Source organism: Oryx dammah, unplaced genomic scaffold (assembly GCF_014754425.2).
Source record: "Oryx dammah isolate SB20612 unplaced genomic scaffold, SCBI_Odam_1.1 HiC_scaffold_4, whole genome shotgun sequence".
Taxonomy (NCBI): Eukaryota; Metazoa; Chordata; class Mammalia; order Artiodactyla; family Bovidae; genus Oryx; species Oryx dammah.
The window spans coordinates 36,847,433-36,991,611 of NW_024070188.1; the positions used below are offsets into that span (position 1 = coordinate 36,847,433).

Here is a 144,179-nt window from a genome sequence, read left to right on the forward strand (position 1 = left end):
ATTAGAAAAGCTAGGCTTGCTGTATCAAGAGAAGTAGCTTTGGGGTTTTGATGGTTATTCTCCTCTCATGATCTCTTCTGTTGAGTCGCTCAGTCGTGCCCGACTCTTTGCCACCCCATGAATTGCAGCACGCCAGGCCTCCCTGTCCATCACCAACTCCCGGAGTTCTTATATTTGGTGATCCAGCTCCACAGTGGAAGATTTTAGGATAATACATCTGATAGCTCTCTTCAGCTCTCATTTCCTCACATACAGAGGTGAGGAACAGAGGTAATGCCTGCCCAGGCTTCCTCACAGAGTAGTTGGCTCCATTGTAAGAAAAGCAGCAATCTTAATTACAGTGCCACAGCAAGTGTTTTCTCAATTTTTTTTCTCAATTTTGATGAACTAATCATATATGTGAAAATGCTTAGAAAGTGATAAGGAACTGTGGATTCATGTCAATCTATGCCAAAACCAATACAGAATTGTAAAGTAAAAATTAAAAATAAATAAATAAATTAAAAAAAAAATAAAGAGGAAATAAGATGTAAATAAAAGTCTAAGGTGATAAATTAGAAATAAACTCCTCCTCGGGATGGATTTTATATGTCAGTAGACAATAGGCTAAGAGCCCACCTCATCATGCTGCTGCTGCTAAGTCACTTCAGTTATGTCCAACTCTGTGTGACCCCATAGACGGCAGCCCTTCAGGCTCCCCCGTCCCTGGGATTCTCCAGGCAAGAACACTGGAGTGGGTTGCCATTTCCTTCTCCAAAGCATGAAAGTGAAGTTGCTTAGTTGTATCTGACTCAGCGACCCCATGGACTGCAGCCTACCAGGCTCCTCCATCCATGGGATTTTCCAGGCAAGAGTACAGGAGTAGGGTGTCATTGCCTTCTCCGCCTCATCATGCTACTCCCACAAAAACACCAAATCTTTGTGCCCAGAGAGGGATGAGCTTGTGTTCCATCCCTTTGTGCTGCAGTATTTCCACCTCTCCAAATGCAAACGCATGCACACTTCCATTTATAGCTCAGCAGCCGTAGAAGAGGGCTTCCCTAGTACCTCAGTGGTAAATAATCCATCTGCAATGCAGACGATGTGGATTCAATTCCTGGGTCAGGAAGATCCCCCAGAGAAGGAAATGGCTCCAGTATTCTTGCCTGGGAAATGCCATGGACAGAAGACCCTGGCAGGGTCCATGGGGTTTCTGGAGTCAGACATAACTGAGCGACTAAACCACCACCGCACAGAGGGGAATGGTTATTACTTCAGTGGGACTTTTCTGAGGATGCTTCCTGGGAATGATAATGAAGGGTAAGACAGCAGAAAAGTCTGACTACCTCATTTCTACCCCTCTGGTTTCTGAGGACAAGCTTCACCACTTCACAACCCTCCCAAGGCTATTTCTAATGTTCAAATTAGCAGAAACAAGGACCATTCTGGAAGCAAAATAGCTTTTGAGAGCAAGAGCCATGGGCACCTCACACTTTCAAGTGTTTGGGTTGTGAGACATATTGCACCCAGAGTGAAATGATTGTCAAGTAAGTTCTAAAATTTCCTTTAAAACCTTTGTGTACTTCCCTTAATATTGCATGCAATACCCACTCTGTTCAATTTCCCTGGGAGTATCATTACTCCCATGCTTGTATAAGTGTGAAAAATCAATTTAAGCATATTCAGTAAAAACCTAAACCCTTTCCTCTTAAAAGCAAATATTTGATTTTTCTTTCAGAAGTAACTATTTTTACACCATTCTGTCCAACTTCTGAAACCTAAGTCTAGCCAAAGAAATAAGGAAGAGAAAAATGCCACTGGCTTCTAATAGAGTACATTAGAAGCAATGAGAATAATATAGACATCTTAGTAAAACATCAATCTTCTTTTCTGATAGTTTTGAAAATACATCTCCTCTAAAAACACATTATCCTTCAAGTGGCGTTTGGAGAAACTTAAACATTGAAGAAATCCTTGGATTGCAATAGAGAACATTCTCCATAGGCAATTCTAATCAATTGTAGAAACATAACTGTACCCAGATCATAAAATATACCACAGTGATGATCCTGGCTTCTGTCCATCCTCTAAAATGCTGCAACCCACAAACATCACATGTGCTGTTGTTTGTAGCTCTCCAACCCAGAAAGACTTACTCTCAACTGATGGTTACTTTTCATGCAGAAAATGATTATACATCTGCATCTTCTATTTCAGTTTTGTCGTTTTGTTATCTCTGCCCACTGTGTTAATTATTTCTGAATGCCTCAATCCTGTCTCCAAACAATGCATTTAAAACACTCATGAGGATGCATTGCATAAAGATTGAATGTGTTAAAGACAGAGTCTGAGGTAATTCACAATGAATTTAAGTAAATTGATTGGAATCAGCTTTTATTTAGGAAATCTTCTAGGGACAATTCTGACATATTTAAAATAACTCACTGTTCACAGAGATGCAGTCTGTATGTGCATTCTAACAAATTCATGAATAAGCAATGAGAACAGAAATACATGCCTTTGAGATGCTGAAAAACAGCTAAAAAGAGATACCAATTACAGTAATAAAATACCTGGGAATATTCTTCAGAAGAAAAATGTTTTAATAAAATCAGATAAAGATGATGTAACAATGATGAGATGTTAAAAAGAGGAATAGTAAAAGATAAAGAACCTGCCTGCCAATGCAGGAGACTGCCTGCAAAGCAGGAGAAGTGGGTTCGAATTGGGAAGACTTCCTGGAGAAGGGCATGGAAACCCATTCCAGTGTTCTTGTCTGGAGAATCCCCATGGACAGAGGAGTCCAGTGGGCTATATAGTCCTTGGGGTGACACGACTGAAGTGACATGAGCACACGTGAACGCACGGTACACCTAAGCTGTAATGACATGGGTTTTATAGATTCAGTAGATAGAAAAATGAGATCTGTTCCACCCTGGTGAACAGTGAGGGAAAGAGAAGTAGCAACTGTAATTAAAAGTCAGATGTCCTGCACTGGATTTGGCAATGATTTCTTGGATATGACACCAAGGGCACAGGCAACAAAAGAAAAAAAAAAAAAAAAAGCAAACAGCTTCATAAAAATGTTACGCATGAAAAGATACTATCTGGGACTTCCCTAGTGGTCCAGGGGCTAAGATGGCACTGCCAATGCAGGGGCTGGGGTTCAATCTCTGGCTAGGGAAAGAGAGCCCACATGCCAAAACCAAGAGTCCACACACCACAACTAAAGACCCCACTTGGCTGCAGCTAAGATGAGGTGTAGCCGAGCAAACAAAAGTCTTTTTTAAAAGGACACTATGTGTTAGCAGTTTGGGCTTCCCAGCTAGCGCAGTGGTAAAGAATCCACCTGCCAATGCAAGAGATGCAAGTTCAATCCCTGGGTCGGGAAGATCCCCGGAAGGAGGAAGTAGCGACTCACTCCAGTATTCTTGCCTGGAAAATTCCATGGGCAGGGGCACTCGATGGGCTATGGTCTCATGGGGTTGCAGAGTCTGACACAACTAAGCACACATGCATTAGCAGTAAAAAGGCAACCCGCAGAATATGAGAGAAAATATTTTCCAGTGATATATCTGATAAAGTATTAATATTCACAACATATAGAGAATTTGTAAAACTCGAAAACAAATGAAACAAACCTGATTTAAAAAAGAGTGTTGGGCTGCACCCTACAGGCCTACGAGCCCTGTACTTGCCTAACTTCAAGACCAAAGAAAGAGCCCAGAGTCAGCAACAGAGACTTCAATGGTTTAATGTACGGAAGAGCTCACAAGTCTGAAACAAGGTTCTGAACACTGGGCAGGACTTGGCAACAGTCTCTGCTCCCAGAAAAAAAAGATTACCACTTATAAGGAAACTGACGTCAGGTGGGCTCATTAGTTACCAGGGAAACTAGTAGATGGGCAATGCCCCTCACCACCCCTTAGATCAGATCAATAACCAGTTGAAGCCTGAGGCAAGGACACAGGAAAGTCAGTCAGGTGCAGAAGACACAGATGAAGCAGGCCCTGGTCGGGCAAGGGATGTACAGAGAGCAAGGGAACAGCCATATTGAGTGGCCTGACCATACAACCGAGATAGATAGATGAGCTTCAAGAAAGAAATACGTCTCAGAAAAAAAAAGATATGCAAGTAGCCAATGGTCACATGAAACAATGCTCAGCATCACTAATCACTGCTGCTGCTGCTGCTAAGTCGCTTCAGTCGTGTCCAACTCTGTGCGACCCCAGAGCCGGCAGCCCACCAGGCTCCCCCGTCCCTGGGATTCTCCAGGCAAGAACACTGTAGTGGGTTGTCATTTCCTTCTCCAATGCATGAAAGTGAAAAGTGAAAGTGAAGTCGCTCAGTCGTGTCCGACTCTTAGCGATCTCCTGGACTGCAGCCTACCAGGCTCCTCCGTCCATGGGATTTTCCAGGCAAGACTACTGCAGTGGGGTGCCATCGCCTTCTCCGCACTAACCACTAGAGAAATGCAAATCAAAACCACAATGATACCACCTCACATCAATTAGACGGAGAAAAAAATTAACCAGTGTTGATAAGGAAGTAGAGAAATTAGAACCCTTGTCCACTGTTGTTGAAAATGTAAAATGATACAACCACTGTGGAAAAATAGCAAGGCGGATCCTCAAAAACTTAAAAATTGAATTACAAAATGCTGGGCTGAGCCCCTCAGCCTTACAAGGTCTGTGTTTGCCCAACTTCAAAACCAAAGAAAGAACCCAGAATCAACAACAGAGGCATCAGTGGTTTAACAGATGGGGAGCTTACACATGTTGAAGCAAGGTCCTGGAGAGACAACCCAACTTATGCAGCGGATGGCAGGCAGGACACACTGTCAGTCTTTGCTCCTTCCTGGGGATAGGGAAGGAGCAATTACCAGTTATAAGGGAACTGACGACAGGTGGGCTCATTTGTTACCAGAGAAACCAGCAGAGGGGCATGCACCTCCCAGCTCCTTTGATAAGAATAATCACCAGCTGAGGCCTGGATGGAGGAAAGTCAGTCACGTGAGTGGGGTATAAGTGAAACAGGACCTGGCTGGGCAGGGGAATGCACAGAGAACAAGAGAACATCCATCTTGGGTGGCCTGGTCATACACTCCACCTCTAGACACCCTGCACAACCCTTACAGTCTTGGTCCTCCCTCTTCCACACGATCCCCTGGGTCAGGTATGCAGAAGGCACCGCAACCAGATACCACAAATACAATACAGAGAGGCCACCCCTGGTTTTCACAAACCCAGAGCCCCCGCCACCCTCCCATAGGAAGGAGTGGGTCTGAGTCAAAAAGAAACACTATTGTTGGGAATTCCCTGGCAGCCCAGTGATTAGGACTCTGCATTTCTACTGCAGGGGTCATAGGTTCAATACAGTCTGCCACTGCATGTTATGTTGAGTGGCATTAGGGATGGACCCATTAGGCTTTCCAAAGGAAGAAAAAAGAGCTAATCCCACTAGTTGGACTTGTGTGTCCAGAAGTCAGCCTATCCTTCTTCACAGAGTACAGTCCAGGGGGATCATGGGCAGTCAGTTGCACAGTGACATTTACTGATGGGTCCTTCTGACATGTTGGCATATGGGACCAGAAGACGATGGGTCTTTCCCCTATCGTCAGTAGTTCCCATACAGTCGCATGAGCTAGATCAGTCTTTCATTGAAGTCCAGAGGAGACGACAACAGCATCTCACTGTAAACCCAGCAATTCGACTCATTTCACAGTGAGGCCAGTGTTGCTGCTCAGTCCTCAAACAGATTTCCTCTCTCAGGCTAGGGACAAAACGTAAGCCATCTCACAGGCACAACACAGGGAAGGTCACAACAATTAAGCAAAATACAAGCAGTAATCACATTCTAAGAAAACATCACACCTGCCTGTGGGTTTTGTTCCAGTCTGCAATACAGTTGAGAAAACTCAAGTTTTCAGTAACACAAGAATGTGTCTAAAATCAACATACAATAGCCACCTAGTTTCACCTTGGATCTCTGGACCACAGTTACTTCATTTTGACTTTCAAATGCATTCCCTTCCTCAATAACCAAGGCAATGTACAATGAATATTGGAAAGGTCAGAGAATAAGCTGCTCTGGTCATTAAAATTTAAGTTAAACCATGTATAAGTCTTCTTATACCTCATACCTCAACATGGACAGATTTTTCCATCATTCCCTCTTTGATTGCAAAAGCATTGACTACAAAATATCTGTCCTTTGATGTCAGGGTGCTGGCTCCTATCCCAGGTTTAGATCATGTCCCTCAGTGCTAGGCCTCCTTTATATTCGCCTAAACATTCACAAGTGAAAACTAATCAGATATCATGTACAGGCCAAGGTTATCTTAATGTGATATGCTTTACAGGCTACACAATTTATCTCTTATACCCAATTGTCACACAGGCATTGTACATGTGCTTTTAGCAGCAGACTCTAAGCAGGGTCACACTTCATGAGTAGTTACATTCTGTGACAATTTCAAACATAATATTGTTCTCTCTAAAAAAAATTACCCTCATCTCCACCAAACACAACCAGTCAAGACTACTTTGTTCACAAAATAAGTCTGGTCAACAACGTTGTTGTTGTTTAGTCGCTAAGTCCTGTCCAACTCTTTATGATCCCATGGACTCTACCGCACCAGGCTCCTCTGTCCATGGGATTCTCCAGGCAAGAATCCTGGAGTGGGTTTACCATTTCCTTTTCCAGGGAATCTTCCTGACCCAGGGATCAAACCCATGTCTCCTGCTGGAGAGGCGGATTCTTTAGCACTGAGCCACCTGGAAAGCCCCAGTTGACCACACAGGTTCCTCCAAACTGGCTGAGGGAGACCTCCTCAGGAGTCTCAGACTGAATTCCCAAAAGGTCTCTCAAGGTCAGCTAAGCCATGTCAAAGCCCTGCCATCAGGCACTGCCGTGGTGAATTCCTCTCTCCTAGTGGTCCCCAGAATATGGAGGCCCTGCACACGCCAGGAGGCAGTCTTTCTCACTCACCTGATGAGGCTGCTCAGAACCTAGTATCTCCAATTTCTGGACGGATCAGGCAGAGAGGAAAGAGAAATGCTTCAATACTACCCACAGGTGCAGTTCACCAAACTGCCGGAAGTCATAGCTAACTTGAGGGAAGGGCTTTCCTCTAGATCTGTTCAGAAAATAACAGATCATAACCAATAATAGTCTAGACCAAACCTGTAACACCATAACCATAGCCACAGTTCACTCAGTAACCAAGCTGTTAACCTTTTATGATGCCATCAGGTCTTCCATCAGGATTAAGTTCTTAACCAGCTTGGTAGTATAATAACTCTCTATAAAAGACAAAGACAAAAAAGACATGGCTAAATATCTGATAACAATATAATCAATAAAGAAACTTGGTTATAAGAACTGGAATTATGACTGATTATAATCTTAACCCTTAAAAACCTTAATCTCTGGCAAAAACCAAGAAGCAAGTCACTGTGCCCTTTCTGATAGTCCTGCAGGAAGAGGACCCCTTGTAGGGCCCGAGAGTGAACTCATCTAACCCTTGGAAATGAATAGCCTGAGAAGACATGTGCTGACAAAGTAGGAGACCTTATTGGAAATAAGCACTCGGGGAAGAGGGCAGATAGCAGGGTACAGAGACCTGGGAGACCTGCTCTGCCACGGGGCTCACCCTCTCAGGCTTTATGTAATGGGGTTAGTTCCCAGATTGTCTCTGGCCAATCAGCTTGCTTGGTTCATATTTGGTCTGACTCAGGGTCCTTCCTGGTGATGCCTGCATTTCTCAGCCAAGATGGATTCCAGAGAGAACAACTCTGGGAGACTGGTCGTCTCCTCCCTCTTCTGGCCCCTCCCAAATTCTGCCAGTTGGCTCCCGTTTTCAGTGACAATGCTAAGTTATTTATCGAGACTTCCTATTGTGAGGAGGCAAGGAGGCTTGGCCAAAGTTGATGGTTTTGGTTACCAGTTTCCTAACTATTGGAAAACTTACGCTTTAGTCTTCATCTCCTGAGAAGGCAAGAGTAGGTAAACTTAGAGCCACCCAGCAATTAGTGTTCCAGTATTTTATCCTATTTGAAATGACACAGAGAGTCAATGAATTCTCTTCATTTAACTTAGTTTAGTTTCAAGTTACAAAAATCTGGAGAAACTGTTTTAGATAATCTCAAAACATAATTATTTCTCAGTTCAGTTCAATCGCTCAGTTCTGTCTGACTATTTGCAACCCCATGGACTGCAGCACACCAGGCCTCCCTGTCTATCACCAATTCCCAGAGTTTACTCATATTCATGTCCATGGAGTCGGTAATGCCATCCAACCGTCTCATCCTCTGTCGTCCCCTTCTCCTCCCACCTTCAATCTTTCCCAGCAACAGGGACTTTTCCAATGGGTCAGTTCTTTGCATCAGGTGCCCAAAGTATTGGAGTTTCAGCTTCAACATCAGTCTGTTAGGTAGTTAGAATAGGAAAAAGGAGTCCCGAATGGTGGTGGCTAAAAGACAAGGAAGGGGAAAGCCCAAAAAAATAGAAAAGAAGGGCCGAGGACTGGAGTGAGGACCTCAGGTAGAATAAACAGCACTCCTGGCTAGCCCAATTTACATAGGGCAGGCTCAGAGGGGAGGAAAAAACATATAAAAAGAGGAGCCAAAGGGCTGGGGCTCCCTCTTCTCTTCGTGTCTTTGGGTCAGCATGCACTCATGCCTCGAGGATGTATTTTCCTGTTATTTTCTAAATAAAACTGAGCTGTAACACTGATCTGTTCAAGAGCTATAACAAGGTCTGTCCGAGACCCGAGAGATATAATATGGTCTGAGAGCTGTGACCCGCCAAGGGCTTTAACATCCGTCGCTTCAAATTTTTGTTGAGACAAGACAGAACCAAGGAGATTACACTTCCCTGACAAATCCTTCCAATGAATATTCAGGACTGATTTCCTTCAGGATGGACTGGTTGGATCTCCTTGATGTCCAAGGGACTCTCAAGAGTCTTCTCCAATGCCACAGTTCAAAAGCATCAATTCTTCGGTGCTCAGCTTTCTTTATAGGCCAGCTCTCACATCTATACATGACTACTGGAAAAACCATAGCTTTGACTAGATGGACATTTGTTGGCAAAGTAATGTCTCTGCTCTTTAATATGCTGTCTAGGTTGGTTATAGCTTTTCTTCCAAGGAGCAAGCAATTATTTCTAGAATTTATCTAAAAGCTGTCTTTTCTCCTTTTCTCTTAGAGATCACAGGAGATTAAGTTCCAGAGAGTTTAGGTAGATCATTTACATCTCAAAGGTACAAGAGGAGAGTCAGTTCCATTGAGAGAACTATCAATGGTTTAAATTACAAAAGGCTCAGTTTGATACAGTAGCAGAGCCATTATAGGCCATTGTTCTCCAGATCTCTAGGAAGCCCTGGTTGAGGAAGGACAGCCACCCGAGGGCTCTTCATACTGGTGGACAGACAACTGGTGGACAGACAAAAGTATGCTCCGCAACTTTTGAGATCACCTCTGGAACTTTTGGGCCCAAGTGTCAGTGGATACGCTTGCAACTTTCCACTCCCATCCTGTATTTCCAGACATCTCGGAGCTCAGGGGAGTTCCCTTGGTCTCCTGGCTGCTCTGCCAATTGTTGGGCTGAACCCTAAGGCTTACAAGGTCTGTACTTACTCAGCTTCAAGGCCAAAGAAAGAGCCCAGAGTCAATGATAGAGACATCAGAGGTTTAATGGATGGTGGAGCTTACCTGTCTGAAGGAGGGGCCTGGAGCAACACCCCACTAAGTGTGGCAGACGTCAAGCAGGACTTGCCGTCAGTCTTTGCTCCATCCCAGATGGTAGGGGTTGGGAAGTGAAGGGGAGATGACTAGTTATAGGGGAATTGACATTAGGCGGGCTCATTACCCAGGAAAACCAGCAGAGGAGCACACCCTTCACAGCCCCCTTTGATAAGAACAGTCACAAGCTGGGGCCTAAGGCAAGAATATAGGAAGATCTGGTGCATAAGATATAGGTGAAACCGGCACTAGTCGAGCAGGGGAGTTCAGAGAGTGAGAGAGCAGACATCTTGAGTGGCTTGATCATACAGCATATGATCAAGCAATGTTACTTCTGGATATATATCCAAAAAAGTGGAAAACAGCATCTTGAAATATTTCTACACCCATGTTCTTAGCAGCATTATTCGTAGTAGCTAAAACACGGAAGAAACCCGTGTCCATTAACAGATGAACAAATAAACAAAATGTGGTATATACATGTAATGGAATATTATTCAAACTTCAAAAGGAAAGATATTGACATATGCTGCAACATGGATGAATGTTGAGGGCATGATGCAAAGTTAAATAAGACAGTCACAAAAAAACAAATATTGTATGATTCCACTTACACAAGGTTTCTAGAGTAGTCAAATTCATAGAGACAGAAAGTAAGATGGTGGTTACCAGGGGCTGGGGGAAGGGAGTATGGGGAGTTAATAGGTACAGTTTCAGTTTTGCAAAATAAAATTTAGGAGATGGTAACAACTCCATAACAATATGAACATAATTCCACTGAACTGCATTCTTAAAAATGGTTAAGATGGTAAATTCTAAATGTGTATTTCACCATAATAAAAAAGATCTTTTGTTTCATCTTGGGGTTTCTTTTTGCTTGCAGGATCTCAGTTCCATGACCACGAATTGAATGCAGGCCACAGCAACGAAAGCCTGGAATCCTGACCACTAGGCCACTGGGGAACTCCAAAAAAAAAAAGGTGTTACTTTTAAAAAGTCAGACAGATGTCTTGGATCAAAGATGAAGAATTATAAGAAAATCACACAACATTCAAAATGTTTAATAAAAGTTCAGGACAATGTACTTAGTTAGTCAGTATATTTATGCAAGAAAAAGCAAACATTCCATAAGAAAAACTTATCAGGCCATTTTGCCAGTTTATTCCACTGAAAATATATTTCAAAAACCTGTCAGATCATTGTTTCTTGATATTAGAAAAAAAAAAAAGAGTGGAGTAAATAATTTCCTTTCATGCATCCTTCCCTACTTTTCCTGCCAGAATCCATACCCCTCAATTAGGTCAGAGCCAGGTCTTCTCCTAGTGAGAGGGTGCGTTAGCGTCCCCAACACTTTGCCCCAGACTTTGTACCTGAAAGTGAAAGTGTTAGTCACACAGTCGTGTCTCACTCTTTGCAACACCATGGACTGTAGCCTGCCAGGCTCCTCTGTCTATGGGATTCTGGAGTGGCAAGAATACTTGAGTGGATTACCATTCCCTTCTCCAGGGGATCTTCCCCATCAGGGAATGAACCTGGGTCTCCTGAATTGTAGGCAGATTCTTTACGTCTGAGCCACCAGGGAAGCCCCATGACACACTGCAAAGTTACCAGTTGGTTAGATGATGGTCCCTTTGTGACATCTACACCTCCAATGATGTGAAACTGATCACCAGGAAGTCAGGCTTTCTTCTCTCTCCCCCATCTCCCAGACCTATGTTTATGAGGTTTTGGAATCCCACTCTTCAAGCCCACAGTGAATAGAATGACAAGTTTTAATTATTTGTATTTTGCTCATTTTTTTATTACAAAATATTCCAAACATAAAAAAAATGCAGAAGTGAACATAATGAATATCCTTGCACTGTCTCCCAAATTTATTGAATGATAATATTTTGCACTTACTTTTTTTAAGACAAATAAAACAGTAAAGTATAGTTGGTGTCCTGTACACTTGTTCCCAGTTCTTCTAGTCCACAGCTAATCCCTACCTTGAATTATTATTTTTCATGTATATGTTTTTTTATTGTTACTGATATAACTACTATGAAATGTAGTTATATCAATATACTTCTGCCATATCAATAAACAAGAAGTGTCACAGACATCAGCAATTTCTGGCCTCCAAATGTGAATGCTGCTGCTGCTACTGCTGCTAAGTCACTTGAGTCATGTCCGACTCTGTGCAACCCCATAGACAGCAGCCCACTAGGCTACCCCGTCCCTGGGATTCTCCAGGCAAGAATACTGGAGTGGGTTGCCATTTCCTTCTCCAGTGCATGAAAGTGAAAAGTGAAAGTGAAGTCACTCAGTCATGTCCAACTCTTCACAACCCCATGGACTGCAGCCTACCAGGCTCCTCCATCCAGCCATGGGATTTTCCAGGTAAGAGTACTGGAGTGGGTTGCCATTGCCTTCTCCAAGTTCCCCAAACTGGGATCCAGAGGATGCTGCCACCGCCAGCCCCCCACCTGCCCCCAGGTGATTGCTGAGAAGCTGGGAGAATGGAAGAAGCAGCCATCTGCCACTCATCAAAGTGAACAAGGAAACAAGATTTGGCCCCAGATAGCTGAGGTGCAAATGAAAAGAATGAATTCAGTGACCCAGGGGCTTGCATCTTCCCAAACACAAAATGGTACATTCCTTAACTTGATATCTGATCTTTGATGTTCCCACTGCCTGCTCCCTTTGTTGCAAACTTGAATATAGCCTGACTTTCCCTCCTGCCTCCTTGGAGCAGTTTTCTCAGAGCTATTAACATACTGTCTCGGGGCTTGGAGTCCTAAACATTCCCACCAAATAAGATAACTCTACTTTCAGGTTGTAGAGTTACTTTAACTCTACAACTAAATAACTATATGTTTTTAGTCGACACTACATAATTTTATTACGTTTTTACACTATTTTCACATATATGCAAAAAAGCTATCTAGCAGTAGTGGTCTGTAGCCTCCAACATGGCCCCCTACAACCCTTCTTCCTGGTATTCACACCCTGGACAATCCCCTCCCCTTGAACTTTGTCTGGATGTAAGGATTAACTTCTAATGAGCAGAATATGGCAGAAGTGATGGGATATCACTTCCAAGATTAGATTATAAAATATATTGCTTTTGGATAGCAGAAACTAATAAAACATTGTAAAGCAACTATACCCTGGATAAACATATATATATATATATATGTATATAGTTTTTGAGATTTATCTGTGTCGACATAGTTTGAGTTCAGTTGCTCAGTCATGTCTGACTCTTTGCGACCCCGTGAATCGCAGCACGCCAGGCCTCCCTGTCCATCACCAACTCCCAGAGTTCACTCAGACTTACGTCCATCAAGTCAGTGATGCCATCCAGCCATCTCATCCTCTGTCGTCCCCTTATCCTCCTGCCCCCAATCCCTCCCAGCATCAGAGTCTTTTCCAGTGAGTCAACTCTTTGCATGAGGTGGCCAAAGTACTGGAGCTTCAGCTTTAGCATCAGTCCTTCCAAAGAAATTCCAGGGCTGATCTCCTTCAGAATGGATTGGTTGGATCTCCTTGCAGTCCAAGGGACTCTCAGGAGTCTTCTCCAACACCACAGTTCAAAAGCATCAATTCTTCAGCGCTCAGCCTTCTTCACAGTCCAACTCTCACATCCATACATGACCACTGGAAAAACCATAGCCTTGACTAGATGGACTTTTTACCGTACTAAATAAATATATCACTGCTGCTGCTGCTAAGTCACTTGAGTCATGTCCAATTCTGTGCAACCCCATAGACAGCAGGCCACCAGGCTCCCCCGTCCCTGGGATTCTCCAGGCAAGAACACTAGAGGGGGTTGCCATTTCCTTCTCCAATGCATGAAAGTGAAAAGTGAAAGTGAAGTCGCTCAGTCGTGTCTGACTCTTAGCAACCCCATGGACTGCAGCCTACCAGGCTCCTCCATTTATGGGATTTTCCAGGTAAGAGTACTGGAGTGGGTTGCCATTGCCTTCTCTGAAATATATCACAGTTTATTTATAAGTTGATGGACTTTTATATTTGTTTCCAATATGTGCTACCACAAAAACTGCTTCAACTGGACTTCCCTGGTGGTTCAGTGATTAAGAATCTGCCTGTCAACAGAGGGGACACCAGTTGAATCCTTGGTCAGTGAAGATCCCACATGCTGCAGGGCAACTAAGTCAGTGTGCCACAGCTAGTGAAGCCACACACCTGGAGCCTGTGCTCCTCAACAAGGGAGGCCACCAAGGTGAGAGGCCCGAGCAGGGCAACAAAGAGTAGCGTCTGTTCTTTGCAACTAGGAAGAGCCTGCATGCAGCAACGAAGACCCAGCACAACCAAAAATAAATAAATAAAATTTTTAAAAAATTGTTGCAATCAATATTTTTCCTTTTTTCCTTTTTTTTTTTTTGGACTGTGCCGCACAACTTGAGGGACCTTAATTCCCTGACCAGAGTTTAAACCCGGGCCCTTGGAAGTGAGAGTTCAGAGTCCTAACCACTAGACTGCCAGGGAATTCCTATTTTTCCCACTTCTTATTAAATTAGCTGTAATTTCATTAAAATGCACATAAAAATATTCAAGTCAATATTTTAGTCCAGGAATCAAAAATAACTAGACATAAAGAATGTATGACTTGCCTAGGCTAGTATGGGGCTTCCCTGGTAGCTTGGCAGGTAAAAAATCCATCTGCAATGCAGGAGTTGCAGGAGAAATGGGTTCAATCCCTGGGTTGGGAAGATCCCCTGGAGGAGGGCGTGGCAACCCACTCCAGTATTTGTGCCTGGAGAATCCAATGGACAGAGGAGCCAAGCAGGCTACAGTCCATAGGGTTACAAAGAGTCGGGCGTGACTGAAGAGACTGGGCATGCAAACAAGCAGACTAGTACGGCATGTTTATATTTTTAGGGCAAAATGTAATCTGCCATGGATTTCTCCACAGTAACATATCTAAGTAGGTGATGTTGACCTTGTAAAATATAATAAAGACAGCCAAGGAACCATATTCCAGGCCAAGGCTGATAGAACACAGGCAGCCGTGGTCTCACGATTTCTTGTTTATGTACAAATAAAACTAGTTAGCATGAACTTTCCTTTTCTGCTCTTCTCTTAAGCTTAGATTTAACTGCAGAATTTCCCAGTGGATGCTTCTTTTGTGCCTCAGTGGGAGACGTCCTCACAGATGGATTCTCTATGCGTCACTGGAAGAAAGGGGTCAGGAAGCAAAGCCCCAGCTTTCAGTGCTCTGTTAAGCGAGGATTCAACAGGCTGTGTCTAGAGGGACCACAGGGGTTAAACTGAAGTTGTAAACCTCCTCAGAAATGGGAATATGCTCTGTCATCATCTCTCCTGGCAAAATAAGACTGGTTAAAATGTCATCGTGAATTAACAAGCATGCCTGCATGCTTCATGGTGTTACAAAGGTCTTAAAAGGTTCTCTTCTATTTTTGATTTACAGACTTTTAAAGCTGACATTAAAAATTATTCCTCCCATACAGGGTATTCGGTCAAATGGTATCACATTTTTGGATAAGCTTGGTTACTTGTATTAAATCTCTTTCTTTTTATTTCTCATCACGTGTGGATAGGAAAGGAGAATCGTAATCCTATAGACTCTTGCCTCCCAGTTTTAGCTAAAGCTAGAGCAGCAACCTACCCCCAATACCCCCACCCACATTAGGACACAAAAGTATTCAATAGAGAAAAGCCAGCTTTGATGCAAGTTACAAATATAGTAATACCCCTCGGTGCCCTGCCTTGAATGGCTGTTGTTCTTAGGCACATGGAAGGCAATCTATTTAAAGTGTTGTCAGACATTTCAAAGAACTTGTGTTACCATTTCATTACAACCTGATTTATTCAAGAAGAAACCTAAAGTTTGCATTTTAAAAAATTCCTTCATTATTTGAGTCATTATCAGAAGCAGTCTATATCTCTCTCAAAATACGCTTTATCTCATGCACGTCAACCAAAGAAAAACATACTAAGCACAACTTTCAACCAAAATTGAGCTGTGTAGATGCTTCAGAACATAAGAAGCAACAAAAACCAGCCAGTGCCGGTCTCCCCTGCCATCTGGTCCTGAGCCTGCCCTCCTCTCCTGACCCTGAGCTGCAGCCTTTCTCCTGGACACTAATTGGTTCACCTTAAACCCTCACCTGCAAAGCCCATGGCCTCAGTCAGGTATAAGAAGTGCTGGAAAAATACCTGGGGCACGAATACAGCTTTAAAATAATAGATTGAAGGGCTGTCCCGTGTAGACCATGAAGCTAACAGAGGAAAGTGAAGGTGATATAGCTTCTGCAGCACCCACTGCGCCCACTGTCCTCGGGTGAGGTGTCCCCAGGGAAGGTCAACAGAACAAAGTAAGGTCACGACGGAATATCCTTCCTGCTTGCAGGTCATTAGGCAGACAAATGCCTTCCTGTACTGGGAAAGATGATCTGATGCAGAATCAAGCAAGCACGGAATTGAGGAAATTAAAGGCATTTTTCAGGCAGTGGGCGCAGGAGTAAATGCCCCTGATGTCTAACCCCGCTGGAGACTATTTTACAGCCTCCACCCCAGATTGCTACTCACTTGACATGTTCTCAACCAAATGTGAGTTGCCGCAAGAACTCAGTACTCTCCAGTAGATAATTCTGGAAGGTCGTAAGAGGAATTTATGAGCGGTGGCTTCTGAGGAGGGGATTGAAAGCAGACGTTTAATGTGTAATGTTCTGCGCTATTTTTTTTTAACCTTGTGCTTAGTATTTTTCCATTGAAAAGTCAGTTTAAAATGTTTGATAAAAGAAAATAAACTCTCAAAATTATAACCTATTCCAAACCAAACCTAACCAAAAGATTGTGGTCTGTTTTCCTTTATTAATTTCACTAGCTGTGCCTCTGAGGGAACAGGACTTCCATGACATGTTAAGGGAAAAAAAGAAAGCTTAATTTACTGCTGAGGACAGCTTGAGGAGAAGGAGGGAGGGCGATTTCCTGTTCACGCCTGGGAAGGGACCCTCCTGAGAGCAGGCACAGGTCCTCTGACGTGTTTGTTGAGTGTGAGGACCATGCAGCTAGTGTTGGAGCCCTCAGATCCTCCACGAGACACCATGAGCCTGTGTGTGGGTGGTTGCTAGAGATGATTCTTCATTAAAGGATGATTAAAATGAGGGAGGATTCAGTGTTCTATTTAGGGAGGAAAACTGAAGATTTTCTGGGGGAGGGGTTTTATTTTTGTGCTTTTTGTGCCTCTCAGAATCCCAAGGCAATTTCTCTCCTCTCATCTCTATCATGGGTAGAACTGTGTGTCCCCTACCCCCTAAAAAAAGATATGTTGACATCGTAGCCCTCAGAACCTCAGAACTTGACCAAGCTTGCACACAGGGCCTTTACAGAGGTCATCAAGTTAAAAGCAGGCCCTTGGGGTGGGCTCACCAAGCTTGCACACAGGGCCTTTTCAGAGGTCATCAAGTTAAAATCAGAGCCTTGGGATGGGCTCTCATGTGCTATCACTGGTGGCCTTATTAAAAGAGCAGTTTGAGCCCAGAGATAGACATGTATGAGAAGAGACACAGGGGGGACACCTGTGAAGGAGGGGGCAGATATTGAAGCCAAGTTAACACGTGGGGTGTCAGAAGCTGGACAAGGCAGGACAGATCCTCCCCTTACAGATTTCAGAGGGAGTGCCTGGCTTGCAGACTTCTGGCTGACAGACGATGGATTCCTGTTGCCCTGAGCCGCTTAATTTGGGGTTCTTCGTTATGGCAGCTCTGGTCCTGATGCAAACTTCCCCTGTACCTCCTAGGCTTACCAGCCCTCTGTGACCTCTACCAGGCCTCACTGCCTGTGGCCTTGTGCCTCAAATCCCATCGGTGCCTTCTGTTTTACCTCATTGCTTTTAGTTCCCTTGTGCTGCCGGCACCTCCAGGCCTTGGCCCAGTTGGTCTCCATGCTTGAAAGGCTTTCCGGGCCTGGGGGCCTTCGTGGCCGTCTCTTCTCACTCATCCTCAAGTCTCAGCCCGTGGAGACATCCCCTCAGGGTGGAGAAGCTCCCATTCCCAGCCCTTCGGTTCCTCCCCTCTCCCCCACTGCTGTGCCTGCTGAAAGTGCCTCTCTGTGGGTCTGTCCAGCCTGTGAGAGTAACTCCCTCCGGAGCAGGGACTTTGTCATCTTCATCTTTTACTCCCAAGCCCACCACAGTATCCAACACACGGATGCTCAGTGCATAGTTCCTGAGACGAACTGCCCTCTGAGTACCTGCTGAAGGGGAACCCTGTCAGGAGATGCTCCGTCATTCCAGCCAGCTGCGATAGGAGTCGACGCCCAGAACCTAACAGCCTTGTGGGGGATCAGGGAGGAGACACATCATGACAAGGAGAAACTAGGGCATCTGGTCTCCCACTTCTGTAACTATTACTTGTCCCCACGCAGAGGCCCTGTGAGAGACAAGCCCAGAGCAACAAACAGGGCCTCAGGAGTGGTGCCTGGTCTGGGTTATAAATCTGCAGCATCTGGGGTACTTTTCCCCCATCATCTCTCATTCGTGTACCTGCACATCTGCCTCGACTGCACTTGGTAGTGAGTTTCTTTGGGGCAGTAACCTCTTCTTCAGAGAGTGTTATTCAGGGACCTCTGGGAACTGAAGAAATAATGGCTGGATTGAGACTGCAAAACCAGGAGACTGAACAAATGGGTAGATGTGAAAGAAGGCTCTGGAAGAAGTAAATGGTCTCATCCCCTCCCCCCACACTTGTTTCTTATAAAAGGAACATGTTTAAAGAACTAATGATTTAGAAAGAATAAAAAAAAGTGGAGGTGAATGCCCTATTTTTCTAAGGCAAGAACATTTTCTCTTGATCATCCACAAATTATAAGATGACATATATTAGCATGCTATTTCATTACCAAATTACAGTCCATTCTCCACAGTGGAGGTATAAAGAAAAAGTTCACCTAATGGGAGAGGTTAGCTCCTAATTAGGATCAAACTGAAGAATTTGCCAGGTGTAATTTTCCACTGCAAATTGTTCTCGAGTTGACCTTGGCTGGTATTAAGAACATGGGTTTGAAAACACATCTTTCTTTTGCCAGCACGTCCCCACAAATCTCCAGAGCCTTCCACAGACTGTTACTGAGTCTGTCTGCACCCCAGCCTCCTGCTCCCCAACTATCCTGCCTCCCTCCAGCTTTAGGGACCTTCTTGGAGAGAAATTAACATTTACTGAGTACCTTGGAGTAGCAGAAAGGACACGGGATTTGGAGTCAGACAGTCCTGGCGCTGAGTCATGTCTCCACTCCCTACTCACTGCTCTGTAGTTTCACTGAAGCTGAGTCTCCAGTTGGATGATGAAATGACGAGAACTACTTTCAAAGTTGTAGGGGTTGAGGGTGATGTGAAGGGATGGGGCAAGCGCTCACATGTGTTATTTTCCTTCTCTTTCAAGTCTAGTCAGCAACTCTGTGAGCCTGGCATTCCCCCTCATTCCACAGCTAAGATGCCCAAAGAGGCCAAGTGAGTCTCTCAAGGACGTTAACACGCATATGTTGACAGCAGGCTTTGTACCTCTGACCCCAGAGGTCCATCTCAACCACACTGTCCACTCGGGCACAGTGACCTTGAAGAGCAGCTGCTCGAGCTCACACATGGGGTGTAGGCCTCCCAAAATGTAGGTGCTAACTAACCACAGTGGCTGTTGATGTCTTTCCACCCTTTGGGACATAAAAGGTGAGTCAGGGGAGAGGTTGGGGCAGCCAAGGTGACCCTGGGAATGGGTCTCCTCCCTTCCTCCCCCGCTGTCCCCCTCACCAGGCTGTAACAGGGGAGCGCCAGCTTACCCTGCTACCCCAGTGGCTTCTGAGGAGATTCTGTAAAAGCCTTGAGATTCGAACGCTCTTTCTTTCCAAGTAACCACCACCACCTACCCACTCACCCCATCTCACCTCCTCTCCCCAGATACCCTGTGAGGCCCCACGTGTGCTGCCTCTGTGTGTAGCTGAGGTGGTGATTTTGTAACGAGGCAAGAATCAGGGCTTTATATGATCACTTCATCCATACTGATTGTTTCACCACATGAATAGGAAACCTGTGGGAAAGTTCTATAAATGTTCACCAAGCATTCCAGCTCCCTAAGTCAGCACTTTGGAAAACTCTGGGGTTTTGAAAAATTTTCCAGAGGTTCCAGAGATGTGACTGTGACCTTCAGAGACAGGACAACGGTGGGAGGGGAGAATGATTTCCAGCTCAGGCTGCTGCGATGAATGTCTGGGAAATCTTACCAGAAAAGACCTTGAAAATAGAATTAATAGAATCTCCTTGGACTTCAACTTTCCTTGACGCCCTTTTAGGGTTTGCTGTCTCAATTTGCCGTAAACAGGCCCCACTTGGGCTGCCTGAGAACTATCACCAAGAAAGGAATTTTAAGAAAAACAAAATCAGTTAAAATCCCTAACATTTAGAGATCAAAGATTATCATAGGTTATGGAAGACAGAGAAGTAGCAAAAAGGAAAAATAAGAATGGGATAATAATTTGTCTTACCCAGTCCTTATGGCAGGTGATCTAAAGTCTTCATAAACAAGGGGACCTGAAAGGAGAGTTCTTAAACACGCCAGTGCGTTTTAAAGGTGAACAGAAAAAGGTTTCTCTTTTTCCTCTTGCATCTTAAAAGGAATTGTACAAATTTAAACAATCTTTCTTTGGTTGAAAATGACTTATGGATTTGATTATATAAATACCCAAATTTACAATAATGATTGGAAATCAGTCTGACTTTTAGCAAATCCCGAAATAGCATCTGAATCAGTGTTATTGACTTCAGAGTCATTAGCTCAGAAGACTCTGCTTATTTCAATAATGAAGTTATCTCCCATGAGTGTTTGAAACTTCCTTTCCAAAATCAATTCAGAACCGAAGGTACATTTCTTAGTAGTGGCAAACGTTTGTTCTCTTGAGAGAAAATTTAACTTTTGGAAATGACCAAAAATGAATATGATCAGTCTTGGTAAAAACAGCTTTGGTCAAAAACAAAATGAGACTATGATTCCGGAGACACTGATTTTGAAACTAGTTCCTAAACAGAAGTCTGAAAAAGTGTTTTCCACACCAGCAGCCTGTTGGAGTAGGAGCTTGCCCTGCCAAGCTGGATGTTCACTCAGGTGTATGAAAAGTCATTCTCTAGTTTTCTTGAGCCTAAATCTCAGTATTGAGGTTTTTTTTTCTAGTCGCTTTTCACAAAGTTTTAATTAGCCACTTACAACTTCATGATACTACTTCTCCTTTCACCCGGGATCAGTGATTATTTTTTTGAAAACTTTCTGGTGTAGAAAATTAGAGTCCACAGAACTAATTAGCCGGTGGAGGAGCCACTGTAGATTTGCCCAATAGATTTTTTCTTTAGTTTACATCATTTTCTGGCATTCATAAGCTGTTAAGATTAGAGTTAAGTTATAGCTTTACCATGTTTCTGATGCCAATAACCTGTGGAGGTTAGCTGGGCCTCCTCTCCTCTCTAATTTAGAAGCTCATTAGGAGACGTTTATTTACTTTGAAAGTGTATGACTATCAAGGTTATCAAGTGCTAATCCCTGCCATCTCATCACAAAGACAAAATTTTTCTACACCCACAATGTTTATAAGTGCCTTTTGCTCAGTTCCTGTGGCAATTTCTCCATATTCTGGGGCAAGATCCAGGGTGGTACCTACAGGAAGAAAAAGGATAAAGTTATTTCTAAATGATGCTCTCCCTGCGCCCACTTGAGGCATCTGTGTGCTTCCTTGTGGTCCAAATCTGCCTCTTTTATCCAGCCAAAAATAAAGCACACGAGCATCTTCCCTTTTCCAGTGAACGCCGAGGCTCGGCCACAGAGGGTGAGATGGAATCCTGGTGTTTGGGAACACAGTGGAGTCACCCGGGCTACCAGGGGTGCCTGTTCTGCAGAGGTCAGCTGTCACAAGCCCATCTGAAATTGGCATCAGGCTAAAACAGGGTGTGTGTCCCCCTGGGCCATGTCAGAGGAGAGTGCACAGAGGAGGAGACTCAGGCGTCTTAGAAAACTCTGGGTCAAGCGACACAGGGACCTGCCTGCAAAGAGCCGTTCAGATGGCGGCTCCTAAAGTCAGTTGTTTTGCCTACTGACCCAACCTGATATTTTGGGGTTGGGGTGTCCAAGTTTTTCCTCCCCTGGACAAAAGGATAAAGGACTTCATGGTGGTCTACTTTTAATGTGAGTGTTTACCTTTGTCACTGATGTTTACCTGGAGATTTTTATAGTATTAATATAACTTAATGTCATAAATGTAAGCTGAGCTCTGATGTATATACTCTTTTCTTTATATAATCAAATCTTTGTGACTCTAGATTAGAGAAAGGTGCCGTATTTATCCCTTTTAAATGTGTGTTAGTTGCTCACTTGTGTCTGACTCTTTTGTGATCCCACGGACCCTAGCCTGCCAGGCTCCTCTGTCCATGGGATTCTCCAGACAAGAATACTAGAGTGGAGAGCCATTCCTTCTTCAGGGGATCTTCTGACCTAGGGATTGAACCAGTGTCTCCTGCAGTGGAAACAGTCTGTCTTCTGCACTGCAGCTGGATTCTTTACCATCTGAGCCACCAGGGAAGCCCAATGATTGTGTGTAATTCCTAAACACCCAGGGTGGCTTCCCAAAATGGAACGTGAAGCTAGGTGACTCTTCTAAAATGGCGTCAGGTGAATTATTTGCTCAAGAAGACAAAGAATGTAAAGTTAGATTCTGAATTGAATCCATAAGTTTGTAATAAGGTTTCTATAGGATACATTACTGACAAAGTTACAGCCACTTTGAAACACATAGAATCTGCTTTGGAAAATGGGTTTTTGCCTGGAGTCAACGTATTCTTGTAGGATCACATGGCCTGTCTCTGGTGGCTGGCTGCCTAAGAGGTAAAGAGAAAGGACCAAAGAAAATTACAGATAAACTAGAAGGATTATATACTATGGTGCTTCCCTCCTCCATCTCCCCTTGTTGCTTTATTTCTCAATCCTCACTTGAGAAGCTGGTAGTAACTTAAATATATGTTGTTTGTATAGATAACTCATAATTTGTCACAGTATTGTCAGCACGGAGGAAATTTTATAGAGAGAAATCTGCTTGCAAAATACCTCTCCTCCCACACATCAAAATACTCCCATTTTTGACACATGTAAATGTGATTTTAATAAGGGAATAAAATACAGACTCAGGTACTCCCTCTCCTTTGTTTCTTCAGCCTTTCTCTCTCTCTCTCTTCACTTTTTAGTTTTGAATTTACTAGCTTGTTGAGGAAAAGAAGGGGTGGGTAGGTGCTATGTGGAGACAGTCATGATGAAAATCTCTAGCCCCTGAGGGACACAGGTCAAATTTCTCTGTGCGCTGGCAAAGAAACCTGTAGTCACTGCCAAAACCACAGAGTAAAGTCTTCTCAAAATCCCCTCAGACGGCGATGTTTTCAGAGTTAAGCCTTTTCATTTTATATTTGGACAACCACCTGTTGACTTCTACTGGCGCTTGTCAAGGGCGGATGGATAGCAGGAACCTGCAGCAGAATTAGCCCATTCAGAGGGCTTGATGCTCCTCTTTGAAGACGTTGCCATTGTTTTCAGTGGAGCCTAGTCAAGGCTCATAAGATCAAACCAGGAAAACAAAAAAGGAAAGAGTTTCCTTGGGGCAGGGTCTCGCTCTCCTCTTGTGATTATCACAGCTTCCACAGGCCACCCTTTCAAATCCAGGAATCGATCGGGGCAGTCTTTATGATGCCTTTCCCAGTCCTGAAATGCGGTGGGTGAGAGCCAGGGAAAGAAGGGAGAAAGTCCAGGACAGCAGGGCCTGCTCCATGGCTGCTGCTCTGCCTGAACAGTTTCCAGGGCCAATTCTGCTCCTACCATGAAGAAAGAGGGGAGGATGAAGGCAAAGGAAAGCCAGGGGAAGCGAACAGAGTGCAGAATGTGCTTCATTTAAACCCAGTCTCAAATTTGTGAAGGGAGAGTCGACCACCATAGGATGGCATCTTTGGCGAGGTGCAGACAGTTCTAGGCATTAACAGTGAGGTTCCCAGTTCTCCAGCCTGCCTTGATCAGGCTCTTCCCAAGTATTTTGTGAGCATTTACTATACCTTAAGGCTTATGGCAACTCAACCGTGAACCCACCATGGATCCTGCTGAAATGAAAACGTATGTTGTCAATTACCCTTACCAATCCCCAAAGGAGACAAGAAGACAAAACTCATAACTGTAGGCTTGTTTTTACTGAATAAAATATTCCAAAGTCTCTTTTTGGAGACAATTTTGCAGCCAGTTCAGCAGCATGAGCAATGGATGGTAGCCTTTATTTACCAGCATGACATGTGCACACTGCAGATCCAGAATTAGGCAAAGAATCCAGAGTCACAGAGGCAGCTCTGCTGAGAGAACCAGCCTTGCCCTCCTCCCGCGAGTGCTGTGACATCTTGACAAGAGTGTACGTTTAGCTCACCAGCTTCCTCCTGTGGCTCCCCTTTCCCTCCCACAAGCCACTTACTTCAGAACTACTTCTCTCCTGACCTGCCCCTGGACATGGGCCCTTCACTCTCATCTGCACTGACGGCAGCCAGCACCTCAACTCAGGCACCCAAAGGGGCTTCCTTAGAGCAGCAGAGGGTACACAGGCTCTGGGCTGGGCACTGGGGAAGCAAGACCCAAAGTCAACACTTTGTCCTAAATTGGGTTGTCTGTGAAGGGGTATGGGAGCCTGGAAAGTCTGCATTTGATTTTGCTGAGAGAGAGACACAAAGTCTTCTATGTGTTGTTGTTTTACTTGCTAAGTCATATCTAACTTTTTGCAACCCCCACAGACTGTAGGCCATCAGGCTCCTCTGTTCATGGGATTCTCCAGGCAAGAATACTGGAGTAAGTTGCCATTTCCTTCTCCAGGGGATCTTCCCAACCCAGGAATCAAACTGGCATCTCCTGTATTACCAGGCAAATTCTTTACTGCTGGCCCACCTGGGAAAAGGCTTCTATACTCCTAAATCCAGCATCAGCTGCAACCAGACCTGAGGCTTTGCTCAAGCGGGCAAAACAGGATTAGGGCTTCTGTGACGCTGTGGTTGCTTATGAGATGCTCAGTTCTCAAGATTTATCTTCCAATTCCCTGAACATGCATCTAAAAGTAGCATTTGGTTTTCTAAGCAGTCAATGAACACAAATGTCATCTCCACAGCATAGCCAGAAGAGGTAGGCACTCCGCAGAGCAAAAGAGAGGGTTTTCTCAACTGCCTTCCTCCCCACCCTTGCGTCACCACCTCTTCTATCCCAGGCCCTCATCTACCCTTCTCTCCAGATGGATCCCATCTCTCTGTCATCCTGAGGGCCGCTGTTCTTCCCCAAAGGCCACGAGCACCTTGTCCTGGCAGGTGTTTCTGATAGAAATGGGCAGGCATACTCCCAGGAGTTGAAGTGAGAAGAGTTTAATGAAAGGGCTGTGCAGAGTGGAGCAGGGTTTGGGGTGCCATCAAAAGGATGCCGGAGCACCTAGAGACTGGCAAGAGTAAGAAGCCCTCACCACCTCTAGGCCTAAGAGGGCAACAGATGAGAGAGCTGCAGCTATACAAGAGGGCTATCCACCAGGGCTGGAGCCTAGGGGAGCACGACCACCACCATGGCCACGGCAGGAAGAGTAGAAAATGCTAAGCCATCCAGCCTTTCCCCTCTCTCACTCTCCAAAGGCTGCCCACTGGTTGAACTCAATCCGAAGCTGAAGGGAGCCCAGCTTCCCTCTGGGACCCTCTGAGGAGATTCAGTGCTGTGCTGGGGATTAGAGAATGGATCTGTAGCAGAGAGTGCTATGCTGTGCTTAGTCATTCAGTCGTGTCTGACTCTTTGTGACCCCATGGACTGTAGCCCGCTAGGCTCTTCTGTCATAGGGACTCTCCAGGCTAGAATATTAGAGTGGGTTGCCATTTCCTTCTCCAGGGGAATCTTCCCAACCCAGGGATTGAACCCAAGCCTCCCACTTCGCAGGCAGATTCTTTCCCGTCTGAGCCACCAGGGAAACCCAGAGAGGGGTGATAGAAAATAACCAACACACAGCTACAAGGAGATTGTTCAGAAGCCTTCAATCTAACGGACACTGAGTGATTCTCAAAGATGCACGTTGCCTTAATATTACTTCTGATTCACACCAGACCCCTGAGCAAGGTTGTGCTACATACATTATCTCTTTACCCATTTTACAGATGGTGAAAGTGAGATTCCATTAGCTTAAGTGTCTCGAGCAAGGCTTTCAGCTAATGGTGGTGGAGTCTGAATGCAAGTCTCTCTGACCCTGGAGCCTGTGTGCTTTACCCAGGGAAGATGCACCTATGACAAGACTCAGGGACTGGTGGGGTTCTGGGAAAGGAGGAAGAGGGGAGACCTGACGACGTCTTTTAGGGGTTGACCTTGTGATTGTCAAGCCTTGAGCTGGGGCCTTGAACTGAATGGGACAGGCAAGTCTTTGGGTGGGTGTGTCAACACTCAATGTGGATGCAGATCTGGAAAGCATCTGGAGGTCTCAAAGCCAGGGAGAAAGATTGATGGCCATGGGATGGGTGATGGCCGACACCTTGGGGTAAAGAATACATGTGGAGCTTGCAGGGCAGAGATGAGAAAAGGACCCAGGTAGGGCCCTCCAAGCGCCCTGCATTGAGCAGTTCCTCCAGACTTGAAGAGAATCTTGTATTGCCTAGCATGGCACACAAGGCCCTCCTCCCCTGGGCTCCACATATGTCAACATTCCAGAGACTAACCCTTGTCTCTGTCCAGCCTGCCTCCACTTTCCAAACCCTGCCTCCTTTCCCATGCTCTATGCCTTGCCTTGCCAGCACCCTGCTCCTGCTTCACAATATTTTGGCCTAGCCGATGGCTCCCTTCCTTGACCCTCAGTGGTTCCCACATCTCAACCATGAAACACATGCTGTCTTATAAGGTCTGGGTCTTTTGTCTCCACCCCATCTGGAGAATTAGGTGCTCCATGAGTATTGGATGTAGATGGATACAAAAACAATAGATTCAGGTGGTCCAGTGGCTTCCTACCAGGGTTTCCCTCCAGTGGCTAAAACTCTGTGCTCCCAATGCAGGGGGCCTAGATTTGATTCCTGGTCAAGGAACTATATCCAGCATGGCACAACTAAAGTTCACATGCTGCAACCAAAGATCCCTCATGCTGCAATAATATATAGCAATGCATGCCAAATAAATAAATATCAAAAACAGAAACCATTGATTCAATCACTTGCTCATTCTGGAGACAGCCAAGGCCAAATTTCTTGTTCGATTCACACTATCCCAACAGTTTAGACTAATTTGTTATTCCTAAAACAGCTCCCCCAAAGTAGTGGCAGCATCATTGGAATATATGGATAGACCTTCAAAGAGACTATGCAAGAGAGGACAGCACTTATTTGGAAATATATTACAGTGGCTAAACTCTCAGTAGGCTCACGAATCAGATCATCCAAGTTCATATTCTGCTTCTACTGCTCACTTCCTTGAAATCTGGGCAAGTGGTAATGTGTGCTTAGTTGCTTAGTCGTGTCAGACTCTTCATGACCCCATGGACTGTCGTCCACAGGCTCCTCTGTCCATAGAGTTCGTCAGGTAAGAATACTGGAGTGGGTTGCCATGCCCTCCTCCAAAGGATTTTCCCAACCCAGGGATCAAACCCAAAATCCCACAATGCAGGTGGATTCTTTACCACCTAAGCCAGCAGGGAAACCCAAGTTGTAATAGGGGTACCTATAAATAATACCTTTCATAAGATGGGCTTTCCTGGTGGCTCAGACAGTAAAGTGTCTTCTGGCAATGAAGGAGACCCAGGTTTGATTCCTGGGTCAGGAAGACATAATGGAGAAGGGAAGAGCAACCCACTCCAGTATTCTTGCCTAGAGAATCCCATAGACAGTGGAGCCTAGAAGGTTGCAATTCACAGGGTAGCAAAGAGTTGGACACGACTGAGCAACTAAAATTTTCACTTTCATAGGTTTGTCAAGCAGATCAGATAAGATAGGGCTTAGCCCAGGGCCTGACAGGTAGTAAGGCCTTAATAAATGTTAGCGATCACTGTTATGATTACTTTTAGCCCATAGAGTCTAGTTCATTATAGCCAGAAGGAACAGCACAGAAATTTTAGCCCAATCACTTCATTCACAGATGTGGAAATAGATGCTCAGGCCATGATCAAGCAGAGCTCGGTTGTCGTAAAATGAGGCCCATGGTCTTTCCTCATTGCCCAACATTATTCAAGGGAAGGAATGATGCTTTAGATCTGTATAACTGCTTTCACTTACATTACAAGCAGTGGGACAGAGTGATCTAGATCTGTTTTTTGTATTTAATTTTCTAAAGATTGCTGGTGATCCTTATGGGAACACTGAAAGCAAATTGGAGAATACAGTTGGAGAAGTCATGGGGATTTTTTGTGTATGACAGGTTGTTTTTTGTTTTAGATCAGTATCTCAGACACAGGCAAACACTTGTAATGAAAAAGTTCACCTATAGGTGGCAAACTTACACTGCTGGCATTCTGTCCTTGAGTGCCCTTGAAACAACCATCACCAGGGATGGAGGTGAAAGTGAAATTTAAAGGAAGAAAATAAGGCTGCAAAATGCATCCAGAGGTAACATTCTCACACAAATGCACAATGAACAAGCACCCACAAAACTTCACAAAATACTTGGTCTGATTTGTCTGCAAAAACACAGGGAAGAATTGCACCAAATGCATTTATTTGAAATAGCTGGAAAGCTATTTCAAATAAATGTGCTACAACACAGCACCCCCTGGCTTGCAGTGAAAAAGACACACTTCACCACCTTGAGAGCCCTGATAGTGCAAGTTCTTCCACAACAAAGCCCTTCCAGCAATAGCTCTCATCTGGCACAGCTGTTGTTCCCAATTTGACAGACGAGGAAACAGAAGCTCATATACACGGAGCGGTAGCAGTGACGAATGGAGCCCAGACCTTTGGACTGCAAGTCTGATCTCTGTCTGCTGCTATATGCTGCCCGCAATACAAGGCACAAAGTGACGAGGTGATCCAGGACTGGGGATCGGGCTAATTCAGCTGGGTCTTATCATTCACAAAGGAGCCTCAGCTGGTTCTTCCAGAGCTTTTCTGAATAGTGTCCTCAGCTGCCCCAGCTAACCCAGACTTGCTCCCTAACCATGGTTGGGGGTGGCTGTTTCCTAAAGTATAGGTCTGGACCCCTTGGGAACTCTAAGGAAGGTAATGAAGAATCTAATTTTTCAGTAAGGAAAAAAAGTCTTCCCGCACTACTGAAAAATCTTTGGATATAATTCAATCTTTTAAAATATCTTTAATTAAAAAAAATAAAATAAAATATCTTTAATTAGAACCACATTAAATGACTTTAGACACAGAAAGAGAGTAAACCCACTCTCTGCTTGTTTCAAGAGTTTCCTATGTATTACTCCAGACCTATGACTATGTATTTACAGAGATGTGGATACATAAGTGTGCAGACAGAGGTTTTTTTACCCACTTCATATATCATTCTGCCACTTGCCTTTTCCATTTAACAATATACCTTAGAGGACTTCCTGTGGATATATGTCACTGGGTTTACTGTGGCATGGTGATTTATAGTTTGGATGTACCATAGTATATAAAACATTACCCTACTGGTGGATATTTAGGTTATTTCTGCTTTTCACTATTGCAAACATTCTGTAGTGAAATCCTTTTACATATAACTGCACATGTGGAAGTAGCCCCCAAGGATAAATTCCTAAAAAATGAAAAACCGTTGGAACAAAGCATATATACATTTTTATAAGTCTTGTTAGATCATCCCCCAAGAAGGCTGCATTCACTTTCGATTGACTCACTCCAGATTTTTTGTTTTCTTTCTTATTAACTTTCTATTCTCATCCTAGTCTCTGCATCACTTTTATCCCACATTCTAACTTTAACCTTAGAGTCTTCCTTCTCCCTCCTTCTCCCACATCCGATCATCAGAAGGCCCTGTTGGATATACCTTCAAATACGTCCAAAAACCCAGCCGCTCTCATTATCTCCACTGCCAGCACCTGATGGAAGCGAGCATCATCTCTGTCCTGGATGCCTGTGTGGTCTCTTACACATTTCTCTGCTTCTGCTCTTGCCTCCTTCAAATTATTGTCAGCACAGCAGCCAAAGTGACTCTGCTAACACCAGGTCAGAAGGTGGCAGCCCTCTGCTTGAAGGGTCTGCACTTCACTCAGTGATGTCATCACGATGTCATCCACACCTCTCCCCCGCCCCAGTGGCCTGCCCCTCTCAGCACTTCTCTATTCTCTCTTTCTTGCTCCATTCTGCTCCAGGCACACACCTTCCTGCTATTCCACCAGCAGTCCCCTCCCTTCAGATATCCCTTAAGTCCTTCACCCTCTTCAAGTCTTACTTCATCCTGCAAATGCCCTCTCTGGCTCCCCATCTTCTTTCTTTCTATTGCTTTTCCCTGAGCACTTACAACCCTCTTACCTACTATGTAACTTTTCATCATGTTCACTGTCTCTGTCTCTGCCATGACTGGAACTGCCACACTGGTGGGGATCTTTGCTATATTTTTTTTCACTGAAAATTCCTGAGTACACAGAGCAGAACCTGCTACACAATAAATGTTTAACAAATACCTATGCAATCGGAATTGCCATTCATTTCCCTGTTGCAGTTATGAAGCAGATTCCCAGAGGAGTGGTTTTGACACTGAGACATTCCCCAGTGGATGATGATGTCCTATGGATTTAAAAATGTTTCAAAAAGAAAAAATGGAAATATTGGACATCATAAAAATATAAAACATTAGCTATATGAAAGACCATAAAAAGGGGATAAAAAGACATTTAAAAAGATAAAAGATATTTGGGGGAGAAAATAGTTGCAAATCACATATTTAACAAAGGGTTTATTTACTCAGAATGCATCAGTCAGTCAGTTCAGTCGCTGAGTCATGTCCCACTCTTTGTGACCCCATGGGCTGCAGGAAGCCAGACCTTCCTGTCCATCACCAACTCCCCGAGTTTACTCAGATTCATGTCCATTGACTTGGTGAAACCATCCAACCATCTCATCTTGTGTTGTCCCCTTCTCCTCCAGCCTCCAATATTTCCCAGCATCAGGGCCTTTTCAAATGAGTCAGCTCTTCGCATCAGGTGGCCAAAGTATTGGAGTTTCAGCTTCAACATCAGTCCTTCCAATGAATATTCAGACTGATTTTCTTTAGGATGGACTGGTTGGATCTCCTTGCAGTCCAAGGGACTCTCAAGAGTCTTCTCCAACACCACAGTTCAAAAGCATCAATTCTTTGGTGCTCAGCTTTCTTTGTAGTCCAACTCTCACATCCATACATGACTACTGGAAAAACCATAGCTCCAATCAGACAGACCTTTGTTGGCAAAGATGTCTCTGCTTTTTAATATGCTGTCTAGGTTCTGGTGGGTCAGAGGTTAAAGTGTCTGCCTCCAATGTAGGAGACCTGTGTTCAATCCCTAGGTCAGGAAGATCACCTGGAGAAGGAAATGGTAACCCACTCCAATATTCTTACCTGGAGAATCCCATGGACGGAGAAGCCTGGTAGGCTACAGTCCACGGGGTCACAAAGAGTCGGACATGACTGAGTGAAATTCATTTCATTCATTCATTAAGGTTGGTCATAACTTTCCTTCCAAGGAGTAAGAGACTTTTAATTTCATGGCTGCAGTCACCATCTGCAGTGATTTTGGAGCCTCCCAAAAATAAAGTCAGCCGTTTCCATTGATTCCCCATCTATTTGCCATGAAGCGATGGGACCAGATGCCATGATCTTTGTTTTCTGAATGTTGAGCTTTAAGTCAACTTTCCCACTCTCCTCTTTCACTTTCATCAAGAGGCTTTTTAGTTCCTCTTCACTTTCTGCCATAAAGGTGGTGTCATCTGCATACCTGAAGTTATTGATATTTCTCCTGGCAATCTTGATTCCAGCTTATGCTTCATCCAGCCCAGCATTTCTCATGATGTACTCTGCATAGAAGTTAAATAAGCAGGGTGACAATATACAGCCTTGACGGACTCCTTTTCCTTTTTGGAACCAGTGCATTGTCCCATGTCCAGTTCTAACTGTTGCTTCCTGACCTGCATACAGATTTCTCAAGAGGCAGGTCAGGTGGTCTGGTATTCCCATCTCTCTCAGAAGTTTCCACAGTTTATTGTGATCCACACAGTCAAAGGCTTTGTGTAGTCAATAAAACAGAGGTAGATGTTTTTCTGGAACTCTCTTGCTTTTTTTGATGAACTAACAGATGTTGGCAATTTGATCTCTGGTTCCTCTGCCTTTTCTAAAACCAGCTTGAACATCTGGAAGTTCATAGTTCACGTATTGCTGAAGCCTGGCTTGGAGAATTTTAAGCATTACTTTACTAGCGTGTGAGATGAGTGCAATTATGTGGTAGTTTGAGCATTCTTTAGCATTGCCTTTCTTTGGGATTGGAATGAAAACTGAACTTTTCCAGTCCTATGGCCACTGCTGAGTTTTCCAAATTTGCTGGCATATTGAGTGCAGCACTTTCACAGCATCATATTTTAGGATTTGAAATTGCTCAGCTGGAATTCCATCACCTCCACTAGCTTTGTTCATAGTGCTGCTTCCTAAGACCCACTTGACTTCACATTCCAGGATGTCTGGCTCTAGGTGAGTGATCACACCATCATGATTATCTGCGTCGTGAAGATCTCTTTTGTGCAGTTCTTCTGTGTATTCTTGCCACCTTGTCTTAATATCTTCTGCTTCTGTTAGGTCCATACCATTTCTGTCCTTTATCAAGCCCATCTTTGCATAAAATGTTCCCTTGGTATCTCTAATTTTCTTGAAGAGATCTCTAGTCTTTCCCATTTTATTGTTTTCCTCTATTTCTTTGCACTGATCACTGAGGAAGGCTTTCTTATCTCTCCTTGCTAGTCTTTGGAACTCTGCATTCAAATGGGTATATCTTTCCTTTTCTCCTTTGCTTTTCACTTCTCTTCTTTTCACAGCTATTTATAAGGCCTCCTCACACAGCCATTTTGCTTTTTTGCATTTCTTTTTCTTGGGGATGGTTTTCATCCTGGTCTCCTATACAATGTCATGAACCTCCGTCCATAGTTCATCAGGCACTCTATCAGATCTAATCCCTTGAATCTATTTGTCACTTCCACTGTATAATCGTAAGGGATTTGATTTAGGTCATACCTGAATGGTCTAGTGGTTTTCCCTACTTTCTTCAATTTGAGTCTGAATTTGGCAATAAGGAGTTCATGATCTGAGCCACAGTCAGCTCCCAGTCTTGTTTTTGCTGACTGTATAGAGCTTCTGCATCTTTGGCTGCAAAGAATATAATCAATCTGATTTTGGTGTTGACCATCTAGTGATGTCCATGTGTAGAGTATTGTCTTGAGTTGTTGGAAGAGGGTGTTTGCTATGACCAGTGCATTTTTTTGGGAAAACTCTATTAGTCTTTGCCCTGCTTCATTCTGTATTCCAAAGCCAAATTTGCCTGTTACTCCAGCTGTTTCTTGACTTCCTACTTTCGCATTCCAGTCCCCTATAATGAAAAAGACATCTTTTGGGGGTGCTAGTTCTAAAAGGTCTTGTAGGTCTTCATAGAACTGTTCAAATGCATAAAAACTCTCAAAACTAACAGTAAAACACCATAGAATCCAAGTAGAAAATGCACAAAGGACATCAACAGACATTTCATCAGAAGGGAGACAGAGATGGCAAACAAGCACATAATTAAATGTTCAACATCATTAACCATTAGAGAGATGCAAATTAACCGCATAATGATATCAGACCTGTCAAATAAACAATAATGATAATACCAAATGCTGGCGAAGATATGGAAAAACCAGATCACTTATACATTGTTGATGGCAATATAAAATGGTATGCTCACTCAGGAAAATAGTTTGGCAGTTTCTTTTAAAACTTAAAAATGGACTTCCCATGCAATCCAGAAGTTGTACTCATGGGCATCTATCCCAGAGAAATGAAAACATATGTTTACATTAAAATTTATATCCAAATGTTCACAGTGGCTTTATACATAATATCCAAAAACTGGAAATCACCAGAATGCCCTTCAATGGGTGAATGGTTAAACAGACTATGGAAGCTTCATAGCATGGAATATTATTCAGCAGTAAAAAGAAATAAACTGTTGCTACATGTAACCACTTGGATCAATCTCAAGGGAGTTAATGCTGAGTAAAAGCACCAATCTCAAAGTTTCCATATTATAGTGTTCCATTTATATAACATTCTTGAAATAAAAATTAGAAACATTGCTAGGATTTGAGAAGTAGAGTGGGGGAAAGGACAAATGTGGCTGTAAAGGGCAGTGTGAAAGAGACTTGTAGTGATGTTACATACACACACACACACACACACACACACACACACACACACACACGAGCACATTCATAAGTGGAGAAACCCAAATAAGCTCTGTTAACACTGAGGCAGGCGGGGTGAGAGTAAGGGATGCTTGGCATTCCTCCATACATTTCTTTGAAACCTACTATAAATCTATAATTAGTTCAAAATGAACAGTTAAGAAAAATTTCAAAAAGCAATCCAGGCCAGCTAGTAAGTTCCTCCTTTTTCAGCCTAGAGATGCTTCTGCTTCCTTGATTTCGTAGGGATGATGCCTCTTGGGTTATTCTCTGTATTTTCAGTGCATATCATCCCCTTTTACTTGATCATGTTCTAAAAGTCCCAAGCACTTTTCAAAAGAAAATCTTGAAACACTTACTTGGGTGAACATTATTCCCATGGGGTTCTGAGGAAGTTACTCAGCTTGCTTTTGGAAACTCGGAGAGCTATCATCTGTCCCCTTCCTCATAGGAATGCTGAGGATTACAAATTCACAGAAGTTCCAGTGAAGTCCTGCAATCATGGAGGGAATGAGAATCCTCTCCACGGAGTGCCCTGCTCATTCTCCTCACTGCTCAGGGGCTCCCACCAAAGTGTCTCCTTTGTCAAGCGTCAGCTCATTCTAGAATGATGTGAAGAGTCTTTATGAATTTACAGTATTGCCAACTGTTGGATAACTGGTGGTTAATAACACTATTAAATATTTTGATCTACAATAGATTTATACCCTTCCTTGAATTTCAAATTAGTCAACCCAAGTGTGATTTTCTGAAAGTTACCTAAAATGCATAAACTTACTGTTCAGTGGATTTTTTAAAAATAAATATATTCCACTATTTTAAGGCATTTTCCCCTGAATTTGACCAACAGATTTAAAAATTATCTCGTGCATTTTGATGTCAACACTTTTTCCAAACACTCTTCCCTCAGTTCTTCCCACCTGCACATGTTTCTCTGCTTCTGTTCATCACAGTAACCTTTTTTTTTTCACTCCCTTACTTCTCTGGAACATGACCTTAGTAAACAAATCTGCTGTGTCACTTTCTAATACTCTCCTAGAGTAAATCATTATTTGCTGGTTGCTCTGACCAACACTGGCAACTGGAGGTAACCACTGAAACCCCTCCCTGCCCGATGATTTCCAAAGGGTCATAATAAACATTCCTCGACATGTGTCAGACAGCCTAGATTCAACAAGTGGGGCCGTGTTAGCCCAACAAGAGCTACTCCACAGAGCGCCTTTGTGCAACTTAGGAAAAGGTATCTTCCCTGGGTAGGACATGGGACTGAGTCATAGCTGAATTTCAATCTTGACCTGCCCAGGTGAAGCACAAGCCCCGCAGCTGGACCCAGAAGCTCTCCACCAAGTTCAGGAACACAAGCTTGGCTCCTTTTAACCTTTGCACCGATTCCATCATTGACTTGCATTGTTTCTAAGAGCAGTCACTTGACCCTTTTTTGACACAATTTTTTCCACAAAATACTTAGACACAAGGTATTACAAACCCATCCTGTTACAAGTTTCTTTTTTTTTTGTCTCCACAACAGTGGTGCCAATACTCATTGGGAGATCAGCTGATCACTGAGCCCTAGGACAAGCTCAAACCATTTTGGTTTCCTTTAATGAGGAAGAGGGAACTCTGGCTGGCTATTTTTGTCCTTGTTCAGCTTTCCTTTGTGGTCAGTCCAACAGTCATGATGTGCTGTCCGGGCTTTGAGACACACATTCTCTTCAGTTGAATGAGAACATTTGACTCGCTGTCAATTTGCTGTGGAACACACCTCCCAGGTTTTCTACACTATGTGATACCAGCTCTGCACATTTCCCATTCAGTGTTCATCTCTGTCAGAAAATTGGAACCAGAGACACTTGACGAAGCAACGGCCACATTACGGTTATAGGTGGTGACATATTGCTGCTGCTGCTGCTGCTTATTTATGAAACTGGAGGTTAAGACTCCATTTCTGAGATGTAAAGTAGGGAAAACCCCATATAAAACACCAGTGTTGGACAGAATATCACATAGACAATTTCCAACTGAAATGCCAGTTATTAGAAGTCATGTGGAGTCAGGAGTTGCCATGGAATCCATTTGTTTCTAAACCAGCTCCTCCTGATGGAATAGGTTTTCATTATCATGTCTTTCTTATAGGGAAGAGGGACAGAGAGAAAAAGAGAAAGAGACAGACAGACACACAGACAAAGAGATGGGGCTGTTATTTGATATAAAACTATATTATAATTCTTATACGGTCAAGTCCTAATATTAATCAGATATTTAAAACTTAAGGAGGGTTTTAATATCAGCTTTAACATACATTTATATTGCTGTCTGGTTTGGAGTAAAAACAGTCACATTTCTGTCACATGACTTCTGATTATTCAAGGAGAATATACAGTGGCTTATCATATGTCATTTATCTTCACAAACAAGTTATCAGATCTCTGAGAATAAAAATAAATATCAAAGCAGATCTAAGCCACAGTAGGCTGCACACTTGCAGCACCCTTGTTTTTTCCTCTGCTTTCTCCCATGTATCATTTTTATTTAGATTCTTAACTAGATCATTACAAGTTTTTCCTGTGAAATTACTGCCAGGATCAGTCTGTCCCCTTGTTCCTTCAAGTTATTGGCTTAAATCATACAACACAATTGGCTGGCATGTGTTAATGCTTGAGTTGTTTTTGTGGCAAAGTCTCCTTGTGTTTGCAGGTAAAATACAAAAACAGTTGGTTCAAATATCAACCTGGAACAAATGAATTTCAAAACATACAGAATCCATAAATTAACCACTATTTTAACATATGTACAATATAATTGAAGATAATTAGGAGATCAATTGGATGAAGACACATTCAAATTATAATTGTATATTTATCTTATGTGTTAAAGAATATTAAATATTTTATATGAGGGGTGAGGGAAGCACAGTAGATGACTCCAGAGCCTTGAACCTGTATTTCTGACTGTTTCCACTTCCCAGAGGTCTGGGGAGCTCTCCTCCCCGAGAGGTTCAAGAAACCCTCAACTCCCTTAAAAGTCAGGTCCCAGCTTTTCCTCCAGCCCAGGAACCTTAACCTTGACCAGAGCCAAGAAGGCCCCAACCTCAAATGTTTCTGGAAAGACCATTCAAGAGGAGAGAAATTTGAAAAGCCTTTAGGCATATGAAAAGATATTCACCCTCCATAATAAAAGAAAGACAAAAGTAGACTGACTTTTTTTTCACCTACCAGATTGGCTAAAAAAAAAAAAGCTATAATGTTCTTCATTGCAAAGCTGTGGGGAAACAGCTACCCTTGTGCACTAATGGTGGAGGCGTCAATGGGCACAACTTCTGTGGAAGGCAATGTGGTAGTGTCTATTAGGAGTACAAATACACGTCCCCTTGGCCTCGCAATTCCACTGTGGGGAGTCTGTCCTGTGGTTACACTGGCACCCAGGTAACTGACTGCTTGTGATAGTGATGATGAGGAACAACCTAAATGCCCTTGGTGGATGCCAGGTTAAATAAATTATACCGATATATTCATAAGATAGAATGCTATAGAAATTTTAGAAAAGGCAAGATGAAGAAGTTGTCACGGAAAGTGAACAAATCAAGGTGCAGGACAGTGTAAGGTATCAACCTTAATGTTTGCTTGAATATGTGTGAAGCAACTTTATAAAGATATTAGGAAATCAGGTACTGTTGTATAGCAGTGGACACCAACTGGCAACCCAAGGCTGTTGGTTTGCATCTGCTTGGTTTGCATACTATTTTAAAATTGGATTTCACTTAATAATCTGATATCCAGGTAAGGAAAAAAAAATGGAGCAGGCCAGGTGTTAAGATAAGAAATGGTGCTGATAACCTAATCTGTTTGGATTTTTCCACCCAGTTTTAGGGTCATACCTCAGACATAACTAAAGCAGGGGGGAGGGCCTCTGCAGTGTGAGCCCTGAGGAGCCAATCCATTTTGTACCAGAAGCAGGGCTGTGACTCATGGATAAATATGATGCTCCCAAACCTCTCTCCACAGAACCTGTGATAAGACACACCTACCAGCCCCATCCTCCCAGCTGTGCCCAGGGCAGCATTTGTCACAACAGGCACAGGACAGGGCCTAAAGCCCCTGGCAGTTTTGCTGCTAAGTCACTTTAGTCGTGTCCGACTCTGTGCGACCCCATAGATGGCAGCCCACCAGGCTCCCCCATCCCTGGGATTCTCCAGGCAAGAACACTGGAGTGGGTTGCTATTTCCTTCTCCCTTCTCCCTGGCAGTTTTAGAAGCCCATGATATGTTTTAATTTTAAGCTCTTGTACAATCAGAAAAAAAAAATATTTAAGAACAATGAATATAAGATCATGAATTCAGCCAAACTTGCATTAATATTTGCACTAACTCAATTGTAAAATATAACCTTTAGTATTTTTAACAGAGGAAGAGACCCATAAAAACCTAAGTGCCCAAGGACTTAAAAGTCATACTCTCCCAATGTGATGCTGAACATGACCCTGGACAGGACAGAGCATGTACCACTTAGGAGGAGGCCTAGACCTCACAGGTCCCATGGGCCCAGCCAGGGCTGCTTCTTTGAGGGACAGTCCCCCTGCAGCAAAACCGCAGACATCTTGGGTCCTTTATGCTTAAGAACTCTCCAAAATCAGGGAATGATTTCAAGGCCAAAACGAGGACCAATAGGTTATCTTTCTTTTTTCCAACGTGTCCTACCCTAGGTGGACTGGCTCAAACCCTGTGGACTTCTCCAGTGAGAATGCTGCAACTCCAGCACCTTCTGGGAGTACTCTGAAAACTTCCCTGTTCTTTGGAGGCCAAATTCCCCACTGAAGCCTGGCCTGGCTGGGTTTCCCTGGCCTCCTCTCTCTCATCCTGAGGCCACTATCCTCTTTCTTAAGAAGGTAGGAATGACCCATCTTCACAGCCTCAAGCCTCATCCCTGGACCTCAACTAGACAATCATATTATTTTATGCCATATGCTCGGGCTCCTATAATAGGACTCTCACTTTAAATCTTTTCCCTCCAGACTGTCTTCTCCAAAGACAAGCTGAGAAAAGGCAGACTAAAGCAATGGTTCTCAAACTGTGGTTCCCTGACTGGCAGTATGAGCCAGGAACATGTTAGAAAGGTGACTTTACTGGGTCTCATCCCAGATCTGCTGAATTGTAAACTCTGGGAGCAAGGACCAGCCATCAGTGTTTTTCCAGGCCTCCCCAGGTAATCCCCATACAGGCTCAAGTTCCAAAACCACCAGCCAGGAGCAAGGATGCCCAGCTTTTCAAGGGCAGGTTCCCAAGGGCACAGAGGTGATGAGTCTGGCTAGAATGGAACTCCAACAGGCCCCAGACGCCAGAGGCACTTGGTCCCCGTCCCAAAACACAGAGGTACTTCGCTGGGATCCTGCGGTGATGCCCGAGGCGCAGGAGGGGGAGGGGGAAAGGGGGAGGGGGAAGGATGGGGGCGGGGGGGAGGCAGCTTTGCCAAACTACAGTCTGCCTGCGCCCCCAGCCGGGTTAAGCCGCAGAGCAGAGTCGGGGGCGGAGCGGATAAGGTTGCGACCGCAGTCACCGTACAATGCGAGGAAACGCCCGCGCCCCCCTCTCGGAGCTCGTCCTCACCCCTGCTTCTGCGGCTCTTGGAGTTTCCTAGTGCTTGGACCACCCCCGCCCCTCCCATACTTTATAAATGCGGACTCCAGAGTGCAACCGGGATTTCCGATTCCTAAATCAGAATGGAGCCCGAAGGTCCATAGTTAAAAACTGCGCTCGGCACAAAACTCCACCCTCAGGGATCCCCGGGCTCAGCCAGGTCTGGAAGCGCCGTCATCTGTTTATGTATTAGAAGCATCCGCCTCGGGAGAATGCCTTACCTACTCCGCCTAGAGTGCGGGGCTAGGGGATCCTTTTCAGGCGCTCACCGCACAGTCCCTGGAGCACATCGATCCCAGGAGCTAGACTCAAAAGATGAGGCTCAGGAAAGGATTAACTCTCCAGAAACGTAACCCAAAGGCTCTCAACGCAGGAGAACGAAGCACAAGCCCTCTGGATCCTCACAATTCTGACGCCCCTCACCCGTTTCGAAGTCACAGACTCCTCTCGGCCCCCTTTCGGCCACCTGGCTTCCCCTCACACCCCGCACCCCACCCCTGTGCACCCTAGCCACCCACTTGCGCCCCCAGGCTTGGCGTGCGTTCCTGTAGCGCACCGAGAGCATGATTTAGCCTGAACATTGGAAACTAATTTAGGAATCAAAGCTCTTCCAACCCGAAGTAGCGAACCAACGTCATCTTCAGCTTTTGCACACCTTGATTTGTGTTCCTGGGCTCTGCTTTGCTGAATTATACACACACACTCCATCTTTAACTCGATTTCTAGAAAAGAAAATTGTTAAAAGTTCCCGCGCTCTGAGCTGCAGGCACCCACCCGCTCCTGTCCTCAGAACGCGGAGCATCAGTTTCTCAGTTACTGTTAATGCTCTAGTGGTTCAGCTCTTTGAAAGTGCGCAGTGTAACAGGCACTCTTTGTTTTTCAGCGACCAATTCAAGGTTATATTAGACTACAGTTCAAAATCTGGGTGGAAAATATCCAGACTATTTAGAGAAACTATAAAAAAAAATCTTTACTTGCATTTTCACGTTAACACATTTTCCTTCCTTCCTTCTCTCTTTCTCCCACCTCCCACCCCCACTTTCTTTTTTTTAGTGTGTAACCACTGAAGCTAATTTTCTGGACAGTTAGTCCAGAAAGTTAGTCCATGTTAAGTCCTTAAAGTCCATGTTAAGTTAATTTTCTGGTCAATTCAAGCAGGCGCCTGAGAAGTAGTACCTCAGAAGAGAGCTGTTTTTTGTTCATGAAATAACTTATACTTTCCCAAACATCCTGATCAAACAAGGAATACTTACAATACACTTACAATGATTTGAAAAAGATTAAATACTGCCCTATTTTTTGGAGGTTCCTCCTTGTCTTTGTTTTCTAGCAGACTCACCTCTCCGGGGCGTTAAATTTGTCAGGGGCCCTTGTCTCTGCGTCAACATCACAACGACTAAATGTGGTAATAAAATGAGGCCACATTCATTCACGTACATGGAAGAAGAAAAACGTTAGTGTTTCCCTAGACATAAATATTTCCCTAGATAAAGTCTCCTTTCCACTAATAGACAGTGAATATCTGGATATAACATACTGAGATATTTAAGTGACCATCTTTTTTAATCTTGAATATAAAAATCCTTCATCCTGACCTTGGCCATTGAGTAAAATCTGTGCCTGAAGTGCTTTATGCGACTCTATCATATGTGATATGATAGAGTGTAAAAGTGCATGTGTGAGTCCCTGGCAGTCTTTTTTATTTTTTCTTAAACGGTATGCGGGCGGCGTGGGAGACAGCAGTCTAGTTTTGAAGCAGCAGGGCGCAGGGAGGAGTTACCAGAGGCTTGAGGGAGTCTGTGCCCGAAGCAGGGGTCGAGGCCTCTGTGCTGAAACAGGCTCCTTGGTGTGCACCGGAATTCCGCTGGGCGTTCACTCGTTCTTTTACAACCCAACTCAGCTTCTCTAGATTGCTCTTTGAGCAGGCCAGAGGTCCTCAGAGATCCTCTTTTAGCGCGCGGAACTCCGCAGGTTCTCGGCTCGGCCACGGCGTGCACGCCTTTCTCTACTCCGAACTTGAGCCCTGGACCTCTGCGCATCTTGGCATCCAGGCCCATTGAGGATAGGATCCATGCAACCTGGGGTTACCTCGGAAGGGAACCTCGAGTGCGCTATGTTACTGTCACTCTAGGCTGTTGGCTCTCCTGGGAAAAGGCGGGGGACGGGGTGGCGAGGGAAGGAGGGAGATGTTTGTTTATAAATCGGTTCTGGTTTCTTCCCGCTTCAGGACCGGGTTCTGGGTTCGCATAGACAGTGTCGGGGCGGTCAGACGCCTGCAGATTGAGGCACCCGCGCAAGGAGGCGGTGGCCTAGCCTCTCAGGGTTCTCATTTGGTGTTGCTGGGTCCCGTGTGCCCATCTTTTTCCTTTCTGGGACTTTCCCCCTTACATCGTCTAAAAGGTGGGTAGGATAAGCCTCTTAGCCTCAGAAGCTGGTTTAAAATTACCCCTGCTAGAGGTGAGCAGCGATCCTGCGAGCACATGGGAGGCACCCGAGGTCGCGGCTCCTGCCCGACAGGCGTGGTGCGCGCGGGGCCCCGGGCGGGGTCGCCGGGCGGGGGAGTGCCAGAGCCGCGTTCCCGCTCCAGCCGGGTTCAAAGATTAGAAAAACAGGTGTTACGTCGCCATGCTAATTCACTCTCTCGGTAAACGCGGCTCAGACAGTTGTGTGCGGAGGACTTAGCGAGGGGGCCGTCACCATATGGCCCTACATTCACTTTGTTTATTAAAGGACACATTCTCAGTTCATCGACTACTGAGCTTCACTGGGACACTGGAGTGGCCCTCCTGGCCCCCACCTCCGGGACGTCCTCTTTGGTGTGAAGACTTCCATACTCATCTTGATCTGAAGGCAAAACATTCCATTTCTTCGGCGCCAATCACGACCTGTATGGGAAGTCGGCGCTGCCTGACCCCTCCGAGTCCCAGCGGTGGGCAAGGGTTTCAGACCGCTGTAGAGGTCCAACACTTCTGCACATTGATTGAAGCGGAAATAGGGTTTACCGTAACCGCCGACTTAAGTGAAATCCTTTCTAGAACAGTCGGAATAGAAAAATGCTTTTTATCCCTGAAGTGTCATTTCTTCATCTGGCCGCTCCGTTTTGCTCCTAAGATCTGTCCAGGTTGGGGGCTGGGGAAGTAGGGAGAAAGAAAGCTCTCAAGAAAGGTTCTTTCACCTTTTCCAAACACCCTCTTTTTTTTTTTTTTTTTTTTTTTTGGCACGAGTCAGCTTATCTGGTCTTTCCAGAATCTTGTGTATAAGTGAGCCCCAGTACATCTCTCTGTATTCCTATTCGTAAGAGAGTATTACTTGGTAGTTGAACCGCCCAGAGCCAGGTTTCTAAGTGGCTACAGCCTCTGGGGAAATGACTCCTCCTTCTAGATTAGAGTCCATTTGCTGGATTCCAGTTTGGGAACACCTATAGCATCTCTACATTTAGTTCTTTTACAAAAAAGTACCCCCCCCCCCACCTCTCCTGTGCAGAACGTTCACCACTTCCTCCTACCAGGTGTTTCCCAGATGTGTAAATATCCCCAGGACTCTCCCCCTGTCGTTCTTCAAACTTACTGCCATTGGACTGCAAGGAGGCGGTGGATATTTTTGAACAAACACTCTTAAATTTGTTCCAAATATCAGCAGGATGCCACACACACACCTCTTCAGAGTATATGTTTTCTCCGAGGCAATTAGCGCCACAAACGAGGAGTGCAGCGTGACTAGTGTTCTCTTTTATCGTTGATGAAACAACTGCCTCCAAGCCGACCTCCGGGAGCCTTTAAGTGGCCACCAGCAGCACCAAAAGGAAGCAAGGAATCGCTTCTGTAGGGAGTGATTTGCAAGTAGCAATAATTATCTTCCAGGGAGAAGGAACTTTCCCCCGATGCTGTTTTGTTTGTTTTTTTTTAAATCCACAGATGACAGAGAAGGCGAGTCAAATTAGAGGTTCTCTTTAAAATAACTTGTCAGAATAGTACTTACAAGCGTTTGTTTAAACGGTTCCTGTAAAGGATTGTAAACGCTGTAAATTCATTCATGCAGACTGCATCCTTCCGTTAAGAAATACTGGTGTTGGACTTTGGTTTCCTGAAACAAAACCCAACAACAACAAAAATCTTCGCTCAGGATTAGGGTAACAGATCGCTGAGAGGTATCTGTCTGTCAACGACTCTATTTTGGCCTGAAGTGTAACCTCTTTTCCTCTAATGTCCCCTAACTGCTCCTCATAGGAAAACCCCGAGACTGAGCTTTCTACGGTGAACAAGTCAGCCCCCATATTCGATCCATTTCGAAAAAGATGCTCCTGTTTGGGATTAATTTAAAGATGGGTATATTTATCCTCTCTGGCGATGAATTCGGTGTCGCCGTAATTTCAGAGAAGCGAACAAGAAAATAACCCACCGGCCCTAAGCACGCCGTGAGCCCCGCGACTTGCCGGCCGGAAGGGAGCAGCCGGCTGGTCGGCCTCTGGGCAAACGTTTCCCGCAGCCAGAGCGACTCCCGCCTCGCCTGTCGGGCGCCCCAGCCCAAGGGCCCGACCTTTGCAGCCCGGAGGCCGCTGCCAGTCGCTTTGGCGCGCCCTCGGCACTGTGGGACCGGCGCTCAGGGTTGAGTGCACAGCCCTTAGACCCCCGGGAGAGAGGGGAGCGCGGGTTCTGCACATCGCCCTCAAGAGCCGGGAGGCCAAAAGCAGCAGCTGCTGGGTGGCAGCACAGACTCCGTGCCCGGGGCTAGTTGGAGCTTTACGGCCACGCGGCTAGCTAGGCGGCTTGCGGAGAGCCCGGGCGCGGGGCTGGGAGGGGGGCGGGGGGCGGGGAGGCTCGGGTCGTGCACGCGTCACTCAGACCTGTTGGCCAGTGAGCGTCGCACCCCGAGACGCACCGAGCCAATCAAAAACGAGGAAGTTGTGAGTGGCATTAAGAGAGGGCGGGAGAGAGGGAGCCCGGGAGTGAAGTTGGAGCTAAATCCTGTAAAGCCATAAAGAAGTTACAGGGGGGCGTTTTCGGCTTCCAATTAGCAATAATACTTCCTTCATAACAACTACCGAGGAGGAGGATTCTAAAACCACCTCACCCGTCCCAAAGCCCGAATCCTCCCCCCATTCTCCCTCGCACCCATCCCCCAATTCATGACCGAGAGAAGAAGAGAGAGCCAGGACGCGCTCTGCTCCTCTCTGCTGGTGGGAAGCGGCGAGGCCCGTGGAGTGGCTTAGTTGGACCGTAGGCATGAGTACAGTTAAGAGGTGGGCGCCTCCGCATGCTTTGCCGCCGGCAGGGACTGAAGGTAGGTGAAGTGGAATGTGCCCTGCGCCCGCCCAGTGGCGCCCGCTGCTCCACGGCGGAGGAGGAGAGGCCGGGCGCCTCCCGCCCTCCGGTGCCTGCGAGGGGCTGTCGCGAATGTGCCACCTGTTAACCTGGCGCTGCCGTGCCCGGCGTGTTGCCGCCCCCGCTGGGCAAGGGAAACGCTGGGTCGCCTCCTCGGCAGTCCCGAGGGACTCGATGTATAAGTGCCACTTTTTGAGGAATCCCTGAGACTTGAGACCTAAGTTAGAGTCAAGTTCCGGACCTACCAAAGTGGGGGGACCGAGAGGCGCCCGAGCGCTGCGGAGAAATTCTGATTTGCAGAAACCTGCCTTCCTGAGAACGTACGCCTGGCCTGGGGCTCCTAAGGGTCTTCCGAGACCTGTTTTTTGTGGTTTGGGCAACTTCCCAGGGGGCTGGAGAATGTGTCTGACGGGGGTGAGAGAAGGCGAATATTATTTGCAGGGGACTCAGTCTCGCTGCTGATTTTTCCAAATCTTAACCAACCAACCAAAACATTGAGCCTGGCAAGGAAAAGCGGAGGCGCGCTGAGGCCCTTCCCGGCCATTTCCCCCAGAATTGGGGCGAGCGCTTGAGTGAGTGTGGAGCCGCAGATGTCTGACGCTCTGATGCTGTTGTCTTCACAGTGGCCTGAAAGAGTGGTCCGGCAATCGTGTTTCCTCCCCGAGGGGCTCGGAGCCGCCTCCAAGGCCTCGGGACTGAGAGCACCCGTCGGGGATTATTATGTCGATCTCCCGAGGACCGGGGTTTGCAGCGCGGAACAGAAGAAAAGGCTGGCTTTTCGGGGTTCCCGCCGGCATTTGATGCCCCAGCTACGCCTAGAATTGTCGAGATCTCTTGCCGTGGATCAGCAATTTTATTCGCATCCCATATTTTTAAAGAAAAAAATCTGTTCGCCGTTGTTCTTTCACTACCATCAAAACACTGAAGCAAAAGTCTCGTCAAAGTATGCTTTATATTTTTTTGCCAAATATGATCTCTAATTGAAAGTTTATTTTTGATTTTGGATGAATCTGTGGAACTTATGTTGTAAGAAGAAAGGGAGAACGAGACACGATGAAAGAGAAGTCCAAAAATGCTGCCCGGACTAGGAGGGAGAAGGAAAACAGTGAATTTTATGAACTGGCTAAATTATTGCCTTTGCCCTCAGCTATCACCTCGCAGCTGGACAAAGCATCCATAATCAGACTCACAACCAGCTATCTCAAAATGAGAGTAGTGTTCCCAGAAGGTAAGTGACTTTGACCAGATGGAATTTCAAAGGTAGAAGGGGTAAGGGATTTGCCAGTGAATGACTACACTACCGGCAGAGAAGTACATGCATATGTACCTACTCACTCACTGCAAAGGGAAGTTTAGCATGCTGAAACAACTAAGGACCTTGCTGGATTTAGAATTTCTGTTGCCTTTCTGTGGCTCTTTCTACTTCCCCATTAATACTTTCTCTTCTGTCCATCAGATGTGTTTGGTTGGGAAGCAGCCCAACGGTGCTTTTGTCAACACTTAGATAACTGGGCTCTGTCGGAAGTACTACTAGTGACTTTCTTTTTTAATTCCTCTTGTTAGATTTATATCTAGTAGAGACCAGGAACATCTCTAAATTCTTCTATTTTTGCTATGTCTAGACAGACCCATGTACATGGAGATAATAATTTCTCAATATGTCAGTAATTCAGCAGATGAGGAGCAGGCAAGTTCATGAACAAATATGTTCTGAATTTACCCAGTCTCTCGACTACTTATTGCAAATTTATTCTGAGTTGTTGAGATGGTCACAGATTCTGAGACTAACTCTGATTTGCAACTCGGGGCTTGATATTTTTTCTGAGATATAAGATTGAATTAAGATCACTTGCCTGCTTAGAAAATATCTTTTAGGTGGCAGGTTGGCAAATGAATCCCTGGGAAAATTGTCTTATAAGGCCTAGAAGTTAGAATAGCTGAACTGTTGACATGATTTAAAATATGTATTTAGATTATCAAGATTCACTGTGTGAGGACAAAGTAGCCTTCATAGAACACTGTCGTGTATGAAACCATTTATATTCAGCAGGTGAAGGACTCGTCTCTCTTCTGTTTCCCCATCTTTTCCTTTACTCACATTCAAATAACATATAAACAGATTTTTAAAATATTTTAGATATGTCTTTGCTGGGGAAGGATGATTTGGAAGTGTAAAGGAGAGAATACTAAACAAACAAATTCTAGAGAAGGAACCCTGTTTATTTACAAACCAGAACGTCTTATTTGCCCCAGAGAGATTTATGTTATTGTTGATTTTGGATGTTTGGAATTTGTTGTTTCTTTTAGGGAAAAGAGGAAAGGAAAGAATCACTATTGGACTTTGAGTTTCACTTTGCTTCATTTTGACTACAAGTTATTATCTGAATCAAAATCTTGCAAAAGGTGCCCCCAAATTAGTCAGGCGCACTAAAGGACAACTTTTATAGTTCAGTTTTAGCCCAAAGCTATAAGTAGTATTATGGTCATTTTGTCTTAAAGCAGTTCCTTGAACAATCTCATCTGACCTTGGAAACTACAGGAGGAGAGGAATCAAAACCTAACATACCTGAAAAGTTTTTTAAAAAAGAAAAGAGAAAAAAGAAGGAGGGGCAACTTATGTAATAAAAACCACATTTCCCATTCAACCGGTGCTGAGAATTGCCGGTGGGAAAATTTCTATTATGCTACATTGCCTTCTGTTTAAAAAAGAGATATCGTTGTCTTTATACTGTCAGCGCCTACTTTATAAAAATAAAGCTATTGCGAACTCCGCTGGCCGCTCTGTTCCTAACAGGATTATTAGCAGTGATTTGTCAGCCCCTGCGGTCTCAGTGGGCTCCCTTTCTGCGTGATTTCTAGCGGGTCTCGTCAATTATCGGTGCCGATGTCGCTCGCTGTTTGATCAGAAGCAGCATATGGTGCTGCTTGTGAGGCTGCGAGTAATCGCGGAGGAAAAGAATAGCGGGTCGGCTTCCCAGGAGGGCACAGAGAGAGACAGTGCGCCCGGGGAGTCGCTGGGCCAGGGGCTCCTCTGTGTCGTGCAGACCCCGGGCAGGCGCGGCCGGAGGGAATCGGGCTGGGTTTTGTTGTTTTGGTTTTGTTTTTAAGACAGCAAGCTTTCTTGTTTAATATAATGCTAACTCCACAAATTATAAATTGCGTGATAAATAGGAAGAAAAAGTAAACCCTCTTAGCCAACTTCTCATTAATTTTAAAAAGAGTGAAGACTCCCGCTGGAGTCCCCTTGTTTGGCCAGGCCTGTCCCCTGTGGCTACTTTAAAGGCGATGTACTTTCTGCAGCCCCACTCACCTTCCTTCAGAGCTTTGGCCAGGGGCCGCTCCTTCCTCTCCCTTCTTTAGATGCGCGCGAGTTTATGGGGAGGAGGGGATGGACGATGTGTGAACTCTGGGCACATCATTTATTTCCCCAGCTACTGTTGAGCTCATAACTCACCCAAAGCTTCCACCGGGTGAGTTAGGGTCATCCGGACAGCTGGTTCCTAGGGATGAGGTTTTAATTTTGAGTCTAGATTAGCTTCAAAAGTCCAAAACCCAGATTCAGCCCTTTAAAATATTAAAGGACAACAGCAACAAACAATAAAACTAACAGTTTTCAGGAGCAAAATAATCACAAGGCCGCAGAACCAAGCACAACCTGCAGAGGGTGCCAAATTTGGGTTCAGCTGTTGCCTGAAGGCAGAAAGGTGGGCAAGGTTAGGTCCATGGCAGTGGGGGAAACTGAGCACTTTTTATGGAGGTAATATAGTTTAGTGTGGAGAGATGGAAATTGTTTGAAAATGAAGTACATTTTTACATCTGTCTTGACACCATCCCAGCACATAGTAGGTCTTCAACAAAATTTTAAAGGTGAGATGAAGGTAACTTTTTCATCACAATAAGTCTGCTATCACATGTAATGTATGGATTTTGCAAAGTATATAATCTAAAATAATTCTAAATCTGGTGGCATCAGTTATTAGGCATAAAAATGACTATAAAACTTTACTGGTTTTGCTCATACTACATTTTATTTATAATACCCTGAATGCCAAAAGACTTACACAGAAATCCTTCCATACTTACACGTGAAAAAAATGAAAGATACTTAAAATATAGCTACCCTCCCACCATTTGTTGAATACAATTCCTAACCACCCTGGCCCCAGGAGTCTAGTAAATTCCTGGTCTGGGAGCAAATTTCAGCTTTTATTTATCTCAGTAGATAAAAATGAGCTGTTGAGGGAAAAAATCGAGGGAGAAGGCACAGAAGAACGGGATATGGGCCCCTGGAATAATTAAGAATACAGTATTAAATTGGAAATTTCATAGTAAAAATAAAAACAAAAACTCTGGGACAATTAGTGGGAAGTCATTAGAACTGCATATCCCAAGTGGTAGGTAATATATTCTATTCTAAAACAGCCTTGCAAAGGAAAAGTTGGCATATCTGGATATATATGTCTTTGGTGTTCTCAAAGCCAAAGAGGCAAGTTAAAAAAAAGAGATGTTATGACTTGATTTGTATACAAAAAAGAACAAGTTCAACTAAAATATGTATTTGTTATCCAGTTATAATACAGTTTTTACTGGGGACATAGTGGCTTGCATAGTGTGGCCTTTGAAAAGATCAAATGTTTTCAAATCTATGGCCATTCAGTATCTTGGTAACATTACTGCCATTTCTTTGTCAACATGTTGTGGCAAAATAAAAATAATGACAGAATGGAAATCAGTAACTGTGTAGGAGTCTCCACAAAGGCTGGAAAGAAAAGGATGATTAAACAAACCTCCACAGACACTTGCTCTAATATTCACCTCAAGACTGAAATCCTTAATCACCTTATTTTTTTTGAGGTTGAGAACTGAAAGAGGAAAAGAGGCCCCATTTCCCACGTGGATGGGTGATTTAAGGCTGTTTTTCTTGCTGCTTGGGGAAATGATTGAGCATTAGGTTTCCATGTTTATTTTCTTACAGAAGTTTTTCTCATTTAAACGCCTTTAAGCACAGTTTATGCTCCACGCTGGGTTTCTTTGTTTAATTCCAGTTTTGATGTTGACTTAAAATATAGAGTGCAAAACTAAACTCTGGGCAGAGCATTTGCAAGGCAGATTTATGTGCTAGAAATTGTAGACCAGATCAATGGAAGAAGTACTTTTTTTTTTGGAAAAGGGAGTAATCATTAATAAAAACAGTAACAATAGCAACAACAGCAAAACTATAAAAACAGGGTATGATAAGCTATGGCAGAATACTTTTAAGCAGGGTACACTCCTCTGAAACTAAAATCAAGTTAAATTTCCAGGGGACAAACCTGATTTCTAGGGGGAGTTATTTTTCAATCTGGGGGAATCTTGGCAGATTCCAGGTTTTGCAGATACAAATGTGGACACAGAATTCAAATCTATGGATTCTTGCCTCATTTCTTTGTCGGATCAGGTGTTTCTCAAGAGAATAACGTTTCGTCCCAGCTAATACTTTATGATAATAGCTGTGCACTCATTGTCAGTCTGTGGTCCACGGAATTTTAAATTTTGCATGGGGACGGGGAATCCTCAATTATTTTGCAACGGGCCTCCTAACCAGAAAAGACTAAAACATTGTCTGAGCATTGAGGAGCAAAGCTTCTTCCTCTGGTAGCGCCATTGGGCAGACGGCTCCGGAGCGGTATCCCTCGACCTCCGTGGCTCAGACCAGGGACAGAGACCTTGCCGAAGCCCCGCCGCCGGGGAGGCTTGTGGGCCAAGGCCCGCGGGCCAGATCCCCACCGTGCGGCCCATTCTCTCCCCGCGGCGGCGGCCAGTGACCCGCTAGCCTGGGCCCGGGTGGCCGAGAGTGCGCCAGCTCGCGGCCTCCGCGCGGTGTCTCCTCACGCTTCGCGCGGGCCCTTGTTTCTGCCTTCCTGGGGCGTGAGGACGTCTCCGCCCGCCGAGCCTGGTGCTGCGCGGGCCACCGCCCCCAGGCCCGGCCCTCCTCTAAAACTCCTCTAAAGCCAAGATGCCGCCCGAGGGGCAAAGCTGTGCGTCCAGACCGCCAAGTGGAACCGAAGCGGGACAGGCCCGCGCCGCGGGACAGACCCGTCGGCCTCGCCCGCGCCGGCCTTCGGACGCCCAGCCCGGCCAGCCTCGAAGGTCCGGTCCTGGGGAGACACTGCGTGAGGCTCTCAGCCGTCGCACACTATTGTCAACCCTTCGTGCGTGTCCGTCCCACGGGTTAGTCGGGACCCGGCCGGACCCGGCCTGTCCTCGTTCCTGCAGTGCGTGTCCTCTCGGGCTCGGCCCCGCCCGGGAAGCCCTACCTCAGGGGCCGAAGCACCAACGAGCGCCCAGAGCGTCCGCGCTGCGACCGTCGGTCTCCACCCCAGGTTCACACTGGCAGAAGCGCATACCCTGGGCGCGGCTGGGGGTCTCCGAGGCAGGCGGGGGAGCCCCCGGCACACGCGCACTCTGGGGCCCGGGACCCGGCACGGGGCAAACCCCAGCCCCGCGCGGCCACCAGTGCCGTCGGAAGGTGGGCCACACCCGCCAGAGGGCCCGGAGGCCGCCCCAGGCGCCCCAGGTGGGGGGACTGAGTGCGTTTCGGTGCGCGAAGCGGCCTCCTGCCCAGTGACCGCTCCAGACCGCTCGGTCTGGGCGAAACGCTCCTGATCTCCGTCCCTCTCTGCCCCGAAGAGCCCAGCCGCTGAGGCTCCTGGAGCCGGAACACGAATACCGCTTGTTCTGAGGCTGAAAGGGTTGCACAGTGAGAACGCGGAGGCCCTGTGGACAAACCAGATGGCTGAGACAAGTCCCCCGGGACCAGAAGTTAGACGCGGGGTCTCGGAGGGCTTTTCCCGTCTCAGTCACCAAGTTGTGGTCAGGTCACGGGACAGCTCCCTGTCATCCAAGAATTGAAGGTTTCCGGGAAGGGCAACAAGAACACCTTTCTATTGAGATACTGTATTTATTAAAGGGGGCGGGGGGGGGGTGAGGGGTGGGCGGCGAAACTGTAGAACAAGCTCTTCTCCTCCTCCTCTTCCTGACTGGGTGAAGGAGCAGATACCTGGTCTGTAATCTATATTTTGTCAAGGGTATGAAACTCATTCCGAAGGAAAAGCTCGATCAATTTATTTTTGCTGCTTGCAATAACACAGCTGGATGATGCTTTGGGCTCACGCTAGACTGGGGCTCATCATTCATTCGCCAAGAACGGGCCTAAATTGTGCCTGTGGGATTAGGTCAATTTTAGTGGATCTACTTCGCCTCATTTGGTTACTAATTGGTTTCTTGTTTTATAAATCGAAATCTCATTTTCAGGAAATTACAAAACCCGTGCAGTCAGTCCATTGAGGTAATCCTTGGGTCAGGGGGTATTTAAATGGAAATGGCTCAACGGCGCACTGAGGGTAAAGCAACAGTGAAACTTCGCCCGGGGTTTCACGTGAAATGTGAGCTAGTCCTTTAGATCCATAATAGATACATCCCTTCTAATACTACTTATGTAAATATGATAAACCAGACTTTAAGGGGAGAGGGGGCGGGGAGAAGAAAAATTTATCTGCTAAGGTTAATGTGGCATATCTTGGAAATCTTCCAAAATAGACTATGTTTTCCTTTGTCTTCGGCCACTTTAGCTGGGGAAAATCCTTTTGTCTAAAACCCGATTTAGTTATCGCCTCCCTCGTAGAGCTCCTTCTCTCCTTTGCAAAACCCCGTTCCCTCGGCCTCACCGAATTACAAGAGAATCTTTAGATCTTGTTCGCACTGTAATCCTGCCGCAAAGGGAGCTGGTTTCCTCCTCATTTTAAACAGACAATCAAAGGATTTGCGAATTTTCTGCGGTAGGTCAAGTGCAGAAACGAAATCTCGGCTTACCCCCCTCTCCAACAGAAATTGGGGGTGGGAGCGCGTCAGTGCCAGAGGAAGGTGACGGGGTCCAGGGAGAGGGGTCTCTGCTCCCACTCTACCCCCGGCTTTCTGAGAGATGAAACCCATGCCCCGGGCTTGGAAGGTGTCCTGGGCCGGCTGAAAGGAGAGCTCAGAGCCCTGATCTTAGGTCAGAAAAGCCAGACAGGTAGAGGAAGGCAGCCAGTTCTTTATAAAACATTAACCCAGACACGACCGTGTGCGGGAGGTTTCAACCAGGAACGGGAGAGAAGGCAATGCTCCGTGAAAGCAAAAGGTTCCTTAAAAGGTGAGGGGGTGGGGGGTACAGGAGAGGGCGCGGGAGGCTCCAGTCACCCTGTGCCCGGCCCGGTCGTTTATTAACCTGCAGGGAAGTCTTACTTTTCCCTCGTAGGCGCATAATAATGAGGCCGCCCCCAGAGACCACAACCAGCCCAGGCTGGCGCCGGGAGTTCGGAACCGGTACTCAACCTTGAGCTCAGCTCGGGGGGAGGGGGTTTCAGATGATTCTGTTCGGGAGGCGGCTCCCTGGTGTCCCCAGCCGCTTTGGAGAACCTCAGTAATTTTAGAATAAGGCGTTTGTTGGCTCCACGAGCAAGTTTCACACCCTTCGGGGAGCTGCGGAAGGCACAATCCCAGACGCAAGGCGGCTGCGGCCAGCTCCCTGCCCGCCGAGCGCCCGGCCCCTCGCCCCAGGAAGCTCGGGGCTTTCAGGCCTCGGTTGCGCCCCAGCGTCAAAAGGCCAGCGCCACCCGAGTCCCGGGCTCTCCCGGCAGGATCCTTTCCCCATTCCCCCGTGCGACCTCTTCGACTACACTCTCCCGCCACTTCTTCTGGTTGGGTATGTGTGATCAGGGGTGAAACCAAGGAATAGAGCTTGACCCAGACGGCAGGAGCTAAGAGAAAGTAACAGGGCGAAGGAAGGATTGTGTGTGTGCCGGCTGCTGTGGCAGGGCCTTCCGGAAAGTCCAGGAGGGCCGCAGGAATCAGGGCAGTGGAGTCACTCTGGGGAGGGAGGAAGAATCAGGAGGAGTTGCCCAACGCGAGGAAGGGAGAGGAGTCCCGGCGAGGGTGGGGTTGGTGGGGGCGGATCAATGTTTGCAGAGCGGTGGGGAAATCGTTAGATTTATTTAGATGTGCAAACACCCAGAAAAACCCGATTCGAGCTTAAGGGGCGCTCACGGTTACTCGTTACCAGGGTTTTGATCGCCTTCTTCGGAAGCCGCTTTAAGAGTCCCAACTCTTGTGTTTTATTCTGAAAGATCCGCCCCCACTCCCATTTACAATGCGAGTGTTTGTTATTGGGTACTTCATAGTGATTTGTCCCATTAAGCAGTAATTCAGTAAATCATCCCCTCCCCCCCCAATTTTTATCACGTTTAACCTTGTTAAGTGGTTGGAAGCATAAAAGAATTGGACTACCTAGTTATGTTAATTTCAGCAGCAACATTGTTAAAAGATATTATCCATAAGTAGTTTAACCTCTGCAAGTTTCTTCTGTCTTATTTTTCATTTTCTTCCTGAAAACAGGTACTATAGCAAACTCCATATTACATTTTGAAAAATGAGCCACGGGCATACAGGGAGGTTTATTTTTCAGACATCACCAGAGAACTGATTAGTGGCAAAGCCTGGAGAGAGCTTAAGGTGGTAACATCAAGGACAGGAAGGGGCAGTCTTTGTTAGCAGTTGATGCCAGGGAATTAGAGAAGGGGAGTGATTCCCTATGTCCAAAATGGGGCGTAAATATTATAAGATGGTGTTAGCACCTGAAAATAAGTGGCTTTCAGAAAAGCTCCTGGGTTTTCTTGGGGTGAGGGTGGGGACCTGAGGTTAGGACGCGTTAAGTGGGGGCTGCTAGGAGAGAGAGGAAAGGCAGAGGAAGGGTTGCAGAGGGTAGCTGGTGCTGGAAGCCATCCCCAAGCAAACGAATTTTTCCGAAGCATTTTAAAGTCAGAGGCCAAGGGGAGGAAAAGGGCTGGAGAGCCCCGCAGCCAATCAGAAAGCCCACCAGGACAAGCTGGCCTTGGCCCGAAGTCTCAGGTCGTTCTGGGCAGGCCGCGGTATTCGCTGAATGTGTGGACACCCTCGGCCTCGTGATAAGGATGATGAAACTTGGGGTGAGAAGTAGTGTCCCTCGCCCTTCTAAGCACACTAGTGAACCTGCACAAAAGTTATCGCTCTGCTGTTGTGTCCGGCCCCTCTGGGCACAGACTGCCCTCAAAAGAGGCCACTTGGGGTGCTGCCGGGGTGGGTGAGTGGGGCGCTCAGCCAGGACCCTGTCCTTCCTGAGAAGCCGGGGCCGGTCGTGCAGAGGGAGAGGGAGTCTGAAGTCTGTTAAACTCCTTTGGAGTTGAGAGGGCGGAGCCTCTGTTGACTCAATGGGTTCCCGCGGTCCAGGTGGGGAGGGAGCCCGGACGGTGTCCGGTTGTGTGTGAAAGCTTGCCTGGGTGACAGACCCACTAAACTACTTCTCAAACCGCCAGCCGGGTCGGAGTGCATCTTTTAAGGGTGTCTCTGTGTTTCACAGGGCTTGGCGAGGCGTGGGGCCACTCGAGTAGGACCAGCCCCCTGGACAACGTCGGCCGCGAACTGGGCTCGCACCTGCTCCAGGTACTGACGCGGCACGTGTGCCAGGGCCCGAGCCAGGCAAACTGTCCGAAGGTGGCCGTCTCTCACGCGGGCCCTATGACTCCTTAGAAAGTTAAAATGTTAGGCTCCTGCCTCGCTGGGTGTGGAAGTCTCCTGGCCAGGTGGAGAGGGAGGAGCAGGTGACAATAGGCGCCTTGGGTTTGGAGGGGAGCCCGTTAAGGCCACAGTCAGGACGGCTGAACAGAGGGAGGGCACGCCATCCGACACCACTCGGCAGAGGGAACCGCAGCCCTCGGGCCAAGCTGCCGAAGCCCGGCTGCACAACAGTCCAAAATGAAGAATTTATCCTGGAAATAGCCGGGATCGGGTAGAAATGCCCGTCAGTGCTTTAAGCCCACACATTCCGGGTGCAGCTGCGACCACAACTCGTTTCATCTGCTTCCTGTAGCTCCCCGGGCTCCTTCCTCTCTCCAGGCGCCCTCATCCCAGCCCTGCCAGGCCGCGCAGGGACCCTCGCGGTAGCACACATACCTCCCCAGGTAATGAGTTTATCCATTGTGGAGGCACCCATTACCACGTTGTTTGCAGTGTACACCGTTTGAAATTGTCCATTGCCCGAGTAAGTCGCCTAGCAAATATTTAAAATAGTAAAACTCCCTGTTGAATTTTTAGGCTTGACACTTGTACCCCACCCTGCACCCCCTTATTCTTGTTATTCAAGTCCACCAAAGCTCCTCACGTGGGAGCCTTAGCATCAGACTGGGAACTCTCAGATGGTCCTCCCTCCCTGGCCAGGCATGCTCAGCATCTCGTGGCAGGAGTGGCCTGGCCTTTCCAGTCTCATCACTATTCAGTTCCTCCTTCAATCCCAGAGGCCAAAAGAGATTTTAGTTTCACAGGGCAAAGAGAGGCCCTGTGTGAGCACTCCCTTCCAGGTCTGGTCTCCACAGCCCTGAATTTAACTAAAAGGCACTATCTCTTCCCTTTCTGGGAACACCTTTCATCGGTTGTCTCTCAGCAACTGACCCTCTCTGAAATCCCTCCATATTCCCAGCTAACTTTCCTCATCAATACAAACAAGAGAGCACAACCCAAACAGTCACCCCTTCTAGTCCTTGCCCAATCTTTTCCCTCATCTTCATCCCAAACTCCTCACAGGACTTAGTGATCCTCTGTTTCCACGGCTTACCCGGCTCTCCTTATTCCCACACCACTGCAGTATGGCTTCTCTCCTAGAAGGTGTGCTCTGCACAGGCTGTATTTTGCTGTTCAACATAAGATGCTCATCTCTTATCTTACCTGACCTCGTTCATTCCACAAACACAGAAGGGCCAGTTGCATGTCAGGCAGAAAGCCCTGGCCTCATGGAACTGACATTCTAAGGAGAGCAGCCTTGCAAATCCACTCAGGTGCACTGCATAGTAAGACAGTGGTGTGGGTGCCATGGAGAAAAAGAAGGTGAAGAAGAGGGCTGTGTTTAGTGGTAAGACAGTTGCAGAGGACCTCACTGGGAAGGTGACATTTGGGCAAAGACTGGATGGAGGTGACATGGCTTACTTGACATTCTGCCTCTCACTTAGTCTCTAAAGTAGCACATTTTCCTGGATTCTTCCCCTTCTCTGCTTGCTATTCTAGGTTTTCTCACCACTGTCTGACTATAAATGCTGGCATTTCCCCAAGGCTCCAGCTTTGTTTCTCCTCTTACAGCTTCAAGGCTTCCTGGGTTATCTCAGCCAACACCACCATATCAACTCCCTTTCCACATTTGCATGACTTCTTGTCTAGACATCCCTCTACTGAGCAACAGACCTTTATTTCCTGCTGCCATCTGGACACATCCAAATGGATATCTGCCTATACCTGAAATTTAGCATGCCCAGGATGAGAACTCACTATCTCCTTCTTCCAGACTTCCACTCATACTAAAACTCACCATGCCTCTGTAAATTTCAATGATCTTGAAGTCAGTCTCAGCTTCTCTTTCTGCCACTACAAATTCCACAACAGCCAGAATCATCTTAGACTCTTTCCCCACTCTGTCTTCCTTGAACCACCGAGTTGAGGCTTGACCATCCCTGATTTCCTCATCTCCACTCTTTCCTCCTATAGGTCACTGTCCACATTCTGCCAGAAGAATGAAACAAAAAACACCACCAACACACCCACATTTAAGCCTATTTATTTCCCTACTCTGTTGGAACCTGATACCTGCAAAGCATCTCTGAATTCCTCAGAATGACATCCCAAACTCTCCAACAATCCAGCACCAGTGTATTTCCTCAGCGTCATCTCTGGTACACTAAACTTTTCATGCCTGAATACACCAGATGCATCCTCTCCTCTCCCCCAGTGCCTGCTTTCTATATATCATTCTTCTGTCTAGGATGACCTTCTTCCCTTTTCACATTCAGGCTTCCTCTTCAAGGTTCTGCTCAGACAGCTCTTCTAAATTCTGCTTCTCTGACCACTCTGATTTTCCCCAGGTCTCAGGCTACTCAGCCTCTAGTCCTTCACAGCACTGTCCATTCAGCTGTATGGTCATTATATCAGCTTTAGGTCTGTTGTCCCTTATACATTGCGGCTCCTTCAGAGCAGGATCTGACTCATCCTGATGCTCCACCGCCTGGACTGAAGCCTTATTCACAAAGATAAAGAAACTGTGAAAGTCTAAGATTTTTCTTCATGGAGAGCCTGTCAGTTTGCTACATCAGTGTAAACATACACATATACTCTGTAGCACTGCTGTGTGGACTTGCTGCCCCGAAAGACTCTCATCTCCTAAATCCCCGTCTCCTGGACTCTTTCCAGAGCCACTGGCCAACTGCCTTCTGTCTACAAACTTTTCAGACTGCCAGCCCTTCCACATTTCCCAGTGCCTACTGTTCCCCAAACCCCGCTAGCACGCTTTCCATTATAGAATGTCCCACCATGAAACTCTCCAAGACTGACACAGGAACCTCTGGTTTTCTTAATACCCATCCCACCTCTTATCACAGGCTATGGTTTTCCCCCAGAATGTTTGTGTATGTGTAGATATGTCTGCTTTGTTCATTTCTTGAATCCTCAGTCTTGGAGGACAGTAGCCTCACCCACCACTTCCTCCATGCTTACAAATTTGGAATAAACAAAAGAACTCTTGTGGCTAGGTTTTTTTTTTTTTTTTTTTTTTGCCTTCCTTCCTTCTAGCCTGTCTACTCCATCTCTCTGTACTTCTGTATCACTCCCCCACCCCCAATTTCTCCCAATGGCCCAGAGGGCTCTCCATTCAATGGCTTCTGTCTCCGCAGACCCTGGATGGTTTCATCTTTGTGGTGGCCCCAGATGGGAAGATCATGTACATCTCTGAGACAGCGTCAGTCCATCTGGGTCTTTCTCAGGTAGGTGAGTGGTCCACACCTCCAGCCTTCAATATTTACAGCCAGGGCTGGAGGCAGGGGGTGGGGTGGGGGTGGGGCTTTCCCAAAGCGTTTCTATGTGTTTCTAGGACTGAAAACATCTCAGTTGGCAGGAGGTCTGGATCTTCCCCTTCCTCTAATTGTCCCTTAGCATCCACCCCAAGCCCTTTTGGCTGCCTTTTCCAGCTGCTAGAGCCTAAACCAAAGACCATGGGAGGTGACTACATATTTATGTCATGATATCTTTTTCAGATTGCCAGGAAGCTGTTACTATTACTACTGCTACTATTACTATAATTACTATTGTTATTCTTTCCTCTCACAGATAAGGAAACTGAGGCTTAGATAGGTTACAATAGGTAGCAGGCAGAACTGGAATTAGAACTCAGGATCAACTCTGGAGCTGAGGCTCCTGTCCCCTGCAGACCCCCTGGCTCAATCTTTCAGCCCCTCCGTGGGACGTCCCACCACCTCGGAGACGGTGATACCCACCTCTTTACAGGTAGAGCTGACCGGGAACAGCATTTACGAATACATCCACCCGGCGGACCACGACGAGATGACAGCGGTGCTCACGGCCCACCAACCCTACCACTCTCACTTCGTCCAGGGTAAGGCAGCCGCCTGCGAGCGACACCGGGACCCATCGCAGTCAGCTGCTAGCTCTTTCTCCTTTAGCTATGGCAGGGACCGTGGCGCCGCCGCTTGTCTCATGTGCTCCCCACCCCTACCCCATCCCCCGCAGAGTACGAGATCGAGCGCTCCTTCTTCCTGAGGATGAAGTGCGTCTTGGCCAAGAGGAACGCGGGCCTCACTTGCGGCGGCTACAAGGTGCGTGGCTGAGAAAGAAGATCCACGCCTCCTGGCGGCCGCGCCCACCGAGCAGCGTGCGGGCGAAGGGGGCAGGACTGGAGGCTCACGAGGGTGGGGAGAGGGGTTCCTGCAGCCAGGACTACCCTGGACGGCTCTCCCCCGCCGCAGCCCCAAACGTCACAGCGCCGCCGGCCGGGCGCATGGCAAGGGCCTTTAAACTTTGTGAACAGCTGGAGACTGTGTTTTAAGCTTGCTTACGTCTCACTGGGTTCGAATACTGCCTTGAACGCTGGGCATCTTAACCTCGGGCTGGTAATGGGCCTTAGGGATGTGTAAAGCATCTGAAACAGTCGGTAAGTTCGGTAGATTCGAAGAGTTTACTCATAGCGTCAGATTCTGCCCCCTCCCCCGCCAGAGGTTAAGAACCAGAGCTTTAGCAGGAATGCAAGATTTTCTTGTTTAATGGCAGCGAACATGCAGATCCCAGGGCCCCACTTGGCGATCTGAATGTATTAGGGTTGGGCGGGCTCAGGCCTCTGCACTTTCATCAGTTCTTAAATGAGTCCACTGGGGCAGAACCGTCACTCCCTTGCGACACGTGGGGGCCCCATAACTGTGGACACTTCAGTGCACCGGCTGTGGGGCACAGGCGTTTGTGGCCGAGAAAAGTCTGCAATGTTTCAGTCCCCTTTCCACCTTTTTGGGGTGTTTCCTGCCTGTGGCTGAGCCTCCGGCCTTCCCCGTCCGCCTCAGGTCATTCACTGCAGCGGCTACCTGAAGATACGCCAGTACAGCCTGGACATGTCCCCTTTCGATGGCTGCTACCAGAACGTGGGCCTGGTGGCCGTGGGCCACTCGCTGCCTCCCAGCGCCGTCACGGAGATCAAACTGCACAGCAACATGTTCATGTTCCGCGCCAGCCTGGACATGAAGCTCATCTTCCTGGACTCCAGGTGGGTGGTCAGGGCCAGAGTCCCCCCTAGTGGGAGGGCGGCCCAGCTCACTCGCCGAGAGTTCCTCGTCGACCCATTTTGCGGATGAGGTGACCGAGGGGGCCCTGAGAATTGAGGGTGGGCACAGCTCTGAGGTGGCTGTCCGCGGTGGGGGCAGCCCCGCAACCCGCGCTCATCCCGTGGGGTTACTCTCCGCAGAGTGGCAGAGCTGACAGGGTACGAACCTCAGGACCTGATTGAGAAGACTCTGTATCACCACGTTCACGGCTGCGACACCTTCCACCTGCGCTGCGCCCACCACCTGCGTAAGACGCCACCTTGCCCGGCGGGAGGTGGGGGCGGGACGGTGTTGGTACCGGGAAGGGGTTGGTGGTGTTTCTAGGAGAGGCCCCGCGCGCCTTGCCCCAGTACTGGCCCCAGCTCATCTCCATAATCATCCCCGGGCCTCTTGCAGGCCGAGGGAGTTTCTGACTTCCCGGGTGAAGTTCTCCCAGGAAGGCCTTGTTCCGCCTCCTCCCCTCCCCCAAGATGGAAATGGAATCTAAGGCTTCCCCACCGGGCTCAAGCTCGCACTGACGCACTTCAGCTTTGAAACAACTTTGCTTTGAGCTTAATCTCCCGGGACAGGGAATGTGAGCATCCGGGAGTTGATGCCCACACCTGACCTTCCATAGTTAGAATGTCGAGTCTCGAGAATCCCCCAACTTATAAGTGTTCCCCTTTTTTTAAATCTTGAGGGACCGGAGGACTCAATGAAGCTCAACAGGACGAATTGTTCTTTGGGGAATGTTCTGGTTGTCTCTCCCTTCTGCCTGGGCGCAGCTCTTAGGGCTCCCTGGGGACCTGCACTGCCCACCGCCAGGGATAACATTTGGGCCGATTCAGGAGCAAGTCTGTTCACCACGAGCCATCTTCTGTCTCTCCATCAGTGCTGGTAAAGGGGCAGGTGACCACCAAATACTACCGGTTCCTGGCGAAGCACGGCGGCTGGGTGTGGGTGCAGAGCTATGCGACCATCGTGCACAACAGCCGCTCGTCCAGGCCGCACTGCATCGTCAGCGTCAACTACGTCCTCACGTGAGTGCACGTCTGGGACTCCGTGGCCCACTGCAGGCGACCCTGGTCTCAGGCGAGGCTGGGGTCCACTGGGTAGGGTCGGTTTTGACCCCGAGCGCTGACTGCGCTGGGAGGTGACAGCTCTAGCACTTTCATCATCATGAAGAGCGGTCCTTATGTTCCAGAGAAAGGTTTAGGAGTTTTCCCCTTCACAGTCTATTTTTTGATTTCTACTCTCTCTTTTTTAACCTTTTAAGCGCACTCTTAAATAAAATTTAATATGGCAGGAAGAGAGAGGAAGGGAGGGAGGGAGAGAGAGAGAGAGGGCTGGAGAGAGAGGGAGAAGGGTCCTACGTACGGAGCCATTTATAGTGAACAAACAGGACATCTGTTTCACTTTTCAAAGCTGGGTTTGAAGTGCTTAATTTTAACCAGAGTCTCCAATCAAAGTTCAGAGTTCTGAGAGTGATTTGTCCCTGAACCACAAAGAGGGTTTAAGTGACCAGGAGGGTCTAACTTTAACCTCTAGGAAGTGAAGAGACCCCGCGGGAGCTAGGGCTGCAAGTCGTGGCGGGGCCTTTCTGTTGCCCTGTCCTCTCTAGGTGAGGAACCAGCCTGGAAGCCACCTGTGGATGAGACTGGCTGGGCGGCCGGGTGACCACACTGGAGCCTTATTCTTTCTAGAAACAATAATCGTTTCTGTTTGCCAATGTGGCCCTGTAGGCTGATCACATGTCCTGGTATGCCGCTGGTGAAGAAAACACGTTCTGTATAATGTTTGTGAAAGTAGAATTGCTTAGCGTTGAAGCCTTTATGAAGAACCCTTTTGTGTGCAGTTACCTCTTGTTGTTTTTAATTTTTTAGTGCAGGTTGAAATTCTTGTGATTTTAGAGAGCCTGAGCAGTTATTTACTTTGGAAGTGTTGACACACTGAGCACTTAGTAGGAATGCTATTTTGACATTAGGATGTTGGTTAAAGGGTGCTATCTTGAATCAGACTATACTATTGGCCATGAGGAATAGATTAATTTCATGTTCTTTTAAATTAGCAAATTAAAAATGTAGTAGTTGGAAATATTATGCTTGGCAATAAGATTATTTACTCTGCCCTGTTTAACAAGAAAATTTAATTCAGTAGACTTGGAAAATGAATTTGGCTTAAATGAGGATTCAGTATTCAAGAAGAATAGCTGGTGATTAAGAAACTTTTTCTTTCTTTCATTTTAGTAAATGGTATTGAAATGGATACTGTTAAGTTTTTGTAATAACAAGAAGGCTGTGGATTTTAATACAGAGCAGAAAACATACCAATATTTGGTGTACAAAACCATCTATTTTAATAAATGCAGCTTTTCACATTATTAAGATAAACATAAGAGAAAATGGCAAAATATAATTCATAAAACAAGCCACTTTGTGAAGCAGAAGTATTAGAGTGAAAAATTATGTCTGCTTACCATGGAAAGGAAACGGACATTCTTTAAGAAGGTGCTTTGTATGTCTGAGACATCATGAGCATTATACATACACTCTGTTCTCTGGTGGGTGCCTGTGGTTAGTAATCATTTTTTATCAAACAGCAGGGTATATAGTCACACAGCCCCATATAAATGATCAGAATGCAAGTTGGACCTCCCAATGGGTAAACTTAATTATGTTTAGAGTCATTTTGAAATATTCTGTTTTGTTTTCCAGTGGGCAAGTGTACTTTCTTTCTTTTGTTGACTCTATCATTCTTCACTTTACACACTTCTTCAGAGCTGCAGGATTAGGCTCCCAACTTTACATCAGATTAAAAAGATGTAATGAGGATAAATGATTTACAGAAGAAAAAATAGCATTGCACACGATTTTCTGAATGTTTTACACTGCTGAATGAAAAGAGAAATAAACACACAGAAGCACACAAGATGAAAAGCTGAAATTGATTACCCTTTTATGAGTCTCAGCTCCAATTCTTTGTAAAAATTCTGAGAACAATTTTTATAGCTGTAAATGTGGAAATTGCCTTAGATGGAATGTCATCAAGTGGCTCTGTGTGTGTTGACAGGATTTTCATAATGAACAGGTTGCAGTTTGTTTGATGTGTATAACACACATCTGGCTGGAAGTTACTAATTTACATTGTCTTAGCAAATTAAATAGATGGCTATTGATTCTCTATGGTAGCAGCGAACTACCACATACATTTGTTTTCAGGGCTAGTTCTCTATGAAGCCTGAGAATGATAAGTGAATTCCTTCCAAATACACTATCTCAATACACGGCAAACCACAAACCCCTGCATATAACTTGACAGGCCAGGTGTTTTCCAAATTTAGACATTTTAATAGCATATATTGTGAGGGGGTTTTCATGTCATGAAAGCAGAGAGAATTTTAGATAATCATTGGTCAAATGAAAGTGTGACATTTTGGTGGGAGCTACATTCCTAAGAAACTCATTTTTCTGATTTCTTGATGGTAAATTTATTGTTCAAGTTAAAATATGCCCAGAAAAATCAGTCATTATTATCTAACAAAAGTAATGATGAATAGAAATATTCAGTTACCTTGTTTTAATTAGTGGCTGTGACAGTGAATGTAGGAATTTTACAGGCAGGTGTTACTTATACTGGCTTTGTATGACCTCTGTACAAAATTTTGATATTCTGAAAATCTAGAGAAAAAAAGAGAAGACACTATGATTAAATTTTAAAAATTCTCTTAGTTTTTCTCTGAGTCTTTGAGGTTTCTTGAAGCTTGTGTAGCTCTTCATTAAGGGCTATCCCTCCCCCTAAAAAAACCCAAAACAGGAAAACAAAACAAAACAAAACAAAAAACTGACCAGCTCATGACTCTCTGTAAGGCATACATACCCTGTTAGCTTTTGAAAAAAACCTTTCTATAAACTTTGACCACAGGCTTTGAAATAAGTGTTAAGTATGACAGGCTGACAAAACCTTATTCCCTAATTATTTTCAAGAGGAGAGCTGAATGGAGCTAGTGTCTAGCTAGTAACAGTGACTGTGGGCAAAGTCCAGAGAAACCTAGAGAGTAAAAAAGAGCATACTGTGTAAAGCCTAAGTAATTTTCTTGAATTTGTATTTCCTCGAGTTTGTCTAATTAGTAGTATTAATTATTCATAGGCAGTTCAGATGGAAAACATTCATACTCAATGTGAAGAAAATTGAAAATGTGGAACACCCAATAAACTATGAAAAGTAATTTCTAGAAAAATGAGTGGTCTTGATTCTCTTTATGTTTTAAAAACAAAACTTTTATAATCTATTCTTAAGGATAAACCAATAAGATATAAAAATATCATTTTAAAATCTTTTAAAACAGAATTTTCAAAAATACAAAAAGGTTGAAAGAATAGTACAATGAATATCCGTATACATGTCATCTATAAGCCATATTTGCTTTATGTCTCTCTCTTCCTATGTGTATGTCTATTTGTGTATGTACTTTTTCCTCTGCTGAATCATTTTAAAATAAACTACAGACATCACAATACATCATCCTTAAATAACATTCCCTTACATAGACACTATACCATTTATGATGGCACATTTAAAGTGTTCAAATTACAGTGTGTAGAAGGTTGCAAAAATATACATGAGATCTAGTCTACTGATGCCATTAAAGACAGTCTGCCACTGAAATTCATCAAGTACTCACTGATGTGTGATCTCATTTAAGCTGATTGACAGATGATATATTGTGAGGGGACATCAAAACCCCTTGTCCTTTCTGTAGCATATAGTAGTAAAATGTTATTGTATTTTAAACTAGACTTCTAATGAGAATTGTAAGCAATAAAAGCTCATATTTCACTTGGAAAGTAAAAGAGAAGATTTTTGAGAGTGATTTGGTAATTTTGGAATCAGATACATTTAATATCTTCAACCATTTTTGTTGTTGGTAAAGAAGACTTCTCTGTTTATTTCTAAGTTTAGGATGGAACAGTGTTTCAGTGGAAAATCTCACATCCTGTTTTAGAGTGATTCATTGAACAGATAGAAGAAGGTAATTTTCTGTGTTACAGTTTCTATCTTAGTGTTAGAGAAGGCAGAACAAATAGAGACAATTTACATTAGTGGTCCTTATAACTTGCTATCTACTGATAATCTTGTAAATTTGTAGAAAAGTTAGGGTAAATGGCGAAGGAGCCATACTTCCTTCATGGGGAAGGGGGGACAAAGAGGATATCTACATTGTAATTTTCGCCGATCCCATAATTTTTGTTCTTCTTTGCATAAAACCATTGTTCTCATAATTAAAAAGGGTTTTTAAGTGTTAACATATTCTGTGAATATAAACCTTATGTATCCTTACCATAAAGCAGTAAACATAATATGCTCATATTAGTTTGCTCTTTCAAGTGTATTGAGTGTTGAGTTAATTTGAGCACTTAAAATTTTTTAAAAATTTAATTAACTTAAAGGCCCAGTGATATTATTGTTGTTACTACTAGGAAATTTTAAAAAATGTATTCTAAAAACTTGACCAATAATTTGAGTAGTTATAAAAAATGGACTTTATTTTTCTGGTTAGCAAAACCATCCTTCTATATTACAAATAATGTCAAATGAATCGCCTTTTGACTTAGCAATCTACATCAAAATGTAAAGTAATTTACTCTTGTACCTCAGATCAATGGAGCACTCGTTGAATAGATTTAATGTTTTTGATCATTAAAAATAATAATTGTATACCAATGTATACTCTCAAATCAGGATTGAACCTTAATTGTGTTGAATTATTATTATGATAAAATTGAACATCAAAACCCCTTGTCATTTTCAAAGGACTTGTTATGTAATTGAATTGTCATAGAAACAAACTGAAGTCACATTTGTGTGGATAGTACTTTTTGACAATCAAAACTGTTAGTAGTAATTAATAGTGATTTTATAACTACCAAAACAATTTGTTAAAGGAAAGAGCTGGGACACTTAGTCAGTTTTACGGTACATAATACCAGTACTCATTTAAATAATCTTACCTTCCGTACCTTTCATATACTTTTCACTAATTGTAATTCTTTTGTCAAAATGATCATATGTAGTCTTGAATTCATTGTTTATACTCAACATTTTTCCCCATGTTGAATTCACATTTCTTTAAAATGCTGTCGCATTCATTACCTCATTTGTTTTTTTGACAGCTCTGTGTGGTGGTTGGGGCCAGGATCACACTCCCCATTTCCTATGTGAGGAAGCTGAGGTCAGGTCTGTTGAGTAAGTGGTGAAGCCAGGGTTAAAGCCTGGAGTGTTGACTGTATCCCCTGGCTCTCTGTATGGGGTTGGGGGCTGGGAGAAAATGTCTGGGAGAGAGGAATGGGTTTAAATGAGTAAGGCCTGCAGGGTTAGGCTACCCAAGTTCTGGATAGGCTTTCATCTGAACTCATGATGGAGCAAAACACTTCACAAGTATGGATAAGTATAGATATTGGCAGTTTAGGGGGTTAAATTAGCAGTGCTACCTTCTCAATGACGTTCAGTTAAGGATGTATCTTTTTTTCCCTTAAGGACATTTTTATTTTGTAAGAAAAAAATGTGGCCTGCAAACATTTTTGCTTTATTGAATTGTTTGTTTTTAGATTACATAGATACAAAATTGATATTACTAATTATTTCATTTCTACAACCAGATTTAACATTTTATGTTCTTGACAAACAAAAGTCATTGAATTGGCAAACCAACTCATTCTTTAAAAAAAAGAAAAATCACATCAGGTACTAAATTACCTCCTGTGGCAGCAGGCTATTTCCTAGAGAGAGAGAGAAAGAGTAGGTGGGCATTGGGGCAGGGTCAGCACTGGCTCTTTTCTGGTTTTGAAGGAGAATGGCAGAAAAGGTTGTCTCCTGGGGACACTGTTCAGAGGCTGGGAATGGAGAACTTCCCAGCATGCTCTGGGCAGGTATGTCATCCTCTGGTCCTTTGGTGGTGCTGCTGTCTGGCTGCTTCCCCTTCCACAGGCCTCTCTGGCTTTCCCTCCTTCCTGTCTTATTATCCTAACCTGGAGGGCACTGATTCACAGGACCTCCCCTTTACTTCCTAGATGGAAGCCACTTGGTGTTGACTAAATGACCAGCCTGACAACTCGTCTATGGCTGTTCGGAGGGAAAAAGGTTCTGATCTTTGAGTCACATCATGGAAAAACATGTGAATGGATGGACAAATTCAAATAAGGCTTTACTGGAACTTCAAAGAAGCATGATTTGTCTTCTGACTTAGTGTAGTCATAAGGCAAACACTGCTATGTTTCATATAAGATATGTGTTGGGGGGTGGATTATGCGTATCTTTTTTTTAAAAAATTGAAGTATAGTTGATTTCCTTTTTTTGGATTATGCATATCTTGATAATTTAGTAAAAGACTGCTACTTTCTTCCTCTTATCCAGGGCTTTCCTCTCTGTTTTCTGTTCTCATTGGCTTGTGACATCTTGCCGATGAGCAGGTGGTGATTGAAAGCTCATTTGGGTTGAAGTGCCAGTGTCTGTGTTTAAGCTACCATGCAAAAAGGATTGGTTGGAGTTTGGATGGAACCTGGAAATATCTGAGAGCCTGTGAATGGAGGAATTTAACATTCTGCTTTGTCTAAGGGAGTAACTTCCCACTTCCTTTTTCTCTGCCATAGGCATCCAAGGTCCAGGGAGGGGGCAGGGGTGAGAGATGATCCATGGTGAGGGCAGAGCTAAGGGCCACGAGAGAGGAACCTGCCTTTGTTGGGCATTGACAATGTTTGTGGTCTGAGTCTGAGCCATCTGTTTACCATCTGTGACCTAACTCTAGGAAGTTATATTGCACTGGAATTGTGATTTTGCTTTTTTAAAAGCACAGTATAATTTGAAGCAACCTGCTAGGGAAAGGCACAGACTTTGGTGTCAGATGTATCTGGGTTCAAACATGCATGGCTGCACAACAGCTGTGAGACTGTGAGCACAGCTCTGCTCCTTTGATCCTCTGTTTTCCCATCTGTGAAATGGCGGCATTTGCACACACTTTTTAAGGATGGCTTGCATGCTCAGTCACTCAGTAGTGTCTGACTGTTTGCAACCCCATGGACTGTAGCCTACCATGCTCCTCTATCCATGGGATTTTCCAGGCAAGAATACTGGAGTGGGCTGACATTTCTTCCTCCAAGGGATCAACCTGACCCTGGGATTGAGCCTGAGTCTCCTGCATTGCAGGCAGATTCTTTACCACTGTGCCACTTGGAAAGCCATTTTTAAGAACTGAAAAGGATTAAAAGAGAAAATGTATATATAGCACAGTAGCTGGCAGAAAGCAGATGCTCACAATATCTTAATTCTTGTTATTAAGGGACTTCCTGGTAGCTCAGCTCTTGCCAGCTATGTGACATCAACTGATATACTTTGAAAGAAGATGAATAATTCCCTCTTTAATTTGGATTTCAAAATCCTTGAATCCACAAATTAAGTGCCTATTTTCTTTCCCTTCCTCAGTCCTTCCATTCATACCCCTCCAAGCATTGTGCTCTTTGTGTGTGGTAACTTCAATAGTTTGGTTAATTTCTAGATGAGGGGTCCCCACCTTTTGGGATCTAATGCCTGATAATCTGAGGTGGAGCTGATGTAATAATAATAGAAATAAAGTACACACTAAATATAATGTGCTTTAATCATCCTGAAACCATCCCACCCCAGGTCCATGAAAAAAAATTGTCTTCCATAAAAGTAATCCCTGGTACCAAAAATATTGGGAACTGCTGTTCTAGAGGGAGCTGAGATTTCTGCTTGGACAGAGGTAAACCAGCATTTCCTAAGTGCCTTACATGGTGAAATGGTGCTTTACAGGGCAAAAGAGCATTCTAAGAAATTAAATGTTAATCTGATTTCTGAAGTTAGTTTAGTTGGAACCAGTGTTATGTCAATTTTACCAAATCAGTAATTATATTTAAAGTGAATAAAACCTATGACACTGGTACTGTTGATGATTAGTGGAGCCTTTTGTGTGTTCCCCATCTCTCTCCATGGACTGATATGGCTACCTCACCAGTGTTTTCCAGAGGATGGCAGATTGCAGTGATTTATTGGGTATATACATGAAGCAGAGGTCTTGGCTTCTCTTGGGTAGTTTACAATTTATTTGACAAAATAAGAGTTTCACTTAAATATTTAAACACTCAGATTAGCCTGTTTGAAATGATGTGATCCACTTGCACTATTTGCTAAGGGCACAGAATTTAAGGGTAGAGCTATCAGGAAAGGAGTAGAATTTTAAGGGCTGGAAGCAGAGATGGGATCTTTTGAGATGAAACAGTGCCTTCTGCACATTTGTCCCATTGCTCTTTTTTCCATTAAGTATTCTTGGGACAGGCTTCCCAGGTGGCACTGGTGGTAAAGAACCCACCTGCCACTGCAGGAGACATAAGAGACCTGGGTTCAATCCCTGGGTCAGGAAGATCCCTTGAAGAAGGGCATGGCAATCCACTGCAGTATTTTTGCCTGGAAAATCCCTTGGACAGAGGAGCTTAGTGGGCTACAGTACTTGGGGTCACAAAGAATCAGATACGACTGAAGCAACTTAGCAGCCGCAGCATTCCTGTGATATTATCCCTCTTCCAGTTTGATCCAACTGTGCTTGTCCACTGCTGTTGTCTAAGCTGAATTTCTTTGTGTCTCTACCTTTTTACCTGAACTGTCCTGATGTAACTGAGTGCATTCCATCAGGATAGGAAACTGTTTTCCCCAAGGCTCTTACCTTCCCCAAATGAATGCTAGTATATCTTCAACATGTTCATCTGACTTTAGTAATAAAAATATATTTTTTTAGCATCCAGGTATAGAACACCATTTTTAAAATTTTAAGGGATGTTAATATTCTGCATCAAACATAAATCTTATTAAAATCAATACACAATGGTGCCACAGTGGTGTAATGGTTCTATTTTAAAAATTATTTGTAGGGAGTAAATGTGAGATGTGCATTAGAATGACAAAAAAGCAGCAGACTGGAGGAGAGAGAGGCGCAAAGAACCTGTGTGGCCAGCTCCAGATTGCAGGATGGGAAAGCCTCCTTCAAGCTGCATTTGACATTGTAATTCTACTGTTAGAATATGATGCAGCCTAACCCCTAGGTTTCTTACTTTCTTGTTTCAAACTCTTGATAGTCATAGGGATGTTTTACAAGATATTTGAAACATGTGTAATGAAATGAGATGTCACTACATTTTTATTATGTAGGTTTTATTATAAGCAATATAGCTTATTAGTTAAGAGTTTGGGCTCTGGGTCTATTGCCTATTTAAATCCCAGTGATGCCATTCTGGGACTATGGGAAAAATTGCCTACCTTCACTGTCTTTCTTTTTTTTAATCTGTAAAATGCGGGTAATGATTATATCTACCTTAGAGGGTCACTGTGAACATTAAATGAGATAATATGTGAGGTTCTTGGAACTATGCCTGATTACAAAGTAACAAGTGTTAAGTGTGAGTTATTAGGGTGGTTATTTCAGTGAAGTTAAAGAGAATAATTTTTGGCTTACCTGTACACATGGAATAAATGTCTGTGAGTCTTTGGGCTGAAGGAGGGACAGCACAACTCAGGAAGGCAGAGGGTTGCCCAAGAATGAAAAGTCACCAAACATTCTGATGTATCTGAAAAGGGTTGTGAGACTCTCCTTCAGCTGGTGAGAGCTAGTGGATCTATAAGCATTTATAAATGATTTATTAAGCACCTATAATGCGTCAGGCACAGTGCTACATTCTGGGGACATCAAAATGAACACGACAATACCTGCAGGAGAAGAAATAAGCGCCAGGCAGTAGACTAGTTTGATTTCCCCCTTGGCTTACTGACGACCGAGATTCCTTCCTGGAAGGATGTGTTCCCACCCACATTAGAAAGAAGAGGGCCCCAAGTACCTTAGGACTGTTAGGACATCCCTGGGGGATAAGCTTGTAGGGGAGGTCAGACTCCCCTCTGGTTAGGTGATGGGAGGGAGTGGAGGCGATGGGAGGAGCTGGGCCCCTGGAGAGAGCTGTGTGTGTGTGCGTGTGTGTGTGTGTATGCATGTGCACGCATGTGTGTGTGTTGTATGTATGGAGATCATGACTGGCAGCAAAGTGACTGATTGCAGCTAATGAGTCCAGCTTGAATACTCACAGGGACAGTACCCAGGGTAAGTTCTGTGTATCTCACTACCTGAGCCGCAGAGAGAATAGCTGTTCCCAGGTTGACTTTTGTCCTGTTGGAAAGATGTTGAATAGCTCTCTGTTCTGCTTTGAATGGGATTTTTGAGTATTTTGTGGGGCTGACTTCTGATAGGATTATGAAGCTCAACAAATTGTGAATTAAAGAATCTCTCTAGAGTTAAAATAGTCTTTGCAGATTTATTACATTTTTAGAAAGTGTCACTAACTTTTTTAAGTTTTCAAAATATTTTAAGCTTTTCTCTTATAAAGGGTAATTCCCAGATTGTCTTGCCCTGGAGAGACTGGAAGATGATGGTCTGCTCAAGCTGAAGGAGGGATGAGAAGGTGCTCTCTTGCCTGGAAAGGTTAGGGAGGAAGAAGGACTTAGATTTGACGGGTGGCTACTTTGTGCCACAGTCTCAGAGAGAGCAAGTGACTTAGCCAATACAACATGGCTTATGAGTGAGCATACTAATCCAGGGCCTAGACTCCAGAGCCTACCTGATTTCCTGTTGGGCTTGCTATCTTTAAGCTGGTAACTGTACTAGGATGTTGTTGTTGTTCAGTCATTCAGTTGTGTCTGACTCTTTACAACCTCATGAACGACCAGGCTTGCATGTCCTTCATGCTCTCCTGGAGTTTGTTCAGACTCATGTCCATTGAGTCAATGAAGCCATCCAACCATCTCATCCATCTCATCCTCTTGTCCCCTTCTCCTCCTGCCCTCAGTCTTTCCCAGCATCAGTGTCTTTTCCAATGAATCGACTCTTTGCATCAATATTGATGCAAGTGGCCAAAGTATTGGAACTTCAGCTTCAGCATCAGTCCTTCCAAAGAATATTCAGGATTGATTTCCTTTAGGATTGACTTGTTTGATCTCCTTGCTGTATAAGAGACTCTCAAAAGTTGTGCTAGGGTGAAACATATGAAATTGCCATTTCTAGACATTAGAATAGTTCAAAATTAACAATTTCATAAATTCTACCTATTACTCAGGAATTGATAGGATGTGGACAGTTCACTCTCTTGTACAATATGGGGTCTCCATTGCTTTCCAGTCTGGGTACACTCAGAACCAGTCAGCTCACCTTCCATACCTCAGCCCTCTCCCCTCCACCAGTTTAAGCACCAACATTTAAGACATGTTTACCCAGCTGCAAGCCGTAAGCATAACCTATAGATCATTATTTTATTTAGAACATCTAATATTTTACCAGGATTCAAATGCAAGCTGCTGTCTTTACTAGAAGAACATCTTTCCTTTGATTGATTGCTAAATAGATAGAGCTTGTGAAAAGATCTCTCTCTCTCTCTTTTTTTCCCTGGGATTTCTTGTTCAAACAGAATTTGTTGTATCCACATCAGTAAAGCCGTGCTAATATGGGCTGCTGGCCAGATCATGAAAACAGCCTCATTACATTGAACTGGATGTCATAATGGTACCCATTAAGGTGGAATTCCCTCTGTGTTTGTACTTTTAAACCCAAGTCCCTTGCCACTTAAACATCTCTCTGAGAATAGCAACATTTTCTGGTAACACAGTCTGAGAATGTGCTGGCTCTCTCCTCCTACTGAAAACCACGATAAAAATAGAATTCTGGGTTCAGAGCATTTTTAGGGGTTTTCAGTTTGCTGCTGCTCCTTGGCCATTCATTCCACTCTGTGCTTGTGATGACTGTAATATGTTCTGATGGCTGAAAGTAAGGACCCATAAGATTTACTTCTTTCAACACTCCCATTAATTGCTATTGGAGTCCAAATATACAGCAGGAAAAGAGCAGCATTTTTTTTTCCCTCCAGAATTAACTGAATGCAACACAAGAGTTTTCATTTTAATTTTTAAAAGCTGTTAAGAGACTAATAGCATCACAGCATTTCTATTAGCTGTTGAAATCTCACTATCATCCTGGCAAAGTGAAGTTATTTGTTGTGCCGGATTTGGGTAATGGACCCCTGCAGGGTTACAGCTTAGGAATGCTGGAAGGATGAAGCCCACAAAGGGGGAGGGCAGAGTGGGTGTCAATCTCGTTCCTCCAATTAGAGCAGTTAAAGAAATAGCAAAGTGCAGGGTGGCATTTATTGTGAGGGCTAATTGAAAACCAGAGGAAAATATTGAGACGCTACATGGCATTTCACATTATAATCTCTTTTCTATTTGTGTCTCATCTCCATTGACTCAATAGGACCTTCATTATAAACAAATTTCTATCATTAGATTCAGCTTAATTTCTGTGGCTGTAATTAAGAGGATGGTAAGAAACATTTGAGAGCGTAGTCCTCTCTACTGAAAACTGGGCATGGTTCTTGAAATTTACCTGGCAAGTTTTTTCCCAATGCCATCTACATGACAAGCTCTGTGGTGAGACCCTGTCATGACCAAAACAGACAAGGTTCCTACCCTCATGGAACATGATTTAGTGGGAAGAAATAGACAGTACTTATAAACAAAGAAATAAGTTGTGTGATGTCAAAAAATGAAAGGAAAAAAATTAAGCAGGACAAAGAGATGGAAGTGGTCAGGGAAGGCTTCTCTGAGGACTCTTAAATGAAGGGAGGGAGGCAGCCATATGGAGGCCTGCAGAGAGAACATTTCCACAGTGAGAAGCAAGTGCAAAGGCCCAGAGGTAGAAACCATCCTGGTAAGTTGATAAACAGAGGAGGTGTGGCTGGAGCAGAGAAAGAGAAGGGGAAGAACAGAAAAAGATAATGCTAGAATAGGCAGAGGCAGATCATGTTGAGTTTTGAAGGCCTTGGGAAGCCATTGGAGAGTTTTGAGCCAGAGGCATGGCATGAAGTAATAGAAGCTTTGAAAGGGTCATCTGGCTGATGTGGAGAGTAAGCTTCAGGGTGGGTAATGGGAAGAGGCAGGGAGATGAGGTAGGAAGTGATTATAATCACCTAAATTAAGGAAAATGATGGCTTGAGAGAAGGAGGTAGTGGTGAAGGGTCAGGTTCAGGATGTTTTCAAGGGAGACTGATGGGGTTTGCAGATGGATTGGACATGAGTTATGAAAAAAATAGGAGTCGAGAATGGCAACCTCAGGAACCTGAGTGAATAATGGGAAGAAATAGATTTGTAGGAAAGGGCAGCAATCAAGAGTTGTATGTGGACATGTTTATTTTGAGATGCCTGTTGTTCATCAGAGTGAAACGTCAGGTAGGCAATTGGATCTGGGTGTCTTGGAGTCTGAGGAGGTCTGAGCTAGAGATGGGGATCATCAACATATGGAATTTAAAGCCAGCAAAGGGACTGAGATCACTAGGGAGTGGATTTGAATAAAGAAGCAGCCTGAGGACCAAGCCCTGCACCCTGAGTAGTATCGAGTCTGCAGGAACAGGAAGTGTCCAAGAGGAGGCTGAAAGGAAGCAAACAGTCAGGGATGGGGATGGGAGTAGTTTGGTGAGATATATGCAGTCAGGGCAGTTCCTGGGGGGAGTGTGAATTTTGTCTTTGGAATGTTCCCTCCCTTTTCAGTGGTTTTCTATTTTCCCTGTGGTGCCCTTTCTTTCCTCTGATTCTGTTAGTTTTTCTCATCCCTGATAACAATTGCCCTAGTTCTCAAAGTGTGGTCCTCTGACTGGCAGCATCAGCACCATCCAGGAGCTTATTAAAATGCAAATTGTGAGCTCCATCCTAGACCTGCAAATGAGAAACTCTAAGAAGTAGAGCGTAGTAAGCTGTGTTTTAATACATTTTTCATGTGCTTTTGATGCATGCAGAAATTTGAGAATCACTGCTCTAGGGAAAGGAACTGATAAACTGAATCAATGAAAGATAATAGATATGGCTTATCCTGTTGTCCTTTTCTGAGCCATCTGTCTACAGCCAAAGAAATAAATGTCTAATGACAGATTTCGAGCATCAACCACTAGACTATTCTTGAGACATCTTCATGGGAGCCAAGGAAACTTCTCCATCCCTACAAATCATAAAAGCAGGCATCTACCTACTTGCTTATCCTGTCTTTGATGCTGCTGCTGCTGCTAAGTCGCTTCAGTCATGTCCGACTCTGTGTGACCCCATTGATGGCAGCCCACCAGGCTCCTCTGTCTCTGGGATTCTCCAGACAAGAACACTGGAGTGGGTTGCCATTTCCTTCTCCAGTGCATGAAAGTGAAAAGTGAAAGTGAAGCCGCTCAGTCGTGTCTGACTCTTAGCGACCCCATGGACTGCAGCCTACCAGGCTCCTCCATCCATGGATTTTCCAGGCAAAAGTACTGGAGTGGGGTGCCATTGCATTCTCCGATCTTGTCTTTAGAGTGGGCTCTATTTATAACTATATATTCTATATAGTATTATACAAGCTCACCAACTCCACATATGGCAATAATGAAAAATTTAGCATTTTAATGGGCAATCCAAAATCTCTAGCAGCAGTTCAGAACTTATTTTGTTAAAACACATCTTACTTATCAGGCAATTTAAAATAAAACCTGAATACCAAGGTACATAATAATAATAACAGAATATTTGTTGAGTTGTAAATTCTTATTCATAAAATACATGTCAAATTTATTTTAGCTATTTAAATAATAGAGTTTAATATATATTTAGTTAAGCATTACAATAGTAAGGACTTAAGGAGATTAGAAATAAATGAATCCAATTAAAGAACACGTCTGTGAGATTTGATATGTCATAGGTATGAATGAACTGTTTGCTCAGCAACTGTAAAGAAACCATTAAATGATTAACTATCTAGAATAGGTTTAATCAAGAATAAATGCTATAGGACATATTTTAAAGTATTTAAGTTAAACAAATGAAGACTTGTGCGTTTGAAAACACAGCATCACACTATCACACCATCATTTTTTGCTGCATCTTTTTCCAGGGAGTTTGAAACCTGAGGTTCACCTTTTCTGTGATCTGCAGAAATGCCAGGGTCTTGTGTTGTATGGAAAAGGGCAGAGCTTCCAACAGTGTCATGAGGCTGGGCCTTGTGAGGCCTCCCCAAACACTGTGGGGAATTGGGGGACCCTGATATCCTGAGGATAGGATTTGTTTGTGTGTGTGTGTTAGTCGCTCAGTCATGTCTGACTCTTTGCCACCAGAAGAGCCTGCCAGGCTCCTCTGTCCATGGAATTCTCTAGGCAAGAACACTAGAGTAGGTTTCCATTCTCTTCTCCAGGGGACCTTCCCAACTCAGGGACTGAATCCAGGTCTTCTGCGTTGCAGGCAGATTCTTTACCATCTGAGCCACCAGGGAAGCCCAGGATTTGTCTACAGCCAAAGAAATAAGTGTCTAATGATAGATTTTGAATATCAACCCATAGATTTTCTTGAGACATCTTCGTGGGAGTCGAGGAAACTTCTTGGTATTGTGGGAAGACGATTTTTTTGTGATTACAGGTTTCTTTTCTATTCCTGGAGTTTGTGTGGAGTTGAAAACAGGAGATGTGCTCTTTTACCCTCTCTGCCAAAGGGTTTTAGGGTTTATGAATCAACTTTCTAAGGGTCAGAAGAACTAGGTGGGCAAGCTATTCCTGTGAGAATGGAACCTCAACCAAATGTAAGGGGTTAGGTGAGGGATTCCCCCATTATTCATGTATCTCAGATATTGGAAGATCTCTACAGAGAAGATATATTTAAAAAACATCAGTTTCATAAATGACAGCAAAGGTGAGAGAGATGGACAGAGAGGGTGGGGAGGTGAGACAGATGGAAACAGATGAAAAGGAGGAGTCAGAGTGACATGTATGCATTTTATTTTCTATTTGTGGAAATTTCAAAACATAAGAAAAACTTGATTGGTATTTGTATCATTTTTCTTTCTTTATATTTGGCTTTATTTTTCTCTAGAAGTAGACTCAGATTAGGGGTTCTCATGATGGAAGAGGAGACTGACAGTTTTTAATTTATGCCTTTGATAAAAGAGGCAGCACATTTTGCATTTGTTTATTTGATTTTTAAAGATCACCTTAAGACAATAAAATATAGACTAGCTATAAGAGCAATAGGATTTGGAACTTTAGACCAGGAAAATTCACAAACACACCTATACTTTAGTAGCCAGGTATAGAATGAATTGGAGAAGGCAATGGCACCCCACTCCAGTACTTTTGCCTGGAAAATTCCATGGACAGAGGAGCCTGGTAGGCTGCAGTCCATGGGGTTGCTAAGAGTCAGACACGACTGAGTGACTTCACTTTCACTTTTCACTTTCATGCATTGGTGAAGGCAATGGCAATCCACTCCAGTGTTCTTGCCTGGAGAATCCCAGGGATGAGGGAGCCTGGTGGGCTGCCATCTATGGGGTCACACAAAGTCGGAAACAACTGAAGTGACTTAGCAGTAGCATAGAATGAATTTCTGAGCATAAAAAATTAACTTCCTCAGAATAAGAAATGTGTCCCCCAAGTAGGGTTTATGCCATTTAAACAATGACAAATATGTCATTTATAACTCACATGAAGCTAAACTGTTTTAAGAAACTCCATGGTGAGCCTTCCTTTTTTTCAATTATAAGTAATATTTTAAGTCATAGTCTCCAAAGAAGGAAATAAAATGCCCCATAGTTCACTTGAAAGCCTTTAGAGACAGATAATTCTAGAAGGTAGGAAGGGTGGAAAATAGATCAGAAAGTAAGTGAAATGTACAGGCACTGAGAGAGCAGAAGGACATGTGGACATTTAAAAATTATAAATGATGCACACGAGATGTTGAACCTATAGGAAAAGAAGTTTAGTCGTGCTTTCTCTTTTGTAACTTAACATTATTCACAAAGAAGCAGCCCAGGCTTCTTCTATATAAAGAAAAGAAATTGGGAACCCATTTAACCATTAGATAAGAGTGCCTAAAGTTTGCCTCAATTGGTGTTTCTTTTTCAAGAAATATTTTTCTGATTATAAAAGTCACACATGTTTATTATAGAAAAATTAAGATAATGTGGAGTGTTATAAAGAGAATGTGAAGAACATCATTAATCTATTTTCCAGATCTCTACGGTTAACATTTTAGTTTTTTGCCACCCACTATATTACATGCTATGCTGTGCTGTGCTTAGTTGCTCAGTCATGTCCAGCTCTTTATCACACCCATATACATGCCTATACAGTACATGTTAATTTTTTAAAAGGTAATTTTTCACTTTATCTATAGTATTTCTACATTAACTAAAAAAAAAAGACTGCATAATATTTTATCACAATGTAATGCCATAATTAAATAATGCTTCTATTGTTGGTTCTTATTTGCTTATTTACAATTAAATATAAGAATTATGCTAATAAGCACCCTTTTATATAGCCTTTTGATACCCATCTCTGATTATTTTCATAAGATATAGAAGTGGAATTACTGGATTTAAGGTTTGGACACACCTAAGGCTGTTGATAAAAACTGCTAGTTTATTCTCTTACTGGTAGTATGTATATATGCCCATTTCACCTTGTCTTCATTGAGATTTATTGTCATTTAAAAAATCTTTTCTAATTTGAAAGGCAAAAATGACATCTGATAGCTGATGAATTCACACAGGTTATTGCTAGTGAGGCTGAACCTTTAGAGAGTTATTTCTCAGCAATTTGTGCGTTGTTTACAACCTTTTTATGTTTTTCTATTGCATAGATATTTCTTACTGATTTTTAGAAGTATATCTCTGGGGATTTAAAGCACTATTACTACTCACCCCTTCAATACGACTCTAATGGTTCTACAGACATAGTTGAGGATGAAATTAATTTAGTATTCTAGTTTCCCTAATATCACATATGTCATGCTTGCATTACAACTTGATTTTTTAGGTGCAGTTAATATACATACCACTAAAATGGTAGCATATGATTTGTTTCTTTGATTAAGATCACACAGAATTTCAGAATGTTTATTATTAATTATAATCTGGGAATTTAAAAATCCCTCACATAAACTTGCTTACCTAGCAGATGTTTCTTTCCCATATATGTAGAAAGTTTTGCCAATTTTTAAATTTTGGGTCATTTGGATTGGAGAAGAATGACAGTTTATTGCAGTGAGAATTATTTTGTCAACCATTTGCAAGTGAGTGTTTTTCTCTGTAAGATATATTGCAAGACAGTAAACAAAGACCATTAGAAGAGAAAAAATTTAGGAGGTTGTCGTTAGATGGGTTTCCCAGGTGGCACGAGTGCTAAAGGACCTGCCTGTCACTGCAGAAAACTTAAAGAGACATGGGTTAGATCCCTGGGTCAGGAAGATCCCCTCGAGGAGGGCGTGACAGTGCACTCCTGTACTCTTGCCTGGAGAATCCCATGGACAGAGGAGCCTGGTGGGCTCCAGTCCATGGGGTCACATAGAATCCAACACGATTGAAGTGACTTAGTCTACAGGTACCCACACACTTCATTAGCTGTTCCATTCATGTGAGACAGAATAAGTGCTGAATGAGTGGTAGGGGCAGTGACTGGTATAGGAGCTCAAGAGAGAGAGCAGGGAGAGATCACTGTGGCCAATGAGGGGAAGGGAATAGTTAGGCACAGCATGTGCAGTCTTTACTTAGCTATATTTCAGTTTGTTGTGGGTTTGCACAAATGTATTATGCTATCCCTATTGTGAAGATGGTTGGTTTTGCCACATCTTACGTTACAGTTTTTGACTTACTTTTTAGTTGTTGCTGTTTGCCTGTTGTTTATACCCCTGCTTTTCCTTCTTGAAATCACAACATGATGGTAAACCTCATTCACTATTATGTAACATTTACTGTCACATACAGGAAGGGTAAACCATCCTTTACCCTTGTGGGGCTGTCCACTCCGTAGCATGTTGGATGAAACCTACAAAATGGAGGAGAAAGAGGTTTCTAGGCAGAGGCAATGTTTATATAAAACCCAAGACTTTTGGGGAACTATTAAAATCACCAAATAAAATGGAGAAAACCACAAGGAGCAAACACAAATCCACTTATTAGTATGAGACTATTACATTTCCAAGGGTGCCTTCGCCTAATTTCCCAGCAGATTGTTTTCGTTCATGAACCCCTCACAGTACGGAATCCTCCTTATCAGCTATCTCTGCTGGGCTCCATGGGAGCCTGAAAATGAAACAGAAAGTAGGTCTCTCTGCTGTGGAGGTTTACCCAGTGGCCAGGCTGCAACTCTGCCAGAATATAAAGAAGGTCATGCACTTCGTGTAACAGTGACTCTAGAATCCAATTAAAAAGTTTAGTATAAGGCACAGTCATTCCTACTTAATCCGATCACGGTTTAATGCAATCCTCTGCTTATTTCAGTCAGCGCCTTTGGAGCCAAATCAATTGTATGTCTTTGTTTCCACGTTTTCCTCAGTAATTTGATCACCTTCAGCTGTTTTAAAAAAATGTAGCTCAATTGGGAAATCTGGCAACATCTTTTAAGAATCACCACATAACATAAAGTCAACAAACTCCAGAATGGCCAGCTCCAAAACTGACAGGACAGAAGCAAAAATTCAGTAATCTAAAATAAAAACAGTTTAGGGTAAGGTAGAGATGAAGAGGGAAATTCTTGCAAAGAATCTTGACTCAACATGAACTGATCAAATACGGTTGATTACTCCTCTGTGCACTCATTCCAGCTCGCTTCAAGGGTCATACATGTGTTGGTGCTGCTGTCGGCATAGAGAATGCCAGGCTCCCAGTCAAAATGATAGACGTGATATTGACGCATCTCTCTGAAGCTGACAGTACCTTTCAGCAGTGAAGACATCTTTTATTTGCTTTGCAAGAGGGCATCATTCTGAGCTTCCCATATCGCAAGTTGGCATTTACTTTGTGAGTGGTCATGGGATATTGCTTATGGAGAGGCTGAGGAGACTAATGATGCAAAAATAGCCCCTTTTTATTCAGTTGGAATTTGAGTAATTCTAAATATGTATATGACTATTGTAAAGTTTGGAGTAGACTCAGATGGTTAATTCTGCAAATTGAATGATTTCTGGCTGTCCATGGTGGAATAAGAGGATTACTTTGGTCTATGCAAATATGGATGAGATTGACAAACTGCAAGTCCTAGTGACTGCAAATTACCTGTTTCACATTGCTTTCAGGGTCTGGGTACCTGAGGATGTCTACAGAGCTGGTACAAGTCATTAAAAGGAGAAAAATAAAAAGTAAATTGGTATCAATAGCCATTTGAAAAATATGTCAAATGGCATATGCTACAGTTCCTCTTTTGCTAAGCTTTTGACAAGTATCTGGGAGAGCTGCCCTTAAGAGGGTTACCTGTGGGGTTCTGAATATGACCCATGTGGCACTTCTCAAGAAAACTTGACCAGGGCTGACTCCTTCCTTTATTAAAGTCAGCTAAGTCAAGCTCCATACTCATTCCAGGGTCTAAGATCTGGGCACCCACGTGTTTTATTTTGTCCCTACTGCCCAGGGAAGCACTGACCGACTTTCCTAGGTGTACACCTACCTTTAAGGATATGTGTGTGATACCAGAATACATCTCTCTAGGGGAGGAGGGGGAGGGGAGCCAGACTCTTCTTTGGGTCTGAGTTTGGAGGAAGGAAATGGAACTCGTAATGTGATTCCCATCAGTATCTAGACCTTTAATCTACACAAATGAAATACTCAGTTTAATAGAATTCTAACAGTAAAACAAATGCTTTGTTCTCAGTGAATCCGCCATTCAGAGCGGCTCTTGGCAGCACATCAACCGTACTTGAAAAGTCTTTAAGTGGGTATTTTTTTATTGTGCTTTTCATCCTGACACATCTTTTGAGCCATTAAGAGTCCCGAACAGAGAAACACTCTTCTCAGAATGCTGCGTCTGTGTTGTGCTATGGTCTTCATTTGGTGACTTAGCAATAAAAACCTTAATTAACTTAATAAATATTTTGGGCACACTACAATAGAGTTTAGAGGCTAAAAAGGAACAGAGCAAATCAAAATGAGTTTCGGATAGAAAGGAAAGGAATATGTCATAGGGAGGTGTTTGGAATGAAACGTATTACAATTGCTATCAAGGTGGACCTATTGCTCTGGGGAAAGCGGGTGCCAAAAAGTGCCCTAGGGGGTGGAAATCATACTATTTATTGAGCATGTATTATCCTCTAGCACTGTGCAATAAGCTTTTCACAGTGTTTCGTCTGAACCTCAGCACATCCCTAGGAGGTGTAAAGAGGAAATTGAAGTCTAGACAGGTTATCACACAGTAAGAGGCTCACACTGTGATCTACTTGACTTCATGATCTTCTGCTCAGTTTTGATGAATCCTTTTTTGTATTTTTTGGTGCACCAAAACATTAATATTTTTATTGGTGTATCCAAAGTATAACTCTTTGGAGACTTCCCTGATTATTCAGTGGTTAAGATTCTGGACTGCCACTGCAGGGGGCATGAGTCCAATCCCTGGTTAGGGAAGTTCCACATGCCACAATGTGGCAAAAAAAAAAAAAATTCAAAGTATGACTTTTTATATCTATTAGCTTTTTCATATGAATATGTAGAATTTACAATCATTTATTGGCTTTCAAACTTTATTTAAGCCTATTTAATTTGGAGTGTTTCATTGGTTGGAAACTATGCAAAAATTTTGGACTTTTTCAATGGTTAAGATGCATACTCTGGGGTCTGATAGTGAGTAAGAGAAAAGTGAATCCTGTTTACTTTCTGCTTGTAGCCTCTGCTTGTACATCTCTGTGCTGAAATGTTGCATTAAGAATGAACTGACAAAAATTAGTTAGCTGATTTTCAGAGGTATGTGTTGCTTGCTGTCAGTTCTAGGGACTGAGTGGATACTCCACTGTCCAGTGGACGGAAGTACATTTTGACACAGAATACGGTCAAGGATGGGAGCCCTGTCTCCTGTCAGCGCCCAGCTTGCTCACTGTCACATGCATGTGACCTCAGGGCCAGGTGGGTCTGGGGACTCACAGCCCACAGGGGTCTTTTCCACAGAGAAAGGCTGTTGGGTTCCAGGTTATTAGCAGTCACTGAAGAGAGCAACCCTTTTTCAGTTGCATCCTTATCTTTTTCCTCTTCCATCTACGTCAACTACTGTGCCAGTTGCCGTTGGGACAGACAAAATAGCTCTTGACAGTAGTCTTCCAGGAACTCAGAATCCACTGGGCAAGATAAGATATAATTCCTTGAAAAATAAGATTTGAGGAGGAAAGAGATAACCTCCTGGTTCCCTCCTCACTTCCCTCGGGAACTGGCCCCAGTGCCTTGGTCATGAAGGTAGTAACTTAGTCTTTCTGTTCATTGCTGTCCCCCAATGGCCACTACAGAGATGCTCAGTAAACATATACTGAAGGAGCGGATGGGTTTAGCACCCGGGAAGGGCTTTCTAGATGTGAGTATGACTTAAGGTAGTTCTTTATAAGAGGGATTTTAAGAAACAGAAAGTCAAGAAAGTATAAGATCAATCTGAGGAGAACTATTCTGGATGAAGCAAGGGGCTAATGAAGGAAAATTCTGAGATATTGTCAGGAAAATAGATGGGTGCCACATTTTGGCGGGTAATGAGTTGCTGACCAAGGCGTGCTCAGAGTCTGTGCCGTGTGTGGTTCTTGGGAGTTAAGTAGAGCATATAACAGACCAGTGAGGTAATCAGACCCCCCAAAACCCAAAAGACACACTGCATGCCTACCTTCTAAATTTTTGTTACTCACGTAAGGAGAAATTTTTTGTCTTTTTAAAAAAGTTCATTTTTTAATTGAAGGATAATTGCTTTACAGAATTGTGTTGGTTTCTGAGTAGATGAGCTATTTGATATGAAAGCATTGTAACCTGATGACATCTATCACTACCTCCAGTTAGCAGTAGTGATATTATTGGCCCTGTTTTAGCCGGTTTCTATTTCTGGTCACTTGAGGAGGAACTCCTTGCCTGAATTATACTTTTGCCTTTGCCTGATCTCTCTGTAGCAGGACAGATAGGAAGAAGGACAAAAAGGTAAATGAATAGTCACTTAACAGTGGAGATCTGCCAACAACTCTTATGTACATAATTTTATCAAATACTACACTTAACATAGCTATCTTAATCTGAAGAGCGTGGAAAATGCATGCAGAATGTTTAAAAAGGTAAACCCATTAAAGAAAGGAAAAATAATATAAGAAAAAAAAATAAAGAGACAGTGGAGTCTGTTGTACAGAATTCATGCCATGAGGATGTGTATACTCGCTAGAGGTGGTAACACATCAAACTTGGGCTCAGGGCTTTTTTACTTCATTGCAAAGAAGGAAATATGACACATGATATGATTCACAGTGCTTGTGAGATAAAAAGAAATCAGTTACTCAGAAGCAGCCGGGCTAGTTCTGGAACCTGAGAGAAAATTCTCCCATGAGTCCTCATAAGGAAGACTCTGAAACATTTTATTTTGGCTGCCAGTAGGAAGGATTGATATCCTCTTATGAAACCCGAGGAGTCAGCCAAGACTTCCTGCTGCCTGGGAGCAGGCTGAGGTGGTTGGTAGCTGTGGGCAGGGCCGAGCTGTCATCTTTAGTCCCTGAACAGCTCAGCAGTCCCTTCTCAGTGAACTCTCTTGAGATACACTTTTTCCCCTGTCACATCACAGCCTGCAGTTATTATGTTTATTTCTTTATTGTTTCTTCTCCTCAAGAGATGGTAATCTGCACAAGGGTAGGGGGCTCTACATGCCTTATTTATCCTTTCATCTCCATATAGCACAAAGTCTGATATATTTTAGGAGCCTAAGACTTACTGAGTAAAGAAGTAGAAAGAACTGGTGGGAAACTATATCCTCAGGTAACTGAGTTAGTTAGCCTGTTGAAAAAGGATTTTTAACTAGTTAGTCTGGATACCCTAGTTTGCTAGCCATATAGGTATTTGGAATATTTAGCCAGGATGACTGATCAAGGAACAGCTGATAAAAGATATTCTTTTTGTCAATGATCAGACAGCATCAGTTGGTCAGTTTTCTGCTGAGTTCATCCCACAAATAGAAAATATTTATAATCCATAACTCACCAGCAGGGACACAAAAGCTCAGAGAACTGGAATTCTAGATTTATTTTCTACTATATAAAAATAATGAGCAATGTATATTTTAATCAAAGCATCTTCATGAGCATATCATATAATTTGACAGCTACATTCACAGACATTTGTTAAATGTTAGGTACTTCCAAAATAATCAAGGTGTTTGTGGAAACCAGTTATGTGGCTTTCACTTGATTCCTCTCCAAATATGAATGACTGTCATTTCCAGTAAGAGAATATGTGTATCCATCTCCTGTGGTGGCCTATTAAGGGCTGTATCTTCCCACCCTGCAGGGACACGGAATACAAAGGGCTGCAGCTCTCCCTGGATCAGATCGCAGCTTCCAAACCAGCCTTCTCCTATGCAGGCAGCTCCACTCCTGCCCTGACTGACAGCAGGAAGGGGGCCAAGTCCAGGCTCTCCAGCTCAAAGTCCAAATCCAGGACTTCCCCATACCCTCAGGTAGGTGCAATGCCACTTGGCAGTTTTCTTTTTCTGTGACTTGGTTTGGTCTCGCAGTGGAGGAAGTATTGAAGCTGTTTGGAATTAATTATCTGGCTTTAATACATTTAAAATTTCTATAAATCTGGAAAGCTTTCTAAAAATATCTTCTTCCTTTAAAATAACTGTGCTAGTGAAAATTCGAAGTGATCTTGTGGTTTACTGCTTTTATATGAAGGGTGTGAGAGGCTTCATTGCAGTCAAAACCATAACTGTATTTTCAAGGAGAATGGTCCTGAGTTTTTTCCTCAACAACGATTAATCAGAAAGATGGGGCAAGCATAGAAAAATATGGAAAACAAGAGCTTGATGTAGAAAGATGGAATCTTAGGACAGGAACTGAAGTCGAAGGATAAATTAAGAGGTGGAGGCAAAAGATCAAGGGTACATTTCACCATGAGATTTGAGCACAGATGGACTGTTTATGGGGAGGAATGAAACAAAGAGGGTCTTCCAGATGGCAGGAATGGTAGAAAAAGCAGCCCTCTTCTCATCTTTGCAAGGTGGTGAGCTGATGAGACCCAGAGGAGGTATTCCAGAAACACCGCAAGGTACAAAGACAAGTCCTGATGCTTGGAAGGAAGAAAAGAATGTTTTTCTTTATCAGCCTCTGTGATATAGAAACTTGTCTATGTCAAATGTAAGCACAACTCCCTCCTGGCCTGAAGGAAGTAGGACAGAACTGAGGATTTTTCACTCCTGGTACCCTGTGACCATCCTTTTCTTTAAGGGCACCATGTCCCAATTCCTGCAGTTCATTAGGGTAATTCAGGAGATGATTCCTGGGCTGGTAGAAAACCAACTGGGATTTGGAGATTTTTCATCAAGGTGGTCTTTATCATTTGTGTTTTTAATTTTTTAAAGTAAAAATGGCAATCTAGCGAGTCCAGAAACTATTATTTCCTTACTTATCAGAGCATTTTTAATTCTGATAACGTCAACAAGTATGTACTGTTTGAGGAAGTGTCATTCGTTGAGCTCATGGGTCACTGAGAAGCTACTATTTGCTAGATTATTTTAGCTTGGTATGCGAAGATGAGATCTGTGTCCCAAGGGACTGCTGTCACGTGGTTCCAAATCTCCCACCAAGACCAGATTTCTTTACCCTGACAAAGTGTAAAGAGGAGTAGATGTGTGATGCCTGGACATTTTTCAATGTAAACATTCTGTTATGAAGACTGAGCACTTTATGTATAAAGCACATTTTAGTCCAAGTTACTGTAGAGGAGGAGCTGCTTCTTTTTATTGAGTATCTGAGAAGCTTTATTACTATCTCATACCTTGGGAAAAGAGTTTTACTGTCTCTTTTTATTACTTGGAAGAATGAATTACTCCTTTGGGTAATTTTGTCCTTATATGGATAGGAGTGCTGGACACATAAATGAAAGAAAAATTTAAATTAGGAAATACTAAGTTAAGAAGGAATTTGTCCATTGTTACAGAGAAATAAAGCTACAAAACCCAAATATTCCCACTGAGCTTCCAAAACCTCACCATCTACATTTTCTTTCACCTCAGCTCTTAAGTCTAAAATTTCCTTAGTTTACAGTAATGTTGGACTACGACTTCCCATGTGGCAAGGAAATCCACCTGCCAATGCAGGAGATATAAGAGATATAGGTTTGATACCTGGGTCCGAAAGATCCCCTAGAGGAGGGAATGGCAACCCACTCCAGTATTCTTGCCTGGAGAACTGCCATTAGACTGCTCCTTGGGTTCATGTGAGGAGGAGTTAATTTGAAATTGTACATGTTTCATAGTTTTTTTTTTTTTTTAAAGCAATACAGAAGAGTGGAAAGTAGCAAATCACCCACTATTTCCTCTTTTTCCCTCTCCAAAATGGTGGTTTCTTCTAGAAATGTACTATGATGCATAAAAATCATTCACGTGCACACACCTATGTTCACATAGAGTTTCTCTTGACTTTTTAAAATGTTCATTCTTGTGTTAATTCTTAGATAAATGCAGTCCTTAGAATTTTGGCCCTGTGTCTCATTTGAAATCTCAGTCATGAATTAAGTTTACTTAACATTTATGCGCCTAGTAAAGGTTATTCTTTAATTGCGTTTGCTTTAGATAATGATGGTGCTAGGTCAATCACTGACTGAGTTCCTAGTACATGGACTACTGATATGTAGAGATTGGAAATGGAACACAGTCTTTGCTTTCAAGGAGCCATGCATGTAGACAGAGGCTTTGCAGTGAATTGTCCTAGGACAATTGTCCTCGGGTAAACAGCGGGTCCTCTTGGGTGACACAGTGGAAAAGCATGACATCCAGGGCAAACTCATCCACTTCTGCTGAAAGGAAACAGCTCAGTACTACCATCTGGAATCCTACATCCTCAGAAATTTTAAAGAAAAGAAAAGAATGTTGCTTCTCAAAAGTCTTATTTGGTCCAAATCACTCTTATATTATTGAAGAATACTTATTTTTCCACTTTCTTGCATTATTGCTATTACGTGTTGGTTCAGTCAGTGCTAGCTGAGTGCCTACATTAGAGAGACGCTATACTGGCCATTGTGATGAATGGGGACAGCGGTTGAGTAGAAGGCGCCAGACTATAAAAAAGTGGTATAAGAAATGCCCTTAAGTGTTCCAGTACAGTTGGAATGGTAAGTTATGAACTAGAATGAGGAGCATATAGAGGATGATGTATACAAAAGGCTTCAAGAGAGATGTCAGTCTATATGCCTGGGGAGGGTTGTTGACCTAGCTCTGGGGGTAGAATTCAGGTATATGCACATAAGGGAAAGGAGAGGACACTTCAGAAAGACCAAGATTCTGAAGAGATGCAGGAACACCCTGAGTGTGACTGGGGGTGAAGTGGGGGAGAGTGGGTCCCTGTGGTTAAGGACAAGGGGTTATATGTTTGGAAACATTCATTGATTGGTGCCAAATATCTGCGAGGTCAAGGCATTTGGATTTTGTTGTATGGAAAACCAGTAAAAGTTTTGAACTGGAAATGAAGCATTAAGGTGGCTGAACCAAGGCAGACTACTTGGGAGGCTCATTTTAATAGTCCTGGGTGAGTCTAGGGGGGTCTGAGCTAAAGTTCTCAACTGAAGTGAAAAGCACTGTAGAGGAAGAAAGGATAAAATTATTTTTATCTTTGACTGCTTATACCTCTTCTCATTCTAGATGTATTTTGATCATTATAGATTTATTTTTGAAATTATATATATTTGGTTGCTCTGGGTCTTTATTGTGGAGCATAGCTCTAGTTGTGGTGCGAGGGCTTAGTTACCCCATGGCATGGGGGATCTTGGTTCCTGGACTAGGGATTGAACCCTTGTCCCCTACACTAGAAGGCAGATTTTTAACTACTGAACTACCAGGGAAGTCTGTGAAACTGCATTTTAAAGCTTACATTTTGTATTTAGTGACATGTATTGAATTTTCCTTTATATATTAATAGATGCACAATAAATATATTTTTATTTACAAAATGATGAAGATTTTCATAGTATTTAATTTTAAATGCTTCCTCCTCTCAAAAATAGTCTTTTACTTTTTGTTATTTCCATGTTTACATATTTTTAGTATGCAAATTCTCATCAGATTTTTCAAGAGGCTGTTTCCAGAACAAACAAACAAACAAAATTGAGCTCATAAGATAACATCTTGTGCTTTTTATTAGTTATGAAAATGATGTAATGATGCTATCAATATTATTTATTAAGCTCTTTGCTCTGTTATGTATTAGGCATATCTGGAAATTTCTAACAGACATTTGATGAATAGCAAACAGTACCACTGCTTTTCGGAATTATTTAGGCACCCTTATTTGAAGATGCGAGACATGCACAAATTGTAATTCACTGTCACTACTCAGTTTGCAGTAGTAGATGAACTTTCAGGTCCCCACTTAGTATGAGATGCCCTTGGGAATGATTTTAGACTTGATTATATTATAGTCACTTAATGAATGACTCCATCACCTTTGTACTTCCATGTATTACTCGGGACAAGAGAGGTCAAAATTGTTTTGAATGGTTTTAAAAGATTTGTTGTAAGAAATATTATAGATAACTCCCAAAGATTCTGCAGGTAGCTACTGTGCTGCTGTAGAGCTATTGTAACAATATGAAAGTTATATTTTACTGGTACTGGGTTTATATTCATGAATATGGCAGCTTATTTTTTTCACAGTTCTGTTGAATTAAAAACATTGAGTTTATGGAATTTATTTTTCAGACCTTACCTCTAGCAACTGCTAGAGTCTCTTCCATCTATTTTGAAGGAACTAGTCATGGCTACTCCAATACAGTGGGGGTTATCTTGACATGGTGTCGGCACATCAATCAGGAATAAATTGCCTCCTGATTCTAGTTTTCTTTGAAACTTTTCCTCTTGGCATGTTTATAGTTGTTACATTTATTAGAGACAGTGCGTGCCCTCCTGTTTTATTGCCTCATTCTGCCCTCCTCTTGCTTTCTCCCTAGTCAGTAATAAGTAATACTCTATATAATTCTATAATAACAGTGCATAAAACTATGTATGCTTCTGAAATCTGAAAGTATTTAATCTCTTGTTACAGATACACTGTAACACCTGCAGGTTTAACTCCACATCTGTTACCTTAAATAATCCCACAGAACCCTCTTAATTTTCACTGCCAGCAATCTGGCTTCTTTTCGATGAAGGTAGAAGCTCTCTTCCTACAGAGGTTCTTTCTGGCCTCAAAAAAATACACCAGTGACTCCTATGCTGACTTTTGAAGCTACAAAGAAAAGAAGGACCAAGAATTTCCCTTACACATAGTATCAATACTTTTATCAATACTAGGATAGATAGCCCTTCATTTCATGTTTTATATGTTACATAAAAACATGTAATCCTTGACCATTAACAACAAAAACTGTAATGCATGTTGCCAAAAAAAAAAAAAGAGGTTATCTTCTCTGAAATTCTTATACTGTACAGGCTTTTTATGTTTTCTGGTTATGTCTGAACTTCAGATATCACCTCTTCTATAGAAATATCAGGAGATTATTATTAGAAGATGAAAGGAAGAAAATTTGGAGGCAGTAAATGGGGACTTTAAGATCCTTGAGGACAGGAGATTTTGCCCTTGATAACCAGATTGCTTTGGGTACCCAAAAGCCCTTAGAACATATTGAGTGAGTAGGTAAATGAATTGATAGATGAGTGAAGTTAATAAGATAGGTGGATAAAGAAACAGAGGAGGGCTGAGATGACCTCAGTATATAGCCCTTTCCCCAGAAGGCTGACAGATTCAGTGGGGGAGATAAAAATGTAAATGAAAAATTTAAACACAGTGTAGCATGCATGTGATAAAGGCATCGTTGGCAGTGGTGAAGCTCTGGTGGTGCTTGGAGGGGCTCCCTTGCCCTTCCAGCAGTGAACTGGAGGTGGGAGTTGGAGGCTGACAATAGCCTCTAGGCCTAGAGACCTTCATACCTTGGGATGTTTCCAGCAAGTTCAAATTTATTTCTGTTTTGGGACTTCTGTGGTGGTCTAGGAGCTAAGACTCAGTCCTCCCAATGAAAATGGTACAGGTTTGATCCCAGGTCAGGGAATTATATCCTGCATGCCCCAACTAAGACCCAGCACAGCCAAATAAATAAATAAATACTAAAAAAAAAAAAAATTATTCCTGTTTGCAAGGTTTGCAGTGGGGCTGCAGGTTGGCAGTCAATAAGGCCCTGAACCTCTTGGGCGCCCCGTCAAAGGCCAGACTCACTCTCCACCTCCAGTTGTGCTTTCACCCCTTACCCATTTATCCTTCTTCTCCCACTGCCTGTGTCCCAGGAGCTCTGTCACACTAGAGGACTGGAGCTCATCTTAATTTTCTGTCCACTTTGGAAATTTTTCATTTTCAGTCTTTCCTGCTTCTGAGATTGACCTTAAAGGACCACTGATCATGTCAATGTTTGGAGAATTGCCACAGTCCTAGCTGTTACTCAAGGTCACCTATAATTGAGTTCTAAATTACCTGAACCCTGTGATCCAGCCAGACTTCTCTGCTCCCTCTTTGCTGAATGCCTTGTCCTTTCCTGCCTCCATGCTTGTGCTTATGCATTTATTTCTGCCTTCATTGCCTCTATTTTTCAAAATTCTGCCTATCATCTAAGGACTGAATGCTACCTCTTTCATGAAATATAACTTTCTCCTTTGTGCCTCTATTTAGAATAATCTGTCTTCTACTGCATTCTGGATATGTCAGAGCTTCTCTTTTGGACTCTAATATCTTTGAAAGTATTAACCAGCTATTTCATACCTGCCCCCCACCTTGACCCAGCATCTGTGTGTCCTCCACATATTCACTCACTGAATGTTAATGAAATGAATGAATGGATAAGTAAAGACTTTAAGAAGAAGGTGGATACTTTGTTGGTTGCCTATAGAGACATTAAGAACCCCAAGGAGGGAAAATATTCTGCTACTATGGAATTTATAACCTATGTAAAGAAGCAAAAGATGCACATGCGAAAAAAAAACCTAAGGATGCTTTCAAAATACAAAATCTTGCAAAACAAATCCAACACCTACCTGCTGAGGAGGAATTAAATGTGGTAGAATCTAGAAGCTCTTTCGAGAGCAAAACTTTGAACAAGTGTTCTCTGGCTCACATTCTAGGGCAGAGAACCATCTACATCCTGTCCTGGAGTGGGCTTTCTAGTCTCCATGTCTCCATTGTCACCTCCAGTGCAACTACAGAGAGAAGTGACAACTGATATTTACTCTGTGTGTGTATGTGTGTGTTTTGATCACAAAATAATTGCCCTGAGGTATCTATACAGTAAGTCCGCTACATACAAACCTTCAAGTTGTGAAGAATAGTGAGAATGTGTGTTCACATGTCCGATCGTGTGAGTTAGTTCATGCACATTGTCACATGTGTGCATCCTCTAGAGATGGTTGTGCTTTTGTGTACTTTACTGTACAGTGCTGTATAGAGTGCAGTAGTACAGTATCTTTATTTCAAGCCCAGGATGTCCAGAAGCAAGCATAAAAGCAGCAGTGACGTAGCTGGTACTTTTCAAGGTGCTGTACCGAAAGAGTAAAAATGTTTTCTTTCTTTATTGTTTGTTTGTTTTTTATTATTTGTGTGAAAAGTATTATGAACATATTACAGTACAGTACTATATGGCTGATTGTGTTAGTTGGGTACCTGGGCTAACTTTGTTGGACCTACAAATGAATTAGACTTATAACTGTACTCTTGGAACAGAACTTGTTCGTATGTAGGGGACTTACTGTAGAAACACTGCTGTTTGGCTCTGCCTTCCAATTCAGAAACGTATCTTTGTTCATGGGCTCAGCCCTAGTTCCACGGTCCAGTTCCCATGATCAGTAGATACTTTTTGGATAACTCTCTTTTTCTTTTAATAATCCAAGTGCATTTATGGTACTGTATCTTTATAGTTGTCTTCCATAAGAAAGGGAAAAGTCTCTTAAAATTTTGGTTTCTTTGTTTGTTTGGTTTGGTTTTTGACCTCTGGACACAAAAGGCCTTGTGCAGGTCATGTTCCTTCATGATCTTTCCTGACCCTTAGTTCCTCCTCTATCCCATGCCCACTATCTTTGTCCAGTTCTGGGCTCTTCAGAACATATCACATTTCGACTACTTCATCAGCCTCCTATTCTTCTTTTGGTCTCTGATCATTTCCACCAGAGTAAGCTTCCTGAAATACCCTTTTCGTTGTGTACCCACTGCTCATCCCCTTCCCCCCAAGCTCTACTTAAAAACCTAAAGAGGCTCTATGTTGGTTATAGTATGAAGTCCAATCCCACAACCTGGGCCTGGCTACATCTTTGCATCTGTCAGCCACCTCTAGCCCCACCATATCAATTCTCCACTCTAGCTGTGTACTCGCCTAAGGACACCTTTCCTGTTGAGCTTCTTAAATCCTACGCAGCCTCCCAAAGCACAGCTGCAGCCCACCTCTCACCCCCGCAGATCCCTGGCTGTAAGGCATAATTCATGTTAAACACATCTCTCTTTCATAACATAGGATGGTTTGGATCTAGGGGAGAGTTAGTGTCAAAAAAGAAGTTGGGCAGCGGGCAAAGCAGCTGTGCTAAATCAAATGGAAAGCCTCTGCTTCTGGCTTAATGGAAATGATGGCTGGAATTTGCGATTCTGCCCCACAGCTGAACAGAGGCGAAGCAGGGGGATGGCTGAATCCACCATCAAAATATGCCCAGGGAAATTTATTTTAACAAAACCTATCAAATCAAATCTTACTAAAACCAAATAGTCAAATTCAAGAGAGCAATGCCTTACTTGACAGTTTTTGGTGGGATCTGACCCAGTCATAATGGGAAATTTGTAGAGTTAAGTTGGATTTGAATATCTTTGCTAAGAAATTTAGATTTCTTTAACTCATCCATCCTTCACAGATTTTTAGGAAACCCCTTTAAGCACATTATGGCACATTGAATTGCAGTGTTTTCCTGGAAGGTCAAGTTCTGGATGTATATTATTTAACAGTTTGTGCTCTTTTAGTTTTCCTTATTATTTTCCTTATTGTACTTGACTTAGAAGATAAGAAAGTAGATCCATCCTTCCATTTACAGATACCAGTTTGAAATTGATCACTTCGGTAGAGGGCCTTTGAGCTTTAGTTTCTTTTCACAGAGTTACAAGTCTGATAGGCCTCCTCTTTCAGCATGCAGAAGGCCAGTGATATGCCTGCCAATAATCTGTTGGCCCAAGTCTAGGACAGTGCCAAGAACAGCTTGGGCAGCCGTCCTTTGTTGAGACTCAGAATAAACTGATGGAAGGCCAGACAAAGCTGCAATAAGGGGCTGGAGCAGGTGGCACCACCTGCACCCATCTAATTCAAGCCCATCTAATCTGCCACTTACATGTGAAACACCAGAGAGTGAGTCACAGTATCAGTGAAAAGACGGAAGTAGTTCTGGCTCATGCTCAAAGCCCATCAGGGAAGAAGATTACCATTAAACCTAGTGCTTCTGGTCCTGGAAACCCAGGATTTATCCAATGGGCTAGAGCCACTTCTGTATTTTCAGTGCGAAGTTGAGATCGCCTTGATCCTTTACAGCTGTGTGTGCCAGGACATTAAAGGGCCTAATTAAATGTTTATTACCTGTTTAAAATCTTCAGTGCAGTGAAGATACCTGCCAGCCTTTGGGACTTTACCTTTGGATTTATAGACGGATGTGGACTGTGGATTTCATGGTTGGGAACAGCTCTCTCCATATGGAACCGTCTAGGGGATTCCTTACAGAATTACACTGGAGAAAACCCGGCCTCTGGTTCCGAGTGCTGGTTCCAGCTGCACATCACCCTGACAGCTAATGAGATGTCGACTGTACTTATTTTTCTGTGAGAAAAATGACCAAACCAGATCCCAGCGACATTTTTGTAACTGTGGGGGGTGGATTAAGAGAAGGCCTATGACATTTCAAACCACATTTGAGGTACATAAAAAAACTTCCCATGTTTCTACTTAATGAAATTTATCAGGAACTTACAGGTATGAAAGATTTCTCACCAAAATATTCTTTGAACTAAAAATAACTAAAATGTGGGTTAAAGCTAAATATGTCAGAAAAAAACAACAGATTATACACTATGAGTGAAGCAGATCATAAAAATAATGAGTGAAAAATCTTGTGAACCCATTCATTAAAACTGTTATCTTCATCCGATTGAAGATGACGATTTATACCATTTTCTAAAATGAAGGGGGAAATGGCCTAAGTTCTTAAAATGTTTAATCATTAAATTTTTAATCAGTATTTGCTTTCTAATTATTTATAGTTTAAGCAGAAATATTTATTGTGTAGTTCCTCTAGTGGAGTCATCCTGGACTCTGGAATGTGACTCAAGATTGACATTTTTTTCTTTTAAAATGCATTCTCTAATTTTCCTTGAAGGTTTCCTTAAGCTTAACTCTTTTGAAGTTGTATGTAATTAAACAGAATTTCATTTAAAATTTCATGAGGATGCTTTTCCAATGCTAAACATGTGCGAGACTTATGTAGAAATCATGTTATATTTAGCCTTTTTTAATGTATGTTCCTGAATTATGTTCCTGAATGTTCCTGAATTATCCTTCTGTTGATTAATTAGACAATAAATTACACATGAAGTAAAAGCAAAAATTTCTACCTACCATTAATAGGAGTGCAGGAATGAAACAAATGTCTACTTGATATCTTCTTTGCAGTTTCATTTATTTACAATTTCTAGGTAGTAAAGTTTTTCATGTTAGAAATGGACTTTATTATTTGACTGCTATTCAGTTACATTTTCACAGGCAAATGTTTTCAGTCAGCCCTTCAGATTAGCAAAATAACTTGCATAATTGTCATCTTAAAATGCATTTGATTTTGACATTAGTTTTTCTCTTATGCTTATGTTTATCCTTGACAAAACTCTCGGCAATTTCCAACGTGTATAAACCAAAGCCGTTCTTCATAGCAAACACAACTCCTGTTTGAGGGAAGCACCCCCAGCAGTGGGGGTTATTTTAATGGACATGCTGTATTACTTTAATCTAACCCTTTTACCATCTGTTCTTCCCATAACAGTGAATGAAAAAAGAAAAAGGACATATTTTATGTTTCAGGGTTACATTAGTAAAAAGTAAGATAAAAGTGATTTAAAAGCATGCATATGTTCTTAGTACAATGCAGTCTGCATCTGTGATTTTTTTTTCTCATGGTTCAGACACAAATCAAGAGGAAAGCTGTTCATGCCTGATAGAGTGAAAGTTTTTCATAGAAAACAGGACTTTACCATAAGAGGGTCTCTCTCTATATTTTACAGCTAAAAATGATATTTTAAAAAAAACCTCAGTGAGCTGCCAGCATAAAAATAGATAATGATAACATCTATCGTTGGAACATCTGGCATTTTTCCTGAGTTGCCTTGTTGCTGCCATATCCAGATGAATGCAGAGCACCTGTCTGGAACATGCTGTTGAGGCAGGAGAGACTCTCATGACTGTTATCAAAAGGGGAATATCTGTGCTATAACTGTTGTGGAAGAGTGCTTCAGTGCTATGAGGACATCACCGAGGCTGTGTGGAGATGGTCTACTGGAATGTAGAGGCTGGAGAAAGCTCCCTTTGTAAGAACATGCTTGGGGACCTGAGATCCATTACTGCTACCTAGAGGGTGGGACACTGCTGTTTTTGTTAGCTAGGTACCTAAGTCTAGACGAGTCCAGGATTCTGAAAAGAGCAAAGATTCTGGAATTGCATCTCTCCTCTTAAATATCATACTCATGTGAACTTGGGCAGATTAGGTTTTTTGTTTTTGCTTCATTTGTTGCATCAGTAAAGGGATCAATGATTTAAGATGTGAGCATTTAATAAGATAATGTCTGTGGGATCTCAGTACAGTGACCAGAGCAAAGCAAGTATTTGATAAAGGTAGTGTGATGGGTTGTTGTGTGATGGGTATTAGTTAGCATATGCAAATCATATGGCAAACTGCCTCTTAGTCATAAGTTCATTTTCCCTTCCCAAGTAGCTACAGTGTTAATAGAGTAATAGCTCCCTTCTTTGAACTCCTTAACTACATCGCTTTTCTGTTTGTTCAGCCCTTGCCATTGTTGAACTTGTATTCAAGTTATGTCTTGTGCATTATTTATACTGCTTTTAATATGAACACCTTGAACATAGAGCTGTATTTCTCAAATCGCTTGGCATACTGCCTTGCCAATATTAGATGTTCAGTAAATATCAGAATGAATCATAGAGTGAATTGTTGTAAATAGTTTCCATTGAATGCATGTAAAACCCCAGCTGATGGCTCAGATTTTTAACTGGATGAAGTGTCAGTCTCTTTTAGAAGGAATGATTCTTTCACGAGCCCTGAGTCTCAGAGGAGAGCTGGGGGCTGTGACTGGGATCTGACATCCATTGCTGGCAGGCATCCAAGCTCTTTGCTGGTCGGTGTTAGCCCACCTTTGGTGGGTGACATGTGGTTTCAAATTTATTAGAACCAGGGCATCCTTCATCTGACTCATTTTTTAGATTTACCAACATGAAAGCCTGTTTTGAAAATTAAATTTTAAATAAGAAATAGGGATAAATTAAGGTGCAGAGTATTCATAATAATAAATTTTCTAAGAAAGAAAAATAGAGGTTTCTGCAAAATTAACCACCGGGAGTTGGTGATGGACAGGGAGGCCTGGCGTGCTGTGATTCATGGGGTCGCAAAGAGTCGGACATGACTGAGCGACTGAACTGAACTGAAACTTTCATTGTTGATAAAATCTAATTAAAATAGGGAAACGAATCATTTCATTTCTTATCTTTAAACAGAGGAGAGTGTCATTACCTTTTCAAAAGAAGAAGAGCAGATATTCTATAGGTTCTGAAATGTGATTTTATTATTACTTTTTTTAACCTAAAAATGGTCTACATATCAACAATTGCTGGGAGAACCATTCACAGGTGCCAACTAATCAATCATAAGTGTCCTCTCTCTCCACCCTTGAAACAGATCTGTGGGCTTTCTGTCAAAGTTAAGTGATAAGAATCGTTGGTACCAAAGGGCATTTGAACCTTGAAAATCAGAGCATTTGGAAGAAAAGCCCATAATGTTTAGGTGATTGGCCAGTCACCTGATTTCTTTTTGCAGCTGGGATGTTGATTTCTTTTTTAAATTTTTTATACTGAAGTATAGTTGATTCACAATATTGTGTTGGTTTCAGATATATAGCAACTGTGATTGTTATATATACAAATATATATTTCAGATTATTTCCATTATAGTTTATTATAAGATATTGAACATAGTTCCCTGTGCCTTACAGTAAATCCTTATTTCTTATCTATTTTATGTATAGTAGTTTGTATCTGTTAATTTCATACTCCTAATTTATCCCTCCCTCCCTCCCTTTGCCCTTTGGTAACCGCAAGTTTGTTTTCTATGTCAGTGAATCTGTTTTTGTTTTGTGTATAGATTCATTTGAATTATTTTTTAGGTTCCACGTATAGGTGATAGCATATAATATTTGTCTTTTTCTGTCTGGCATACTTCACTTGGTATGGTATTTTCTAGGTCCACCCATGTTGCTGCAAAGGACAATATTTCATTATTTTTTATGGTTAATATTGCATTGTAAATATACACCACATCTTCTTAAACCAGTCATCTGTTGATGGGCACTTGGGTTGTTTCCACATCCTGGCTGTTGTAAATAACACTGCCATGAACACTGAGGTGTATCTCTTCGAATTAGAGGTTTATTGTTTCCAGATGTATACCCAGGAGTGGAATTGCTGGATCATATGGTAGTTCTATTTTTCATTTTTTGAGGAACCTCCATATGATTTTCCATAGTGGCTGTACCTATTTACATTCTCACCAGTAGTGTACAAGACATGTTTTCTCCAAAAGAGATGTTGATTTCCTTATCCTTTAACCTATGTGTTTTATCTCTGACATGCCTATAGAGTGGAACTGAAAATATGACCTCTAGATGATATAATCTAGGGGAAAAAATCATTTTTACAAGATTGTGGTATAACTATTCCTCTCTACTGAAAAGAAAATCATTGATTAAGGACCTTTAGGTCCCCAACCTTTTTGGCACCAGGGACCAGTTTCATGAAAGACGGTTTTTCCACAGACCCGGGGTGGAGTGGGGGATGGTTTCAGAATGATTTAAGTGTATTACCTTTATTGTGCCTGCCGCTCACCTCCTGTTGTGCAGCCTGGTTCCTAACCGGTCACAGACCACTACTGATCTGTGCCCCCAGCGGTTGGGGACCTCTGCTTTACTACATATATATCTGTAACATTTGCATTTTAAGAGTATTTTGATGCATGTTATTTACTTGATCTTCTCTGCAGTGGTATAATGCAGGCAGTCTTTTCCTGTTCTGCAGATGGAAAAATCAAAGCCCACAGGAGGTGATCTTCAGGACAAGTCATGTTGGATGATAGTAGATCAGGGTCCACCCATATTTGAATTTAGATCTGAATGCTGTTTCTACTGGAATCTCTAATTCATAACTTAAAATAATATTTTTATGCACAAAATATTAATCATCAGTAATAAAAACAGATATTTAATTAAATTATAGCTTTATCAGAGCATGTTTCTATTTCTTCAGAAAAAAAGTTTAAAACAAATGGCCTTGTCTCTAATCATTCTATAAAAATGAAATATTTTGCTATATAGGATTTTCTTATTTTAAAATACCTATGTCGAAGAAATTCCCTGATAGTCTAGTGGTTAGGACTTGGTTCTTTCACTTCAGGCGCTCTGGTTTGATCCCTGGTCAAGGAACTAAGATCCTGCAAGCCACGTGGTAGGGCCAAAAAACAAACAGAAATGAAACACAAATCTTAACTTTGAAATGATTTCGTACATAAAGAAAAGTTTCAAGGACTGTAAAGTATTTCTGCCTACTAAACCTAGGTTCACTACAGCTTAACATTTTGCCATATTTGCTTTGTCATATTCTCTTTCTCTTTTCCCACCTGCCCTCATTTTTTATTTTTTCTGAACCAGCTTAGAGTAGGTTCCATATATAATACCTCTATACCTACACCTTACTACTCAGTGTATCAATATATTGCTTGGTGTAGTGGCTTCCTACCAGTGGGGAATTGCAGTTTTTGTTAACTGCTGCCAAATTCCCTTCCATAGAGGCTGTTATCAGTCTGCATTTCCATCAGCAGTGGGTGGGACAGAGTACCTGTTTGCCCACACTATGCCAAGCGATGTATTGTCAAGCTTTTGAATGTGTGATAATCTAATGGTTAAGAAATGGTATCTCAGGGACTTCCCTGGTGGTCCAGTGACTAAGAGTCCGAGCTCCCAATGACAGGGGCCCCAGTTATGACCCTGGTCAGGGAACTAAGATCCCACATGCTGCAACTAAGACTTCATATGCCATAATTAAAGATTCCACATGCTGCAAGATCCCGAAGATTCTGTATGCCGCAATTAAGACCTGGCACAGCCAAATGATATTAAAAAAAGAAAAAGAAATGGTATTTCATTGTTTTAATTTGCATTTATCTTACTCAGAAGTTAAACATGTTTTCATATGTTTAGGCTGTTTTAATACTTTTATGAATAGTCAGTTTATGTCTTTTGACTATTTTTCCTTGTGCTTTCTTTTCTTCTGTTATTTTTCTAACTTTTGAATAGAGAATTGAATTTATGTTTATTCTTTCACTTTTATTGAATTAGGTATCTAAAGCTATATATCCCCATAATCTGGATATGTAGTATTTTAATTATCCTTTTCCTAGAAATTCTGTAGTTTATACTTTATTTTCCTATTTTCTCCAAGAGTTAGTTTTGTTTTTTTAGGTGGAAGGATTCTTTTTTAATTGTTCTTAATTTTTATTTGTTATTCATTGAAGTCAGAGATTGTTGTCTGTAATATTTCTACTTGGTCAAATTTCCTAAGTTTTTTTTTATAACCTAATATTTTATGAATTTTGATGGTTCGTCATGGATGCTGAGGCTTATTCCTTATTATCAGTGTGTAAAGTCTGATATATAACCATAGCATTTATTGTTTGTTTTTTTTTTTTTACATCTTCTGTAGCTTTCCTTATTTTGAAGGGATTTGCCTTATACTGAAAGTGGCATTTTAGTCTCTTATTATTATGGTATTACTCCTTGTATCTCTATGGCTTTGGCTTTATGTAGCTGTTATCACCAAGTTATTTGATGCATAGGTAGAAAGACAAGAAAAAAAGAATGTTTTTTAAGCAAGAGAATAACATGATTAGATAGGAGTTTCAAAAAGATTTCTGAAGTGGTTAGGTTCTGGGAAACCCCAACACCAAGCTAGGGGTTTGGGAGTTTTGGGGAGATGGCAACCCACTCCAATTTTCTTCCCTGGAAAATTCCGTGGACAGAGGAACCTGGCAGGCTACAGTCCATGGGGTTGCTAAGAGTAAGAAATGATTGAGCATGCATGCATGCAAGGGGCTCATTTGTTGTTCCTCTGGCAGGAAGACACCAGAAAGACAGAAAGTAGCTTAGTAGTTTCCAGGTACTGGAGAGAATGAAGAGTTACTGTTTAATGACAAGAGAGTTTTCCAAGGTAAAGGTTTTGAGATGGGCAGTGATGATTGCATAGGAATGTGAATATACTTAATGCAACTGAATTGTACACAAAATTGGGTAGCATCGAAAGTTTTATGTTATGTGTTCAGTTCAGTCGCTCAGTCATGTCCGACTCTTTGTGACCCCATGGACTACAGCACCCCAGGCCTCCCTGTCCATCATCAACTCCCAGAGTTCACTCAAACTCATGTCCATTGAGTCAGTGATGCCATCTAACCATTTCATCCTCTGTCGTCCCCTTCCTCTCCTACCTTCAATCCTTCCCAGCATCAGGGTCTTTTCCAATGGGTCAGTTCTTCTCATCAGGTGGCCAAAGTATTGGAGGTTCAACTTCAGTATCAGTCCTTCCAATGAACACCCAGGACTGATCTCCTTTAGGATGGATTGGTTGAATCTCCTTGCTGTCCAAGGGACTCTCAAGAGTCTTCTCTAACACCACAGTTCAAAAGCATCAATTCTTCAGTGTTCAACTTTCTTTATAGTCCAACTCTAACATCCATACACAGCTACTGGAAAAACCATAGCTTTGACTACATGGAGCATTGTTGGCAAAGTAATGTCTCTGCTTTTTAATATGCTATCTAGGTTGGTCATAACTTTCCTTCCAAGGAGCATGCGTCTTTTAATTTCATGGCTGCAGTCACCATCTGCAGTGATTTTGGAGCCAAAAAAATAAAGTCCATCACTGTTTCCACTGTTTCCCCATCTATTTGCCATGAAGTGATGGGACTGGATGCCATGATCTTCATTTTCTGAATGTTGAGCTTTAAGCCAACTTTTTCACTCTCCTCTTTCACTTTCATCAAGAGGCTCTTTAGTTCTTCACTTTCTGCCATAAGGGTGGTGTCATCTGCATATCTGAGGTTATTGATATTTCTCCCAGCAATCTTGACTCCAGCTTGTGCTTTATCCAGCCCAGAGTTTCTCATGATGTATTCTGCATAGAAGTTAAATAAGCAGGGTGACAATATACAGCCTTGACATACTTTTTCCCCTATTTGGAACCAGTTTCTTGTTCCATGTCCAGTTCTGTCACTTCCTGACCTGCATACAGATTTCTCAAGAGGCATGTCAGGTAGTCTGGTATTTCCATCTTTTTAAAAATTTTCCAGTGTTTATTGTGGTCCAGCCAGTCAAAGGTTTTGGCATAGTCAATAAAGCAGAAGTAGATATTTTTCTGGAACTCTCTTGCTTTTTCGATGATTCAGTGGATGTTGGCAATTTGATCTCTGGTTCCTCTGCTTTTTCTAAACTTGAACATCTGGATGTTCATGGTTCATGTACTGTTGAAGTCTGGCTTGGAGACTTTTAAGCATTACTTTACTAGCGTGTGAGATGAGTGCAATTGTGCAGTAGTTGCAATATTCTTTGGTATTGCCTTTCTTTGGGATTGGAATGAAACTGACATTTTCTAGTCCTATGGACACTGCTGAGTTTTCCAAATTTGCTGGCATATTGAGTGCAGCACTTTCACAGCATCATCTTTCAGGATTTGAAATAGCTCAACTGGAATTCCATCACCTCCACTAGCTTTGTTCGTAGTTCAAGTGGGCTTCCTAAGGCCTACTGACTTCTCATTACAGGATGTCTGGCTCTAGGTTGGTGATCACACCATTGTGATTATCTGGATCATGAAGATCTTTTTTGTATAGTTCTTCTGTGTATTCTTGCCACCTCTTCTTAATATCTTCTGCTTCTGTTAGGTCTATACAATTTCTGTCTTTTATTGAGCCCATCTGTGCATAAAATGTTCCCTTGGTGTCTCTAGTTTTCTTGAAGAGATCTCTAGGCTTTCCCATTCTATTGTTTTCCTCTATTTCTTTGCATTGATCAATGAGGAAGGCTTTCTTATCTCTTTGCTATTCTTTGGAACTCTGCATTCAGATGGGTATATCTTTCACTTTCTCCTTTGCTTTTCACTTCTCTTCTTCTCACAGCTATTTGTAAGCCCTCCTCTGACAACCATTTTGCCTTTTTGCATTTCTTTTCCTTGGGGATGGTCTTGATACCTGCCTCCTGTACAATGTCGTGAACCTCTGTCCATAGTTCATCAGGCACTCTGTCTATCAGATCTAATCCCTTGAATCTAATTGTCACTTCCACTGTATAATTGTAATGGATTTGATTTAGGCCATACCTGAATGGTCTAGTGGTTTTCCCTACTTTCTTCAATTTAAGTCTGAATTTGGCATTAAGGAGTTCATGATCTGAGCCACAGTCAGCTCCTGGTCTTGTTTTTGCTGGCTGTGTAGAGCTTCTCCATCATTGGCTGCAAAGAATATAATCGATCTGATTTCAATGTTGACCATCTAGTAATGTCCATGTCTAGAGTCTTCTCTTGTGTTGTTGGAAGAGAGTGTTTGCTATGACCAGTGCATTCTCTTGGCAAACTCTATTCATCTTTGCCCTGCTTCATTCTGTACTCCAAGGCCAAATTTGCCTGTTACTCAGGTATTTCTTAACTCCCTGCTTTTGCGTTCCAGTCTCCTATAATGCAAAGGACATCTTTGTTCTAGAAGGTCTTGTAGGTCTTCATAGAATCATTAAACTTCAGCTTCTTCAGCATTAGTGGTCAGGGCATAGACTTGGATTACTGTGATATTGGGTGGTTTGCTCTGGAAACAAACAGAGATCATTCTGTTGTTTTTGAGATTGCATCCAAGTACTGCATTTCAGACTCTTTTGTTGACTACGATGGCTACTGCATTTCTTCTAAGTGATTCTTGCCCACAGTAGTAGATATAATGGTCATCTGAGTTACATTCACCCATTCCAGTCCATTTTAGTTCACTGATTCCTAAAATGTGGATGTTCACCCTTGCCATCTCCTACTTGACCACTTCCTGTTTGCCTTGATTCATGGACCGAACAGTCCAGGTTCCGATGCAATATTGCTCTTTACAGCATCGGACTTTACTTCCATCACCAGTCACACCTGCAACTGGGTGTTGTTTTTGCTTTGGCTCCATCTGTTCATTCTTTCTGGAGTTATTTCTCCACCCATCTCCAGTAACATCATGGGCACCTACCAACCTGGGGAGTTCATCTTTCAGTATGTTATCTTTTTGCATTTTCATGTTGTTCCTGGGGTTCTCAAGGCAAGAATACTGAAGTGGTTTGCCATTCCCTTCTCCAGTGGACCACATTTTGTCAGAACTCTCCACCATGACCCGTCTGTCTTGGGTGGCCCTACAGGGCATGGCTCATAGTTTCACTGAGTTAGACAAGGCTGTGGTCCATGTGATCAGTTTGGTTAGTTTCCAGTGATTGTGGTTTTCATTCTGTCTGCCCTCCAAAGGAGAAGGATAAATGGAAGCTTCCTGATGGGAGAGACTGACTGAGGGAGAAACTGAGTCTTGTTCTCATGGGCAGGGCCATGTTCAGTAAATCTTTAATCTAATTTTCTGTTGATGTGTGGGGCTGTGTTCCCTCCCTGTTATCTACCTGGGGCCTAGCTATGTTGGAGGTGTAATGAAGACAATGGGGACCTCCTTCAAAAGGTCCCATGCATGCACTGCTACACTCTGTGGCCCCAGCCCTGCAGCAGGCCACCGCCAACCCACACATCTGCCAAAGACTCCTGGACACTTACGGGCACGTCTGTGTCAGTCTCTTGTGGGGTCACTGCTCCTTTCTCCTGGGTCCTGGTGCATACAGGGCTCTGTTTGTGCTCGCCAAGAGTTTGTTTCCCAGTCCTGTGTAAGTTCTGGAGGCTCTGTGGTGAGGTTAATGGTGACCTCCTCCAAGAGGGCTTATGCTGTACCCAGGTCTGCTGCACCCAGAGCCCCTGTCCCGGTGGCAGTCCACTGCTGACCTGCACCTCCACAGGAGACACTCAGACACAGTTCTGTCTTAGTCTCTGTGGAGTCTCTGCGTCCTGGTGCTCACAAGGTTTGTCTGAGCCCTCTGAGCGTTTCTGGCAGGAATAGGGTTTGATTCTAAACGCGATTTCGCCCCTCCTACCGTCTTGCTGGGGCTTCTCCTTTGTTCTTGGACGTGGGGTATCTCCTCACAGTTGCTCGAGAACTGCACAGCCACTGCCCCTGCACCTACTGTCTTGCTAGGGCTTCTCTTCCCTTGGACATGGGGTATCTCTTATGTTATGTGTACTGCTAAGTCACTTCAGTCGTGTCTGACTCCATGCGACCCCAGAGACGGTAGCCCACCAGGCTCCCCCGTCCCTGGGATTCTCCAGGCAAGAACACTGGAGTGGTTGCCATTTCCTTCTCCAATGCATGTGAGTGAAAAGTGAAAGTGAAGTCGCTCAGCCGTGTCCGACCCTTAGCCACCCCATGGACTGCAGCCTACCAGACTCCTCTGTCCATAGGATTTTCCAGGCAAGAGTACTGGAGTGGGGTTCCATTGCCTTCTCCTATGTTATATGTATTTTACCACAATTAAAAATAATTTTAAAAAGAAAAAGAACAGTTACAGAGGACCTGGAAGTGGGAAAAAATGCTGCTATAAACATTCATGTATCGGTTTTTAAATAAATATAATTTTCATTTATCTGGAAAAAGTGTCCAGTTTTGCAGATAGCAGTTGCACATTTAGGCTTTTTAGAAACTTCTAAGCTCCTTTCCAGAGGGGCTGTATCATTTTTCATTCCTATCAGCATTGCACGAGTGAGCCAGTTTTCCTTCATCTTTGTATTGTCATTTGGTATTGTCACTATTTTTTTATTTTCAGTTCAGTTCAGTTCAGTCGCTCAGTCGTGTCCAACTCTTTGCGACCCCATGAATTGCAGCACGCCAGGCCTCCCTGTCCATTACCAACTCCTGGAGTTCACCCAAACCCATGTCCATTGAATTGGTGATGCTATCTAGCCATCTCATCCTCTGTCATCCCCTTTTCCTCCTGCCCCCAATCCCTCCCAGTTTTATTTTAGCCAGTCTAATAGGTATGTGATAATATTTCTTAGTTGTTTGAATTTTCCATCATGTTTTGTCCCCTCTTTATCTACTGAGTGAAATGTCTCTTCATGTCTTTCACACATTTTAGTGTTTTATTGTTGAGTTTGGGAGTTCTTGATTTTGCTTGATTTTGAGTTCCTTACCTGTGGTCAGTGCTATGAGCTACTAAATATTAACTTGTGTTCATATTTTGGCGCTGATTGAGCTCTTTCTTTCTAAGAATAATTTTCTTCATTTTGCCTATGTCCTCATTTCTTTCTCTCTCTCCCCACTCTCTCTCTCTTTTTTTTACATAGTCTCTTAAACTGCTCTGTGCCTTACTCTCTGTACCCACAGGCTCACAGCAACTGCTGTTGGACTTTCTTTTTCTTACTTATAAGTAATTTGAAATTTGGCATATTCCTTGCCTCCTAATAATGCTGATAGCATAGGTCATGTGAGGTTTAATTTGTGCTCCTTGGTAACCTTATGGTTTCTTGGGGGAGGATGTATGAAGAGAGGCAGATTCAAATGGATGCTATTATCTTTCCTACTCAGAAGCCTCTAGAATGGAATGATTTATTGACCAAAAGTCCTCATAATACCTATAAAATTTGTGTTATGAGATACTTGGGGGGAAATTAACATTAGAGCAAAATTATGACTGACATAATAGCCTTCTTCTTATAACCATGAAAATAAAAATTCTTGGACTCGTATTATAGTTCTAATTATCTACTTTAAATAAGTGCAACAGGAACAGGAACAGGCATAGGGATCATGTGTTTCAACACTAGAAAGGATACCAAAAATTGTTTTATCATAAAGAATATTAGAGCTGGAAGAAAAGTTCAAGGACTAACCTAACCTGATATGTCATTCTATAGCTGAGGCTAAGAAAGATAAATTTTCCCTAGGTTATCCTGGTGGGCTACGGTCCATAGGGTTGCAAAGAGTCGGATACAACTGAAGCGACTCAGCACACATTCACACCCTGAGAGTTACTATCAAGAATGGATGTGGAATCAAGTCTCCTGGCTCCCTGTTCCTAGGGACTCTTCCATTAAATGGCCCCAACCCTGGTTCAGCTTTTCCTGTTAGGACATAAGAAATTAAATCAGTTGCCTGTGACTGTACATGTGGTTAAGTAGCAGATGTAGGTGCCAGGGAGACCAGGAGTCTTCATCTGTGGCACTCATTCACAGGCGGCATATGTTGCCTGGCTGCCTGCCTCCCTTTCTGCCCTCTTTCTTTCCTCAAACATGTCATGAACAACTGAACTACTTCAGATCAAATTACAGGGTTGTAGTGTTAACGAAGTATGGTCTGTTTTAAAGGGCGGACATGGCTCACGGTTTTTTGTTTTGGGGGCCTTTTTTTTTTGTCCCATGAAGGTTCTTAATTTCCCATCAGGAATCAAACTGGTGCTCCCTGTAGTGGCAATGTGGAGTCTTAACCACTGAATACCAGGGAAGTCCATGGCTCCCAGTTTTGATGGTGTACTCAGGTTCAAGTTTATAGGCCTTCTCTTATAAAACAAAAGTTTATGGCTTGGCTTTTCCTCCATACCTCTAAAGCAGTGGGAGGGCTCAGTCTAACTGAACCACCCAACTCCCGCCTGCTTGAAGGTCAGTGCCTGCACTGCTGTGGTTTCCTGATTATCAACAAGAGGCTTCTCTGTCAAATTCTTCTTCAGGTGCTCTTGAAATGTGTACCTCACGTACGCCAGGGTTGCCTCATGTTGAATTTTCTTTGTCAGCGAAGGACAGAATGTTCTCTGCTTCACCAACAGCACTTTCCCATACACACTCAGGGAAGGCTTTTCGTCCTCTCAGCAGGGCTCAAAAGTCTTGACTGGAGCACTTCAGAAATAGGCCTGGTTTATACTTTTATAAAAACAAGCAGTCTGGGAAATTCCTAGTGTGGAATAGTACTGATGATCTTGAATTTTTCCTAGCAAGCATGTGGATGGTGCTACCAGAGGGCAAATGGACAGCACGCTGGTCCCCACTCAGTCAGGAGAGAGGGTGGCAGCACCTGCTTGGTGAAATGAGAGGCTGGTGTTCAGGGGAAGAAAAGGCAGATGGCAGGTGGGGGCATGAGTAGGAGAAACGGAGCTCGGGGTGCCGTGATATGTCCACCCTACAGGCTTGCAGGAAAGAAGTTCAATTTTCTGTTTTTTTTTTTGTCTTGATGGAATATGGCGATAGTCCATATGAACATTCAGAAAATAATTAAATTAACATTAGAAATAGCCATGGAAAAATCTTGACCCTGGAATCACCTGGAACTCTGTCCTGATATTTATCAGTGTGCTATGGAGTTGCCCCGGAGGAACCTCTGTACCTCATCTCCCTGGTGGAGCTGCCTGTTTGCATAGAGTTGGGGAGGGTTAGGATTCTTTCTTCTGTTCAGGGTGGGCCTAGGAGAAAAGGGAGAGTTTGACTTGTTCTGATAAGCCCTCATCAGGCATCACATTTGCTCAACTAGCGTGTAACATGAAGAACAATAGAGCCTGGGAATTTCTCCTGTCCCTGTGCCTCCCCCCATCCTTACCCCCCTGCTCAACCTCCTTCCCACCTCACATACCCATCCCTCCTTCTTGGGAATGAGAAAGAAAATGCAAACTGGACTTGCATTTTGATTCCTGAACCTATAAAACAGTTTCAGCCACTTTTCTGGTAATCTCTCTAACATTGAATCCTTTCTTTCTCCTCTCTTCCTTACCATGGAAGAATAAAAGCAGGCTTTGAAACCAGATAGACTGTGGGATGGCTGTGGCATCTTATTAAAACTCAGTGATGCAGTGTCCTCATCTATAAAATGGAGCTATGTTACTGTCCAAGTGGTTGTAAGGATTCATTTATATAATATATAGTGAGTGGTTAGGGTTAGCATATTGCTGGGCACACAGTAAGTTCCCAATAAATAACATCTATTATTATAGCAGGTAATCTCTCTATGGTACCAAGAATTGTGTTTAGCATTAGGTGACCAAGACCTGGTAGAAATGATTATATTACTGATTTTAATGGCCCTTGAGGAAACTCACCTCCTGGGGAGGTCCTCTGGCCTTTTATGTTTTCTTTAAAGCACCTGACCAAATACTCTGGCAACAGGTGAGCAGTGTGATTTCGCAGAGGTGCAGCCTTGCCTGCAGCTATGTTATCCTGACGAGCCTGTGCATATTTGAAGCTTCACTTTAGAAAGCAAGAAACACATCCTAGTGAACAGGCTAACTTATATGGGACAAGACTTTCCCAAAGTCACATTGAGACTGAATTAGGTTAAGTATTTATTAACTACCTTGCCCTGTATCCAGCATGACTCTCAGAGAGTTACCAGTCCAGTGTGAAGCCTTAAACCTTGCTTTTGTTTTGTTTTTTATGTAAGAAAAAATGTGAAAAGCCAACAGGAGTAAAATATGGTGCTCTCAGGACTTCCTCTGGTGGTCCCAGTGGCTAAAACTCTGTCTGCCACAACAAACACGGGGCCACAGCCAATTACATAAATAAATAAATATTTTTTTTAAATATGGTGCTCTCTTGGACTCTCTTTTTGACACTACCACTTGTGTAGCAATGGAGAACTTGGGTTTGAATTCTGGCTCTGCCCGCTGCTAACCCTGTCATCTTGGGCAAGTCATTTCCCCTCCTAGGGCTTTAGCTTACCTACCCATTTAATGGGTTACTAATATCTCCACTTGGGATTCCCTGGTGACTCAGCTGTAAAGAATCCATCTGGCAATGCAGGAAATGGGGGTTCCATCTCTGGGTCAGGGAGATGCCCTGGAGAAGGAAGTGGCAAACCACTCTGGTGTTCTTGCCTGGAGAATCCCATGGACAGAGGAACCTGGTGGGCTACAGTCCAGGGGTCCCAAAAGAGTTGTACCCAACTTAGCAACTAAACAACAACAAATATTTTCACTAAAGCGCTTGTAAGAATTTTGTCGACTAATTCACCGGAAGTGCGTCCAGCAGTGCCTGGCATTTAGTTCAGTCCATGTTTTTCATTAGTTTTATCTCCTTCTTCCAGCGGCCTAAAGGATTTTCTTGGCGGTATCATGACTGGCTTGGGTGATCCAAGTCAGGGGAGCCCTGCCTGGCGCTAGAGCCCAATATGACCTTAAGGATGCTTTCAGACCTTGGGGCCTTTTTTTTTTTTTGAAATGTTCTTTTCTCGTCCTCTCGGTTTCAGTACTCCGGATTTCCCACGGAAAGATCGGAATCAGATCACGAAAGCCAGTGGGGCGGCAGTCCCCTGACCGACGCGGCCTCCCCGCAGCTCCTGGACCCCGCGGACCGACCGGGCTCCCAGCACGACGCGTCGTGCGCCTACAGGCAGTTCTCGGACCGCGGTTCCCTCTGCTACGGCTTCGCGCTCGACCACTCCAGGCTGGTGGAGGAGAGGCATTTCCACACCCAGGCCTGCGAGGGCGGCCGGTGTGAGGCAGGCAGGTACTTCCTGGGAGCGCCGCAGGCGGGGAGGGAGCCCTGGTGGGGCTCTCGCGCAGCCTTGCCCCTGACCAAGGCCTCCCCGGAGAGCAGAGAAGCCTATGAGAGCAGCATGCCTCACATCGCCTCGGTGCACAGGATCCACGGTAAGGGCGAGCTCCAGACTCCTGACGCGCAGCCTGGCACCTCTGGGCAGGGTTATCTTAGTCTAGGTTGGACCCTGGAGTGAACCCCACCCAGTGAGTTTTCTCCTTGGAATTTACAAATCAGAAACTCCAACCAATGGGATCTTAAGAACCAAATCCGTTCTTTTGAAGAGTATTGATTTTGCTGATGTTTGCTTAATCCGTTTATTTTGGACAGGCGAGTAAACATGATTCCCATTTTAACATTAAAAAAAAAGTAAAGGAATTAAGTAAAAGTGAATTAAGTCTATTCCTACTAATGTGCAGTATGCATGCATTTAAATTTCTTCTGTGTTACTTTCTTCTGTATTCTCAGGCCTCAGATGTGGACAGGGAGTAGCTTGGGACTCCTTTAACAGGGTTTCTCAATGAGGACACTGTTGGTGGTACTGGGGGTGTTGGGGAGGCCTGCCTTTGTTTTATGGCCTATCACTCACTGTCACAGGTGTCTTAACCTCCCTGGTCCTCTAGGCATTAAATGCTAGTAACTGCTCCCTTTGTGCCATTACAGCAACCCATAGTATCCTCTGTGAGTTGAGGATGGAGTGAAATGTGGAACCCATGGGGATTTTCACCTTGGGATTATTTTATGGCTTTGTGAACACATAGAAATGGGTGCTTCAGTTAAAACCTTTAGTGTTATTAATGCTCTTCTATGTCCATTTCAATGTAATCTGCTCAAGGAGACCTCATCCTGTCCATTCCAAGCTTGGGTCCAGGCGGGTCTTGATACCCCTCCCCATTTCATTAAAAGGCAGTGACACTAAGATTGATCCAATGGCCATGGTATTTCTCTTCCTGCTGTGTCTCTCAAATGAGAAATATGCTGGACATTGCGGTTCTCCCCATAAAAGTCTCCTGCAAATACCACCTGGGCACTGACTGTTTTCTATGAATGAGTTTGCTTTGTTTCCATTTTTGCTGTTTATTTTTCTGCTTTTATTTTTAATTTCTCCAGTTTGGTGGTTTGGGAATGGAAACCCAGGGCAAAGGGTAATTGCTTGCCAAAGAATGGAAGTGAAGTGAGAATCCTAGCTTAACCCACATGGTCGTGAGGGAAATATTAGATATAAAATAAGAAAAGGGAAAAGGAAAGCAATGACTAGTGTGATCCTGGGCTTCTCTGCTGCATTAAGCAGTTTCAGCTTTCATAGGTCCCTTTCTGCTTCTCTTCTCTCTTTTTATATTGACTTCACTTTGGAGAATAATGTAGTTTATGGAATAATGGTTTGGATGCACTTTTCATCTCTCTCCTTGGTTCAGAACAGGTTATTATTAACATTTAAAATGTTTATTTATTCTTCACTTTATTTTAGAAGCAATCTAAAATGCCAGAGTTTCTATATGATTATATGTATGTGAAACTGAGATTTTTTTTTTAACACTAGATCTAGGAAGACCATATTTGTATTTTTGATCAGGATGATATATACATACATATATATCTCCATTCACACATACACATGTATGAATATGTGTAGCTATTTTTAACCCTCAAATAGCTTGAAAACTAACATTAGAGGTTTTTTGTAACTCTACTTAATATACATATAGCAATTTTAACATTTTAGGTGATTTAATGGAAATTGAGAAAATAGTCCAGACTATATTATCCTCATCCTCAATCTTAATTGAAAGCATTTCTAAGCATCAACAGAACACTTCTCTAGAAAATAACATAAACCAAATGTTGTACATTTTCTTTATTATTTACAGTCAGGTCCCAGGGATATTCATCCATGGACAAATATAAACATACTTTACTGTTTCACTCGTTGGCGTTCACAGTGCACGAACCAAGTTTACCTTCTAAACTTGTTGTAAACTTCATCTGCACTTAAAAGCCACTAAGAACTATGAATTCCAGGACAATATGTTGACATTCTGTCATGTGCGCCTGTGTCTGTTTCAAATATTGGTGCACATATTGAAAATGAAAGATAAAAGGTTTCTTTTAATAGGGAAAAGAAAAGTGAAAGTGAAAGTCGCTCAGTTGTGTCTGACTCTTTGCGACCCATGTAGCCCTCCAGGCTCTTCTGTCCATGGAATTCTCCTGGCAGAGATACTGGAGTGGGTTGCATTTCCTTCTCCTAGGGAAAAGAAATTCACTTGCAATTTTGGGGGTGAATTTTGAGACCACTTACTTTTTTACTTTTTCTGGTTTCTAGGGCGAGGTCATTGGGATGAAGAGAGTGTGGTCAGTTCTCCAGACCCTGGGTCTGCCAGCGAATCAGGTGACCGATACCGCACTGAGCAGTTTCAGAGTAGCCCGCATGAACCTAGCAAAATCGAAACTCTGATAAGAGCCACCCAGCAAATGATTAAAGAAGAGGAGAACAGATTGCAGCTAAGGAAACCGCCCCCAGACCAACTGGCTTCCATTAATGGAGCTGGGAAAAAACACTCCCTCTGTTTTGCAAACTACCAGCAGCCCCCACCGACAGGCGAAGTCTGCCACAGCTCGGCTCTTGCCAACACTTCACCATGTGACCACATCCAGCAGAGAGAGGGAAAGATGCTGAGCCCTCATGAAAATGAGTACGACAACAGTCCCACAGCACTGTCTCGGATAAGTAGTCCCAATTCAGATCGCATTTCCAAATCCAGTTTGATCCTAGCTAAAGATTATCTACATTCTGATATGTCTCCCCATCAGACACCAGGAGACCATCCTGCCATCTCTCCAAACTGCTTTGGCTCTCACCGGCAGTATTTTGACAAGCATGCTTACACATTAACTGGATATGCCCTGGAGCACTTATATGACAGCGAAACCATTAGGAACTATTCCTTGGGCTGTAATGGCTCACACTTTGATGTAACTTCCCATCTAAGGATGCAGCCGGATCCAGCACAAGGACATAAGGGAACATCTGTTATAATAACCAATGGAAGCTGATGTTTTTTCTAAAATATTTTGTTCTTTAAGGATCTCTGAAACATATTTATCATTTAATGCCCCACTACCAGCATTTACAATGCCACAGATTGTTAGACTGGATGATTTAACTTACTGGGTATTTGACATGTGTTCTTGTGAAATCAAAGACAGAGCACTGGTATTCAGGGTTATACATAGATAATGGAGCTAAAGTGAATACACAGATTTGCCCCTCTATTTATATGGGAAACAGACTAGATTAAATTTTGAATTGAAAAATACTTGTGTAGATTAAGTGAGCATATATACCACATGAAAGGACAGATGGATGACAGTGCATTATAATGATCCAGTGAACTTCATACACATAGACCACTAGCCGCAATCTGCTGTATATACTTTACATACAGAAATATTGACTGTATTTCATAAGTGCACCCCAAGTGGGTAACTTTCCTTAACCCTGGCACATAGAGCAATGGAAAGAAATTTCTATTCCCAAAATAACTAAGAAAGAGGGAGTTACATCTCATAAACTAGTTTTTCTTTGTGGTTTCAACCATCTAAATCATTTGATTTAGGCATAAATTAAGGAAATGGTTCTGAATCTAATACAAGAATGAGTTTTCACCTGGTATCCATTATAAGCAATCAGGAAGTATGATTTTGCACCTTACTTTTGAGTTCAACAAAGAACAGGATCACACTGACATAGCGTTAAGGGTTTTTCTAAGTAAAAACACTGAGTGTTGGGACACACATCAAAAGCTTGGTGTGCCCAGTTGGAAATAGGTTAGTAAAGATGGACAAGACCAGAAGCAGAGAAAAATCAAATGATATCTCAAAACAAACAAGTGTCAGCAGATGTAATCAACATATTGGGAGCTTATAAAAAAAACTAACCAAAAAACTAACCAAATGAAAACTCAAACTAACTCACCAGGAAAAAAGGCTGATAAGTGAAAAAAAAAAGCCAACAGAAAAACTAAGGAAAACCAGTGAAGTACTACATAACAGCAGTATAGCTGTTTGAAGTGTTTGAACACATGTCAATGCACAGATGTGCAAATGTGACACGTGGAAAGCCTCAGGAGAAAGTCTAAGATAAAAGCTGATGGACAAGTGGCTAAAAGGGCAAGAGCAGTTCTCTGACTGAAGGAGCAGGCAAAGTGTTCATCTTCCATATTGTTTGTAAACAGAAAAATAAACTTGGTCTTAGGTTCATGCGATACAGTAGAAAGATGTGGACTAGATGTCGAGATCTCTGAGTTCCAGCTCTGACCCTGCCTGTAACTTATTTTGGGAGCACTCACCATGCTTGAGCCCCAGTTTCTTTATCTGTATGGCAGCTCTAAAGTTCCAAGGTTCTGTGGTTCATTGGAACTGAGCTTGTCAACCAGTTAATAACCATCTGATGTGCGTTATCAAGGCTCATCTTTCTGGCTTTTCTGCACTCAGAGAGCTCTAGATGCTTTGAAACTCAAGCAGGTGCATGGGCTCTTTTAGACATGTTATAGCTACAGTCAACTTTCTAGTTCAGCCAAGGTATAGACAGTAGAAACTGTGGGAGAAGTAATATAAATAATATTTATTTAATGCACCATTCTCTAGTAATCAAAGCAAAGTGACACAAGTGATTAGAGAAATTTTGTAGAAAATATTTCCTAAGAGTCCCTTGCCTAAAACTCATGTGATATGGAAGGGGGTGGGGTATATTGGAAGAACTTACTTATCATTTTGAAGGCAGAACATGACGTTGAGCACTCAGGGATTGGTACTATATCTTCATCATTTAACACAGTTATTTGAAAGTCCAGAGGCAGATGACAATCTGAATGATGGTAATCAGAGATGAATACTGTTTGTACATGAGAAAGGAGGCTACATAAAATTAAATAGTTCTTGGGTATGGCAGCAACATTTGTGCTATAAATGAAAAAGGTGCAAGTGAGTGAGACAGTCAGTGTATACTTTCAAAAATGTTCAAAGAATAATAAAAACTAAAAATTGAACTATACAAGCTCTGGAACACTTAAACTGAATTTTTGATCAATTTGCAACATGAAGTAAGGTTTTAGGAATGCTAAAATTTTGGTTGAATTCTGTAGATGGACAAATGGTTCTAAGGCACACATAGCTCAAGAATATGGTGCATTTTGGAAAATAAATCTGTACAGGTGGGCATTACTGATGGGTACGTGTTCTACCAAAAGTGCTCTAAGGACAGATGTTATCAATATAAAAGGAATGGAATCTCAAGAATCAAGAAAAATGAACTGAAATGAAAGAAAACACTGTCAAAGAAATTTCAGTGGGGTTTTTATATGAAAGAAAGTTAATTGATGAAAGAAAATATGAACTCTACAAATAGGGGGTACTCAGAGTAATGCACTTTAAAATGGTTATAACTAATATTTTTAAGTGAAGACAGAATTAACTGAATTACATCTTGACTCAATTTTTGCTAGATTGATCCAGTTTTACACAACCCATTTATATAATTTACAGGTCAAAAATTCTATGGTAGAAGCTTTATAACTTAATACCTATATGTGTATATGTATGTTCCCATTTAAAACTAAACTTAAATTGGAATTAGTTTTAAAATTTGATTTTCGTAACTTAACTAAATGCTGAAAATTGGTTGAGATAGAGAAGTACGATTTTTCTATCACTTTGGGGATTCATAAAAATGTGTTATATCCAATTACTAGTACATATGTGGCAATTCATTAGATGATACAAACCTCATGCTTACTAATAATGGTAGGAATATTTTTATTTCCCATTTTACCTGTCTGCCTACCTAACTGAAAGATTTGTATGACCAAAGAAATAAATGAATATTTCCCCCTCTTCCTTGGGAAAATTTAGTGAAAACTATTATTGAGAATATACAGATTTGGCATATTATTTTTGGATGCATAATATTAATGTCCCAATCACTACAGGTCAACATTTAGATGTATTACACAGGTTTTTTTTTGGCATAGTATGCTGAATATAATGGGCTGGCTTTTTCTAAACTGTAATTGCCTGATATAGGATAATATGACACAGGGCTGATGTGACACTCAATATGAAAGACAGGATGCAATAAAAGATTTGCCTTCAGTGTTTATACAGAAAACTCATTTATTCTTTCTTGATTATATTTTATAGGGCTAGAATATTTCCACTGGGTACTATTCTTAATTCTCGGTACACCCTGCTGCCACATGCTGCCTCTGGGCAGAGAATTCCACTTAAACTAGACTTTAATGGGCTCTTCTAGAAGAGGATAATATCCTTCATTTTCTTGTCTCTTTTAGTGGGGGATGAGAATCAATTCAATAAAAGATCATTTGGAAAATATGCATTGACATTTTAAAATAAAATGAGAGGATTTTTTTCCCCCCAAACCTAGACCAAATAAGTTTGATAGAAGACACTACAGCTAAGGAGACCGTCTGAATACAGATATAATATTTTGTAGCTCTCTCTTTCTTTCAAGAGCTGAATGTTACTAAAATATTCTGTGCAATTCTATTAGTGCTGGTAGCATTTGGATATTTGGAAAATTGAGAATTTGGCTATTTGGGGATCACTTACCTAGACCAGTGGAAGAGCTTACATTTCCATGCTCTTTTTGATTTAAAAAGTTTTAGTGCCCAGATTTGGTTCCTTCATTCACGCAAATTACAGGAGAGGAAGATACATCTTGTTTTTGGAATAATTTAATAACAACGTGAATCCTGTGGTTCTCCAAATAAGTGATTCAACTTTCATGTCAGTGTCAGCTTTTGTGAATAAGAATTTGACAGCAAAATTGATTGTTACTTCTTACTGGGAAATGCATTGTAGATAAAACATTAATTTTCCTGCTAAATGTCAAATGAATGACAGAACAGCTATGGACACATGCATAGAAAATATTCTTGGGGAGAGGAATTTTTGTGTGGGGCTCATTTCTTGTGCACAAGAGTTCTACGGGTAATGCTGAATTTGAAAAGTGAGATTGTGCTCATATCCAAATAGGGGTTTGCTCAGAGTTCCTTCTCTAGGACAGTATGCAGAAAGGCTGTGTACATGTGTATATATGTATACACACAAACACAAGTGTAAAACAAGTAACAAGATTCTACTCTGCTGTGCTCCTGAAAAACTGATGGTTCACATGATAAATTCTAATTAATAATTTAATGCCAAACTTTATCATTTTATTTATTGCAGTTTTGCTGCATGGGACTTTGCTTTCATAGGCCTATATAGTGGAGAGTTTGTCCTAATTTTCTGATCTGGAACACATTTAATCACATTTGAATTTGCACCCAACAACCCTGGTGTGTTTACATTTCAAAAGAACTAAAATTGGCTTGGAAAAAATTTTAGAAATACTGTAACTTTTTTTCCCATTATTTTTCCCCAAAGGGAAATATTTCAAAAAGTGAAACATATGAGTAGGCACTTCAAAGAAGAGATAAAATATTTTGTTTGTTTTTTGACTGACACGCTATAAAAAGGATTATATTTGTGAAAGAAGATACTGATTGCCAATATTTCAAATACCATCTTGCAATGTATAGTTTTTAGTGACATCGTAGTATAAGTCTGTAATTTGAACTTTTACTTTGGAATGTAAAGTAGAAAATATTAGCTATGTCAATGATATCTTGCAAAGTGTTCCCATTTATAATTATTTATATTGTAAATAGCTTTCTGAAGTAAATTCGAAGTTAATGTGCATAAAATGTATTTATTATGTGAGGAATTTTTTGGTTTAAAATATAGTTATCAATATGTAATTTGAGTCTGAATTTCATTGAAACAAAAATTTCTGTAGGACAAAACAGCCCACCAACAAGAAGACTAGCAATGTAAAAAAAATAAAATTGTTTTAGCACTAGATTCTCTTGGTAACACACACCCCCACACACCCACATACACTTTAAGAGACCTAGCAATAGAAACTTAAACACATGCACAGTATCTATTAAGTAACGAGCCTGATTTTCATTAGATACTGGAGAATGTTTTCTCAATTTTTTTAATCAGAACATCTTAAGTGGGCCTGTTTTGGTCTCCACTTTGCTAAAATAAAGTGAAAAATTTCAAAGTATAGGTTACATGTTTAATGTCCAAGGGGGGAAACTAAAACCTATAATATTGAGATTATTTAGTTTGCTGTAATTTAAAAACATTAAAAATGTAGTTTGAATACTTTTTCTTTTGGAACTCAAGTTATTTTTAAAATTTAGAAATTAAAGTCAAACAAACAAAAAAGATGGCCAGGTGATTCTTTTTTTCCTTTTCATAGAACCCAATGTGGTATTTTTCCCTTTCCAGGGATTTCTGATTTACCTTGATGTATTCCAGAAATGGTGCTTCCCTGGTGGCTCAGGGGTAAAGAATCTGCCTGCAGTGCCTGAGGTGCAGGAGACACAGATTCGATCCATGGGGCAGGAAGATCCCCCTGAGGAGGGCAGGAAGATCCCCCTGAGGAGGGCATGGCAATCCACTCCAGTAATCTTGCTTGCAGAATCCCATGGACAGAGGAGCCTGGTGGCGTCACAAAGAGTCAGACACAAATGAAGTAACTGAGCAAGCACACATGCATTCCAGAAATGGCCAACCATTAGACAATTCAGCAAACCTGCATGATATATTTTTAATTCAATGGAAATGGTACTTCTATTTCATAAAGCTTTTTGACAAAGTACCACAAAATATCATTGCCATTAACACAACAGCATTTATCAGGTATTTTTCTATGTGATTCTTTAAATATTTGTTTTAGTGCTTCCATTTCTGAAAATAAAATTGTTTTCACTTACTTTACATTTCAAAATAACTTGCACTTCCAATTTAATTCACAACACTTATGGAATCCGTATTATATGCCCCCCATAGGATAGACACCAGAATCTTTCTCCGTGTAGGACCTTCTAGGAAAGCACATGGAGAGGATTTTTGATTTTCCTTATGTGCTTTGAAAGTGTAAATTCCGTAGCTCATCATGACAAGCATTTATTGAATCATCATGTGCCAGGCATTGAACCAAGCTCAGATTATCATTGGAATCTGAATAGATCCTGTCACAGAGGGAAATACCAATGCACTCTATCTCTGCCAATGAGGAAAGTAAGACAGAGTGACTTGGTAATTCAGTGACACAGCTAAGTAAGTGAGTGGTTGAGGTGAAAGTAGAACCCAGGCAGGTTTACTCCAAAATGCTACCTTACTTTAATCTGCTTTATGTATATAAATAAATCAGTGAAAGAAAATATGGTCTAAATGGTGGTTGCACAAAATAGTTCCTCAGTCCAGTTAGTGGTGACACCAGTAACTAGATGCGTGGTCTTCAGGTTGTATTAAAGTCATTCTCCATTACCACACTGACACATGATGACTGGTCCAAGGCAGACAGAGGCCAATCCTGCTACATCCTTGCACGATATTTTGCCTTCCTGCTAAGTGAGTGCTCTGATGCTTCTTTTAAATGAATATGATCCCAAGAAAAGTCTAGGGCTTAAACAAGCTACAAGTAAAATTATTCTAGCAGCATCTCCATAATGTTTGGAAAAAAAAATATTGAGACTCTCTCAACAAAAATACAAGTGGGTTAAGCAGTAAGTATAAACTACATATTTTTCTCAACCAACATACTCAAGATATGAGCCAAAACAAAAGGTATGACTTTATCATGATTGCCATTAAATATTGTTTTGTTTCGTGGAAAAATTTCCTTCCTCTTTGGATAAAGACCAACCAAAAACCCATTCCATCAAGAACCTATGTGTGTCAGTATTATCTGTATTATTTAAGGGCCTGCTTTCAAGGATACTCTTCAGGGAGAGCTTAGAGGGCTATTGCAACTCCCACATTATGTATTTTCCCCATACAAGGGAAAATTGCCCCAAAGTTTTCTGACAGTAAGACTGTCTCTCAGAACACAGATGATTCCTGTAAGATGTCTATAAGCAATGGCAAGCTTGCTGGCATCAGTCTGCCCCTGGTTCCCTCTGTGATGGTGGTAACTCCTAGGTGCCAGCAACCCGGGCAACCTGTCCAGCCACCCCCGGTCCCTGGCCTCAGCCTCACAGTGTCAGGAAGGTTGATCCTCTGTAGCATTTCTTGGCCTTTTCATAATTATGCTTTATAACTTAATATGTGCTGTATTTACCAGTGGAATTAGATCCAGGGTGGGAGAAATGTAAAACAGCCTGTGCTTTGGGAGTTTGTAAATAATCTCTGCTTTGTTCAGTTTCCCCCAGGTCAGGCTCCTGTGTGGGGAGTAATTCCATATGGGAATCTGCCTTGAGTGCCATCTAAGTAAACCTTAAAGGGAATCTTGGCAGAATCTCCCAAGCCATAAGGAAATCATTCTCAGTATCTGGTGAGGATTTTCTGATAGCTTTGTATTTTATGTATATATGTATTTTTTTTTAAGTTGAACCTGAAGACTCTTTTTATGGGCAAGATCTCTAGAGTTCACTTAGGAATGGGGAATTGAGATTGAATGTTGAGAACTGAGGATAATCATCCAGAAAATAATTGAAGTTCATTATTCAGTGAATTTCTACATTTCTAATTTCAACCTCAGTCCTTGTGTTAGTCACATGCCCTATTAATTAGGCTAGATACTGAGTCTGCTCATGGTGTGATGTTAAACCCATTTTTACATTTAAAAGGTCAGAGACACCCTATTAAAAAACATTTACACTTCTGTTACAAAATGAAAGGTTATCAATAGTTAAGAAATTTTTTCTCCCAGGGTGAGAGAAGTGGTGGGAAAACAAGCAAGTCTTCACACTGCTTAAATCCTTCTCTCATTCACCTGTGTACCTTGTTAATACTCACATCTGTTAATACCCCATATAATTAGTCCTGATATTTTTTCTGCATGAATTAAAATATGTAGAAAGTGTCTTTTTATGTAAGAGACAGAATTTTATTTTTGAAATTTATTTTTCTTTCATAGACTTTGCTGTTGCTCCACTTAATGTCCTCAAAATGAAATAAGATGGTTAGAGGCTTCAATCACTTTTTCAGGTTCCCTCCTGTTGATTTATGGCCAGGTCTCCTCCTTTAGGGGCTTCCTTGATGGCTCAGCAGTAAAGAATCTGCCTGCAATGGAGGAGTCGCAGGAGATGCAGGTTCGATCCCTGGGTTGGGAAGATCCCTTGGAGGAGGAAATGGCAACCCACTCCAGTATTCTTGGCTAGAGAATCCCATGAATAGAGGAGCCTGGTGGGCTACAATCCATAGAGTCACAAAGAGTCAAACGCAACTGTAGCACCTTAGCACACATGCTCACTCTTTCTTCAGAGATTGTCATGTTGTATTATTCCAAATTTTTACTCTTTTCCCAAGCTCCCCTCATCCTGCAGATGTCATTTCATTTTACTTCAGTGCCCGTCTCTAAATGAAGACTGAAAAAATATGTATATATAACTCTCACACCTGCAAAAACTAATGGTAACTTCTTGCCATTCAGTGTATGGCATTTTGGTGGCTCAGACAGTAAAGAATCTGCCTGCAATGCAGGAGACCCAGGTTCAATCCCTGGGTCAGGAAGATCCCCTGGAGAAGGGAATGGCAACCCACTCCAGTATTCTTGCCTGGAGAACTCCATGGACAGAGGAGCCTGGTGGTCTACAGTCCATGGGTTTGCAGGTTTGGACATGACTGAGTAACTAACTTTCATTTTCACTATCTTGTCATTCAGTATGTGATGTTTTGTAAATGCAGGAGATTGAGATCAGGCGTGAAAAATCGTTCCTATGTCTTAAAGTCCTGAAGCCTCTCTTTGGACAGTTGCAGCCTTGAGTCCCTCCATGGCTCTCTTCATGGACTTGCCTCATGGTCTTCCTCTCTTTCCTGATTCCAATCATTGCCTCCCCAGGATTTTTAATTGTGTGCTAGTGTTTTCTTGAGCCATATGTAGGTACATACCTACACACACATGTGCATGTGCACACACACACACACACGCACGCACACAGGGTCTCCCAGATGTGGCCAGCCTTCAGTTCATCAAGCCTGTTTTTTGCTCAGTTATTCTTAACTCAAGGCTTCCCTGGTGGCTCAGTGGTAAAGAATGCACCTGCTAATTCAGGAGACTCTGGTTTGATCCCTGGATTAGGAAGATTCCCTGGAGAAGGAAATGGCAACCCACTTCAGTGTTCTTACCTGGGAAATCCCATGGACAGGGGAGCCTGGTAGGCTACAGTCCATGGGGTCGCAAAGAGTCAGACATGACTTAGCAACACAACAACTCTTAGCCCTCACAACTGCTGCTTAAAATCCTGAGAACAATTGAAATTCCACTCTGAGTAGCAGACTAGGTGTTCTGTAGTTCTTGATTTCCTGAAACATCTTAGTGTCTCTCCCCAACATCTCAAAATAGATGGGTCTTTGCCTGCTCATCACATGAACCAGGTGCCTTCCTGTGTCAGATGAGGATTCTGGGCTCTGTATCTCCAAAAGCTGTGGTGGATATTCGACGAGACAATGCCCTCTGTGGACAGCAAGTGCATGGTAGAGGTTGGCATTTAGCATCTGAGCCTCTGAAAATATGGTTATGCAGTTTTTCTCATTCCCCTCATTGGTCATCCTGTCAGCATTCAACTAACAGGTATCAAGTGGCTCCAGGGATGACATGTAGGTCGCTACTGGGAATGCAGACAAAACACCTGTGTCAGGAGATCCACGGTGCGGGTGGGAGAGGTGAGGGAGGACCCGGATGCCCTTCCACGCCACTGCCCCCCATGCTGCCCCTCCTTGGATGCCCACCTCTGCTGACCTCCCCTTACTGACACACTTTGTTTTCTCCTGGACTCCCTGTGTTGACGTTCTCACCAGCTTGGCAGCTGATGTTCTCTAATGTGCTTGTCTGGGCTCTTCCGTTAGCAGGAAATGCGCTCATCTCAGGGACCGTGCCCAACCCCCAGCCCCCAGCACAGTGCCCGCACATGATAGAAACACCATAGATACATGCTCGACTGCATGCTCCCTCACCAAAGCTGGTGCTGTTATTTCAGGTTATTTCGTCTTGCTCTACAGTCAGTGTTACTTAACGTCCTGTGGCTTGTGGATTCTGAATTCTCTAAACACTGTGATTGCTTCATGTTCTCTTGATGGGGGAAGGGTTGCAACTTGCTTTCAATCTTCTGCTTTTGAGGCCTGAGGTCTCACGTGTGTAAGTGATGTTCGCCTCTTACTTGTATGCTGAAGGAGATGGCATGGATGTGACGCTTTGGGGGCAGTTCCTGACTTCTGTCAGTATGAGCACTGTGTCTCCCAGCTCTGCCTACCTCTCAAACCCACCCTGCCTCCTAATTTGCCCAGTCCTCTTTCTACACTTCTGATGCATATTCCAGATCTCTAAGTTTCTTACGTGACACAGATTCACTTTTAAGAATACTTTTCCAAATCTTAGCTTGTCACTGTGTGAGATACTACCACAAATTCGACTTCCTTCCTTTCTTTTCCAAATCCCTCTCCTTCCCCTCAAACTTTCCTCCTTCATTCTATACAATACATTTCCTCTACTCTTGACAAGGCCTTTCCCCAGAATTTATGCCATTCATGTACTTTAAAAGGGCTTTTGTGTTCCTACTGGCTGCTGTGTGTGTGTTAGTCACTCAGTTGTGTCCGACTCTGTGACTCCATGGACTGTAGACCACCAGGCTCCTCTGTCCATGGAATTCTCCAGGCAAGAATACTGGAGTGGGTTGCCATTTCCTTCTGCAGGGGATCTTCCCAATCCAGGCATTGAATCTGGGTCTCCTGCATTGTAAGCAGATTCTTTACCATTTGAGCCGCTTCAGTTCAGTTCAGTTGAGTCGCTCGGTCATATCCCTCAGTTCAGTTCAGTTGAGTCGCTCGGTCATATCCAACTCCTTGCAACCCCATGAATTGCAGCACGCCAGGCCTCCCTGTCCATCACCATTTCCCGGAGTTCACTCAGACTCATGTCCATTGAGTCAGTGATGCCATCCAGCCATCTCATCCTCTGTCGTCCCTTTCTCCTCCTGCCCCCAATCCCTCCCAGCAACAGAGTCTTTTCCAATGAGTCAACTCTTCACATGAGGTCGCCAAAGTACTGGAGCTTTAGCTTTAGCATCATTCTTCCAAAGAAATCCCAGGGTTGATCTCCTTTAGAATGGACTGGTTGGATCTCCTTGCAGTCCAAGGGACTCTCAAAAGTCTTCTCCAACACCACAGTTCTAAAGCATCAATTCTTCGGCGCTCAGCCTTCTTCACAGTCCAACTCTCACATCCATACATGACCACAGGAAAACCCATAGCCTTGACTAGGTGGACCTTAGTCGGCAAAATAATGTCTGCTTTTGAATATGCTATCTAGGTTGGTCATAACTTTTCTTCCAAGGAGTAAGCGTCTTTTAATTTCATGGCTGCAGTCACCATCTGCAGTGATTTTGGAGCCCCCCAAAATAAAGTCTGACACGGTTTCTACTGTTTCCCCATCTATTTCCCATGAAGTGATGGGACCAGATTGCCATGATCTTCGTTTTCTGAATGTTGAACTTTAAGCCAACTTTTTCTCTCTCCTCTTTCACTTTCATCAAGAGGCTTTTTAGTTCCTCTTCACTTTCTGCCATAAGGGTTGTGTCATCTGCATATCTGAGGTTATTGATATTTCTCCTGACAATCTTGATTCCAGCTTGTGTTTCTTCCAGTCCAGTGTTTCTCATGATGTACTCTGCATATAAGTTAAATAAGCAGGGTGACACTATACAGCCTTGACGTACTCCTTTTCCTATTTGGAACCAGTCTGTTGTTCCATGTCCAGTTCTAACTGTTGCTTCCTGACCTGCATACAGATTTCTCGAGAGGCAGGTCAGGTGGTCTGGTATTCCCATCTCTTTCAGAATTTTCCACAGTTTATTGTGATTCACACAGTCAAAGGCTTTGGCATAGTCAATAAAGCAGAAATAGATGTTTTTTCTGGAACTCTCTTGCTTTTTCCATGATCCAGCAGATGTTGGCAATTTGATCTCTGGTTCCTCTGCCGTTTCTAAAACCAGCTTGAACATCAGGGAGTTCACGGTTCATGTACTGCTGAAGCCTGGCTTGGAGAATTTTGAGCATTACTTTACTAGCATGTGAGATGAGTGCAATTGTGTGGTAGTTTGAGCATTCTTTGGCATTGCCTTTCTTTGGAATTGGAATGAAAACTGACCTTTTCCAGTCCTGTGACCACTGCTGAGTTTTCCAAATGTGCTGGCATATTGAGTGCAGCACTTTCACAGCATCATCTTTCAGGATTTGAAATAGCTCAACTGGAATTCCATCACCTCCACTAGCTTTGTTCGTAGTGATGCTTTCTAAGGCCCACTTGAGTTCACATTCCAAGATGTCTGGCTCTAGATTAGCGATCACATCATCATGATTATCTGGGTCGTGAAGATCTTTTTTGTACAGTTCTTCCGTGTATTCTTGCCACCTCTTCTTAATATCTTTTGCTTCTGTTAGGTTCCTACCATTTCCGTCCTTTATTCAGCCCATCTTTGCATGAAATGTTCCCTTGGTATCTCTAATTTTCTTGAAGAGATCTCTAGTCTTTCCCATTTTATTGTTTTCCTCTATTTCTTTGCATTGATCGCTGAATAAGGCTTTCTTATCTCTTCTTGCTATTCTTTGGAACTCTGCATTCAGATGCTTATATCTTTCCTTTTCTCCTTTGCTTTTTGCCTCTCTTCTTTTCACAGCTATTTGTAGGGCCTCACCAGACACCTATTTTGCTTTTTTGCATTTCTTTTCCATGGGGATGGTCTTGATCCCTGTCTCCTGTACAATGTCACGAGCCTCATTCCATAGTTCATCAGGCACTCTATCTCTCAGATCTAGGCCCTTAAATCTATTTCTCACTTCCACTGTATAATCATAAGGGATTTGATTTAGGTCATACCTGAATGGTCTAGTGGTTTTCCCTACTTTCTTCAATTTGAGTCTGAATTTGGTAATAAGGAGTTCATGATCTGAGCCACAGTCAGCTCCTGGTCTTGTTTTTGTTGACTGTATAGAGCTTCTCCATCTTTGGCTGCAAAGAATATAATCAATCTGATTTCGGTGTTGACCATCTGGTGATGTCCATGTGTAGAGTCTTCTCTTGTGTTATTGGAAGAGAGTGTTTGCTATGACCAGTGCATTTTCTTGGCAAAACTCTTTGCCCTGCTTCATTCCACATTCCAAGGCCAAATTTGCCTGTTATGCCAGATGTTTCTTGACTTCCTACTTTTGCATTCCAGTCCCCTATAATGAAAAGGACATCTTTTTTTGGGTGTTAGTTCTAAAAGGTCTTGTAGGTCTTCATAAAACCGTTCAACTTCAGTTTCTTCAGCATTACTGTTTGGGGCCTAGACTTGGATAACTGTGATATTGAATGGTTTGCCTTGGAGACAAACAGAGATCATTTTGTCGTTTTTGAGACTGCATCCAAGTACTGCATTTCGGACTCTTTTGTTGAGCATGATGACCACTCCATTTCTTCTGAGGGATCCCTGCCCGCAGTAGTAGACATAATGGTCATCTGAGTTAAATTCACCCATTCCAGTCCATTTTAGTTCGCTGATTCCTAGAATGTCGACGTTCACCCTTGCCATCTCTTGTTTGACCACTTCCAATTTGCCTTGATTCATGGACCTGACATTCCAGGTTCCTATGCAATATTGTTCTTTACAGCATCAGATCTTGCTTCTATCACCAGTCACATCCACAACTGGGTATTGTTTTTGCTTTGGCTCCATCCCTTCATTCTTTCTGGAGTTATTTCTCCACTGATCTCCAGTAGCATATTGGGCACCTACTGACCTGGGGAGTTCCTCTTTTGGTATCCTATCATTTTGCCTTTTCATACTGTTCATGGGGTTCTCAAGGCAAGAATACTGAAGTGGCTTGCCATTCCCTTCTTCAGTGGACCACATTCTCTCAGACCTCTCCACCATGCCCGCCCACCTTGGGTTGCCCTGTGGGCATGGCTAGGTTTCACTGAGTTAGACAAGGCTGTGGTCCTACTGTGATAGGCTGACTAGTTTTCTGTGAGTATGGTTTCAGTGTGTCTGCCCTGTGATGCCCTCTTGCAACACCTACCATCTTACTTGGGTTTCTCTTACCTTGGGCGTGGGGTATCTTTTCACGACTGCTCCAGCAAAGCATCTTGAGCCGCCTAGGAAGTTGTAAATCTCTGAGCTTGTCATATTAGGTGCTTCACAACTGAGCCCCAGACTACTCCTTGCTCTGTTTTCCATCTGTTCCCCCAGACTGCTTAGGTTTCCACAGCACTAGTTTTTCAGTCTTCCTGGAACACATCATGGCTTTCACTTTCTTACATCCTGACACAGGAGGTTCTCTTCCGAAATGCTCTACAGCCATTGTTTGTTGAGAAAGTCCCTCTTCATCCTTCATGGCACAGGGTTCTCAAGTGATGCCTGAAACCTGACTACTCCCCCTGGGAAAGTTTTACACCTCCTTTCTGGGCTCTCACTCTATTTGGTTCATATATCTGTTATCAAGTTCATCAAGTGTACAGTGAGTTTTAGTTGTGCTTTATAACTACAAAAACAATAGGTGAGTTAAAAATTGATACAATACATAAATGTATTGAGTAATGAGAATGCAAACAATTTTTTGATCTCTTTTTTTCATTTAATGATGTATCATGGGCAACCTTTTACATCAGTGTCTATATATCTTTAATTCTCTTTAATGGATATACTATATATTCTAATATGGATGTGCCATGGTTTACTTTTCTATTCCCCTTTTGGTAGACATCTACTTCTTTCTAATTTTTATTTACTATTTTACATTACATATATATATAAAATATACAATAAATATCTGCAAAAAGATCTTTTTGCATCTGTGACAGCTTTCAGTAGAATAGATTTCTAGAAGTAAAATTGCTGGGTTGAAGAGTATCTTTCATTTTGCGGATTATCCAGTTGCCTTCCAAAGACAGTGTAAAAGTGGACTCTCCCCCATATAGTATGTGAGACTATATCCTTGTCTTTTAACAGTTTCCTATCTTGTTTCATGTGGTCTTGTGGATTTCTTGACTTTATTCCCAGGTTCTCAATAATTTTGTGAGCTATTAATATGTGGACCTTACTCTATAACTTTTTTCCTAATTTTGAATTGGTAGTGTATCAGTTCAGTTCAGTCGCTCAGTCGTGTCTGACTCTTTGCGACCCCATGAATCGCAGCACGCCAGGCCTCCCTGTCCATCACCAACTCCCGGAGTTCACTCAGACTCATGTTCATCGAGTCAGTGATGCCATCCAGCCATCTCTTCCTCGGTCGTCCCCTTCTCCTCCTGCCCCCAATCCCTCCCAGCATCAGAGTCTTTTCCAATGAGTCAACTCTTCGCATGAGGTGGCCAAAGTACTGGAGTTTCAGCTTTAGCATCATTCCTTCCAAAGAAATCCCAGGGCTGATCTCCTTCAGAATGGACTGGTTGGATCTCCTTGCAGTCCAAGGGACTCTCAAGAGTCTTCTCCAACACCACAGTTTAAAAGCATCAATTCTTCGGTGCTCAGCCTTCTTCACAGTCCAACTCTCACATCCATACATGACCACAGGAAAAACCAAGGCCTTGACTAGATGGACCTTAGTCGGTAATGTATAGGAAAGTGCTAATTTTTGTGTATATATATATATATCTCATACCAATGATCTTTTAGTGTTTACTCATGTCCAATAGTGTTCAGTTGATCCCTTTGGATTTTCTGGGTAAGTGATAATATTTATTTTCTAATATTTGCAATTCTTTTAAAAAATTTCTGTATTAGTAAGTTTTAAACATCAATAATAGACATTTAATTTCATCAAATGCCATTTTGGCACTCAAGATGATAGTACATTTCTTTCCTAATTTCCTAATTTGAAGGATTCTTTCCTAATGCGAAACATCTTTGCATTCCTGGCCAAAACCTACTCCATCAGATTATTCTTTTAATATATATCTGCATTCAGTGTGCTAATGTTAACCTCACACCTTTCTCTATTTTTTCAATTGTGGCCATTCTCTTATATTTGCCCCTAATTGATATGGGCTCATTGAGGACAGCAAGCATATATTGTTCAACTATAAATGCCCCTCACCTCACATAACACCTAGTTACATACTAGATACTAAAACAATGCCAATATTTGTGTTCTGAATACCTGCATTCAAATCCCAGTTCTGCTGCTTACTAATGATGTGGACAGGTCATTTAATATCAGTCTGTTTTGCCATTTGTGAAATATAGTATTATTTCCTTAAGGGGTCAATATAAGCATATATTACAGTGTTTAGAGCATAGAAAGTAATTAAGGTTTTCTCCCTTTGTTTTCCCCTTGATATAGAAAAATAAGCTGAATTTATCTGTCATGGGAAAGTTACCCCGGCAATCAAAAATTTTTTAACAGATAAAATTATTGGTGACTGAACTTCTACATTCTCACCACAAAATGAGCAGATTGGTGTCCACCTTCTTTTGATCACTGTCATCAAATAAACACTATTTAGGGAGTTCATAATTACAGCTTGAGAAAAACTTAATATCATATAGATGCCAGAGGCCAATTAGTAAAAAATTTATATTCAAATTATAGTTTATTATTTCATGTTTTCTACTTTAATCACGTGTGCATACCTGCCACACATCTTTAAAAATTTTTGTCTGTCCACATTAGAACCTGAAAGAATAGAACTGATGCTGATTTAAGTCACCAGTTTAGCAGTAACCATGAGAATTTTGTGATGAGATTGGCCTCTTTTGAGGTTTTTATTTCTTCAGAAAAAGAAAGAAGAGTAACTAGGCTGTATAAACCTGAACCTCCCTCCACCAAACTGAAATATCAATGTTTTCTCATATACAGGAGAATAAATTCTATTGCCTATGCATGAAGTTGAATCAATGCCTCGGTAAAACCCTCTCGTGTCATTTTGCTGAATGGTTTCAAATTGGAATACAAAGCCCAGATGAAACTAAGATGAGATGGTAGCAATTGTGACAGGGCTATTTTTGAAATGATGCTCTTAGGAAAAGCTGCTGATTGAAATCAATACCTCAAGACCCGGAATTTGAAAAGACCATTTCTGAGACCTGAGAGGGTCACTGAATAGAAGTGTCAGTCGATGGTATTCAGACCATGCAATTGCTTTCACCAAGGTGCCTCCGTGTTTACTTAAGTGACTTGTGGTAGCTGGTGGCTGAGCATACATTGAGAGAGTCTCCCTCCATTCAGGCTCAGGGGACGAGGAGACTGGAGGGGACATTGTCTGGAGTCTAAATGAGTAAGTCCTAGTGTGCTATATTGGAAGAAATGAATTGAACTGGATTTTCCTTTTCATGTATCCCCTGGAAAGAAGATTCCGTGAAGGATGCAAAGAATATAAATCTTTTAAATATTAAAAAAATTAGTGCACCTCAAAGCTTGAGCTATTTATTTCAGACCAAATCCTATTTAGTAAACTGTAATTGATCAGAAACTATTCATTTGCACTGATCTCTGCTAAAGTGTTCATTTTTTTCTCCAAGGAGTCATTTCATTTTTATTGAGATTTGTGTGTGTGTGTGGTGCCCTGGGGTATAGGGTAACATAGAGGCTACTCACACAGTTCAAATTGCTTTATATAGAAGTTGCCAGGTCACTTAATTACACTAAGATTTGAGATGATGTTGTGGGGAGAAATGCAGTTTAATGAAGCTATTACCCTTTTAGGTTTCTTTAACTTAGCATTATATTTCAAAATTTAAATTATAGGGAAGTTTGTCTTTTTTGTGCATCAAAGTGAGTAAATCATGTTAGTGTCTTTAGCACATGTGGTGTATCTTAATTATTAATCTTATTCACTAAGTTTAGGATTGCTCATTGAAATGAAATCGAACACTTCAAGCACTCTGAACCCAGCCTTTCACTTTCCCATCAACCCATGGGACTGTCCCAGACTCAAGTGGGTGTCAAAGGTACAGATGACTGTCAGGTACAGGAATAACAATCCTCACCCACAAACCTGGACTCTGTCACACAGCTGCAGAGCTGGACATGGACTCCAGAACCATCAACATGGCCAAACTGGATGTAAATTAAGCTTTGGAACCTGAATCAAGGCTTTAAAATGTCAGAAGTTGGGAAGGTCACACAGCTGCACCAACTGCTCTGGTGTTGTCAGGACCTGTTTAAGACAGGGATCTTGCTGTTGCTACCACTGTCCTGAGAAATTCTTCTAGTTGACAAGCTGTGAACACAGTAGCTGGGGGGGAAGCAGGCAGGGCTGGGTGATTGGGGGGCATTAGGAGGAAAACCAGTCACAGAGGTTATAGGTGGTTCAAGTATGTCCTGTGTTCTAACACATCTGACCTGGAATCAGAATCTGATTGTTGGACATTTTCATTACGTGGTTATGATAGCTACTGAAACTGTACAAGAGTCATCTACTAGGTCCTTTTAGGATTAAAAAAAAAAAAAAGAGTTGATGAGATAGGTTAAGCCTAACTGGAGAAATTTTCTGCCATTTCTGGCAGAAAACTCATACAAGCAAGCATTTTAAGAACTCATAAAACCAAGCATTTTAAATGTGAACTCAAAGCTAAAGTCTTGCTATTCTGCATTCTGTCTCACCAGCAATATGACCTTGAGCAAAGAACTTGATCTAAGTCTCAATATCTTTGACCATAAAATGGGGGATAAAACCTACTTTTAAAGGTTGATGAAAGGATTAAAAATAATATTTTTAAAGCACAGGAGCATCGTACTTAGGATATAACTAGCTCAGAATACAAATATTATTTGTTATAATAAATGCTATGATTTTTATAACCACTATTGTTTTGATATTGTTCTTTGAGCTAAATTCTGTAACTTTTGTTCTAAGGATTAAACTGAAGTCAGAATTAATATTTATGAATTTTTTTTTGTTCTGGGATTTTTTTTCAAAGGATGTTGCATCTCATCAAAAGCATTCTTTACAAAAAGAAAAAAAAACTGTTGGAATGTATGTGATAGTTTTATTTTTATTGCAGTTCTTTAGTGGAATTCCAATATTATTCAGCATGTTTTATGTTTACAGAATTATTTAGGGTATAATCAAGAATACCATAATACTGTCTTCATAAATGGGCACTGTTTTAAAAACCAGGCATAATTAGCAGGAAGATATTCATAGTGTAGGTCTGACATTATTATGACTTCAATATAAATTCCACGAGGTGGAGAAGACCCAGAGAAAGAAGCCTACAGATTTATCATGGTATGATGCATTTGCAATATGGATTGTACTTATCTTTTTATTTGCCACAGACAATGTAAATTAGGAACATCTGAACGAAGATTCAAATAATTTAGCATCTGTAGCCCACTGTAAAATATGCTGTTCTGATGTTTAGAGTGGAAACAGAAATTTGCTGTTTTCTTACCCTACTGATACGGTGATTTGAGTTACAGAGGTAGCCCCTAATCAGTGCTGAGCAGGGAGCCATCCTGAAGAAAGGCAGAGAGACGGCAGTGGACTATTTATCATTATTTCCTCCTCTTCTCTCTTTAATATTCTAAAGTAATTTTCTTCTCTGGTCAAGATGTTATTGATGAATAAAACCCTTTGAGGGTGTGAAGTTTGGGGTCATATATCTTCAACCCATTTCCCATCTTCATGTTCTTTATTCTTCTATTGCTGAAATGATAAGATTGAAGAAATGTAACTGAGCAATTGAACATTTATGCTCATATAAATATGTGTGAATTTGGGGCTGTCCTTAATGGCTCTAAATATTTCTTTTTAAAATTTTGCTTTATTTTTTACTTTACTTTAAAAAATTTGTTTATTTTTGGCTGCACTAGGTCTTCGTTTGGAGAAGGCAATGGCACCCCACTCCAGTTCTCCTGCCTGGAAAATCCCATGGATGGAGGAGCCTGGTAGGCTGCAGTCCATGGGGTCGCAGAGGGTCGGATATGACTGAGCGACTTCCCTTTCACTTTTCACTGTCACGCATTGGAGAAGGAAATGGCAACCCACTCCAGTGTTCTTGCCTGGAGAATCCCAGGGGTGGGGGAGCCTGGTGGGCTGCCGTCTATGGGGTCGCACAGAGTCGGACACGACTGAAGTGACTTAGCAGGTCTTCGTTGCTGTGCAGGCTTTTCTCTAGTTGCAGCGAGCCAGGGCTACTCCCTAGGTGCAGTCCATGGGCTTCTCATTGTGGTAGATTCTCTTGTTGCAGAGCAGGCTCTAGGTGTGCAGGCTTCAGTTGTTGTGGCGCTTGGGCTTAGTTGCCCCGTCGCATGTGGAATCTTCTTGAACCAGGGATCAAACCTGTGTCCCCTGCATTGGCAGGCGGATTCCTAACCACTAGACCACTAGGAAGTCCTAAATGTTTCTCATTGGATAACTTTCCCAGTGTGTAGGAAGAACTCCATGGTGCTCAGGGCATGGCATTAATCATGAGGGGATAGACAAAGAGCAGAGGGCCTGCCCCACATTGGAACCTCATCAAGGGACTTGCATGCTTTCTCTTCCCCCCAAACCTTAATGTCCTCATTCGACAGGTGAGGAACCTGAGGCCCTGAGATTTCTCCATGATTTACTCTAGGTCACTTGGGTCACAATCAGACTTTACAAACTTTCATTTTGTAAGAGAGAAAATGTCATAATTTGGTTAAGGGTAAAGCTGCAGACGTATATCAGAGCAGTGGGCCCTGGCCCCTTGAGTACATTGGGAAATCCTGGACTGCTGTCAACCTGGGAGCAAATCTTAGCTGTGCAACTGCTGTGATGAGAACATGGGCAGCCAGAGTTTGAGGGGTAGAGGGGAGGTAGGAGAGAGAACAGAAAAGGTTTGTGTCTCCTCGTGGAGTTTACTCTGCTCAGCTTTTGGGCATGATGAAGAGGAAGACCAAGGGAAGATGGCTTGGTCTTCATTCACTCTGAATGATACATTCTTTATTCACTCTGAAATGGGTCCCTAGTGTTTTAACTGCACAGTAATTTGGAAAGTTTGTGTAAAAGTGGCAGACTCTCTGAGGCCTGAGAAGGCTCCTCACTCTTGTCTAATCTGCAGTCTGACTGAGGCGTCTTTCCCACCATGGACAAGAGGGGCTACTCTGTGCAGCACCCATTTAGCAACAAACAACAGCTGGGTGGTTTTGATCCAATTACAGCTACTAATTTGCAAGTGGCTCTAAGCAGATCTCAGCTATCCCATGACTGTCTCTGAGCTGTGTGCCTTGAGTTCAGAAAGTGGAGACATGATGTGCCTTTGGCCTCCCCGGCTACTATGAGAGCCTTGGCTTAATGCGGAACTGATTTCATCCTTTAAGTAGTAATAGCAAACCAAGCACTTCAAAAAGACCAATCCATCTCCTCTCCATAAAACGTTAATACCCTTCAATGTACCAAAAAAAAAGAAAACAAACTCAACAGGCTTTCACCCTTTGCATGGCAAACACCAACTGAAAAAAGCAAAAAGGACCAAGAACATTTGAATAACTTCTTTTGCAATCCATCCATTATCCTTTATCCCATATTGTAAAAGCTGGAGAAAGTACATCTTTTCTGTGGCTTGCCTGTAAGCTTGAGGGGCTGGAGGGACAGCATCTCCATGGAGTAGCCCCTGGCTCTCTCCAGGGAGCTAGCTGTGAGGGACTCTTGTACCTGGGCTCTGGCTGTGTGACTTCACATGAAAACCACCTCCCTCAATTGGAAATGGGACCACAGATGTGGGCTAGAAAATTCGTTCTTCAAGATGCACGGGAACATGAACTTCTGAAGAGCCTGTGGCACTGTCTTCTTAGCCAGCCTAATCCCTGTTGGGAGACTACACTATGGAGTTCTTGGTTCCTCTTTGCCCTCATTGAGTTTCCATACTGTCCAGAATCAGTCTGATGCTTGCAGCCCACAGCTGCATTCAGAGGGAGGTGTTTTTGGGGAAGAGAGGGGACAGGAGGAAAGTAGTAAACACTTTTCTTAGTTTCATCACTTTACCTCCTACACTCAGCACTAGGGATCAACCACTGGCTGGAATACCAAGTAGTTATTTTTCTACACAGAAATGGCATGAGAAATATTTAACATACTGCATCAAGTATCAGTTTCGGAAAGTTTGTCAGCCCCTAGTTGTTAAGGACTGGTTCTGGTTAAGAACTTGGACTCTGGAGCAAGATTCTCTATTCAAATTCTAGCTTTGCCCCAAACTACACCATGACCTTAGGTAAGTTACTTCTCCAGATCTCCATTTTCCCATCTGTAAAATGAGGTTAGTAATATAACCTACCTCAAAGTATCTAGACCACTATCTGGTAAGTATTCTGAATATACATGTTAGTTGGTATTGTTGTATCACAAGGTATTAGGAAGATCATTCTGTTTTGTTTTGTGATTCCATTTTGTCAACATTGTATAAGTAGGTTATTCTTCTTGCTGGAAAGTAACTGAAACAAATTCTCCTGGACTCAAAAGGCAAGAGTTTTACAAAAACCAACTTGTGCTTTTTGAGATTTTCTTTCCCATTGATAACTATAACTTCAATAAAATAAACATATTATTGACACATTTATGAGTTAATTCGTATAGTGTATCATCATGGATGGAGAAGGCAATGGCACCCACTCCAGTACTCTTGCCTGGAAAATCCCATGGATGGGAGAGCCTGGTGGGCTGCCGTCTATGGGGTTGCACAGGGTCAGACACGACTGAGCGCCTTTACTTTCACTTTTCATTTTCATGCATTGGAGAAGGAAATGGCAACCCACTTCAGTATTCTTGCCTGGAGAATCCCAGGGACGGGGAGCCTAGTAGGCTGCCGTCTATGGGGTCGCACAGGGTCAGACACGACTAAAGCGACTTAGCATCATCATGGAAGAAATAATATGTTGGTGTATTTCACTGGCCTGTCAGATACAAGTCATCTTTAGATTTGAATCACATAATTATTTTCTTTTTATTTAACAGGTCTCTGTTTTGTGAAGATTGGTTGTTATATTACTCCTTGAAATGATAGTCTCAATTTCATTGGTTTTAAAGATCTTCTGCAAAAGAAAGTGTAATTCTAGCTCATGTTTACATGAGAGCTATGAGATAGAGAAACTGTGAGTAAGTTCATGTTCTTGAATGATCGTACAATAGTGTCACCAGGCTACACCGTTACTCTTTTCCACCCTCAGAAGTCTCAGGAAAACAACTAAGAGAAGCTGAGATGGAGACTAGGAGATGTAAGTAGCAGGACTATGAGAATGGAACTTAGTGTTGATTTAGGGCCTTGGTTTTATCCTCTTATTGCCAAGGTTATTCTGCTTCTGTCTTAGTCAAGTAGAGTAACAAATATATTTGAAAGGTCTGTGGGAAGGAGGTTGTACAGTCTCACACAGGGTATTTGGTGTGTAATATGCCTAAGATGTGTAAATTCGCATACAGCAGTTAACGAAATAGCTAACAATTTTTGAGCCTTTGGCCCTACTGTGAGTCAAGTCATTTAGTGCTCACAAAATGTCACGTCGTAATTACACCATTCTCTTTTCATCTTTCCATCTCAAGTAGCCCTCCAGCGAATGCCCTGTGTGTCAAGGATGACTAGTAAGAATAAGGATGTCTTATTGCTGCAGAACCTTGCCCTCCTCTCTTCTGGGCACAATGCTAGATTGCATCTTCCATTCTCTTCACATCGAGGTGGGGCCATATGATTAAATGCTAGACGAGAAAAAGTGGTGAAATCTATGCAGGCTACTGCTGCTGTCTCTTGAGTTCGCTTTCTATAGGATGGATGGAGAAGATCTAGTTATGGACTTCAAGGCCATAGACTATGGAGAGGCTACAAGACAGGAGGAGTCTCAGCCCCATGCTGATGGGCAGAACCATCCTTAGTTAGAGACAGCTGTGGACGGAATCAGACCCTCTGACTTCGGTGTGGTCAGGTTTCTCCAGGGTGACTTCAACAAGCAGGACGACTGGGTTTACACCTGAATAATCTTGACCCTATGGGACAACAGGCCTGCTCTACTCATCCTGGTCACCCCCACCTAGATGACAAATACTCCTGACGTGACATCTGGGGACGCTTCAATGTCCTCATTACCCAGCAACCATGCCCTGTCTTCTGAGAATCTCATACAATTTCATATCTCCTGTTGCCTGCTAGCTCTCAAGAGACTTTTTGAAACCAGGCTTTTCAATCTGCGAGCCTGAAGCATTCCTATGACCCTTTCTGGTCTCATCATTGCCCTTGACCATGAGTATTGTGAGGCAATCATGGTTGTATCCCTTTAAGCAGAGGAATTTAAATCTTCTTTTCATACTTTGAATCACTGCCAGGTTATTAAAATGATTTCAATGGGGAAAAAAGTACTACCTTTAATCTCATCCTGTAACATGGACAGAAAATACTTTTGTTGAATTAAGTTCGCTGAAGTTTTGGAGTCGTTTGTTATACCAGCTAACATTGCTTGTTCTGACTAAAACAGTAAAAATGCTTTTGTTACTAACACAAAAATGACTCAAAATGATAAGAATAGCTAACATCTATTGAATATTAGCTAAATGCAATGACTGAAGCTTAGAGAGAGTAAGTTACTAGACCAAAGTCAGGAGCTCACAAGTGACAGAACCAGCATTGAAAGCAGGGCAGAATGACCTTGAAGTCATGTACTTAACAGTTTTGTTTTGAAATTTTCTTATGAAATATAACATTTATTCTAATTATTTTTTAAATTTTATTTATCCTTAATTGAAGGATAATTGCTTTACAAGGTTGTGTTGGTTTCTACCAAACACCAACATGAATCAGTCATAAGTTTAGCCACGTCACCTTCCGCTTGAACATCTTTCCCACCTCCCTCCCCATCCCACCAATGTAGGTTGTTACTGAGCTATTATTATAATTATTTTTGTATTACAGAAACTGTGAGGTGAAATTTGTTTCAACTGTTTTTGCTCTTATCATCATAAAGTAATCTTGTGATAAGTAGCTACAAGTAACTATAATTTTCATAGCTGAAAATCTCTGTCCTTATATCATAGGGTACTCATTTCAGCACTTAAAACATTGTAAATAGATATGTATCACCTTTCACAGTTTTCTTCCCCAGCTGAGCCAAGATTCTTCAACTGAGACGTAACACAACAGGTCCATCCACTTTTCTGTTTTTACTTTGGCAGGATTATTTTTTATTCCCATTATTTCCACAACACCCATGTTACTCTGTGCATTCCAGCTGTCAAAGGAGTATGGCCTCTGAGTCTCAGTGGTCATGATCCTAGAGGTGATGGTGAAGATGGAGTTTGGGTGGGCAGGGGCTAGGAGAAATGCCAGATAAGGGGCAAGATGGGTCTGGTAACCCACTACATTGTTGTTTCATGGGAATCCATTCTTTGTATTTCTTGTTTGTTGTAGCCTTCTAATTAACATTATTTATCTATCTCCTAAGTAAAATGAACACACTCAAACTCCGTTGACCTTAAGGAATTTTAAGTATGACTACATGGGTTTCTTATAGAAAAACCACTTTTAAAGTGTAAAAAAAGAGACGTTTTTTTAAAAAGCCAAATTAGAAACAAAAAGATCTGCAAACTCTGGAACCTATACATATAGAAAGAGTTTTTTGGGGGCCATATGTTCCTCTTTGTAATACAAATGTGTCAAAAGAGCAGATATCTGCAAAAATCAACTACAAAGAATATCATGTGAGTTAATGCATATCAAGTCATTCAGTCACGAAAAATATTTGGAGTAAGCAGCAGTGGGTCCATCCAGACTCACTGCAGTGGTGATAAAATCCCAGATGCTGTGCCAGCCGTGTGTGTGGAGGCTCCGGGTCGGAGGCACCCCTGGGATGTGTGTGCCTGGGGAGAGAGCAAGGCTAGCTCAGCCTCGTCATTTGAAAGCTTTGAACAGCCTGTTTGGAATGCTAATGGGTTATGCTTTCTGCCTGCAGAAAAGGATGATTCTTCTGCAACGCATTAAATCATTACCTACCCCACCCCCATCCAAGTCTTTCCAGTAGTAGTGCTATCAAATTCTATCAAGACGCTCTCTGAACTGATTTTTACATTCAAATTTGGAGAAGATATCCTGCAATCCAGAGGGACATAGGAAAGGCAGAAAAAGGAAAGCAGCCCAAATGAAAAAGGGGCAAAATGAGAAGGTCCTCAAAGGGTTCCTGGAGAAAAGGAAGGGGGAGACAGAGCAAGCAAGGGAGGGAATGTGGACCTAGTCCCTGTGAATGTCATCTCTGCAAGGCTGAAACCTGGAATTTCAGGACACGTAACGGACCTTCGCCTGATCATATAGCAATGTCAGTATTACCTGTGGTTCTGACTCCAGTTATATTAATTTATAGAGAGGACATATATTGCAAACAGTGAGAGCTGGTTTGTAATCTGGCAGACCATTGAAAGGAATTGTGTTAACTAGCAATTTCACACATGTTTAGCTGAGTGATAAATGGTGTTAAATAATGTCGTGCTTGAAGCAGAATGAGATCTTCCATGGCCTCCACACCACTAAGGGACAAATAAGTTTATTCCATATAATGCAGTGAGTGTAATGTTTTGCATACATATCTTTGGAAACTAATAATCCATACATAGCATACATGGTAACTGGGGTTAATTTTATGAAACAGGGCATTTCATTTCGAATAAGACTGCGAATGGTTTATACTCAATGAACTCTGAGTTTCTGTAATTCTCATTCCTTCTCATCTTGAAGTGGAGCTTTTCAAGCTGTGGTCTCTGGGATTGAAGTTGCGGCTCATTTGCTGAGGACCAGAGAGGAAAAGGATATTTTGGGGCTTCCCGTCATGCATTCTTCATTCTCACATTCCAGTCAAGCTCAAGGATAAGACATGATCATCTTTCCTGTGATAATCATATTTAGGTTTCTGCTTCTACCTGATGATGACGCTTCAGTTCAGTCCTGTGGAACTCTCTTTGAATTTGTTTCCAGCTTTAATTTCTCCTAATCTTACAACTTTTGTTTCTCCACCCCAGCCATTGAAAGTTTTGTTGCCTTTGCGGTTCCATGGACAGGAGGTAGGGCTGTCGAGTTAAAAGCAGACTCATCTCTTTGAAAATTATCATACTGATTGACAGCATAGCTGCTGTTTGAGAGCAACGTGAGGTCATCTATGAATGAACACACCCCAGGTCATCTGCAGCGTGTCCAGAGGCTGCAACCATGGCTAGGAAAAACAGGGAGAACTTTCCTTGTCTCCCTTGCTCCCTTCCAACTGAAGCTAGAAGAAAACTGACACTCTAGTAGCTCTTAACTGCTGCTGCTGCTGCTGCTAAGTTGCTTCAGTCGTGTCCAACTCTGTGCGACCCCATAGACGGCTGCCCACCAGACTTCCCTGTCCCTGGGATTCTCCAGGCAAGAATACTGGAGTGGGTTGCCATTTCCTTCTCCAATGCATGAAAGTGAAAAGTGAAAGTGAAGGCGCTCAGTCGTGTCCCACTCTTAGCGACCCCATGGACTGCAGTCCACCAGGCTCCTCTGCCGTGGGATTTTCCAGGCAAGAGTACTAGAGTGGGCTACCATTGCTCTTAACTACTGATTCCTAAAAGACAGGAACCATACCACACCTGAGTGGTGTACAGGACAATTCTCTACCATGTGCCTCTGCTTTGAAAATCTTTGGATCCTCTCAGTGTCTCTCAGACCTGGCACCAAGCTGCTATCACACAACTGAAACATTTTCTTTTTCATGACAATTTTTTAATCACTTCCAGATTTTAACTTTTTCCATTTTATTGAAAATTCTTGGTTTACTTGTCAGCAGATCAAACGCTGTTCTTAAGTGCACATATTTTGAAATTAACAGTCCTTTAACTCCAGCGAACAAACCTGGTTAGAAAGCTTTTTACTCCAACACGAACTCTTTTAATTTCTTGCTCAATTCTTATGAACTGAGGAAATAATTTAAATCCTGAGACTGTGGATTGAGTGTCTCTCTACATATGGTATACAGGACATGTCCCTGACTGCCTTTGGAGACAATAATTTTTAGTCTTGGTTGCTAATTAATTTTGTGTGCTCCCTAGCCTTTGCTAGCACACTGATTTAAATTCTGTTTTTATTTTTATCATTTTTAATTTTTTTAAACTGTCCAGTCTGTGCATGTTAAGATTTTTTTGTAGTTTTCAAGCATCACCTCTTCCCATTCAGATCCAGGAACCACTGTTTCTTGTTTTGTATTGTCTAATGTGCCATTCCTGGATAATTTTGTACCTCCCACCACCATAAGGGAATACAGTATCATGGCCTTTTTTAAAAAAAGAATTTTATTATGTATTTATTTATTCATTTGTTTTAGGGCTTCCCTGATGGCTCAAATGGTAAAGAATCCACTTGCAACACAGGAGACGGAGACTCGGGTTGGATCCCTGGGTCAGGAAGATCCCCTGGAGGAGGAAATGGCAACCCACTCTGGTATTCTTTTTTTTTTTTTTAATATAAATTTATTTATTTTAATTGAAGGGTAATTACTTTAAAATATTGTAGTGGTTTTGCCATACATTGACATGGATCCGCCATGGGTGTACATGTGTTCCCCATCCTGAACCCCCTTCCTACCTCCCTTCCCATCACATTCCTCAGGGTCATCCCAGTGCACCAGCCCCGAGCATCCTGTCTCATGCATCGAACCTGGACTGGTGATCCGTTTCACCTATGATAATATACATGTTTCAATGCTATTCTCCCAAATCATCCCACCCTCGCCCTCTCCCACAGAGTCCAAAAGACTGTTCTATTCATCTGTGTCTCTTTGGCTGTCTCGTATGTGGGGTTATCGTTACCACCTTTCTAAATTCCATATATATGCGTTAGTATACTGTATTGGTGTTTTTCTTTCTGGCTTACTTCACTCTGTATAATAGGCTCCAGTTTCATCCACCTCATTAGAACTGATTCAAATGTATTCTTTTTAATGGCTGAGTAATACTCCATTGTGTATATGTGCCACAGCTTTCTTATCCATTCATCTGCTGATGGACATCTAGGTTGCTTCCATGTCCTGGCTATTATAAACAGTGCTGCAATGAACATTGGGGTACATGTGTCTCTTTCAATTCTGGTTTTCTCGGTGTGTATGCCCAGCAGTGGGATTGCTGGGTCATATGGCAGTTCTATTTCCAATTTTCCAAGGAATCTCCACACTGTTCTCCATAGTGGCTGTACTAGTTTGCATTCCCACCAACAGTGTAAGGGGGTTCCCTTTTCTCCACACCCTCTCCAGCATTTATTGCTGGTAGACTTTTGGATCGCAGCCATTCTGACTGGCTGAAATGGTATCTCATTGTGGTTTTGATTTGCATTTCTCTGATAATGAGTGATGTTGAGCATCTTTTCATGTGTTTGTTAGCCATCTGTATGTCTTCTTTGGAGAAATATCTGTTTAGTTCTTTG

At 42.7% G+C, this 144,179-nt stretch overlaps 1 protein-coding gene across 1 annotated transcript; it reads left to right on the forward strand.

The window, feature by feature from the left end:
- The first annotated feature begins 44,699 nt into the window (after positions 1 to 44,699).
- On the forward strand, positions 44,700 to 119,579 carry SIM1 (SIM bHLH transcription factor 1). The gene is made up of 12 exons (XM_040239122.1): positions 44,700 to 45,040; positions 45,705 to 46,309; positions 55,493 to 55,575; positions 58,842 to 58,931; positions 59,452 to 59,560; positions 59,695 to 59,780; positions 60,516 to 60,715; positions 60,914 to 61,020; positions 61,645 to 61,792; positions 86,125 to 86,293; positions 111,473 to 111,875; positions 114,083 to 119,579. The coding sequence occupies exons 2-12, from the start codon at positions 46,135 to 46,137 to the stop codon at positions 114,811 to 114,813; spliced, it is 2,301 nt and encodes a 766-aa protein (XP_040095056.1). The 5' UTR covers positions 44,700 to 45,040; positions 45,705 to 46,134; the 3' UTR covers positions 114,814 to 119,579.
- The last annotated feature ends 24,600 nt before the right edge of the window (positions 119,580 to 144,179 follow it).

Coding starts and splice junctions, on each gene's coding strand:
- SIM1 (XM_040239122.1), top strand. CDS start 46,135: ATGAAAGAGAAGTCCAAAAATGCTGCCCGGACTAGGAGGGAGAAGGAA. Junction 55,576..58,841: donor TGGGCTCGCACCTGCTCCAG/GTACTGACGCGG, acceptor CTGTCTCCGCAG/ACCCTGGATGGTTTCATCTT. Junction 59,561..59,694: donor CCACTCTCACTTCGTCCAGG/GTAAGGCAGCCG, acceptor CATCCCCCGCAG/AGTACGAGATCGAGCGCTCC.